Below are 139,904 nucleotides of genomic sequence, written 5' to 3'. Positions count from 1 at the left end.
TTGGTTGTTGAATTTACTCACGCTCCCATTTTATTGTTGTAAGACGCAGCAAACAGCGACGCGGAACCAACCGAGCCGCTCGACGTAAAGCAGACCTCACACCCGAGCTTCGATCTGACACACTGGACGCGTTCTCGTGCGCGTGGAAGGCGGGTTGAAACACATGTACAATGCAGCCGCGTGCGTCTGGGTGACTGTGTGCGCGCGCGCCTCCGCGTGTTTGCTGCATGTGTGCGCGGGTGTTACGTATGAAATATAAATGAAAACTATATGAGAATATCTATCCTTTATGACATCCACTGGTGGTTATGATGTATAATACATGGGTGGCGTGCGTGCGTGTGTGTGTGTGTGCGTGCGTGCCAGAGCGAGAGAGTGAGACACGCACGTGAGGACGTAGTGCAATACTGATATGATGTTATGCAATGAAGATGGCTTTATGTGTGTCTAAGGTTAAAAGAGTATTTGTGAAGTTTGCACTGACGGCATTATATGCTCCAGGTATCAGCAAGGAAAGGACGGCGGGCTAAAGCAAAAGGACTCCGAGGTTTTCTGAGCATGTGTTTGTATTTACTTATAATTTGTTCTGAATTATAAGAGTGAAGGTGGAAGTATTGATGGAAGTGACCATTCATATTTACTGTTTCTTTTATTTCTGCTCACTTGCTTCTCTGGGCTCAAGGTGGAACGGCTGGGGCTTGTGAGTGACAGGTATCAATTTCCGTTTTTGTTCACGATTTATTATTTATTTAGAACTGTCACCGTCTGAAGTCTGTATATTTTTGTATTTTTGTTTATTTATTTATTTTTCACACTGAGAGAGCTTTTGGGTCTCGGCCAGAAATGCTGTAAATATAATGGAGATGTTGGAGTGCCGCGCGGCTTTAGGTTTAGCCGCGCGCGCTGCTGAATTAATGCAAGTCCAGGATCCATCAGAGCCACAGCCCAGTTTTTACTGCTCAGACACAGAAACACCTGCACAGTCCAGGTGGGCAACACACACACACACACACACACACACACACACACACACACACACACAAACACACACACAATGATATCAGCGCATCCATTTACATTTACACATTGAGAGAATCACAGAAACACCACATGACAACACATCCATGAATGGAATAATATGTTTTCAATTTCTTTATTTGAGGGTTCAGTGTATTTCTTAATATCTCTCTCAGCCATCCGTATCATAGTGTGATATTCCTTATGAAATATATGAATTTTTACAGAAAAGACTGATTACAAAGTTACAACAAAGTCAACTGATGCAGAAAAATATATTTAACAATGACAATATCAAGCAAAATAAAATGTTCCAGTTCAGTGACGCGCTTGTTGTAAATTAGCTATAAAATAATAAAATGAATTTAAAAATGCTTTCTGAAAGTGGACTCTGCAGCCCTGTTTCTTTGTTTGTCTGTGTGGATGACTTGGACGCCTCACAGTTCCACAGGTGAAGGCTGCAAAGAAAGCGGCGGCGCGGCCAGGGGAGGGCACTCATTCTCCATCTTCAGCTGCTTACACAAGCTCCTCCAAGCTGCATTTGCACTCACTCACTGTGGCTCTCATTTGCCAGGCGTTCCCCCACCTCCCCCCTCTCTCATCAGGGGAACCATTTTCTCTTTGGAAAAGCACACAGTGAGGACCCTTTCGTTTGATTGCTTGTAATGCCATAGAGTGTGTGTGTGTGTGTGCCTGTGTGTCTGTGTGAACACGCAGACATTCACACTGTGCATGTGGCTGACATGATGTTACATCCCTGCGCTTGCCTCTGGGTTGCAGCAGTATCATCTGTCCAGTTTAGTGCCCACACACCTAAATCTAACCTGACCATGTTTTCTGATGCTTTTACGGTTTTCTCAAATTAGTTGCTATGTAAAGGGTAAAACTGACCCCATTTATGAAGTGTGATTGGTTTAGGAGCACACAAATGCCAAATTCAATTTCCAACCCTTTCACTTTCTCAATTAACTTCTAATCCGTCAAAGAATTTCATACTGCTGCTTTAAAACTCTACTTTAACCCCACAGAGGCTGCTGAGAAAAATCCAACAAGCTGTTAAAGCCCATCAAACCTCACCGACCCGCCACTGAGGTCAGTCTTCACAAACTCATGCTTTAGACGTATATCTTAAATGCTTGTACAAATCCCAAATGTTCCTAAAATACCAAATATGTCAGGCTTAATTTTGGGGGAATGTGTATGAAAAGATGCGCAAACTATCTGGCGCAGACATAAGAAACACGGAGCATTAGGTTTGAATGTTCCACTCTGTGTGCACATCATATAGCTTCGTTGCAGAGCAGGAACAAGCTCAGACAGTGTGGAATAAGATTATTTACCCACCCTTAAAACTCTTCAAGGGGAAGTTCTGAAATGTGTATGTTAAGGGGTTTAAATGATGGAGGTAAGACGTCCAGCTGTTTTCTCCATCACTTGGGCGGGGCTGAGGTGGCCTGAGGTGTTTCACTCCTGACACATCAGTCACCTGGCTGACCACGGCCTGGCCTCGGCTGTATTGTGCCAACTGAAAGTAACAAAGGATTTGACAGAGAGAGGAGGGAGCATCCATCAAAGGTCATAAACAGGATTTAAACCTGCAAACTGGGATGAATCTAAGGCCTTAAAGCCATCAGGTCTCTCCCATCCACATGCATCTGTTATCCTCCTGTCAGCCATTAACAAGCGTCTACTCCATACAGGGCATGTAATGCATCCACCCACAAGCTGGTGGAAGGATGCACATATAAAGCAAGATGGATCCCTTACAGATGGATCATTGAATTTTTTTGCCAAAGTAATGTGGCTTCTTCAAAATTAGAACTTGAAATTTCCGCCTAATTAAGTAAGTGACTCACTGGATAAACTCTCATTAAAGTGATTCATGTTTTGGAAATCTTGAAAACGAATGTCACAGATGCACCCACAGTTCGTCGCAGGCTCCCCGTTTCACTGCCAGGGCGGACAGTCATTTTAAACTGAGGAGGAACGAGAAATGAATGCTTCCAAATGGAATAATTAAATCAAGGCGGTGATTAGAAACAAATTTCCCTCCAAACATGGTGAAATGAGGAGAGCCGGCGGAGTGAAATTAGCAGGATAATTGTCAAACTGTTCGATCGCACAACTCTTAGGGGGATCAAGGTGATACTCATTACAAGTTGCTCCCGTTACTGTACCACCAGCAATTATTCCCAGCCCTTTCCATGAAGTAATGCCTCTCTACTCCTGCTCCTGGGGTCCAGAGCCGCAGTGACAGGGCTGGATTTGGATGAAAGAGCAGCTGGCATGTGTGTGTTTTGGAGGGAAGATTCGGCTGAGGCTTTTCTCAAAGCAACCTCAAAACACACCTCTGCACAGGAAGCCAGTAAAGCGTTTCAGCGCAACACAAGCTTTGACACACCTCAAAGCCAATAGTGACACGGCAGCTGTGTTTCAACATCAGTCACACCTGAGCCTTTGCTTTCAGCCCTGACTTGCTGAGGAAACTATGAGTGGAGGTGCACATGAAAGCTTTCAGCAAACAGGTCCACATCCACTGCAATTAATTAAATTAACCCAGTGTCTATGTACCTTTCCATTGCGTGAGATATCAGATGGGTGTGCCTGTATTCTTCGGCACAGATTTAATTCTTTGTTCAAGGTAATCCTCTTAGATCCGGCGTGATTAAACAGCAGACATGTTTCTATCTAGAAGTTTAGTCATAGACTTCCCCAACACGCTGACATCAGTCTCCCAAACACTTTGGCTCCACACGGGAGGCTGTCAGCATCATTTGTTCCCTCCACCACAACACGGCAGCTACAGCCTGGAGTAGAGGATCAAACACAGATCTTTTCCATGTTGATATTTTATTATTCATTTCGGCCTGCTGCGTCTTCTGCTCGCTGATTCTTGGTCCCCTCTTCTCGCTCGTCAGCCCGTGAGGTCCCAGCTGGCGCCCATCAAACTGTCTGTGCAGGACCTGAGCTCAGCTCTTGTTTCTGTCCTCTGCTGCGTTCATACGTCGGGCTGCTTCGCTGCTCTTTATCCACATATCAGTCTGACTGCTTAAAGATCAGATGATTCATCCTCAGATCGGTGAGCGGCAGGGTGTGGTGCAAGGGTTTGCCATTAAGATGCTGCTTTATGCTGTTTGAAAGGTGCTGCCTTCTTTAACTCTGTGCAATAATACAGACTCCCATGGTTTTGTGCCAGAGCTCTCAGTCTGATGTTGGATTAAACCTAATGGGTTCTTCTGCCTTCCTCTAACACTTTAAGACTTATTATTATAAAAGTGGCAAATAAAAAAGCCAAGCTGTAGCCAAACCTGCCACATAAGGTATTTCTGTACTGAAATGATGTGAGGAGGAAATTAAATGAAAAGGATTATGAGAAGTGTTTTGGCATATTTACTGCCGTTGAAAAAAAAAAAAAAAAAGCTCATTGCCCATTCCGCTAATTAAAACATGACATGTTGGCTTCAAAGGAATGTTACCTTCCGTGTTAATATCCAGCAACCTTGAAATTAATCGAAAATGACAAGTGACAAAGATTTTGGTTTTGCAGAGTGAGGTTTTTACCAACCAAGAGAGTGACAGCGATTTTAAAATGCAGTCTTCTGGTGTCATATTATAAGCTGCATCTGCAATGGCAGAGCTTAACCCATGAAGGCTTATAATGTCACCAGGGCTAAATGCACACTTTCGTTTTGTAGTAGCAGTGATGACATATGATCCCAAAATTAGGATGATGGCACGCAGGAATGTGCCGGCGTTAGAATTTTAAAACGCTCGAGCTGACACACCTCTGGGCCTGCTGAAATAATACACAAAATAGCAAACACGCATTTAAGGAAGAGGAAACTGTGCTGTGGCACATAGGTGCTGCTGGGAAAGAGGAGATAACACAAACAAACAGACTGGAGGACATCGGAGGCAGTGCTTCTGCTCTGTGTCTGCGCGAAAGTGACAGAACAGAAGCAGAAATGGAAATGCCTATCCAGTGATTCTGTAATGAGTCAAGAAAGGAGCTCGCGCATTGTTCCAGAAGAAGTCTGGCGAAGAGAATGTTAATGTGTATTTTTAACAGTTGTTCCCGGTGTACTGTCAAATGTTTGTAGCTGTTCAGCTCATTGCAGGCCTTGTGCCACTGTGCTATTATTTCTTTTCGAAGCTGTTGCGGGTCTCAACGTAAAATTATGAAAATCAGCTAGCTTCTCATTGTGCTGCTGCATATAAAGAGCCACCTTTTTAAGCAATATACACGGACAAACCCAACTGCAACCAGGGGCAGCTATAGCTCGGTTAGAAGGGGGTGGGCCGTTGATCGCAGGCTTTGGTGTGGTTCAGTCCCTGACTCCACCTGTCTGCATGTCAAAGTGAGCAAAATACTGAGTCCAAAAAATGCTTGCAACACATGTACGTTTGAGGAAGCAAAAGTGAGAGAGCACAGCCATGCTAACAGTTCTGTGAGGCTGAGGTAAATGCTAATGTTAGCATGCTAACATGCGCACAATGACAATATGAACACAATGATGTTCAGCAGGTATGATGTTTATCATCTTATTTTAGCGTGTTAGCATTTGAACATATGCAAATGATCTTTAAATGCAAAGTGCAGCTGAAGCTGATGGGAATTCTTATTATTATTCTTATTTGATAGTAATCAAACTGAAATTGTCACCTGATGATGGTGCTAGACAAAAAGTTAAGGAATCACCAAAGTGATAGCAATTCATCCAGAGGGAGAGATGAATGTCTGTACTAAATGCCATGGCAATCCATCCAGGAGTTGTGACATTTTATGCAAAACCACAAATATCACCCTCAAGGTGGCGCTACAGAAAATGTCAGGGGATCACTTAAGGCAGCAGGATTGATCATCCAGGAGCCCTGAAAGTCTGAACTAAGTATTGTGCCATCCATGAAGCTGATGATGAGATATTTCACAAAACACAGGACACACTGCATTTGTTCCCAAATTTCTGTAAAGAAACATCACTTTGGAAACGAGAGAGAAGAAAGAAGCGTGTCCATTGAAGAGGTAAAGTGACATTGATATAACTTGATATGGAGTAATAACACAGTTTGAGTATTGCTTCGCACTAACTAAAAAAAATAACTCCAGCAGGGGTTAGGGGGAGAAGGGGGGAGGGGGGAGAAGGAGAAAACATTAGGAGGAAAAGCAGGAGTCCATTAGCTCATTTAGTTTATAATGGAGACATGAGAGCAGATTTAACGGCGTCATCTGTACTGGATCACTAGTCAGCCTTCATTTTCCTGGCAGATCGTACCTGGTGGCAGACAGAACGGCCACATTGCAGCGAAAACCGTATATCTATTGCCAGTTTAAGGTAAGGATCGTGGTTACAGTCACTTGGCTCCATGTCCAAGCTTTTGCTCCAAAGATTCTCCGTCCTCTCACTTTCTTCCTTCTACGTCTGCTTCCTCTAGTAGGCGAGGCCCTCCCAAACCAGCCAAACCCATCTCACAAAGTTGCGCCTTCTCACAGGCTTTCAACTGTGCACTACAATCCGCAAAACTGGGACGACATTGAGGTGTCTGATCGCACAGCCTCTACAAAAAGAAGCATAGTGTGCACTAACAGCTGACAAATAGCCCTGTTTTCTCCCACCGGTAAGTCACTCTGATCCCAAAGCTCTTCTGTCCTTCACCAAAGGAGTTGTTCAAATTATAGACTTAGCGTGAATAAGAAAAGTGGAACCTCCCAAGGACATTTCTCAGTCTCGTTTGTTCCACAATTGTTTCCTGTTGAAGCTCCCACAGCAGCTTGCCAGCGCTGGAAGTGAGAGGCTGATTAAAGCTTATGAAGAAGAATTTCATGCGCTGCATACAGTAAATGTGACAGCTTTGGTGAGTTGAATACCCCTAAGCATCGCCCTTATGCGTGCTGTTTTGAGTTTCTATCCACTTATATAACACACTAACATATGAACAAAGGAAAAGAAAGGAAAAGCAAAGACAGTTGTTGCAGAAGTAAGCACCAGACGCTGTTAGTCAGGATGCATTGTAGAACTTTCTCACTGACTTAGCTTATTCTCCTGTGCCACACAGATCTCATCATAGTCTGATGTTTGTACAGTTTCAGATTCCTTCTTCCGTAATTTTGGGAGATACAGCATTGCACCGCCTGAGGTGATGACAGTAGGGTGGGTAAATTGAATGTAACTCAGTATTTCATCCGATAATTGTGCTTTATAGAAAAGAGAAAAAACTGAACGACACAAGTTGAACCCGGCGAGCTAGAAACACTGGCCTGCCTTTCCAAAATTAAACACTGGTCTGGTCTTGTTAGCGAGCTTGAATTGCTAATGTCTTATTTACATTTTGTCATTTAGACTTAAAATTTGCATTTTCTCTTATTTATGCCGCTGTCTCTTGCAAATCTTCTTCAAAAAGTGATTCCATTCAGTTCCCCTTGAGGAAAACACCCATTAATTAAATAAGAAAATAGGCTGTGCTGCAACGCTGATGTAATGAATCGGTAATGTTATGGTTCTCATTAAAATATGCTGTGTTCAGATGGCTAGTCGCAGAAAAATAAGCACATTTAAGAGAGAGCTGTCAGAAAACGCAGAGGTTTAAAAATAGCCAGTGAGGTGGCAGAAATGCACGACAGTTCATTTCTGCTGCTGGCCATGCTAATCATGCAAAATCTATATTTTCTCATCAGACTGTAAGGAGACAGATACAGGAGACAGTCTTATCTGCCAAAGCCAATATGGCAGCAAGGATGCATCATATTCAGGTGATGTACTAAGTTGGTCTATCTGCATTCTGCAGACTTCAGCCCCTTTGACCTCAACTGGAGACCACATACTATATATGTTCAAATCCCCCATGACAGAAGTTGTGAGCCCTGCAGAGGTGCCCTTGAAGGCCTGCATGCTTCAGCGCTGCTCTGTCGCTCTGTGCTGCTATTAATGTGGAGTTCACTAATCACATCACACAACACATCACTAAGATATACTTGAGTTTGATCAGCATGACAGACAAGTACACAATCTGACTGCTTTCCCTTCCTACTGGGCGCTGAGCTGGGCCAAAATCGGGCCATTAAACCCAACTCTGAGGGCCTGGGCTGATCGTGCCTTCAGGTTTCAGAGGACACTTTACCGAAACAGCATGCCAGTACTTGTAGATAGGACGCACTTAATTGTTATTTTGAAGTCTATAAAAAGTCTAAATAACACCGGAAGCTGTGTGAATCTGCTCTCAAAATAAAAGCATGCATCTCTCCTTTGTCCAGTGCATTTCAACCTGAAACATCCTTCATGTGTAAAGAAAAAAGAGAGCGCCATTTGGACTAGACACCACCTGAGTTTGAAACAGTGAGCTGAACAAAAAGTACAATCCTGTACCAAAGCTTTACAGGTGGCCCCAACACAGGAGAGTACCTAAATGTGGACCTTGCAAATGCAATTAGAAAACAGATTACAGGATATATGACTTCCCCACAGTGCACAATGTATGAAGAAATTAAGAAGCAGATGCAGATGGAAAAGCTACCTTGAAACGATACAATCAAAGGGTTTATCCAGATGACCAGATACTGCATACGCAAATCAATTAGTCTGCCTTGAACAAGCACTTGGACTGAAAACGATACGATCAAGCCTGCGTGTATCATTCCAAGCAGTGTCTTAACATAGCAACTGTGTGGCTTCTTTAAGGTATATTAATGCATAAGGCAGTTTGAATGCTATTTACGGTACAGGTGGGCGATTTGGTTCTTCTTTGTTTTTTTTTTAATATAGCAGATGCTCACACTGTATAAGCATTGTACTTTATCATGTTATTTCCTTTAACTATACTATACATCTGTGTTTGCACACACACTTTAATTTCCAATAAATGAGTAGTATATCTGACATGATGCAAAAAAAAGTTTTTCTTTAATCCATCATTAAGGATATTTATTACTCTGCAAACGTTTGTTAATGTGGGTTTTATTTTGACGGTGCTCTCCGGAAATGCCGTGTCTTATCACGTTCTCTTGACCCTGCTGATATGGAAACGAGAGTGGGCGGAGCTTGCTGCTGCCATTCGACTCCGGGTTTGATGCTGCGGTGAAGTCCTCGGTGACCGGCTCACTGTACTCAGCTCTGCGTGCTACTTTAGCGCACAACTTTTAAAATCCGCCGTGTGCGCAGCCTGCCGACCTACCCGAACGAGAAGCCAGACATTTGCCCCCCAGTTCCAGTCTAATTCTGCCTGTTAATCCAGGCCAGGCTAGACGTGTCGCGCAACATCCCCACCACCTTTTGTGGATTTTTTTTTCCTCCCGCAGCCAAATAGTCCGCTGCTTGACGGAGGACAAGAAGACAACAAAACCCACTCCGGCGACTCGTTTTCCCCGACATGACAAGGAAATGTGGAAGCGGGCATGAAGCGACAGAGCGGGAGGACCGTCTCCGCCGCTGACACGCACGCAGTGAGGTGCCCTGGTTGCGGATTCAGCCTGCTCGGTCGCCGAGCTGAGGGGGAGAAGTCGAGGGGAGCACAAAGAGCGTCACTAAAGACGAGGACACAACAAGTTTGAGCCGTGCACCTCCCGTGCTGACGGAGGAGTGAAGGTGGGAGAGGGGCTGCACCACCGGCCGCACTTTCCCCACAACACGAAGTTGGACAATTGCGAGAAGTTTCCAGTCTGTCGTAATAGCGGTGACCGCTGAAGCGGCGGCTGGTGCACACTTGACTAACTGCAACAATTAGCCGGAGTGTGTTTGTGTTTTTTCTCTCTCTCTGCTGCAGTGCGAGGCTCCCTGAACTGAAGTCCACTTTAAATGCGGACTGGTCTGCGGTCAGTGAGTGCACAGCCGAGCCGCCAGTGCCACTTGATTTTTAATTCAAGGCTGAACAGACGTGGGTTCGCTTTTCACCGCTCAGTCCCGGCGCTATGGAGCTGACACACCGGGGCTTTGTCCTGCTGGGCTGCATCCTCCTGGACTGGGCTCTCCTGGCTCTCTCAGAGGAAGGTGAGTCTCGAGTTTTCTTGGTTTCTGTTCTCCTTCTTGTTTGCTTGGTCAGCGAGTAGTGCATCCTGTTCCTAACCAGAAGGAAGTGCACTGAAACCGCATGGTAATGCAAACAGCATGCTGCGTAAAGATCACACAAGAATTTAACCCAAATCTCAGGGGAATAATCAAGAGAAATATCATGGTAGGCCATGGCTGCATGGCTGCAAGTACTGTATGTTTCAGGTGCAGTATTAATCCCAGCATGCCAGTGTTCATTGCAGTTGGCTGTTTATCTTATTTCTGAGGGTTCCTCTAGTGTTGACAGTGAAATAACACAAATATTGGTTTTGCCTTCCTGATATCTCTGGGAAGGCCATCTCGAAGACCTGGTCACTATTAGTTTTCACTTTCAAGTCCTCCGAAGGTTCCCGGGCTGCACCCTGGGGACCCATAACCAGCTCACCCCAAAATCAATACAACATCAGGTGAATTGAGGCTAATACAGGGCTGGTGGGATTTCTGCTCCCGTTGCCGGAGAGATCCACGCGAGGCATTTTACCTTTGAGGAAAAAACATCGAACACTTTGTGCCAATTATACAGCCCGGATCATAATTTGTATTAGTTTCTGGCAACGGACTTGACATTAACAGGCACATTATCCTGGATCAGCTCTGTGAACCCTGGAGGGACAAATAAGAGTTGAAATTAGCTGTCTGGATGATGGCTTCAGATTGTCTGGTTTCACAGGCGGGTATAGCTCGGCATCATCAGCATAACAACAGGGCCAGTGTCTGGGTAATTTGCTTAATGCAGGGGTGGAAGACCGAGCCTCACTGAGCCACATTGACATATCAGAATCAACTGGAAGGCTGGGTGTTTATTTATTTCCCATCTCCTGCCACGTCTCTGTATTCTTGCGACATTAATGGGGAAGCTTGGGAGCCGTGGGGCGAACTGAAAACTGATTTGAGTTTGTAAAGCGTGCTGCTGAGATAACTTTCTGTAAAACCTTTGATAGAAACTGGTCCTTGGAAATAATAGGCCTGTGTGTTACTGAGGATCAAAGGATCACAACTGGGTTTCTTTAAGGGCTGTTGAACTGCAGGCTTGGATACCTTGCTGCTGTGTAGGCTGTGTGTTCCTGCATGGACTACTCTTTATCCTCCATCATGCTGTTTCTGCTTGATACTATGTGCAGCCTCATACACAGCTGCTTATGGGGATCTTGCCCCGTTCTGACGCGTTTTCTCTAGATGTCATTTTCCCTTTCTGGTTTGCATCACAGGAATGGCCGCATATATACGTGCATATATATGTGCGTTAGTATTGACACGATGGTCATTTCTCTGGCTGATTCCCAGCGTTTTGTAACTAAGAAAATCAATTTGCCATGAAAACAATGAGTACTTTAACAATGAAACTTTCCCCCGAGTATGTCCAGTCCAATCAGTAGCTGCTGTAAACAGGAACACCATGAACATGCATGACTACACGTTCTGCGGCAGGAACATGAATCTGTCAGCTGCCTCTGGATCGAGGCTGGACACCGTATCCGCTGGTACTAAATGCCCTTTCTCAGAGGGGTGGGCTTACAGTATGGCATCTACTGTAGGCTGTGCAAACACGTGAATGCACCCTACAGTGTGTGACTTCACCCCTGGTATTCTGAGGGGTGGTTTGAAGCCTAGATTTACCACTTGTGTGTACACACCCATCAAAAGAAGATGTTAGAATACCGCAGCTACTGCGAGTCTTGCAGGGAAAAAAAAAAACCTTGTTGACTTTGTGTTTTGAGAGAGAAGTTTGGGATTTTCCCAGACTCTTAACAGTTTTCTGGCAACCAGGGTTCGATCCATTAGAGGAGCTTCTTCTCCAGCTGGGGCCGCGGGTTCCACAGCTGGGACCCGACCTCTGACTCAACCCTTGAGTTTTCACTCCTCCGTCTCTCTCTCTTGGACACGCCTCACCTCAGATCAGATCTGCGTGTGGGAAGCGATGCCCAGCATGTTTTTAGGTGGCACGTCCCTTCAGAGAAAATAGTCTCTGGGGATTTCGCCCTGTTTGCGCCTCGCTCATGTCCAAACAGGTGCGGCGCTGGCTCAGTGTGGAGGACAGACGTGAAGACTGGAGCTGAGGGGGTCGTAGCTCCTTGTCAACCGACTCCAGAACATCTGTGTCTTGCCAAGTGTGAACAAGATGTCTGGTTTCCGTGTCTTGGGTAATGGCCCGCTCCTCTGCCAGCACACTCTGGATCATCCTCCCCCTTGTTCTCCACGTAGTAGGGAATTCTGTAATGAACTGATGGGAGGGTAGATGAAGCTCACAGCTGCCAAATCTCTCCTCCTTTTCCAACTAAAGGATAAATGACTCACTTACACACACCACTTGCTCGCACGGCGCATGGATCTCTCTTCCTTCTGTCTCCGGGAAGATTAAAACACGGACCTCTTGATCAGATAATTACTTTGGCTGGAAATTAATAGCAAGCTTTGGGTGGAAATTAGTAACAAGGATGCACACACATTGCCACACGCGCACACACACACACGCGGTAAAAACTAATACTCATTCCCTCCCTGGCCTTGCATATAAAAAATGTATCATGTACAGAAAAGTAGAGCCAAGGCCTTAAACTGAAAAGGCGTAAGCTTTTTATCCAGTATTAATAATTCTCACTAATGTAGCCCTACTACCATTTTAAAACATATTTGACTTCATAAATGTAAGCTATAAATGTTCCTTATCCTCCCACACTAAACCTATGAATTACCGATTTTGTTTTTTTTCCCTGCCCCTCGTCATTCCTTGCACATACAGTTTCTATCTTTACCACTGGGAGGATGCAGCCAGTGACAGAAGCACTGCAGTCTTTCCCACCTGTTCAAGTCCAGAGCTTAAGTGATGCAAACTTGCCGACACTCATCTAGACTCATAGGACGATTTCCCACCCAGGTGGGCGACATAATTCTATTCTGCTCTGTCTCATTTCCATGGCTTGAAGGCATTTTTTGAGAGCTAGTTCTTACTGAATCACCTGTGTGATCATCTGAGGTGTAGCAGTTTTGTAGACATCCGCCTCTTGATATCAGTCAAGTTTCCATGCAAATGTGGTACAAAGGAAACTGGCAAAAGAAAATGCGAATTGCTGCACATTTCCATCCGCTGCTGTTGGTGGAGCGAATTCTCAAGAAAACGTGCACCAGTTGAAATGCACCATAAGGCTCTTGTTGCATGTCTTCGTGCAGATGGTCTGCTGAACATTGCTTTTAAGTAAAGGTGGTGACCCTTTAGCAGGTTTTTTTTTTTTGGCTGGGGGGCTTCTACTTGATGCTTATATATTTTACATGGCTGTAAATCCTTCCATACACTGGCAATGAGGAGTATATCTTGTGCAATACGTTACTGCAGCTGTTACCTCCTATTTACAAATCTTCAAAATCTTTTTCCATAGTGTGCAACAAGTGAGTGCAGCTGCCGGTGTCATTTGTTTAACAGAAACCTGTCTTGTTGTTGGGGTAGAAGCACCAACAGCACTTAGTTTCTGCTGATAGAAATGGGTGAAGTCACCCCCGTCTCCATCCTCACGTCACACGCGGCAGCGGTTTGTTCCATACTGCACTCTCCCAAACCAAAGCAACCCCTCACAAAAGAGTTGACGTTAACATCTTTTGTTTGTGGCTTGAAACGACACACGTGCAGCCTCCAGTCTGAACAATGAGCTCACATGGCTACAAGTAGATGCGCCGGGGGCCAAGTGGGAGTAATGAGATAACTGAGTAATAAATTCACATTTCCATCAGAGTTACATGATTTAAAACATGCTGTAATTAAATTAAACAATGTCCATACAGATTTGAGGTGGAGAAAAAAAATGGTAAAAGCTGATGTGGGTTGACAACGATGCCTAAATTTCCCACCAGCGCAGGCTCACAAAAGATCTCCGAAGTGCTGTTGACTGGTCGTCGTGGGGTGGGAGCAGCGAGGAAAGCCAATGAACATCTGTGTCTTTCCTTAAACAAATACTGCAACACTCACCAGTTGCTCGTATCCAGCCAGCTAAAGAACCTATAGCAAGCTTCCTTGTATGGAATTAAACAAAACAGTCAAGGCTGATATTTATGTAACCTGCTGATAGATGACTATTAGGTGGAAGGCAAGATTTACGTCATTCCTCTTAAAATGCTCGAAAATGGGGACATTCTTGCTTTTTTTTTTTTTTTAACCCAATCTGTCTTCTGTTTATTCTTTCACCTCCTGGCTCCTCCATGGCACAACTAGCGTGATGAATAGCATAATGCCTCTCAATCTAAACTAAAACTCACTGTCTCAAATGCAGAAAGGATGTTTTTATCTAAGAGGCCTCACTTGAGCCTCAATCCCTTCTTTCACAGACATGTAGCCTTTTCTTTTGCTACTCTTTCCACGTCCTCTGTCTCCTTGATGTTTGACTGGTGCTATGCTGTTTTCTCTTGCTGACTGTCTCCCCTGCCGTGGAAATGTGGATCGTTTCCCAGAAATCCTTTTAAACGGAACCGATTTTTATAAGAAAGGGATTTGCATTTAAAGCAACCTCCCCCCTCTCTGAAAGCCGGTAGCCCATCATCCTCAGTACCTCAATCCGATGATTAGCTTCCTCAAGAGTTAAACAGGCATCCGAGTGCCACAAGTACTCTCGGTCCGTGTCTCTCTCTCCCTCTCCCTTTTCCCCTCTCGCCGAGAAGGATGCATGTGGCAGCGGGGAATTGCAGGTGGATGATAGTTTAGCTCGCTGAGAGGATACACCCCCAGCCCATACATCCATGTCAGGCATTCACTTTGGAGAGCCAGTCTGTCCTCCACCCACACGCTGCTCTCTGAGAGTGGGACACAATGGGGACAGGCTGCAGCAGAGAGGGAATGAGGCCACAGCCTATCAGCCATAAGCACCAAGGAGAATGGCACTTTTAGAGGGATGGGGGTTCTCTTTGAAGTGAGTCAAGGAGAGATGGGGAGACCGGCATGAGTCAACGAAATAGAAAGAGCAAGTGCAGAGAGGGCAAGGAGGGTGCAAGAGTGTGCACGTCTGCACACTGCATAATGAGTAAAGTAGGTATATTGCCTATTTGCATTCCATAATCACCAGCACCTGGGGCCAGATATGGGAGATATATGGGATGGGCACAGTGTGTGATTATAACAAAGGGATTAAAAATGCCTTTAATTAGAAGACAACAGCTGAGAAGGAGGTATTTATCTCAAGTCCATCTTCCTAATTTATCTTGCACTCTAATCACAGCTGATATTTGAAGCATACTAAGCGTCGTGTCGGCGAAGAAATCCTTTGTGAAGCATTTATACGTGCCGTCATTGTCTTGCGCCGTGTGATGTTTTTGTCGTTACACTCGAAAATAGAATGAAATCTTGCAGGGGGGAAAGGCAACATGAGGCTGGCGAGACGTCTGTAGCTGGATGTGCAAGAATTGATTAAAAAAAGCAACCTTGATGTAAAAAAAAAAAAAATCTCAGCTTGAAGCATGCACCATCAGTAGACTTGCTTCGATTTGAGTCTGGGATATTTTCCTCCCTGCGTCATAGGTTGACCTACATCTTCTGTTTGATATGCCCGTTTTAAGTTGAAATGTAATTCACTCGGTTCGGCAACAACCCGGAGAACATGTGCACGTTTGCCTCCACCTTCATGCTTGCACACGGCTTCAGCGTGTCTCCCAGGGCCTGCTTTCATTTACCACGCCGAACCAAGTGGGCTCTGCTATGTACGGCATAACAGAGACATTCCTGTGCGCTAGTTGCCCTCCTACAGCTTGCACACCGCTAAGAGCTTTAACAGGGGAGCCATGCACCAAAAAGGAGTGGGTCAGCTCAGTTAAAGAAGCATTAAACACCTTTTTTTGGCAGCTTGGTGTTTTATTTTTAAGGAGGACTGCACGCCAAATGTGCTTCCCCTCATACTCTTCCATATCGCCATTGCCTCAATGAGGACTGATCGGCGTGTCCACTTAGCCCTGTCCAATCACAGAAGAAGAATCATTGTATTATTGAACGCGATCTCTTTTCCCGAGATTGGACTAAGGCGTGGTTTTGAGATTCGCAAACAGTTTGTAAGCGACTGATTTCACTCCTTGCTGAAAACATAATATGGCTGACTGAGGAGGGAAAAATGGTGCTCTTTGTACTCTAACAAACGGCGTCACGTCCAAAAATGAATCTATCTTTATTCTAGATATAGCGGTCACCGCCACGCGAACACCCCGTCGCAGGCGTGTTGGAGCAGTGCGTGCACTGATGAAGAGAATCAGCTCTCCGTGTTTCCGTTGTCGCTTGAATATGAAAAGGCGTGATGTGTCAAAATATAAGAGAAGATTCTTGCGGAGAGTCTGTTTTCTTGTATCTCTACTTAGATGTGTCAATCCTTAGATGGTTTATTTAGCTGGAGTCTGCACTGTTAGCTTCAAGCTGTCCACCTCCCACAGCAGATTAGTCACTGAAAGCTGCATGTGTGTGTGCGTTTTTCTGCGGCGAGATCCCCCCACCCCCTACCCCGAGGCTTTGATAAAAACTCTGTTTTAAGTACAGCAGTAGACATTTTTGGGGCTCATTGAGAGTTCATTAAATGCATCACAGCAGTAGACGGAGCTGTGTGGGTCTTTTTTTTTTTTTCTTTTTTTACCGTCAAGCCACATTTGAAATAAGATAGGTCACCTGTCATAAAAGTTCACATTTCTGTGCTTTTCCTGCTTCAAGAAACAGGAGTTAATTTTGCTGCTGCAACTCTATATGATCATATATCACCCCCGCCTTGTAGGTGAACGCACACATCGCAACATTTTGGAACAGATCCCAGTGTTTTCCATTCATGATCAAGTGGCACAAAAAAGAGACTAATGCTAATGATCAATCTAAAGTAAGCTGACTGGCAAACTATGTGCTCTAATTAGGCGGTGACAAAACAAACACAGGGGTGGCAGAGTCTCCTGCTGGTTAGGAAGATCATCCCAGATTTTTCCGCCCTGCAGGGGTACCGGTCTATGAGTGACCCCGACCGCAGGCCTCCCCGTGGACCGGTGAAGACAAGAAGATGAATGTCCTCTTCAAGGGTTGAGAAAGTGTTTGAAAAACAAGAACATAAGCTGCACTTTCCCATGGTGCCTCTGCTGTGATGGCACAGAGCTCGGCTCTCTGGCTCCACAGATGATCAGCTGCCTTCGAGCCCTCTGTAAAGGAGATGGCTGCTGGAGGCTAGTTGGTTTGTAGAGGGCGCTTTTGACCGCAGAGGGATGATGTGTGATAGCCCCCAGGTACGGAGCAGGGAAGTGTCTGTGGAAAGCTGCACTTGGTTCATGAAGATGTGGGTGCTGTGGTTGAAACCCCCCCACTGATGTATTGGCAGCTTTCTCTCTTCGTTATCTCTTCGTTATGTGTCATTTTGCTTCCAAGCTGATAGGTGATCTTTAATTTTTTTATGTCTCATAACAAGCTGAGAATGTGTGACATTTGTCTGCTCGCAGTCGAGCATGGAAATGTGGCGCTTTTCCTCTGCCAAGTCTGATCACAGGATCTAGACTGCTTGCTCTGATGTTGACTAGCACATCACCCAGATGATGAATCAACAAGCAGAGGATCATTTCCCAATGTAAACGTCTTTTCTGAGCCACGTGGCTTGGAGTTTTATGTGCAGCTCATTCTCTCTTCCTCTCTGCAGTTGTAAGCGTCTGACAAAGTGAAACCTTTCACCAAAAGCATGCCTGCAAAAAAAAAAAACAGGGCATCACAGAAATTGTCTTTTTAAAGACCAAAGTGCTAAAATGTACGGTGCAGCACACATCTGTTTACTGAGGCACTTGCCTTTCAATCTTGTAGAATCAAGGTCTCTGCAAAGAAATAATACATGTTTTCAGCTCAGAAGAGGTTACAGCGTGACTTTAAAAGGTGAGACGTGCTCACAAAAACAAGGCGCCCCTCGCCTCCCTGTGTAAGTTATGTTGCAGAGTCAGAATTCAGTCAGACTCCAGCAGAATCACTGTGTGCATAATGATATAGAAATATGTCTACACTAATGAACACGTGACGCACATTTCAAAGAACTCTCCTCTTCCTGTCTTCAGCAGCAGGTAGGACTTAGAGTCAGAAATGAACGTAGATGCAGTAATCCAATGAAATGCTGAATATTGGTGGGGAAAACAGAAAAGTAGAAAACTATAAGAGATCAATGAAAAATGTTTTGAGGTCGTCAGTATAGCTGCAACCATCAGTTGATCCGACAGAATGACAGACAATTCATCAGGAGCTATTTTGAATTACACATTTTTGCTCGTTTCAAGTTGTCAAATGTGAGGATTTGATGCTTTTCTTTCCCAAATATGATAGTAAATGGAATATCTTTGGGTTTTGGACTGTTGAACACATCTCGTTTTTTTTCTTGGTTATTTAAAAAACAAAATTATCGATCAAAAATAATTGCCAATTAGTCGGTGATGGAAACAATCAGTAGTTGCAGCCCTGTTTGTGGAGTTTCATAATAAAATTAGTCTCCAGGTTACAGTGGAAATATCTGACTGGTTTGTCTTTCTAATTTGGGCAACGTCTCCAGTGTTACAGTATTCTTTATTTAAAGACAGCATGGCTCGTGGAAATTCAGAGGTTTTGAATAGTGCGGCATAACTCCCCCAAATAAAATGATTTGATAAAAAAAAAAAGTCTTTTAACTTTGTCTTCATAATTCATTCCTCCTATAAAAGGATTCTGTATCAGGACGCCACCAGAGAGTTGTTGTAGCCTGCAACAATGTTTTCAAGAAGACTTTCCGTTTTTCTTAGAGTTGCCTTGTTTTTGAAGAACACTCCAGAATGTGGCGCCCATAATTGGAAGTAGCGGGAGGTGAATTCGCTCAGTGGCTGATCGATATTCTGAAGAAGCTGAAATATGCTGTGAAGCGAGGCAGTTTAATCTATCATATTGTATTGGGAGATAGCGTGGAGAATTATGTGTTCAAAGCTTTACATTGTTAAAAGAGTCTACTTAGAATTGGATTAACAATTTAACCAGAAAAAAATAAGCAAGATTTTTTCCCCCTATTTGCTTCCTGTTGGGAATTGGACGTTAAAATCTATTGCTTTGGCTTCTTCTTGCCGATATTCGTCAGTTCCTGTTGTACACAGATGTCCAACAGCAAACACGCCCAATACTAACAGTAATCTATCGTCAAACAGCCATAGATGTCACCTCGCTGTAGATAATGTCCATTTTTCATCTCACGCAGTCTCTTTGTTGATATCTTTGGCCTCACAGCTGTGTGAATGTTGTTTGTGTGAGGGAAAAAAGGCTGTCTGAGTCCAAGATGCACAAGTGTTCAGCAGTTAACACCACAGGTCAAAACTCATTTCTAGTAGGCGGTGATATAAAAAGGCACAGAACCGCAACAACGTCTCGCATCCTCTTAACCTTAACCTCTCATTTTATGTGAGGCTCCAAACTCCTAACCCTAACCCTCACACAACTGCGATTAAGTAAATATTCACTTTGAACTTGTGCGACTTGAATAATGCAGCAGTGTTTCCTACCACAATTAATTAAAAGGGAATGGCAATGAATCATAGATGCTCCTTTGGATGCCTCTACCTGTATTAATCAACATTTGTTTTGTGTTTCAACTCCAGAGAGAAGCTTTTTGTTAAACCTTCTCCTCTGTTATGACACACAAATTCATATTAAACACTGAGCAAGAATTAGAAAAGATTTAAAAGGTGATTTGCCTGAGGATTAGAAAACATGTTCGGCTGAATAACAACCAGAAAGCAGGTTTATGTGTTGTAGTGAATATTATAGCCTGACTTTCTTTGAGGCCAGTACCAATATAAGGGTCTAAAACATTGGCCTGTATATGTGCATGTGTGTACGTGTGTGTTTGTGTGTGTGTGTGTATATCGGTCAGCTGATTAATCAGGCCAATATTTATCATTTTGTGATAATCAGCATGGGCGACATGAGACAATGCACATTTTTTATTTTCAAATATTGTTCTGTGTGCGAGGGATATGTTAGTGTTAAATAAATGATCATTGGGACCAAAAGCAAAGAGATGCTGCTGGGTGCTTCTGTGTACACAAACATAGTTTATGTAATTTTTATGTATTTATGTAAGTTTACATATTGTTGTTTTCTCTCAGAAACAAGGAGGTGCTGCTGTCTGCTGACAGGGACATTTTTTGAGTCGGTAGATTTTTTGTGCCAGTCTACTTATGCAGACGATAACATTAGTCTTAAAAAATGCTGATAGATATTTAATGGAGGCAGGATATTTTACAGTTTAACTAAACTAATAAACTTTATCCAAAATGAGACAGTAAACTTCACTGTATATAATAAATATTAATTACCCCAACCACCTTTTCATGCATTATGTTCTATTTAAAAATTAAAAGTTTTCACTTTGACTTACATCAGACTGCACAGGCGCTTATATGATACATCTGTTACATCTGATATCTGGCCAACATCAACTGATAAAACCCGCTGACCGATATATCAGTCAGGCTCCTGTGAACTTACTATTAGCTAAGGAAGAAAACATCACCTGACCTCTCAGACAAGAGCTCCAGTGTGAAACACCCTGGAAAGGACATTGGATGTAGGACGAGACGGGAGTTCAGTACACCTACTGAGCCGAATAGTTGAAATAGTCTATTTATCCACACGTACTTGCACGTTGCAAAGAGATTTAAGTACACAGGTTTTACCCAGAATGCTTTGACAGCGAGCCTGTTGTCACTTGCCACGCTCATTCAAGCTCATGTGGCGCCACTGCTGTACGGGAGCATTACGGCTTCCCCTTCAGCTGCAGCGAAAATGGACAACGACTGGTGTCGAGCTGTGTGTTGACATTTGTCAGTGGAAACACTTGAAACTCGTCAAGTTCAACAGCATCACCCAAATGTGTCGTCTGAGACAGAAACAGAGTGGAAGGTGTGTCCTTCTCCACAGCGCTCAGGCAGCCCCTCTCTGCAGATTCAGTGCATCTCTGTGGATATGTGACCATACACCATTTAAGCATGTGGTCAAAGTGCTTCAGCTCTGCTGCAGCGCGCCGTCACGTGTGCACTCAGACAGTGAGCCACTGTTGAATGTGAAGGTTTTCAAAATAAATGACAAGAATGTTATTTTTTTTACTTTGTGTACTGTTACACCCCCAGGCCTGATTAATGTAATGGCTCTGTCCAGTGGGTCCCTGATGACTGTGTAAACTGAAGCCCAAACATTCAGAGGTCAGACCTGTACTTAATCCTCAGTGCTTTGGGTCGGTCGGTTTCACTCACAGCAGAGCATCTTTGGTTTCTGTCCAGCGTGAAGCTTCCTCCCTAACTAGGTCACATCCTGTCCTGGGACAGAGACCGACCACAATGCCTATTGATATTCGTCCCAGAAGAAGACAAAGAAGAAGAAGTGTCAATCATTAACACCTTTTCTTCATCTCACCTCCGCCTCTTTCATCTCACTTCTCCATGAGATGACTTCATCCACAGGCGCCGCAGGAAGCTTTTGTCATACAACAGACGAGGGGTTAAACAGCTCAGGTTGCTGCGCATGTGAATGATGTGCATGTTGGCGGCCGACCACCGCCGGACCAGGAGACAGGAAGTGGACAGGAACTACAGGAAGCTGAGGTCTAATCTCACTAGACACAACTCGGTCAAAGAGACACACACACACATGATTCACGCACACTGTGTGCACGAGTTTCATGTGCAGACTTAAAGAAGTCAGAGAATGCAGCTCTTATGTCTATATAATGAATATGAAGTTTCTGCTAGCAGCCAGTTAGCTTAGCTTAGCACAAAGACTGGATACAGAGGGAAACTGCTAGCTTGGATGTACAGCTTAATCTAACTCGATATAAAATGTTAGTTTGCAAGCTTTAGAGCTGCTGGTAGTCTTTTTTCTTTACCTTTTGCACCGACCAAGCGTAGCTGTTCTCCCCTGTTTCCTGTCTTTGTGCTAAGCTAAGCAGACATGGGAGTTTTATCGATCTTCTCATCTAACTCTTGGCAAGAAAGCAAATAAGCCTAATTCCCAAAATGCTAAACTATGCCTTTAATTTTAATGTGAAGCATGGAGGTATCAAGCTGCCCAAAGCACCAGAACATCCTGTAAGCATGTCTGATTTCAGGGTATTGGCTTTGAAAAATTTAAAACACGTGCTAGCAGTATCCCCTGAAACACACGAGGTTTAGAGTTATGCCTGGAGGATAGTGACTCTGCTATCAAGAAATGACTTCACCGCTGCAAGTATCAGGACAAACCTGCATATGAAGCATGAAACAGAGCAGCTTTAAGTCCCAAACCACCAAACAAATATTGTGCAAGCAGATGTAATTCCTTCACTTTGCACTTCATGATTTATTTCAGATTTGTCTCTTGTATTTGTTTAATAACTCATGGAAACAAAGCAACATAGTGGTTAAGCTACATGTGGTACACGTCACGTATATCGTATGTGGGGAAGATGTGATGTTAAAGTACTGGGTGTGTAGAAATACATTATAGTGACACTGAGACGTTATCAGCCTGGCCACACGTTCGCTGACCAAGCACATGGAATAAAATAGACACAGAGAGCAAGGAGCTCCATGACTTAGCTGTAATATTGACATTAACACACAGATAAGCCTGTCTAGTTTTTGTACATTTGTCATCTGCAAATCACAAACCCTCTAACATCTCTTCCCCTTCTTAGGTTCCTCTTTTTCATTATCCCTGTTCTTCCCCTCTGCCTCCGTTTCTCTAGGTGTTTGAGGGTAATTGGCACTCTGTTTCTTTAATTAAAATGAGGTCTAATTGTAGCCGAGACAGGGCAAATGTTCATAGGCCTATAATTTCCCTATCACACTCCAGAGCCACAGAGAGAGCGGATAATAGGGAGGGAAAGAGCACCCGGGAAAGAAATGACCACAAAGAGTGAAGAATTGTCAACGCGATCCAGAACAAATGGGTCCCGGTGTCGAACTTGAGGTCAGCTGTCGACAGCGTGAAGGCAGCTGTGTAGAACATGAGGGTGTAATATTTGCCGTGTGGCCCCCCCTTTGTGAAAAGCACAGGGTCGAGTTTTACATTTCAAAAGAAAACCGTGTACGACACCCTCTATTGTTGTTGGCCTTTCATACAGAAAACTTAATACCTTCCCATCGCCTGTTTTTCTGACATGGTTTGATGATTAAAATACAAACTATGCACCTCTAGTACTCCTATCTCATATCACCTACTTCAGTCCTGCCTCTCTGTGTCTTTACTTTAAAATGCCTCATAATTATTTAGTATATTTAACAACCTTTAACACATTCCATAAATGGAATACGAAGGCTCAGTCCTGGTCTTCTTGCCAGCGCCAGCATCAGTTTAGTCTTCTCTAGTGTCTCCTAATGTCCACGATTGTACTGTAATTACTGTACAATTGTTTGTTTTGGGTGTTAAATGCGGCCAGATGACGAACTTTCATTGTTCCTGCATTTTTCTAGCACTGGGGGCAATTTTCCGGCGGTGGGTGGCCGCCGCCGCTGTAAGAATGTAGGGGAAACGCCAGCTTCCTCTAGCGGGGCTTAAGTCTGAGTCTACTTCAGTGAAAGGCATGGCCGTGCATGCACATAACAGAAACACTCATGCATCCTGTCTCATAAACCTTAATGATAGAGCACGATAAACAGTGATTACTATGCCTGGGGAGGTGGTTTTTCTTTTCCAGTCCTTAAAAAAAAAGAAAATCTCCATATGAAACACAGGCAGGTGTGCATATGAAAGGTGGAGACAGGGCACTCTCCAAACAGGAGCCAGGGTATTATGAAGGTGTTGTTTTAAATTATGCTGGAGTGAACTCGAGGTAGATTAAATGCGAGGAAAGCACCTTCCTGAACTTTGTCATCCAATTATCCTCCTCATCCACCTCCGTCCTCTTTTTTTCCCCCTCTGCTCTCTGCAGACTTTCCTTTCCCCCTCTTTATCGCCTCAGATTGTTGTTGTATAGCTGGTGGGCTTGTGTGGTTTTGAAGTGGAGGAGGGTGAGAGGCATGTATGCTTGTGTTTCCTTACGGGGCGTTTGCATAGAGAGAGTAAAAATGAGTAGATTGTAAAAGAGAAGCGGGTAATACACGGGGAGAAGTCACTGATTAAAAGTCGCGTTCACCTCTCAGTGTGATAGAATGACGAACCTGCTGCATGTGCAACCCGCAGAATTACTGATGTCAAGTCGTTGCTTTCGTATGCTGCGCATGAGACGACGGGAACGAGAAAATGACACTAAAGTGGAATGCAATAAGAAAGATTTAAGTCATTTGGCTGTACGGCATTGAGAAGGGAATGAAATCTGCGTGTGTGTGTGTGTGTGTGTGTGTGTGTGTGTGTGTGTGTGTGTGTGTGTGTGTGTGTGTGTGTGTGTGTGTGTGTGTGTGTGTGTGTGTGTGTGTGTGTGTGTGTGTGTGTGTGTGTGTGTGTGTGTGTGTGGGTGGGTGAGGGTTCACCTAGAAAATGTTCTGAATTAGCAGGAGCGTGATTGAGTGATCATTGAAATCATTTCGGCAAAACGAGGAGCTTAAGAGTCAGATATTTCAAGACGACACCAGCTGTTTTCCACTTGTTCTTTTACTGTTCGTTATTGCGTATTAAAGCGTGTGGCAGGCAGACATGTTTTTTTAATCTGAAGGAGGAATAGCAGTGGGGCAGAGGAGGATATATTTATTTCATACAGTTATCAAAGCAATCTGTGGTATTACTGTTCCACCCTGTTAATCCATCCTGCTAATGTAGTAGAATGTGGGGTGTAGGATAATTCATTACAAAAGTGAGGGGAAATTAAAAAGTTATCACCTACATCAAACACAGTGGAACAAGAAGCTGATTTTCCAATGAACTATATGTCCAAATATCTCTTTATATTCAGTTTTAGGTGCCAAGTGCAGCTCCAAAAGGGCTGTAGACAGTCTACAGTCCAAGCTGAACAGGCCACACAGCATCTGAACGTTCATTAGTGCTGAACAGCAAAGGCGTAACACAACATTCTGGACCCTGCGCTTAGGCATTCTCTGTGGGCCTCTCCCCGCATCCAGGGCTATTTATTCCTATATCTTCGTGGGCCCTCCTCACTCGAGGGCCCTGTATACTCTGTCCCGTTCCCCCGCCCCCCCTCCTGCGCCCCTGCAAATCAGTGGCGTCTGTCTGCGGACTGCTCCAGCTGTAACATTTCATCTGAGAAGGCAGCGCAAGTCACATTCTGCCTTACATCACACATGTGCTTTATGGTTTTTTCATGCCTTCATGTGTATTTCATTGGGATGTGGGTTGGTAAGTGGTAAATGTGATTGCCTCTCACTTTACAGAGGATCACAGAGATTAGTGACTGTAGGCGTTGCAGTTATTTTTGTAAAATACTACAAGTGTTGGTGCCGAACAGTGTTATGCAGAATATATTCATAGAGCACAAGGAGACCTTGACAGGCTTCATATCTGCATAATGTTCTGTGTAAAATCTTTCCCCCTGTATGCCGAGTAGCACTGGAAACAGACCATAATCATCAGCAGTTACATCATTGGGCAGACAATAAAGGTAACTTGACACTGATATCAGGGTTACACTGGATGAGGTAGCCGTCAAACTATGCTATGGCCATGGTGACAAAAGATATGAGATGTAGTTTTTTCTTTCCTTTAGGGCTGCCACATGATGGATTATATATATACACACACACACAATTTCCATGTGCCTGTGTCCAAGATGATGTCTTCAAGACGCTTGTGTTGTCACCAGCCACCAGTCAACTGTTCAAAACCCAAAGATTTTTGGACTTACAACCATGTAAAACAGAGGAAATGAATAAATTCTCACACTTGCGAAGCTGGAACCAGACTCTGTTTGGCATTTTTCGTGATAAATGGCTCAAATTATTGTTTTTTTTATCATCAAAATTGTTGCAGATTTATTTATCGGCAGTCAACCAATCAACTAATGGAGCAATCATTTCACCAGCACTTATCTTTGGGGTTTGTTAAATTGAAGTTCGGGACAGCCAATGGGAAACGAACATTTCATAACAATTAACAATTATATCTCTGAAAATACAAACTGGGATTATTGGAGCTTGACGAATGGAAAAAGCTATTATTTAACCAATAGAGGCAGTATTTTTAAAGGGGTACAGGGTCATCACACCCCCACATTGTAATGAATTCAAATGAAATGACTGAATCTGTTAATGAAATTGGTCATTTGATTTTGATGGGCATAGACTCAGCGCAGGACAAGTACGACAAACAAGTAGGAGGTGGAAACAACACATTTGAAACAGTTGAGAAAAAAAATACTTTGGCCACATCCCGGATTCAGAGTGAAGCACTTTTCAGGCCCATTTTTTATGAATGCGATAAGTTTTACCTTTTAAAATGTCAGTTTCATTTTACAACATGGTTTTAGTATATCAGACACCCGATATTGCTTACACGAAGCATTTTTGCTCAGATCGATTGCATGTGATGGAAAAACAGACTAACACTTGAATAAACATATAAAACACGGAAATAGGTAAAAAAAAAAAAAAAAAAAAAAAAAACAATAACAGAACTTTAGGAAAAGATGTTTTTTTAATGCAGGGACAGATGTTGTTATTGTAGTGTGTGTGTGTGTGTGTGTGTGTGTGTGTGTGTGTGTGTGTGTGTGTGTGTGTGTATTAATGGGGTTATGGGATGCCAGCCTTTACTGTTGAGCCTTACTGGGAGTCTAATTCAACAAAGCATCTTGAATAACCCCAATGATAAACTCACACTGAAACTCCCATTTCCTCCGGCATCCTTCGCCATGCAGGCGCTCTCCTTGATCATCGGCACTCAGGAGGAGAGCCGCATTAAATCCTGTTTATTGGTAAAACCAAACTGCCTCACCTTTGAGAGGATCTTCTGTGGGGCTCTAAAAGCCGGCCTGTTACAGAAACCTCATCCCATCAGTATAAACACTAGTCACAATTCAGCAGAGACAATCTTCAAAGACAGCTGGAGGCGAGAAAAAAAAACATGTCCACAAATAAGAGCATGCTCGCACATCCAAACCAAAGAGGGCCGATGCTGAGCCGAAGTGAGCAAATCACGAAATGAACAAATGAACAGCTCGCACACTGCAGGGCTCCAGTGTCCGCTTATTTATTGGCCCAATAAATAGTGCAATAAATAAGTGAAAAAAGAAAAAGTCCTCAAGTGAAAAGAAGTCCCTTCACCCCAACCTGACTCTGCATCAAGTTACATGCAGTTCAGGTCGCAGATTTTATTGGGATACTGAATCATAGCGGAGCAGCTGAGGTCTTGTGCGCTGGCAGCCCACCCCTCAAAAGATTACAAAAAATCAATTGTATTGTAATCACAGATTGCGACTTGGAGGGCTTAAATCTTTCTAGACGTGCGTCTGTGTATCCACAAAGGCGGACTCTTCTCACCAGGTGCGGTGTGAGCACCGGCATGCCGTTAAAAAAGGGAGGGAGGGGGTCAAAACAAACATGACAGGGGAGACAATTTTAGGCTAGTGTGAATGTTTCTGTAGATGTAATTGACTGGTGAAACTCCTCTACCCTAATCCCAGTATAAGCCATAGCTGACACTTGGCAGAGAGCTTGGGAATGGAAATATGTTCACTCTGTGATTTTAAATTCACTTATGTGTTTCTCTGAATGTAAATGAGCCTCATCTGTGTCACTTTTAAATTCCCTGCGGTGACCAATACTGTGTTTTTTTTCATCCTCGCAGAAGTCCTGATGAACACTAAGACGGAGACCTCTGATCTCAAATGGACCGTCTTCTCAAATGCCAAACCTGAGGTACGTACCTAAGCCCAGCTTCAACATGTTATCTGTATTACAAACACGGACCGTGTGTTGACTGGGGATTTTTGGCTTCCAGCTGTTCCTTTGTTTCGTTGCCTATAAAAGAGTTCCTTATATGGCAGGTAACTGACAGAATAAAGGGAACGCCAAAGTGAATGTGGGATTCAAAGTATATTGGAAGCAGATGCTTTGATATATCGTATCAACCTTGGAGTTGAAGTCACTGGCTGCCCACAATTTCGAATAGTGCAGCCTGAAAAAGACATATTTGTAATTTGATCAACTGAGGGCTGGTTGCTAGGATATTTTTGCCAGCAGCGTCAGTGACCAAAACTGCTCAACCCGCTGATGCCTCAGATGGAAGACGGTTACAGTGATGCTGGCAAGGAGATTTCTGGAACTGGACAGAGAAACTCAACAAATGTGTCTGTGCTTGGGATGATGCAAAGCAAAACAGGCCGACAGCCTCAAAATAGTTTGCACGGGCGACTGTCATCTGAAGCAGTTTATCGAAGGCCCCACATTGTCAAAAATATGAATTGTGTTCCTTAACATAAACTTAACAGTAAAGGGTATTAACCAGCGATTTAGCTAATAATGACAGGCAACAGTGGAGCGATGCAGTGAGGTGCCTGCATCAGAAATTACAGATAATGAAAAGCTTCATATATGGATTATTTATTTTTAGCATTATAGAATTGTAATGCGCTCATAGTCGATATTTGTGTCAAGTTCCAGTCCCGTCAGATAGAAATTCTGGCTTCTCAGTCTAAAAGATACTCACACATCATTGCCAAATATTGCGTGTTATCCATCCATCCATTATCTATACACCGCTGAATCCTTTGCAGGGTCACGGGGGGGCTGGAGCCTATCCCAGCCGTCCCGGGCGAAGGCAGGGGACACCCTGGGCAGGTCGCCAGCCTACCACAGGGCTACATATACAGACATACAGACAAACAACCACGCACACCGCTCATTCACACCTACGGACAATTTAGAGTTATCAATTAACCTCCGCATGTTTTTGGACTGTGGGAGGAAGCCGGAGAACCCGGTGAAAACCCACGCTGCACAGGGAGAACATGCAAACTCCACACAGAAAGACCCCTGGCGGGATTGAACCAGGGATCTTCTAGCTGTGAGGCGACGCTGCTAACCACCGATACCGTGCAGCCCATTGCGTGTTATATTAATAAAATAAATAAAGCTAGTATTTTATTATAGAACTACTTTAATGAATGTTTAACAGTGATGGGTATTGAACTACAGTTGCAGTAAACACAAGATTAACTGGTATGTATATTAACACATGTTGAGTTCATGTGTCTGCGTCAGTGTTATGTAATGAGTTATTCAACTGGTAATATAATAATATTTCATGTAACATGTTTACAGTGTGTTTTGAGGTAAAAGGTGTATGATGTCTGTACGAGTATGTCTCTCTCGCAGTATTTATGCTGTGGAAATATACAGCACATCTGTATATTTGTAGGTCTCTCGATTTTGCTTTCAAAACACATTTTGAACGATTGCTTTAAATGATTGTTGTCAAATCCAGATGAGCCCTGCGGGATGCTTTGTGCATCTTCATCACGGAAAACATTTTGTTCACAGAAACGTGTGCTGCCAAAGTCCAGAGTATTTATTTTTGGGGGGATTAAAAGGGAAATTCTCCCCTCAAGAGATTCAAACCTGGCTCTCAGTGCTCTGCTGCACTGTAATTCATTCAGACCAGTATTCTGCCTCACTCAACACATCATCTGCAAATGGATTTTTAAAGATTTACATATTTACATAACTGAATTTCTGAGCCTCAAGTTCAGCAAATCTGCTCAATTCTGCCCCGAGTATGTTAATTTCTTGCTTGTTCCCCGCTCTTGGGAACACAGTGATGGCGAACATGTTTGCTGTTGACTCTGAAGTCAAACATTAAAGCTTTTTTTCAGTTGCGTTTGGCTCCCCAACAAATGTAGATTTCTGTGGAGGGGTTTCAATTCATACATATTTGTGATATCCCCTCTGTATTCTTGTATTTTAGTCTAAAAGCATGTGTGAGGGGTGAGTGCTGTCTGTCTGGGATGCTTTGTGTAGCAGTGTGCTCTGTTTGACAAGTGAGACTTGTATTCCCACTAGCTGGGCTGCAGCTCAGCAGGAGGAATGATTTAACAACCCAGATTCAAATTTGGACCGGATCACAATCCACTGAAGAGCAGATCCACTGACAGGTGCACTGCAGCAGAGGGCCTGCTAAGAACTGCAACGTTCTTTTGATGAATAGGACTTTTAATGTGACCAATTATATAAAGACCCAGGTGAAAGTCTTTACAGGAGAATTAAATACTAAAGGCTCACAAAAATGTTCACAAGTTTTCTGGGTCAGATGTCATTTTAACTTGCAAACTGACAAGCCTTTGTTCTCCTCTTGGCTCTAGTGGGAGGAAGTAAGCGGTTTAGACGAGGAGAACAACAGCGTGAGGACCTATGAGATATGTCAGACTGACAGCGCATCCAGCCATTGGCTGCGCAGTGGCTTCATCCCGCGTCAAGGAGCGTCGCAGGTTTACGTGGAACTGCGGTTCACCATGATGGAGTGTTCATCCAGCAGCACCCACCACCGCAGCTGCAAGGAGACCTTTAACCTCTACTACTACCAGGCAGACTCCAACGAGGCCACGCCCACTTACCCGCCCTGGATGGAGAACCCATACACCAAGGTACGCCCACGCCCACCCTCTGATGTTACATGTAAATTCATCACATCGATCACGATCACGATCCTCACATGACATGTTTGCCATTGTTGCTTGAAAAATTACTGAAACGATTGATCGAAATACAGTCAAATGGAAATCAATACATTTTCTGTCAACTGACAAACTGATTCATTGAGTATATGTTGCAACTCCAACTAATTATCCCAGTCCATAATAATGCTGATGTCATCCAGGTTATCTTAGATCGTTCTTGAAACTTATATTTTTAAACAGAAAGCCTGTGTTACAAACTGGGGAGGTGGCATTTATAACAAATGGGAGTTTATGAGGCAAGAAGGGCCCAATGAAAAAAGTTATTGAAGTGTAGAATCCATTTTGTTTTACTTATATTGGGGACCAAAACTGTGGATATCTTGGCCTCTGCTGCATCAAAAATCTTTTTAAAAAAAACCTCTATTAAATCACTAAAAAACTATCTATGATAGGACAATATAAGTAATCTCTATAGACAGATTTCCGCATATGAAGGGATGAGGTTTTGGTATCGGCAGCACTATGGTCTCCGTTTGTGTTCTGCTTGTAGTCCAAGTCGTATTGACCAATCACATTTGAACAAGCTTTGGATGCATACAGGGAAAAGTTCACGTGGAGGGCAGAAGATGCGGAACGCATTGGCCAAAGTGCAAACTCCGAACCCATCGGCTATTATCTGACAACGATTTATCTTTTTATTCGTTGGTTTTATATGTCTGCATTCATATGCAGATGTTTGTTTATAGAGATTAGCTGAAATGTTGAGTGATTGTCGAGTTTGAAAGTCGTGTTACTAATCAGACTGTCAACAGCAACCGGTCCGCGGAAGAGGAAGTTTTGGCCGGGACGTCCGCTGGCTTCACCGGAACCCCCAAAAACACTGTCCATCGCTCAGAGAGGCTAAATCGCTGTCAGACCATAGCTGACGGGTTCCCAGGTTGCAATATTAGTGAAGTTCTCCAAAACAAGAATGTTCCAAAGCATACCATACAAAGCAAGTTTTTAGATCGGCTTGGAATATGCAGCTGGTTTCCATTTATTTCGTTGTTGCTACGAAATCAGCTTGCAGAGAGCCACAGGTTGCTTTATGGTTCTTTATTACAGTTACGTTATCGTCTCGCGGGACAAAAGGGCTGTTTTGAAAAGTCGCCTCGACGACGCATTCAATTTGTTTCACAACCTGCGCGTTTGTTTATTGTTTATCTTCTGGGTTTTATTTTTCCAAACACAGCTTAGTAGTGCAGCGCTTCTCTGCATCTCATTGTCAAACCTCAGATGTTATAGTGTCCTTGAACACACCGCCAAAAAGAGAGGTTTCCAACACTGTGCTGCTCCTCGACTTCATTACCAGTTAATAATGTAACATTGACAGAAAAATAAAAGTGATGAAATGTTCACTGTGATGAATTACCTTTCTCCCAAGCACGTTTCAAGTCCCTACAAGTTGAGTTTCAAAGCGTACTGTAACAAATGGGAAACAATGGTTGCCAGGAAGGTAGTAAATCAATCTAAAATCACAGTGGTATGCCTTGGAAAATGTTCAGTAATGTAAAACATATGTGATGTCGACTTAATAGGCTGAAATGGCTAAAACATGCAAAACCACCAGTCTGGTCCTTTTTAAGAGTGAATCTTCTGTGTTGGAATCTGGCCATCACATAAGATCTTTTCTCTTTCTTCCTGTCCTAGGTGGACACAGTGGCTGCAGACTTTCTACTGAGGAAGGATGGGGAGCAGAAATTTAATGTGAAGACCCTGAGACTCGGCCCTCTGTCTAAGAGAGGCTTCTACTTGGCTTTTCAGGCTCAGGGCGCCTGCATGGCCCTGCTGTCTGTCAGGGTGTTTTTTAAGAAATGCCCTCCCCTGGTCAGCGCTCTTTCCTCTTTCTCTGAGACCGTTCCCCGTACTCTGGTGCAAGAGGCGCAGGGTGTGTGTGTGGAGCACGCCGCCCAGCAGGGCCCCCGACCTCGGCCGCCTAAGCTCTTCTGCGGGGAAGACGGCCAGTGGGTGGGCCAGCCGACGACCTCCTGCGCCTGCCTACCAGGATTTGAGCCTGCTGAAGGACACACAAGATGTACAGGTAAGAGGGTTAGGCCACATACACAAGTATGTATATAGACTACACCCACGTAGTGTAGGCAGCAGAGCAGGCAGACTAAACAAGAAAACAATGGTAAGACAAGGGCGGGGTTCACTGAGGGTCAGAGCGTTGGAGAGGAAGTGAGAGGCAGAGGAACTTAATGAGGCAGGGGAGCAACGGTGACACGGAGGGGACGGAGAGAGGTCAGGTGGAGCAGCACTTATCTCAGAGAGGAAGAGCAGGGTCAAAAGCTTACTGCTGCGACAGCTCTTGGTTCAGCTAACATGGAAGGAGCGCCGGAGAGGTGAAGGGAGCGAGAGTCGGGGGAGCGCTGGAGGTAAAGATCATATCACTTTGAGAACATCAAAGCAAAGCAGACAAAAAAAGAAGCAAGAAGCAGGATGATTCTCTCAGGAGCTGTGCAGCAGCTCCGTCTAATGAGTCCAATTAACAAGCCTCGTGCATGAGCACCCCCCCCCACGTGCTCGCTTACACGCGCACACACGCACGCACGCTGCATCACACCAACGCGGATAAATGTCGAGCACCGAAAACAAAGAAAGGCAAGAGGAAATGCTACATTTTCTCACGAAAACGTGTGGTTGCATCTGTCTGCATTCGGAGGTAGGATTCAGTTTGATCTCTGTGGGAGGTATAATGATTTTTCATAACAAAAAATCATTTCCGACATTTTGCTTCTGGTGAGGTGAGGTTGACATTTCCAGCGTTCTGTCACTGAAGAGAGCTGTGAGGAAAAAACACTCAGCAGACCATAAAGGGAAATTGCCTTAATAGTGAGCCTGAACTGTTAATTTGCGTCGTAGGCCGGTCATTTCAGAAAATGAAATCGACGTCTGGTTGGATTAATTTAGCTCTGCCATTATCTCCCATAGACAATACATATTTTTTCTGGGTCAAACACAACCCTTTAACGTAAAACTTATGAAGCCTGTCAAGCTGATTTAGTGTTATAGATGAGCATGATTAGAATATGTAAACCACGTCTTTGAAATGAAGCTCTAGCAGGCTATAAATACTGCTACATGGGAGGGGTGTGTTTCCTCATGTTCCTGCTTTACAAATGTTATATAATACGACCCTGCTTCCAAAAAAGTTGGGCGCTGTGTTAAACATAAACAAAACAGAATGCGGTAGCTTGCTAATCCTTTTTGACTTACAGTAAACTCAATTGAAACGCAAAAACACCCCGATTAACTTCACAATCCTGTTTCATGGCAACCACTTGCATTAGATTTATAAAGTACGTATGTTAACAACCTCAAACAGGTGAGACACGCAGCAGCTCTCAGCAATACATCTTTCACATGTGGGAAACTCCCGCTGACAAAATGTCAGCTGGAACGGATCAGCCAGACTGTGTTGACCCTGCAGAACAAGCCAGTTTCGACTAAAACAATGCTGCGTTTGGTGTGAAAGTTTATCGTTTTATTCCTCTCACTCAGCAGCTGCATTTCTATCGCCACGCTGGACAAATATTTGAAACGCTGCAGGTTTTGGTGACTGTGCAGCGTCACAGGGGTTATTACACATTCACGTGTAGGACAAGTATCGGTGTGTTGAGTCTGGTGTGTATAAAGCAGAATGGGTTCAATTGAAGGCTGCAACTAATGGCTATTATACTTATTAGTTTATATGTATATGTATATTTCATTGTATGTTCTTATTTTTAATTTTTTTTTTTATATTTTAGTCTATACAATGTCAGCAATACATTTACAATGATATAAAATAGAGAAAAGCAGTATATTGTCACATTTGTGAAGCAAAATTATTGTCAGTTGATTTTCTCATTATTGTCAGGCTCAATTTACTGTATCTTGAGTGCCACAGTCCTTCTTTTCTGTTTTCAAGAAGAGAGTTGGAGCAATATCTGGATCAATAAGCAGAGACAGTTCTGTGTAAGAGGTCCCACGTGTTTGCGCTTGTTATTCAGATATGGTCAGATAAATTCAATGATAAGCAGCGTGTCAATGACAGGCAGGTTTACTCACTAAATTGGCTATTACTGCCAGATTCATTACTGTGATTGTCTTCAGTTTATAGCCCTTGTGACACGCTTCTGTCTGTCAATCTGCAACCATCTGGCACCTAAGTATCCCGGAACAAAAGCAGAAATGTATTTGCAAATTCAGTGTGACCCAGGTCTGTCTGAGACACAGTGGGTGTGAATATTTTGCACAGTGTCCAGAATCAGAACTTGTGATAATTCGCTTTAATTTGATTTCTCCTCCGGTCCTCCTCAGCCTGTCCTGTGGGTCAGTTCAAGTCGGGCACAGAGGGACAGTGCACAGGCTGTCCAGGATTCAGCCACGCCACCACCAGGGGGGCGCCAGTGTGCGCGTGTCGTTCCGGATACCTACGTGCAGAATCCGACCCTCCCGACACCCCTTGCACCAGTAAGTATGCAGAAAAGAGTGTTTCCAGTATGCACAAATCTACATGCTCACTTATTTTCACTCTTTACCTTCCCCTGCACTTCCGTCTCTGCTGCTATTTTTCCTTTCCTCTGGTGTCATTTAGGCAGACTCCTCTAATCTGTCTTTGTGCCCATTGTTCCACTGCTGCCCATTGAGATGCATGTCTTTTGTGACAGGTTGTTGGGGGGTAGGGCTCGCACTCCAAAGTGGAGTAGACATTGATGGTTTCGAGTGACACCTCCAATGCGGATTCAGGAATTTCAATTCAGCTGCATGTTGGTTGTGTGAATTGAAGGGACTTTTTAATTAGGTGCACCCTTGTGGAATGGCCATAGAGAGGCTGTGAAACAATGTGAAAGTGTAAGGCTGTTGACATTTCCTGTTCTCTGCAGGTGTGATGTCAATACCAACTACAATTTACCTCCACCACTTTTATTATTTCTGATAACTTTAATTACAAAAGCGTTATCTTAATTGTTAATCGCTTAATTAAGCCATTCCTATTATATATTCTGTTACTGTACTGAATTATCTGAGCAACTCTGCACATCACTTAAATTTGCAATTTGTTTGCCAAATTGCAAAGCAGGCATGATATCTGTAAATCATGCAGAGTTTGTCCCCTGAAAATAAGCATTTCACATGACTGTGACAGCCTTGGTGATTTTAATAAAGTGGATTCTGATTGTTAAGCCATAAAAAATATCACCTCTAAAAATCCTCATTCCAAACGTTGAGTTCAGGATTCATTCGCACCCAGATTTTCTGTGCTCCACTTGTGCTTCCAATGAGAACACTATTAGCACTTAAGTTAGCTGCAGGCTCAGTGACAAAGCTCTGTCTCCTTGGCAGGAACAGAAACTCATTCACAGTGGCTGAGTGGTATTGCTGTTTAGTTATGCTTGGCTTGAGGCGATAGCTATCTTCTTACAATTTTCAGACGGTGATCATTATCATCCAGTTTTAGACAAATGTAATTGCACCAGTTAAATTCTGCAACACATATGCTCCTGCTGAGACGCAAAGCCACTGCAGGATCATTGTTCTGCTTTGTGACTACATGTGCAGACTGAATAAAATGTCTTCCACGTATACGGAAAAATCTGAGCAAATGGTCTGTGCGGGTCACAGAGAGGTAAAGCAGCAGTAAAATAACACAGCAGAGATTATAATTTGAGTTGATAGGGAAATTTTATACGCTACGAATTGCATCAGGGCTGAGCGATACCTTCATATTAAAATATGATGACATTTTTGACCGAGTAATGTGAAAATACTTGGGGGAAGACTGCTGGTGCTTCGAAAGCTGTGTAGTCACAACAAAAAAGGGAAAAAATCATCATACGAAATGTTGTTATAATGAGTCTGCTGATTTAGTCTAACATGTTTAGAAAATAGCAACAGCTGGGCCTGACAGTAATACTGCTGTGCAACATTTAAAGGAATAGTTTGACATTTTTGGAGACAGGCATATTTGCTGTCATTAGAGTTTGATGAGGACCAAAACCACGGTCATGTCTGTGGTGAATATGGAGCTACAGCCAGTAGATGGTTAGCTTAGCTTAGCATAAAAACTGGAAACAGCTAGCCTAGCTGTCTAAAGCTAAAATAGTGCACCTACCTTCACCTTCAGCTCACTAATGAACATGTTATATCTTGTTTATTAAATTCATACAGAAAAGTTAAGGGGAGGGGGGATTGGATTTGTTGTGAGTTCTTGGTTTAAATTAGTGGCTTCCTGGAGTCTCCTCTAGTTGCATGGCAACCTCACAGGGTCGACTCTTGGTCCCGCACACAGACCCCCTTTAAAAAAAACCCCACAAATTGTTACCTTCAGAAAGAGGCAGGCTGTTTCTTGTCTTGATGCTAAGCTAAGCTAACTGGCGTCTTGCTGTAACTTCATATTTAACATACAGACACAAGAGTGGTATCAGTCTACTCTAATTCTTGAGAAGAAAGCAAATAGGAAAAGAGTATTTCCCAAAATGTTAATACTTGGTATTAGAGGAGCTTGAAGGACAGTGCTAAGTAGAGTAAGTTAGTTTAACTGAAGGATTTTTTTTTTCTGTGAATTTAGGACCTCCCTCAGCCCCGCGCAGCATCGTCACCCAGATCAACGACTCCACGCTCAGTTTGGAGTGGAACGAGCCTCTGGACAACGGCGGCAGGACAGACCTGAGCTACTCTGTCAGGTGCTCTGTGTGCAGGTCACCCAACGGGCCGTGCTTCTCCTGCGGAGACAGCGTCAGCTACAGACCCGCGCAGCACGGCCTGCTGGGTCGCAGGTTGGAGTTGTGGGGCCTGCTGCCTCACACCACATACACCTTCACAATCCAGGCGCTCAACGGGGTGTCTCAGGTCAGCGGCAAGGACCCTGCCAGCGAAACTGTCAACATCACTACAAGCCATGACGGTAAGAGGCAGAGAGGAAGAAGCAGAAAGCTATAAATAGTCAGAACATCCTGTGGTATTTATAATTCTTCTGCCATCTGTGTAGTGCCATCGCTGGTGTCTGTGATTCGGAAGAGTGACTCCACAGAGAGCAGTCTGACTCTGCACTGGTCAGTCCCAGCTCAGCCACACTACACCATCCTGCAGTACCAGCTACGCTACTGTGAGAAGGTGAGCGCTCCCAGACGGCACCTCTCAACTGTCTGCCTTAAAGGTCACATGCCGTTCAGGTTGCGTGATTTTATTGCGCTGTGGCTCAGGATTAGAAAACCCACAAGAGAAGAAATGTAAACACTGGGTGGTAGCTGAGTGGTTAATGTGGATTTCCTCACACAGCTCACAAACATGCAGGTCAAGTCAACTGAAACCCAAATTGCCTGTGTGTCGTCGAGCCAAACAATCCTGCCTCTAATATTTAACAGTGTAGAAGATATATTGCACAATATCATGTAAAGGCTAATTTCAGAGATTAACACTTTGGTGTAAGAGTACATGTAGCAACTGTTGAGGCAGTATACAGTACACAAGGGTGTGTACTTGACATTTCTAAGGCTCAGTTTGTGTTATTGCGCTGACCAAAACATAGAGGAAAAACCTGACTCAGAAGCATCATGATATAGCTGAGAGATAAAACGCTTTTGTGTGAATGAAATAAATTTCAAAACATAGGCACCCCTTCAGCATATTAGTTAACACGCCTCAGATTAAAATTGTGCGGTTAATGTCCTGTAATTTTGTCGTTTTGTCGTTCCCTCACGTGTTCCTGCTTGGCGCTCACTTCCACTCCAGCTAACTCGTGTTTTCATACGTTAGGAGCAGCGCAGTGAAGATCAGTGCCACTACACGGAGAGTAACAGGAACCAGGCCGTGCTGACGGACCTCCGCAGAGCCACTCAGTACGAGGTGCAGGTCCGGGCGCGCACCATGGCCGGCTACGGCAGCTTCAGTCCTGCAGCCATCTTCCGCACGCTTCCTGATGGTAAGAAAAGGCAGCGTTTGCTCTCGAGAAGGGAGTTTCACACAATTTACTGTTTTTTTCTCTCTTTCACACATTTTTGTCATTTCCATTGGGAAGGTTTTTCAGATTCCTTCCTGCACAATAGTCGCAGCACACTTTCTTCTTATGAATCTATTGCCTGTGTCCTTGTATTTAGTCAGTGTCCTTGTATTGAGCCTCTTTAATATTATAAATTCCCGTCATGTTCTTTCTTTCCTTTCTCACACCTTTCTGTACTACCAATGTAAACCTCCTTCCCATGATTTCTGTCATTACATTACTCTAACTCTCTGTCTATCTTTCCGTCTGTCTCCTTTTCTTTCATCTCTTTCAGGACAAGACTCTGCCTCCCAGTTCTTGGTACCCGGCATCCTTATCGCTGTTGGGATGCTGCTGCTTGTCACTTTCGTCTTTGTGGCTGCCTACTGCATACGGTGAGAACAGGGGAAAGGGAAAGAGGCAGAGAGAAAGATTGGGAAGCTGACGGAATAACAGGAAACAGAAAAAAGGGGGGGAGATCGAAAACCAATAACAACCGTGACCCCAATTTTACGGTTTTGCACCACTTTGTTCTTTTGTTTATACAAATCATATCTTATCAGCAGTGGATTTGCACTCTGTTACACACACCGTTTTTTTCTGTGCGAGGCAGTTCAGATATAAAGCAATGCTCATGATGCCTTTTGCTTACACAGCTAAAAGTTATCCTGCTCATTAGAACGTTTTCCTTAGGCTTCATTGTTTGAGTAAATAGTGTTGGATGCTATCAGAGGGAGAAAGGGAGAGTGTGTGTGTGCGTGTGCGTGTGCGTGCGTGCGTGCGTGTGTGCGTGTTTTTGTGTGTTTGTGTACTTGTGCTTGCTACATAGTAAGAACATGGAACAAGTTTTTAACCAACAGAGTGAGGACATTTTGACTGGTGCTCACAACTTCAAAGGCCTGTTTCAAGATTAAGACTTGGTTTTAAGAGTTAGGTTAGAATTAGCTTTAGGTTGGGCTTAGTCATTTAGTAGTGATGGTTAAGGCTAGGGTAAGGGGCTAGGGAACGCAATGAGTCAATGAGGCTCCTTGTGTGTGCGTGTGTGTGTGTGTTAGAGAGGGAGAGTGAGATTGAGAGAGATGACGATAGAGGTAGAGGGCAGGGAGAGACAGGATGCAGGCGTCCCAACCCTGTTTCCACAGGACAGGAGAACAATAGCTGTGACCTTGTGACACACACACACTAACACACAAACACACACACACACGCACACAAACGAGTGGCTGAGGCCCAGATCTGCCACTAACCGAGGGTGGTGCATTATTGCTATTTTAGTCTTATGAGGTGGGAGAGGGAGAGAAATGGAGGAAGGCAGGGATCCAGTAGCTACAGGGTTGTTCCAGTCTTGCAGGGATGAGTTTGCGCCAGCAGAATTATAATGGAGCTGCTTGTGTCAAAGAGCACAACCATAGCGGCTGGCTCAGGTATTCCTCATTACCACAAGTCATCATGTGTTGTGCGTCTGAGATCGCAGAGGGTTGTTTAAGAATAACAAAAAGCCTTCTTCGCAGCAAGGCAGAGTTTTTGTGTTGAAAGCATAATAAAATGACGGCTGTGTTTTTGGACGAGAGAGTCTCCTTCAAGGCACTGCATCTCTGTAGGCTAAAGGGTATTGGTCACCTTTCAGTGAACAGGTCGGCCAAGATAGCGGAGTATTCCCCAAGGGGATCAATAAATTATCGTATTTTTCTATGCTTGCTTGCATCCTAGTCATACAATGTGTGATTTTTGGCTCATTTTTGCTTACTTTAGACTTTAGTGTTTTCGTAAAAGAGGCATCTTTATTATTGTACTGTTATTGCATCTGAGCAGTCAACACTGTAAGACCATCGATTTGCATCACAGTAGGCTGATAAAGCATTAGGAATGCTTGCCAAAAAATACATCTATCATCCACTCTTCAGAGAACTGCGCTGCCATCCTAATCTTATTTTATTTATCCGAATCTCTTTGTGCCTGCAGTCGTCACAGCCGAGTGAAGGATCCAGAACTGAGCGACAAAAACAACCAGTACCTCGTTGGCCAAGGTAACAGATCAAGGACACGCACACTAAACCTCAGCTTTGATTTACAACTCATTCAAGTCAAGAAAATCATTTTTAATGTGACCGAGCTCATTGCTGCTCATAGTTCTCCAACATTTCTTCCTTTCCTTTCCCACGACACGACTGTTTGTCTTTCTCCTTCAGGGGTGAAGGTTTACATCGACCCCTTCACCTATGAGGACCCTAACGAGGCAGTGCGAGAATTTGCCAAGGAAATTGATGTTTCCTTTGTCAAGATTGAGGAGGTTATCGGTGCTGGTAAGTCCCTGCTTTTCCCATTATTCACAAATTTGTAAGCTTTGTATTGCCTCTGTGGACTCAGACTCATTTTTTTTGTTTGTTTTTTGATTTTCCTTTTTCAAATTAACATTAATAAAATCGTATCTAATTAAAAAAAAAAGTTTAAAAGTTAAATTGATTATTTGACATTTAAAGCCATTGTATTCTTCTTTATCAGACACCATTCAATATTGCCATGTTAATAAAGCAATTAACTAATAAATAAGTTGGCAGTATTACCAGCGCTTATTGAAATCAAAGGGCACCACTAGCTGCAAACAAGCTTTAGGTTTGCAGAAGACAGCTGTTGAACCCCCTGTGTGGTAAACACCTGTTGAAGAAAACAGCCCTAATGTGTGTTTACGTGTCTGTGTGCCGCAGGAGAGTTTGGGGAGGTGTGTCGAGGACGACTGAAGATCCCAGGGAAAAAAGAAAACTACGTAGCAATTAAGACGCTAAAGGGAGGCTACACTGACAAGCAGAGACGGGACTTCCTGTCTGAAGCTTCCATCATGGGCCAGTTCCAGCACCCCAACATCATCCACCTGGAGGGGATCATCACGGCCAGCTGTCCAGTCATGATCCTCACAGAGTTTATGGAGAACGGAGCTCTGGACTCCTTCCTGCGGGTCAGTGTGCCACAGAGAGCACGCAATCTGAGGCGCGCCGTCGCTCCTCTCACAGACTGAAACTCACCGCCGCTTCACTCACTCTCCAACCGAACTGTTTCTCTCCTCCGCAGCTGAACGACAGTCAGTTCACGCCCATCCAGCTGGTGGGGATGCTGCGCGGCATCGCCTCTGGCATGAAGTACCTGGCAGAGATGAGCTACGTCCACCGAGACCTGGCTGCCCGCAACATCCTGATCAACAGCAACCTGGTGTGCAAGGTGTCCGACTTCGGCTTGTCGCGCTTCCTGCAGGAGAACTCCTCTGACCCGACCTACACCAGCTCCCTGGTGAGATGACGAACCTCTTCAAATAATGAAACACTTTCATTAAGTTCCTCTACAGTATTTCTGCCTTCTGTCAGGATTCATGATATTAATTCACAAAAGCTAAAAATCACATTTGTGTCATCATCCAGAAGCCCCTTCACTTTCTTTGTCAGAGCCCTGTGTGACCGTTTTCATGTGAAGTTTTGCAGAGCTCACCTTTTTCTTTTCTGTGCAGGGAGGTAAGATCCCAATCCGCTGGACAGCACCAGAGGCAATAGCCTTCAGAAAGTTTACCTCGGCCTCAGATGTGTGGAGCTATGGCATCGTCATGTGGGAGGTCATGTCTTTTGGAGAGAGGCCGTACTGGGACATGAGCAACCAGGATGTGAGTTTAAGCAAAGAGACATTCTTGACAATGATTTTTAAGGTTTTGTGAGCCGCAGCACGAAGCCGAGCATTTCTGAGACACAATTTTATATTTAAAAAAAAAAGAATAGTTTGAACTTTTCAGGGAATCAGAGAAGTGTTGGAATAGAAGCTTAATCAGAATCGTTTATTTTTTATGACTGTAAGGACCCTCCAAACAACTCAAAATGGATTTAAACACTGTTACGTTAATGCATTAGTTTGAATTATAATTTTTCGTACTGTCAGGTAATCAATGCCATAGAGCAGGACTACCGGCTGCCCCCGCCCCCTGACTGCCCCACCCACCTGCACCAGCTGATGCTGGACTGCTGGCAGAAGGACCGCTCGGCGCGCCCTCGCTTCGCGGACATCGTCAGTGCTCTGGACAAGCTGATCCGCAACCCTGCATCGCTGAAAATAGTGGCTCAAGAAGGAGCGGGGTGAGTGTGCAGAAGTGTTTGGGTGATTGACAGAAAACCTGCAGTAAGGTCACAAAGGCAGTGAATATACAGCGTGAGAATGAACAGAAACAAGGAAGCATGTCTGTCCTTTCATAAGGACACTCTAAATGGACTTTTTTCGTATCCATTTAGAGTTCTGACTGTCACAGGACAGACATTAGCCTCCTACTGCCCAGTCTTATGTACCACCTTAATGTCCTGCTGTGACCTGTCACCCTCTTGCTGTGCCCATTTCCCTTCCTCCACATTCTGCCTGTCAGCTGGTTGCATACAGCAAAGGACGCTCCACCCCTGACAAATCCCATTGTTTGTCCCTGTCAGTCACTCAGCCTCAGATTATACCTCTGCTTGTTGACTGGAATGTTGCTGCAGGATATATATAAGCGCCTCACTGTTGTTTTGATGACAGTGTGTGTAAGTTGTTCCTTTGTTTCTCTGCTTTGTCCCCCAGGCCGTCCTACCCCCTGCTGGACCAGCGTGCACCTTTAGCCCTCTCGTCGTGTGCTTCGGTGGGGGAATGGCTGAGGGCCATTAAGATGGAGCGCTACGAAGACAGTTTCCTGCAGGCCGGCTTCAACTCAGTGGACCAACTGGCCCAGATCACCACACAGTTAGTTCCTATCGCCACTTTTCTCATCTAAACTGATACTTATCTCTGGAGGAACATTTTCACTTTTCAATTCATACTTCTTGCCTACAAGGTCAGAGAGCTATCCTCTTAGCTTGTAGCCATGACAGCTGCAAACAGGCTAAATTACTTATGGCCACAATTCCCTGACATGCAGTTTTTATTTGAATTTAAGTTTGGAAGGCCAGCAAGCAAAAATTTGACGGCTTCCTGTCTAATTATTGATTTTCTTTTCGTCTGTCTCAGGGATCTGCTGCACATGGGAGTGACTTTGGCCGGGCATCAGAGAAAAATCCTGTCCAGCATCCAGACAATGACCTTTAAGGACAAGAGCACTACATCTGTAACCTTCTAGCTCATCTGTCTCCCTACCTGGACGCGAACACCAGCACACAGGTGCCGCCATGTACTGAGAGCACTCGGGATCCTCTCCTGTGACCCACTTTGAACACGGACTCCAAGAGAGATTGGCAGAATTTATTAATCGAAAGAAGAAAATTAGAAAATAAAAGACTTAAGGTGACTTTCCCATTGGGATGAGAGACAAGTGAATCCCTGTCACCTAGAGTGACCAGAGGACAAAGCTGATGAGCAGACTGACTCATTTTTACAGTTGCTGGTCAGTGTTTTAATATTCATCTGAAGTTAGGACCCAATAAATGTGCTAAACCAAGAAGAGAAGACAGATCAGCGTTTACAAAGTTTCTGTACTATCATGTCATTTTGAAAACTGGCAGTGGACTGGTTTGTTATCACATTAAAAAGTCACTTCACCAAAGGAGACAAAAAGAAATGCCAGTGCCAATCCAAGGATTTCAGCTTTCTTACTGTTACTGTAATTATGAATGAGAACTGCTTTCACTCTGGGTGTCTTGCATCAAATCCATCCGGATTACTAAACGGACACCTTTCACATCAAGACTGAACATTTTAGCTGTTGGATTTTTCCTTTTTTTTTTGTTTTTGTTTTCTCCATTTGATTTCAACATTACCTCCTCTTTACTCAGGTGTGATGTGTAATGCAGACTTTGGAGAGAGCTGTACTCCACCTAATCAGACTTCTGCCAACTTCCCCAGTCTGGCTCTCCCCTCACCAGCTCCACATGTGAGGAGAAGAGAGGCATGGAGATTTATCAGCACTTTTGTCATTTCAGAGTGAATTGTAATCTTCAGTAACTCCATGTGTGGTTGGTTAGTTCTACTGCCTGCGTTTCTGCCTGCAGCTCAGTTTTATTATAGTCAGACTGAAAAAGGACCAAGAGGACTCAGAGACCAGAGAATACTGTAGAACGGGTTATCTTTGTAGAAATCTACCAAGGAAGCTATCTGGCCTCAAACTTGTTTTTCTTGATATAACTGCTACATTTTTAATTATCTTATACTGTGTTCTCCATCTTCCAGTGCCATTCAGTCTGCTTTGTGGACTTAAATGCCAATTTTATGAAGCAGAAATCTCTCTTGAGTGACTCTTGTCTCATTTAAATGTACCTTAAAGGGTTACTTTGACATTTTGAAGTTGGGTGTATTTTCCTTCATCAGGTGCTGGTTGTGTGGTCAGTTAAGTGTTTCTGCTTTTGCCCCAAAGCTACACAGAAATAGCTTGTCAACATTTCACATGGAAAACAATACACAGCTACCAGCTAACATGCTAGCTTGTAGCCAGTCGTATCCATTGGATTCAGAATGGAATGCTAACTTTTGAGCTGCTGTTTGACTAACACAGTCCCCCTCACATTTTAATTAAGTGTGTTATTTTCCTTCACCAGATGCTGGTTGTGTAGTGGCAAATCATTTCTGCTCTTGCATCAAAGCTGCACATATAAAGAGCTGACATAACATTCTTAACATTTAGCATTCAAAACAATGTACACCTCCAGCTAAGCTAACAGACTAGCGTGCAGCCAGCGTTATCCATTGGTTTCAGGGTGGAATGCTAACAACACTGTTGAGCTGTTGCTTGATTAGCATAGCAGAACCCCCCATTGTTTTAAGTTTAGTGTATTATTTTCCTTCATCAGATGCTGGTTGAGCTGTTTTTTTTGTCCCAAAGCTACATAAAAATGGTTTGTTAAGATGGACAACAAGACAGAGCAACCAGTCATGCTAGATTGTAACCTGTAGTATCCATTGGTTTCAGGGTAAAATGCTTTTTACTGTTGTTTGATTAGCAGAATTGGCCCTTCTCATTTTAAGTTTAGTGTATTATTTTCTTTCATCAGATAGTAGTTGTGTTGTCTGTAAAGTGTTTCTGCCCCAAAGCTACACAAAAATACTTTCTTAACATCTAAAATGGAAAACAGTATACAGCTACCAACTAACATGCTAGCTTGTAGCCAGTAATATCCATTGGAATGAGGATGGAATGCTAACTGCTGAGCTGCTGTTGGACTAGCAGAGCCGCCCATCCCCTCATTTTAATTTAGTGTATTATTTTCCTTCATCAGATGCTGGTTGTTTAGTTGGCAACATGTGTCTGCTTTTGCCCTGAAGCTACACAAAAATAGTGTCTTGACAGTCTTGAGATTTAGCATGAAAAACAATGCACAGCTAACAGGCTATCGTGTAGCCCCTAGTGTCCATTGTTTTCAGGGCAGAATGCTAATAATGCTGTTGAGCTGCTGTTTAATGAGCAGAGCAGCCCCCTCTGATACTCACATGTCCCATCACTCTTCTCTCTGCATCATATAATTGTTTATGTGCAGTGCATAAACATGAGGCGTAATATTGTTGTATGATAGCCTGTGTTACACACTGTCAAGAATGTGCATTTGTTCTCTTTTGTTTTGCTTTTTTTAAATTTGTATATTGTTTGTAAATTTGTAATGTATGTTCAAATACTGAAAAGCAATAAAAAAGTCGAATCATGAGCAGAAGAGCAGCCCCCTCACGTTTTAAGTTTAGCATATTATTTTCTTTCATCAGATGCTGATTGTGGAGTCTGCCACGTGTTTCTGCTTTTGCCCCAAAGCTACATGACAAGGTTTCTCAACATTTAGCATTAAAAGCAATACACAGCTGCTAGCTAACAGGCTAGTTTGTAGCCAGTAGTAGCCATTGGTTTCAGAGTGGAATGCTAATAATACAGCTGAGCTGCTGTTTGATTAGCAGAGCTTGTTGAAGAGGAATAACAGACTGGAATTCAAAAAGCCAAAGTGTTGCTCAGAGACGGTGCATCTGTTGAAGGATAATACCAACCTTTTTCACATTTAGGTCGTGTATAATTTTCCCCAGGTAGTTCTCAGACCTGCAGTGAAAATGAAGCGTAAACAGCTACTAAAATGTACTCAAACAACCATTGTGAATACAAAATAGATAGCAGACTGTCACTTTTTCTAAATGGTTTTAGCTCCATGCCAAAGTACACTTTTACGAAACATTTTCCTATTCATGCTTTGATTTTCGTAGTTGGTAATTTGGATTTTTTCTGTCATGTGACAAATTTCAAGGGGTTTAAAGTACAATTTACACGCATAAAAAAAAATCCATTCAAACGTGATATAGTATATATAAGTATGTAATATATATTCTAGTCAAAAAAAAGGTGGTGATAATGGCTGCACAGGCAGTTCTAATGGTTGCGCTATCCCTTGAAGTGTGGTTGGGATAAAATTTCCCTTCTCTAGCGTCAATTGCAGGAGTGAGACATTCCTTAAAGGATTATGGGAAATGTGGCCGTTAATTAACTTTGTAATAATGAATAGATAAAGTATGTTGTGATTGCTGTCCTGGTTGTAGGCTAATCTGCATTCAGTGGCCTGTTCGTGATAAAGATACACACCAGCGTTTACCGTCAAGAACTCATTTTTTCTGCCTATGTCTGGTGGCTTCTTTAAATATTTATTCTCATCAAAGTCACTCTCACTTCAAGCGGAGAATGCACACTGCACTAATATGCAGTATTTGGGAATCATTGTATGGAGTCCCTATCTTACCTGAAGGTGAAAAACCACATAATTTACCTGTCTGCGGTCTAATGAGACGCTGTTCTGTCCCTGTGACCCCGGTGACTTGTGTTCCAAATTCAAACCAAATCAGCACACAACAAAGCAGCTCCTCCTTTACTAAAACACACAGATGCTTCTGGATTTGGCTGAACCTTTATTCTCTTAACAGAGTTTTATTTCGGTGCTCGCAGATGTGAAGTAAATAAATCGTTCTTGGTCCTCTTGTTTTCTGTACTTGGTTAGATAATACCCCGCCTGAATTGTCTGTGATCACAGCAGAAATGTGCACGAAAAATGTCTAATGGGCTATGTTTTTCTGTCTTCTTCATGGCTCTTGTTGCAAACATTCCTCTCATCTATCCCGTCGCCTCCTTTTTAATAATGAGAGAGAAACAGGAGACTGTGAGGGCGAGAAGTGAGTCTCTCTCCCCCTACGTTTCCCAGCTTTGCTTTCTCGCAGCCTTTCCTCCTGCCTTCTGTTTCTCCAGAGAGCTTTTACCCTCGAGGGCTCAGAGCTTGTCCTCTCCTATGTTTCCCTTCCTGGTCCTCAGCCCTTTTAATCATGAAGAGATGTTCTTTTCTTCTCCTGCGCCTCGGGCTGAGAGCAGCTTATAGCGCAGCATAAGCTTAAACTCTTACTCTCACACTCATTTTTTTTTCCTCTCATCCTATCTCCAAAGCTACCATAACCAGGCGAAGCTGCCAGGGCTTCAAGCACTGTTTAGGTTCATTGATTAATGTACTTTGATTATCTCTGTGTTACTGACTCATTCCTCTTGTTCTACTGCTCTCGTGTGGCCCACAAACTACAGACCTGCACAAGTGCAGCTTCCATGTAGTGGAGATAAATAATGATGAGTAACTGCTCTTGTAGGCATGTGTTTTTTTTTTCTTTAAACCCCACGGTGTGTTTTGGTGTGTATGAATCTCTGTTGTCAGAGTGATTCAGTGTTTGAAAGCGAGAGTCGGGCATTCATCTCTGGTTTCTACTTCTGTCAGTGCTTTGCGTGACCCTTGACCCCACCGTATAGTACGCATCCAGCCTCAGCTTTGTCTGTGTGTCTGAATGGCCATTCATTAGGGCTGCTGTTGAGCAGAGAGCGGACCAGACCGACCAGGTTTTAGCATTTGTTGGATTGTGTCATTCCCCTGGCATTCCTGTGTGCATTCAAGTGTGGAGTGTATGTGTGTGTGTGTGTGGAGGTATAATACACATGTTGTGGGGACATAAACCTTTTTACACAGTCGCATGGTGGGGACTCGCCTTACTTATGGGGACAGAATGCCAGTCCCTATGAAGGAAATCATTAAATTTTAGAGTGAAGACTTGGGTTATAATTAACGTTAGGCGTGTGTGGTTAGTGTGTGTGTGTGGATGGATAGTATTGGTGGTTGGGGGTTAACCAGAGGAACAGGTACATGTGTATCTGCAAGCGGGGAGGGGGGCAGGGCGGCTGAGATGGGATAAGAGACAATCTGAAATGGTTTCACCCAGTTTGCAGCAGCAAACAGCACCGAAAATTAGAACGTGATCCTGCACCAAATGTGCAGCATTAAAGGTGTACTCATGCGATTCACTGCTGCACTTCTATAAAGTTTGGGAGACTCAGTGGAGACAAACTGAAAGAAAAGAACGGTCAAATGTGAAACAGCTGAGGCAGAAATATCCAAGATTTTAGCTCCCTGTATGGGTCCAAAAACACTGTATCCTACAATACCCATAATGCAACTCAATCTCGAGACTCAAGCAGAATCCCAGATAACAGGCTGATGAATAACCCTAATGACATCATCGGGGTGAAGTTTCGTAAAGCTCCAGAGCCACCGGAGATATTATGCAGTTTTCACAGAGTAAAGGTGTCTGAAAGCCTCAGTCAGAGTGGGAGAGAGATGGCTGAACAGCCAATATATTTAATGTCCTCATCACTGATTTTTGCATTGTTATTTGTTTATTCTGAATTTGATGCAGCAACGTGTTTCGAACAAGTTGTGACAGGAGCAACAAAAGACTGGGAAAGTGTGGAACATGCCAAAAACACCTTTTTGGAACATTCCACAGGTAACCAGGTTGATTGGTAACAGATGATAGTATCATGAGTGGGTATGAAAGGAGCATCCTGGAAAGGCTCAATTGCTCACAAGCAAGGATGGAGCGAGGTTCACCACTTTGTATATTACTACATGGGCTCAGGAACACTTTGTAAAACTGTTGTCTGTAAACACAGTTTGCTTGCAAATGATTGAATTCTGTTTTTATTGACGTGTTGCACAGCGCCCCAATTTTTTTGGAATCAGGGTTGTAGTTCTTTTGGAGTGAACCCCGTCTTGATTAGTATTCCTTGTGAAAAGTCAGCAGAGCTTCATGTATAAAATCAGTCAAATGCCCCTTTAACATGTCAAACCGTATCAGCTGACTGCTTTTATTTCCCATCAGTCTTCTTTCTGGATGTGCAGAATTGCTTTGATTGTCCTGCACAGCAACAGCTTGACGATGGAAAGTTAGATTTGAGATTGTCATTCCTGAGCCACTCTCCCTCCGCTTCAGGTGCCAGATTTCCTCCCTGAGACGACTCGCAAACAATTTGATCGAAATGGCCCCGGTATTTTGAAGTAAGTCCGCCCAGCAGCCAGCTAAGATTATTTTTCACCTGTGTACGCAGCGTGATTGTGGTGGAAGATGGGAGGCACGCTGCTCGGCAGAGCGCTTCCACTCTGTTTCGTATTAGATCTGATCGCTGGGAAAGTTGTCGCCTCCCGCTGTTCTACAGCATATCTGTTGACTTTGCAGGAGCTTGTGCCAGGCCATCACTGTAAATAAGAGTTTGTTCTTAGCTGACCCACCTGGTCAAATAAAAGTTGTAAGAATTTAATTATAGGTTCATGCTGCAGTACAGTTTGACGTGGAATTAGCTTTGTACTTTTCATCACACAGTTAATCCAGTTAATCAGAGTAAACCTTTGAATTACAAGCCCCTGCTGTCTCATCAGTGTTATTGTTGTTATTTATTGTAGCTGCGTATTCAAATATTGTTTTATTATCTGCTTCCAGGCTGTCACCTTCAGAATTCATTTATTTTGGTATCTTCTAAATTCATTTGAATTCTCTGAATTGCTAATTAAAAACACATTTGGCCACAGCTACATTTATAAATCCAAGCCCAGCCTCCTCCCTTGTGCATCTGTTTGCTTTTAAAAATGGATTTTTTCATAAAGCCAAATAGTTTTCCAAAACATGTTATGACTCCAAAACGGCCATAATAGCTGGTATCCACTTCTCCTTCGCCAGACTTCAAAGAGCAGATCACGTGTTCGGTGGAGGTGTTAGTGGGACGAGGAATGCGAATATGAGTGTTAACACCTTCGGTACGAGCGACCGGCCCCTCCGAAGGTGTCTGCAGGTCCCTGCTCTGTCTCAGCTTTCAGTACACACACAGCAGCCATCCGTCTCCCCTGTGGCGCCCTTTTGTTTCCCGCTCCGCCAAGATGTGCTCGTTGCCTTCTGTGAGGAAATGAAAGGAGTGTGACCTTCCCTGCTTCTTATCCCCTCTGTGTGAATCACCACATACTCTGAAACTCAATCCACATGCGTCAAGGACCACTATGCTGGAGGGGAGGGGGGATTAAAAAGTACGAGGAAAACTATCGAATTGCTCTAAAAGTCAGAAGACGTGCTGAGTTTTTGTGTGACAGGATTGAGAGTTCGTGTGTGTTTGATTAAAAAAGACTGCAGTCACAAGCGTCACACATTCCGTGTTAAAGATGTTTATGATCAGTGTGATTGATCTCCTTCTTGAACTCGTCTCATTGAACTCAGATTGATGAGTTTACTCTTTGGTGTTGTGCTTCACCTCTCACACAGGCCTCACCTTCACGTCCTAACTCAACCTAACGCCTGCACACCTCTGGACCCCGCAAGTATAAATCTTTACCGTCAGCAGGAAAAATGTGCATCCACTAAAAGTCATCTGGGCTCAAACTGAGTAAGAAACACAGGTTTTTTTGGTTTTTTTTTAACCACCAGCCATTTCTGAGGTTTGATATTTTAAAGAAACTACCAAATAACACGAGTTTAAAACATCGAAGGGTTGCTTTCTGTGCTGCAGTAAAGCCCTCAGCTTTGTCTGTTTGCTCTGTTTTCCATGATTACAGTGAAGTCTGGTCTTCATATTTGTATTGTAGTCATAGCTGTTTACCTTAACTTGATGCCCCCCCCCCCAATCTTTTTCTACATTTAAATTATATAGTTTACATCTTGGCAACCTAGTCGAAATGAGCTATTTTCAGCGATGTTTATTCACGTAAATGATCATCCACATGTGAGTTCCTGCAACAGATTTCACTCTTAAAATACTCTTTTAAGTCTGAATCTAACTCAGTCACTTTTTGGGATGCATGAATGAAGCTCCTCACACAGCAGGCCTACAGATTAAAGCACCCCTCCCTCCTTCTGTTCCCCTGTGGCTCCCACAAGCCTACACCCTCCTTCAGCCTAGCTTGGATAAATGACATCCACTGCATCTGTTGATTATACTGTAAAAACATGACCACTCACGTTTGCTACTGACCCCACGAACAAAATGTGTTCTCTGAGCTCATATTGGGACAATCTGCTGGGCAGTCGGGGCTGTGTGTGTGTGTGTGTGTGTTTGTGTGTGTTTGTGTGTGTGCGTGTGTGTGTGTGAGAGAGAGAGAGTCTGTGGGTTTCTGTCTGAGTCCTTGCACCTTTGTTCACTATGTGCAAAACCCACTAAGACATCGGAGGAAGGAGCATATGGTTATGATTTAACCAGCATCTGGATGCAATACAACTAGGTTGACAAAAAGTGCATATATGTGCAGTGTAGAAATGTAATTGGATTACAGAAATAGAGTAACTGTAATCAACTCTGGGCATACTCTCTAATTTAATTCAGTTTATATGCAAAAGAAGGGACCACCACCCCTCTTCAAATGCACAACATACCCAGAATAGAAGACTTTATCCTCAAAAAATGCACAGGCATCATTTACTGTGTTATGAGCGCCCTCTAGCGTGCAGAAAGTATAGTCTTTTTTTCTCATAATGACAGATAATATTTGCTTTTCTTCTTTTCGTCTTTTTTTGATTCATGCAAAAAAACAAAGTTCTCTAAATCTTGAAATATGAAACATATCCAGACTCTCTGTGGGCCAGACATGGATGGAGGCTGCTGTCTGTCTGTGCAGAGACGAGTCGGGCTGTGGACCTGCTATGTGTCTTAGCATATCTTCTCGGCACAGACCTCTCAATCAGAAAACCTGCTACCCGGATCGACAAGTCCACGTCACGCACACAACAGCGCATTTTAATCCCCAAATATTTATTGTCTACATCAGTCTGTTCACAGTGCGCGCCTCCACATGGCATGCGCCACTGCCTCCACACGTCTGGAGGAAGACAGAGCAGCACGTGTGACATGATGAGGAGTTCAGATGTGGGGATGGAGTCTGATGGACTGATCCATGTCCGCCCTGCGTGCATCTCCAGCGTTCATAAAGCTGTTTTTTATTGTTCAGTGTTGAGGGTGGGGCGTTCAGCAGCGTTTGAACAGCCGGTGCGTTTAGGAGGCAGGAGGCAGATGAGCTCTCTGCCTTCTCACACACTCACAGCCTAACGGAGCTTTTCCTGCTTCCAGCACGGTAACTTTGAATCCGCTGCTGGACCTCAGCGGCAGGAGCAGTCAGCTGCGCTGCTTTGGCGCCTCCTGGCGGCGACGGGAGGAAGTCGCGCCCTGCAGGGAAAAGCAGAGTCACGTTTCGCTCGGCCGACCGCAGGTGGAGGTGTGAGGGGAGTCAGAGGGGGGGCGTTTTCAGTGCTGCCACCAAGACGAACTCACACACACGTACTGTTAAACCGTTTGAAACTCGTTATGAAAGAATGGTGTTTGTATAAATGTGTTCTATTTACATATTAAGATTACGCGTTGAAGAGGCTGCATGCATGACCATCTTACTCTGACCGATCTGTCTCCTTATAGTATTTCCTACCTGCATTATGTAAAATAATTCTTTCTGTATATTTTCATGATTCAGTTGTACAGAACAGTTTTAGAAACAATCACAAAATATACAAATATACACATAATAGAGCCCCACCCACCCATCCCAACAGCGGGGGCAAGAAATGACATGTGTAACATTTAATATTTTGTTTGTGAGAAGGAAGAAAGAGGTGCAGGTGCATTTACGGACTGTGCGAAAGTTATTAGGGGAAAATAGTGTTCAGGAAAGATGAAGGTATGTTTTTTTTTCTTGTGTGCTGAAAGGAAAAAAGTCTACATTTTTTGGGAGTGTGGGGGAGGGTCATCAGTGATTGAATTTCATCCCTCCAGAGACCACGTCATCTGTCAGCAGCTCTCTCTTCTGCTTCTTAACAGAGAGCAGAGTGGCAGTACAGTGAAGAAAAACCTAGCAATTTGTAGGCTATGTGAAAATTATTATTCCATGAAACTGGAAGCAGACCATCTTAAATTCTTTGAGTATTTTTGCTCTTTAATGGCTCAATGAAATCCAGAGAAAATACTCAAAACACTGGGAAGAACTCTGCTTTTCAAAAAATGAGCCAAATTGTTCAGCCAATAATTTGAGACAGTCCTCTTATCAAGAACAGCGGCATTAGCAACGTCAGCAAGTGCCGCACAACGACATGTGTTAATGTTCAAGTGCTTCAGCAGCTTCAGTATTAATGACAGGAGCAAAGGAGGAAGTTGGGTGATGTTGTTATTATGTAAGTGCATGTAGGGAGGAGCAGGGTGGATGGACGCCTCAACAAAACATCACCAGACTTGCCCACGAGAGACGGCTGTTCATTTCCTGTTTCCCACCAGAAACAAACAGCGTTTTTTTCTTTTTTGCTTGCTAACCAAAGCAGCAATTTTAACCTAAACCATTACTTTCCCCAAACCTAACCAAGCCGGTTTGGTGCTTAGAGCGAACCAAACGTTAACCATAGTGTTGCCACATCAGAAAAACTGATTTATTTTTCAACAGTGATTTGTACAATTGAGCTAGAAAACGCTTCCAAGTGTCGTATTAAGTATTTTTCAGTCCCTTAGTGTGTTTTTGTGATTTGCCACCCTGACTTTTGCAGACAGACAGAGTAAAACAAATCTGACACCCTTCAGTGCATAAAGGTGGTGCTGGGTGAGTAACACTGAAGCTGTGCAGGGATCCTCAACAGGGGCGGCAGGATTTCTGGTTTAAAGTCGGGTTTTTTGCCACACATGGGGAAAAAAGCCTCCATCTGCAGTGAACCCACTTCTCTCCCAAACATTTGAGCTCGCTACCCTCTCATCACTGCACAGTATGTACAAGGTGGCAAAAATAGCCCGACTCCATCATAGTTTCATGCTCTATATTCCTGAGTTACTATATTGTCAGACTGACTAAATCTATCTTTGCACAGTTATGCAACAGATTACTAAAAACAAACTCCGCTGTTCTAACCCAGATAACTGACAGTTATACAATGTGCAGACCGAGATCGCTCACACAGAGCAAACATATATTTTTCCATCTCCAACCTCACATCATAATAATCCCACTACTTAGCAGTGGTGGAGGCCACCATGCATCCTCTGTGGCCTGGAAGCACTCAGGGTTGTAATTTACACTGAAGATGAAGACAGGCCTCCTCCAGCTGTCTGTGTGACCGCAGTCAATCGAAAGGGTGATTATTGCAGATTAATCCCAGATGATCTCTGCTTCTAAGAGCCACTGCAGCGAAGACAGGAAGGGCCGCAGCTTAGGGATAGTGGCCGGTTGTCATGACAGCTGGAAGATGACGGACACATGCATGAATGGATACTGAGACAGTCAATGAGCTTGACTCTTTTGCACTGATGCGCCCCCATTCATCGATTAAGTCACTGATCGTCCTTTAATCCTATGTATCCAACCTCCAACCTACTGCAGAATCATGTGTGAGGAAACATTTTTTCAACATGTGAATCATGACCTGTCTGATTGTTTCATTTTTGATCTCTATCTCGTGGAATCAAAATAATAAAAACAACCCACTCCAATGGTTTTATGGAGGGAGAGAGTGAAGGATTTATTTCCATGTAAGACACAGATTAATTTTAGTTGACACTGGCCTTAAACCTGGGACTTCTCAGCTACGCACGCAGAAGATCAGAAGGTGGATTTCTTTGCATAATTCTGTTGAGAAGATAAGTAATCCTCTCCATCAGCAACATCACTTTGTTTTTGGTATTAATTTTTCTGTATGTCTTTATCTCCTTTGATTTCATTCCACTTCAGCACGCAGACGACCGGTGGCCTGAGATTTTAGTTTCCCCTCCAGTGGAAAGAGGTTCACACGTTCTGAGCTCCATTATTGTTTGTGTGAAAATCAGGCACTGGGGGTTGGCTTGTACATTAACCCGGACCCCGACAATAACACTCAGCACTGGCCTGAAGCCGGTGCCAGGCTTTGGGAGGATGCCATTCTCTCTTTGTTTGAGCCAACAGGAGCTGGAAGGCAGCAAGTCTGTTAGTTATGATGACATTGCCCCTGCAGATCAACCAACAATTGTAAATGTAGGTGAGAAATAACCCAGAAAAAACGCATTACTACTCAGTATCTGAAAGAAAAAATGTCTGAGAGGTGAACTCTCACAGCTTCCACAGAGCCAGATTATATGATAGCCACAGAAGTACAGATATTTCATCCGGGCACTCTCTTAATCTGAACAAATGTAAGCTGGTGGGGCTTCAACACAAATCCCTCTTTTAAGAGATAAAGAGAGAAAGATGCAGATTGCTTTTCCCATCCATTTTCACTCAAAGAGGTACCTCACATCAGCAGGAGTCATTGTTTGTGACTGGGTGTTGCTGCTGACATGTTGGGACTGGCTTTGTTTTATTTTGGATTTAGACTCCACAAAGGAGCAATCAAGACTTTTTGATATTTTACAGGTGCTTTAAGTTCCTGTTTCCAGCGGTTTGATGTCTGACATCCTCGGGCTGGATGTTTCAAATCTTCACGAATCTCTATCAAAATAGCACTGCCTTGTTTTGTTTCTAACTCAGAAGCTGCTTTTGCCCAAAGTAGATGTAGCAGGCAAAACCGAGCAAAAGGGAGGAACGATTTTCATCAGTCTGCAGCACTTGATTGCAGATAGCAATGTTCGCCAGCCGCGGTGGAAGCGGAGGAGGTAAAGGAGGCAAATACTCAGTGGAAGACCTCTATGGCATCAGTAAGAAGCCCAAGGCATCGTCCTCCTCAGGGAGTATCGTGGCCAAATCTGGAGCCCGGAGCAGCAAGACCCCGGACCAGAGGACCGAATCAGAGGCCCTGGCCTCTCAGATCCTGGAGGCGGCGCACAGGCTGGTGGAGCGACGCCGACTGGAGCTCTACCTGAGAGAATGTGGCCTCTCCCTGGCCGAGTGCGAGGCTGAGCGCTCTGCGATGACATACAGGTAAGAGGGACAGTACAGCAACATTATCATGTGACACCATAATGCATTTCTGCGAGTAAAAACATGCTAGCAGCGCAGTGTAAAATGAAACCCTCTCTTTTCTACATTCATTGTTCTCAACCTTCACATTAGAGAGATCAGGAGAGAATGACTGTGCAGCAAATTGTGGCCAATGACAGCTGAATATGCACATATAGCTGCCATACCTGCAGATTTAATGAGAAGTTCATTTCAGAAAGTCAGAGATAGAGAGTGTCAGAGCATCCTGAGCACTCAGCCGTCTGTGCATGATCCATTTAAGTAACATGATTAATATTTTTCTGATATATTACTAATGCATGGCTGTAGTTGAGCGTTTGAAGAGGACTGCAATTGAAGGCAGTGAGTGGAGCCATCATTCATGGGTGAAAAAAAAGAAACATACTTGCTGTTTTTTTTTTCCCACCAGTGACCTAGAAAGAAAAATCACGCGTTTGATGAGATTTCAAAGCACAGCAGTGCCGAATAAATGTGGCCGGACTGCAGAAACATCTGGCTGCTCAGGAGCACTGGTGATAATGCCAGATACAGTCACTTACATGGGACTTAAACATCAACCATTGTCTAATATCTGCTCCGAAAGACAGCTTGACAGGGTCAGCATCAGTGGGGCGTAAGTTTGGGGTAAATGATGCATGCTTTGGCAGCAGGGGACGGGCAGTTGGTTGCTAAAGTGCTTGTATCTCTCAGCTGAAAGTGCTCAGTTTAGCTATTTTGGGATGAAAAGGTTGCTGTGAATCCATTTTCACTGATAAATGTGACAGACACAAGAGGACATACATTACAGTAGATATAGCACATTAGCTCAAGTGCAACACCAGTTGTAGGTACAGTATGCGTGCTGTTATTACCTATAATTTGAGTATTTGAGATGAATTGCTCTTGTATTATTTCTATTTTATTCTAGTCTTATTTTTTATTTTGTATAGTCACAATAATTTATTCTGCAAGTCTCTATTGATCTATACTTATTCTGTCTTTGTGCTGCTGCAACACCTGAGTTTCCCCTCAGGGGGGATCAGAGAGAAGATTATTTCATCTTATACAGCACATTGTTGCATATTTCATTGTTGCAGATTTGTGTGCATTGAAGATTATCATTGGCTTAGTGTGAGTAGAATTCCTAATTTATGATTTATTGGCTGTTGAACAATAGCCACATATAAATCTATTATTTCAGGAAATTGGGTTGTGTAGAGACACAATATGGCATTTTATTTGATACGCTTCATCCCCAGCAGTCACACAGGCATGAGGGCTCCAGTAAAGTCGCCTCTAGGTGGCAGTGTCAGCCCAGTGTGAAGACAAGTCAGCACAATGACTCAAAAGCAGAAAAAGGGGGGAAATCTGCAGCTTATAGGGTATCTTTTGCGCAGATAAATAAAAGAAAACACGCCTCACTCACTCTGAGATCTGTAGCATTTTCTATCAGCATGCATTTGATTACTGAAGTGAATGAAATATCAGAGAGCGTCTGAGCCGATTCCACACAGCGCTGCTCCCATCACTGGAACTGGTGCTTGTGAATTTCTTCTTACACCTCATGTCTGTAATGGCAGCAGTCTCCACCCAGCCTCTGTGCATGGGATGTGTTAGCCTTGGTTCATTTGTGTAATGATGCTTCAGATTTGAACAACCTAACGACTGAAAGCGATTACTTATAATCAAGACAACAGCTAACAATCCATGCTGGCATTCTCTGTAATTTGCTGCTTGTGCTGGAAACAACAATTTTCCACATCTGCCGGTGAGCGGAGCAAAGCAACATAAAAAGGGCCTCTTTAGATAAAATAAAGTTTAAAGGTTAGACATATATAAAAAGATCACAATTTGTCAAACGACTTCAGATTCTTTGACGAATTGAAGTACAAGCAATTCTCCTGAAAGTGTGCAGTAACTGTCCTGTGGCTGCCCTCTTTTTAACGACCTTAATAATAATTGTTTTCAACATGAACCAAAAGCCACAAGCAGAGCAGCACATCTGAGGTAATGCTGTAAAAGTTACAGCATCTCTGTGTATAAATGCCCTCAGCTTTGCTAAACTGCATGCACATTTCACGTAGAGGCACAACACGAGCACTTCTCAGCATTCTTGATGTCTGCTGCAGTCCAAGGAGGTGAACACCAGCTGTTAGCATCCCTGCAGCTACCAGAAAAAAACCCACAATGTGCCACTGGAGATGTGTTTCTTCACGCCTTCTTACTGGACAATACTTGTGCATTTCAAAACTAGTTATATTTTACATGTGTTGCAATGTTAGTTTGACTAACTGTGACTGCAAACTGTTTTTAAGAGAAAACGTAGCTGAACGAAATGAGGACACAGTGATGAACGCCACAAATGGAACACACACATTTTTCTGAAACACTGACCAAACCTCTGTATCGTCACATTGCAGTTATTCAACAGCCATGGTGCATATTCGATTTGGGTTTGTGGTTAGATGCGATCAAGACGGGAGGCTCGCCTAAAATCAATGAATGGACAGATATATTTGCAGAAAACCTCACTCAGATAAGAGGTTTACCGTGCTGTGGGCAACATTTTGAAAACGAGAAACATCATTATGCAAATCAGCGCGAGCATTGTGGAAGGAGCCTCAGCAGTTTATAGAGGATCGCTGGAGAAACCGGCTTTGCGCTGAGCTTAGGAGTCTTTCAAGGACATTCTCGTTGTATAAAGCGTCTCCATAAGAAAGAGGCTCCATCTAGCTCCTCGTTAAGACTACATGTCACGCAGCCTTCTTGCTTGCAGGAAAATGAGTGGATGCATCTAAAGATGGGCTCGTTTTTGTCGTCAGTCGGTGCAGAACTTCCATGCGGTGGTCTGTGAAAGTGAGCTGAAGCTCCCAAGTCATCGATTTCAGTGCAGTGTAGTTTCTGAACTGTTGAGCAGGATGACTGCTGATAAAGTGATGATGGTGATGGAAGTGAAGGTGAAGGTTAAGCCTGTGATGAAGATTTAGCCAAAGTGATTATGTAGATTTATCTCCATTCACTTATGATATGAAATTGCTCGATGTCTGGAAAACAGAATGAAGTGGTTCTTGGAGAACTTGCGGCTGCAGATTCCTCATATTCGTGCAGGTGCTCAGTGTGGACCTTCTCCTCTTCTCACATCTTCTCTCTACCCATGCAGCTGGGAACTTTCCAGTGCTAACTTGCACTGACTAGGCCTAGTTCTGTCTCCGGTTACCTTCTGCTCACAGCTGACTGCCATGCAATCTGCTCTGGGATCATCCTGGGAGTGCAGATTGCTCTAAAGCAAGATTTCATTAGACACGACTACTGGGAGCGCTTTGACAGACTTGATGAATGTTTGCGAGCGTGTCTGCAGTTTTATTTGCACGAGACAAGTATTTTGCAGATTGCCCCGCTGTGCGGCGCGAAACTTTCTGGATTGACAGCCTTCTCTGAGGACATGGCAGCATACCTCAGACTGTAAACACCGCCTTGAACGAACCATTATCATTGCCTGGCCACCAAATGACACACCAGGTTCATTTTAACATGATGTGATGCAGTGTGATATGATATGCCAGGGCTCTGCCTTGTTAGGATGTGATGTGATGTGATGTGACTTAGAAGCCGTGTATCGGCTCTTTGTTGTGAGGTGATGGTGATGATACAGCGTTGCAGTGCAGTTTGGGTGATTGGCCATATAGATAGATGGTGAGCAGGAGAGTGTTTAGAACATGGAAACATGGGTGTGGTAGAAAGGCAGGAGGGATCCCTGCATATGGGAGAGAGACGTGTGGAAAATGAGGAGCTCTGGAGACTTAATGCGGAAATTAAAGTGCTATAATATTATATTAACATCATCTATCAAATTGTGTGTGCATATATATATATATATATATATATATATATATATATATATATATATATATATAAACAATAAATCTGGTGTGTGGAGGTTTTTTCTTTTTAATTCCAAAACCCAGCGGAGTGTGCATAAGCTCCACTAACATAATGTGACGATGTGATGAGATGTTTGTACACCAGTGTGATGAAAAATGTAGAGATCACACCCGAGAGAGAGAGAGAGAGAGAGAGAGAGAGAGAGAGAGAGAGAGAGAGAGAGAGAGCATCTTGAAAACCCCCACACTGCTTGTGTGTCGTGAACATTTTTTGGAGCCTGTGGAAGAAAAAAAAAGGAAAGAAGAGGAAGAAGAAGAGGAAGAAGAAGAAGGAGCAGAAGTGAGACTCTGACCTGACAAGAATGATGCGATGAGGGAGCATCGAGCGTTTTGGAGCGTCCGCTGCAGCTGATTTTTTTTTTTTTTTTTTTTTTGGACCAGCATGCCGGCATTTTTTTCAAACCCGTGCACCGACAGCTTTTGTCGAATAACAGGAGAGCCGCGCGGTCGCTGCTGCTGCTGCTGCCGGTATGTGAACGACTTCACACGCTCAGGGTGATCACAAAAAGCTAAAAACCCGGCTCGGTGTTTGCTGTTGAATTTGTCCCCCCTCCCCTCCTCTCCCTCTCTCCCTCTTTCTCTTGCATCAATTTGATGCTGCGTGAGGCTGCTGGGCGATGATGCATCGGCGGGGTTTGACTGTGTGAATTCGCATCAAGTCTCGGACTGCTCGCCTCGGCGATGTAAAATCGCGCAATTCAAGCCGCTTTTTTGCTGACCCACCTTGCGACAAAAAAAAAAAAAAAAAAGAGACATAGAGAGAGAGAGAGAAAGAAAAATGGCTTATTTCGACGCGAGGTGCGAGGATGCCTGTAGCTGTGATTGTGTCATTGCTGCGGCACACTCCGGAGCTCCTCGGCTCAAGACAGACACAACTCACCTCAGCTGAAGAGAAGACAGCCAGCTATCAGGTGCTTCACCCCCCGACACGAGCCCCCCTGTACTTGGGGGGAAAGGCCGTGCTGCTGACACTCCAGAGGGAGGCACTGAGGTTTCCCCCAAGAACTGCCACATCCCCCCCAAAAAAACCCGTCTGATGACTGCTGCGAGCCTACAAGCTTCCTGAGGATTTTCTGGAGGGCAGCCCTGATGCATCTTGTGAGTGTGAAAACTCAAAGAGCCTTTTGCCAGGTTTGCATCACCAGACAGGAGACGGAGCAGACGGTAACTCTGTGTGTGCCATGTTAGAGGCTGGACTCCTGCCTGCTCCCTCCGACTCGCAGCCAAAATCTCTGACCTGCCCTGTCTGAGCCCTTTGTATGAGCGGCCCCGCTCGGCCACAGCAGCGCCACGGAGGAGCCTGTGTCAAGCAGCACCAACAGTTTACAGACATTGCTGCTCGTGTGACTTCCTGAAAAGGTCACTCCCAAACACACACACACAGACACTCAAAATAAGAGGCGCCGGAAACCAGGGTCAGGATGCAGGTGTCTTTCGCCTGCACTGAGCACAACCTCAAGAGTCGCAGTGAGGACCGACTTTGTGGCCTTCGCACCGCTCCGCCTCCGGGAGGAAGCAGTGGAGGAGTAGGGGGAGGCGGTGGAGGAGGAGGCGGAGGCGGCGGTGGTAGTGGAGGAGGAGGTGGCGGAGGAGGAGGAGGTAGTGGACAAGGGAGTAACGGCAACTACATCTCCCAAGGCTCGGTCAAGACCAGGGAGGGGTCCGGGTCCCGTCAGGCCCCGCAGGGCCATGCCCACATGAAGGAGGCCATCGGGCGCCACACCAGTATGAAGTACAGGTGAGTATGGAGATCAGGAGCTGGAGCTTCAACGGGGTGGAGGGGTGGTTTTCATTTTGCTTTGATTCCCTTCGGCCTTTTGACCTCCAGATTATCTCACAGGTACTAGATTGTCATGACGAGCATCAGTGGCAAATCCTCCACAGGTGATGCGAGCGGCCCTCCTCTCATCACGAAGCTCTGGCAGCCAGCCTTTCTTTTATTTCTATTTCTGTCCATCTGTTTGGCTGAGATGCGTGTTGAACTTAGGGTTAGCTTGAACTGTCACCAGCGTGCATTCTGTAACGCACTGTGCAGGCTGCCTACATATCTATTAGCAAAGCATCTCGGCGAGTGCACAGACAGCAGTGATTTTACTGACATTATAAAAAATGACATTTACGCTTTATAAAAAAAGAGCTTACGCTGATGGATGTAAAAATGCTTAAATAATCTATACCAAACAGCCATAATGTTATCAGAGTATGACAGACAGTATGCATATAATAGCACCTGCCATAGGCTGGTGTGCTTCATGCAGAAGTTGCCCTGGCCTCTTGCTCTTCACCACAGAATAATAAAAAGCCTCCAATGACAGCTCACCTAAAACCACCCCAGGACACCCCGGCTTTTCTTAGAGGTTTTAAAAGCATTTCATTTCCATAATATAGCGGTGCAGCAGAGTGTCTTATGCACAGAAAAGCATTGCTGCACACACCAGGTCTGAGTCATAATGTAAGGGGGAAAAAACAGGCCAGATAAACAGAAAGAAGAGTGTCATTTGTAATTATTCTCTTTTAGTTTCTGGCAGAGAATCAGAGTCACTTCACCTTGATGGATTAGAGCTTCAACTGTTCACAGAGGGGTACTCAGAGCAGTGGAAAATAAAGCACTTTTACGTAAATATGCATATGAAAACGCACACCTTCCATAATCTATAAGACTATAACCTCATACCGCCTGTTTGCTTCATTTAGACTGTAAAATGCAATGACTAGGGGGAGAGTTTTAATGACCTGTTTTCCTGGTAATCAGGTTGATTGAATCGCTGCCATTCTCCTCAGTCAATTTAGTTTTCATTTAATAGGATGCTTAAAAAGGGAATGAGGCACAAGATGAAACCTGGATATCTCCACTACTCTTTTTTTTTCTTCCTTGAGAATTGCATACATATTTCTGATTGGGTGGGATTATTCTGGTTGCTCTGCTGCCTCAGGAAAAGTGTCACTAATAGGGAGTGCAGCAGCACAAGAAGTCTATACAGCATATGGCCAGCCCCAGTTGCCAGGGGCAACACCCCAGGCAATGCCTTTAGTTTTTGTCTGTCTTATTTCCTAATCAGCCAGCGCTGCTGTCGCTTATCAGCCCTTTCCGCAACTGAGGCGGCTCAAAGCCCCGCCACCCGGCCACAGAGTGTGTTTATGGTGGTACGGTGGTCGCACATTCTCCATTTTACACTGCTGTCACAGTCAGACTGTCAGGGAGAAACAGGAACATCCACAAGACATGTCGGCACGCCGCACGAATGAGTCTGCGTGTCCGTGCGGAGAGTAAATGTCGGAGATTTCTTGACATTGATGGAGGCCGAATGAATACCACAGTCAAGCGGAAGTGAACGGCAGCCAGTGAATTGGATCTCATCCGTATTCCATTACCCAGATGGTGCCGACCGTTACCACTATTTGCCCTGTTCCCCGGCATGTTTTCTGATCCCTCCTGCTATCTCATTAACCCGAGTACTCATCACTCGCCGGCAGGTTGCAGACGATGGCACCTGCTGCCAGTTATCACTCCCATGAGCCCCTGCTGTCAGGCCCTGCCCCAACTCTCCCTCTGTCCGACTCTCTCTCTATCTCCTTTCTTTGGTCGAAGTTACTCAATTTCTGACTTGTTTCCATTAAAATACCACAGTGAACGCGGTGCACTGCTGCACTGAAAACCTGTGTGTGCGTGCATGTGTATGTGTGTGTGTTTGTGTGTACATAAAAATGTGACCAATGTGCAAAGACAACAGAGAAATGGCTCATCAGGGACACTTTATATTTACTGTGTCTAGAGAAAACCTGATTAATGGTTACTTAAAGGGTTAATAAATCAATATATCAACGTTAGTTATCAATCTTTAACATATAATATCAAAGAATTGGACTTAACCATATCTGATTACAATAACTGTGTAACTTTTGGAGCAATTTGTCCAAGAAAACCAGAAGGTGACATTAGATCAGCACAATCTCTGTTCATAAAACCATGTTGGATATTTTTCAAATCTTTTGAAATGTTTAGAGAGCAGCACTGATGGTCTTTTTTTGGGACTTGTGGAGGGGTGAGTCTATAAGTAACGCAGGCGAAGTTCTGTCACTCTGCAAACTGGCCGTCTCTATGGCAACCAGGCCCTCTCTTTTCACCAGCAGCAACCTGGTGAGCAGGTCAGGTGCATTTGCAGCACAGATTTATCCGCAACAGCGGGACATTTCTCATGGCTCTTTGTGATCTAAGGGCCAGGGGACACATTGTGTCAGCTGCAGGCAGCTGGAAGCATCGCCATGCATGAGTGAGAGGAGGAGCGAGCCGTACTTAAAACATCGTGGCGCACAGTGGTAAAGAAAATTTGGGTTGTAGCTTTTAAAGCCAGCTTCTGTGCCAACAGGGGAGACAGGAAGGAGTGCAGGGAGGATGATAAAGAAACGCCACTCTGCTGTTTCTAAATCCAACGTTTTGGTTCTGTGCGGTGAATTTTGGCTCATAATTTGTAAAGGAATAGGTCAACATTTTGGGAAATTACTGCCTTTCTTGCAGAGTGAAATGATCTCATGTCTGTACGATAAAAATGAAGCTATAGCTAGCGGCCGATTAGGGTGGCTGCCCGGCTACCGGTTGCCTGGCACCTCGTGGTGACAAGACGACTTTGGGAAGTGACTGTGCCCCGCCAGGAAATCAGCCCTGTTTACACCATTACTGTTCATCTTTGGTGATCCAGTCAGAAGTGGACAGTGGGCAACTTAAACATAACTGTCTGTGCTTGGACACACGCCCCATGTGACCCCTGAACTCTGAAGCGGAATCCCATAAGCCGCCACCCATAACTTAGATTACACCGCAGCAAAGACCTAACACGTTTTTTACCTACAGCCCAAATGGAAGTCAGGCAGCATGTCTCGTGTGTGCTCCACCCACAAGAATCCATTTCGCCTGTTGTTGCGGCCTTCTTCTTCTAGTTTCACGCTGAAATAAGATGCCGTCAGCGTGGAAATGAAGGTGTACTTCGGCAACGCCATTTAAATAGGCGGCCAAAGACACTTTCATGTGCACACTGCATGAAGGATGTGACTGTATTTGGCCCAGACCATGTCTGAATCTGGTCTGACTGGTCAGATCTCATTCGCACCTGTACTTAGAGATGTCCTCTTGTGATCAGATGCATGTTAATACCAAGCGTAAACAGGGCTGTTGTCCAGCATGTAACCTGGTAAAACCACAGTCAGCCTTTTTCACTCTCCAGCTTTGGTCCAGATGAAACAAACGATACATAATGTGTTAATTAGTGAGCTTTAGAGGTGCTGGCAGGTGGATTTTGTTTCGTTGCACAGACCCAGGCTAGTTTTTCCACCTGCTCCCAGCCTTAATGAGATGCTAAACTAACCGGCTGCTGGCAGCAGCTTCATATTTGTGGGACAGAGGTGAGAGTGGGCAGTCTTATGTTGAAATATAGCAGTTCAGTGACCTCAGGTACAGCAGTAGGACTAGTAGAATCCAGTTCCAGGGAATTTTCACGCATTTGGACATTTATACTTATTGTCTCTCTTTTTTTTTTTTTTACAAAAATAATCTTAACTCAAAGTCCACTTCCGAGCTTTTTCTCAAACTTTGAATGACATCTCATGGTCTTCATCAGCACCGGGAGTTTCCTTTAGCTGTTGAGATGTGGTAGAAAAACAAACTGCTATGACCTCTATCACTGAACATTCAGGACTTGCTGCCTCTGCTTCTCTCACACTGACATCTTCTTGAACTTGATGGCCTAAGCCATTTTCACAGTATAGACGAAGAAACTAGGACGTTAAAACAGGCAGGGAATAGAAACGTCCAGTCAACTCGCAGCAGCTGATGAAGTGATGATCGAGTCGTTGGTCCCGATGAACAACGCTGTCAGGTTTTACAGAAACACTGCGGTCATTTATTGCTAAGAGACAATGATCCAGCCCCAGTCTTATTACTCTCACAGCATGCCCGTTGTTACAGTTACCCCTTTATACCCGCTGAGGGCACGATGACTTCACAGCCCCAGTATGTTAATTTGGTGCCAGTGTATTTTGTGCTTTTAGAGCTGCCTCATGCATAAAGCTCTGGGAAAAAAAAGCTGTTGAAAAATGAGCAAGCAGGCGATTCCCACTTTGATAAAAACCCTATGGACATCACATGTATTTAACTTGTAATGAATCCCAAACAGTGATAAAATATGGACTTCACAGAGTGGAGTCATCATGAAAAATAATTAAATGATAATTAAGTCATTTGGCCTCACAGTCTTAGCATGATTAATAAGCTCTGGATACAAGCGGTTTGTGCAGCCGGGAAGAGAACAAGGCGGCATCCTGCAACAACCTTGACCTTCAGCTCTCCTCTCTCTGGATTTTTGAGTTTCCAGTCGTCTGAACAGATTAGTGACAGCACTGTGAGGTCCTGCAACAAGTTTTAGGCAAAGTCAGGCTGAATCTGCACTTGCTTGACTTTAATGTGGATCGTAATGAAAATATATCAAAGCTATGATCTGTTTTTCATTAATCATCTACTAATATAGGCTATAAGAACAGGTAGCTGAAAATAAATCATACACTTGTACAATACTTTTAATAGCTATTGTTAATGCAGCTGCACGTTGGAGACCTTTAAGAGCTTTTAAAACCTGTGCATAGAAAAGCACATGAAGCAGACAACTTAATCTTTTCCAAATGCGAAGTGACTGCAGGGTCACTGTTGTTTAATGAGGCTTACGTCTGTCAATATTTGTCCGGGGATGGACGCGATGGCACGAGGGCTCGTTCTGAACTGCGAGCGCCACAGTCAGAGCCAGAAAATCCTCGTCACGTTTTCTGTATAGGCCGTCCAGTCAAAGTCAAAGTCTGATGTTGTCTTCCGGCAGAGACAAAGTCATCACTGCATGTTATTATGTAAGAGTAGAGGCACAGCCGAATGGAAAAGAGTCTCCACAGGTCCTGGAAAAGTCTTGCAAGTATTAATATATGGTCTAAATTAAAAATATATTTATATACCTTTAAGTTATAAAAGCTCTTTGGACTCATAGTTACTTGCAGTGAAAATGAACATGAACATTTTAATCTATTTTGGCTGTTGGAATAATTTTTTAAGCAAGCAGTAAAAAAAAAGTCTTAATTCCACCCAATATTCAGCTATCTGCAACAATGACCTTTTAAAAGTAATTTCAGTATTTCCACAAACTTAACTTATCGTGGCAAAGTAGTAAACTAGCTGCGATGCTTTAAATCATAGAGAAACAAGAGAGACTATGCAAGCTCAAACACATCTCAGTGTCTGCATTTAATCATTTTAAATTCAGCTTGAGCTGTCAAAGTTTATATTTATGAGGCAGCAAAGCAGGAAACTGACATATCACTCCAATACTCGGCTTCACCCCTCTCCCAGCACACATAAAACAAGTCGGCAGGTAGCAGCACATTGCAGTGACCTTTTCTAACGCCAAATTTCATTTACAATCTCCGTTTGAGCACGCCGAGACGCCCCAAAGTTCAAACTATGCTCCGTTTTGGCACTGTTTCACCTTCAAGTCGCGTTTCACACCCGTTTTTCTTCAAAACGTAAACAGTGGCGTGCTCCGTATACATCCAGCCACGAACGCACAATTCACAGGAACATAACAAGGTTCACAGTTTTAATATCAGCTGGTGGAATCGCTCTTTATCGCCACTTCATTACATGCAATTTCAGTTAAGAGGACAGTCACGACGGCTAATAAAGTGTTCGCAACATTAGGGAGAGCAGCTGAGTTTGTGTGTGTGTGGGAGAGAGTCTGTCTTTGTGCTCTTTCTTTTTTTTTCCCATTTGCTCCACTCACAGTGTATTTTATAATTAGGACAGACCTACTTTCCAAACTGTTTTAATATATCTGAATTAAAAACATCACATTGCATGAAAAGTCTGTTGTTTAGCCTAATTCATTAATAATAGCCGAAGCATAGAATTAGTGTGTCAGGGTCGCAGAGAAAGAGTCACCTCACACAGGACACATGTTCTCGCTTATGGCGGCATCAAGCAGTGTGCATAGATTTGTCTCTGCAGGTTGTGAGATATGTGTCTCTGGAACGTGTGCCTCTGCCTCAGCGCACCAGTAATCAGGGGGGTTTCATTTGTGCTCACATTTATTACTTTTCATTCAGGAGCAGAAACACCGACACTCTGGGTACTCTTCAGATGTCCCCTTTCAGTAAAACCACTTTCTACTGAAGAAATAGTCCCTTTTAAAACTCTTAACAGGTCTGTGGAGTGTTCAGTGTACAAGGACACGGATCACAGAAAAGAGGCGCTGGTGCTGATTTTTTTAAAGTGTATTTTGTCAACGCTGTGAGCCCGACGTACAAAAATCCATTCACTTCCACTGTCCTGAGGGTGAGGCAGAAATCTCTGCATGAGGGAGAAAACATGTTCTTTGTAATTTGGGTGAACTGACCCTTTAAAACCCTGAAACGGCGCATACAGCTTTATTAAACAAGAACAGACAGTCCACCGTCTTCCCACAATTTGCGCTTGTGAGTATGAGCACACACACACACACACATGCACTGATGTGAGTGTTATTAATATCTCGGTTAGCTTCCCCCTGGAGAAAAGCCCGCTCAGCATGTGTGTGGCATTTTATGACAACCACAGGAAAAAAAACCTCCATCATTTGCACCTAACCATCTGTATATAGTGTCTTCTTCCTGTCTCAGGTGAAAACGAACTGTAAGTGTCAGCACAGGTTAAAACGCTGACTACACCGTGACAGAGCACCTGTGTGCCTCCTCTCTCTCCTCCATTAATAATGTGTGGTACAGCCAAGGCAAGAATAATCACCTCGTTTGGAGTTCATGATTTATGTGTGTGTGTGTGGAGGGGGGCAATAAGCAAGAAAACAGGAAACAGCCCTACTTACAAAGGCTACAGAGAAGCATCTGTGTTTCTGTGGGCTCACGGGTGCATTCATGCATGACCGTATGTAGATCTGTGCCTGCGTCGGACTGTAATTCCCATCAAGCGTGAATATGCACGTGAACGCATCGACCGGCCCCACTGACGCTTGCACAATATAGATCTCGTCAGCTTTCGCACAACATCCTGCAAATCCATGTCAAATGAAATATAGGCCGAGCGTCTGCATACATGCATGTATGTGTGTGTGTGTGTGTGTGAGAGAGAGAGAGAAGGAGTGGGAGAGGCTGTCACGAAAGGAGCTATTGAGAGGAAGGAGAGAGCATGTGTCTCTCCAGACTCACTGATAGTAATTTAGCAGACTGCAGCACTGCAGAGAGTGGTGGAGTTGAGAGCAGGGAGGGGGCGGCCAGTTGTCACACAGAGAAACAATGACATCCTCCATTGCCCAGAAACAACAACAAAAAAAAAAATGCTGTGTTTCATGTGGCAAAGCGATCATGAAATTCACCCGCTAAAGCATGCAGGGGTCCTGTTGCGACGTCCTGCGTCGAACATGTTGGCCTGTCATCTTCATGCACTAATTTTCCATCTTTAAAGAGCGAACTGAATATAAGCACACTGAAACGGAGGAAGAGTGCATTTGTGTAACAGCCGCGGATGCTGCTGGGCGCTTGACATTCTCCTAATGCTGACTCATGTTTAGTTGTTGCGTTTCCTCGTCTGCCTCGCTGCTTTTCATCGCGGTCCATTTGAAAGGTATGGAGAGAAGGTGTGCTCCCGTGTGCCTGAGGTGGTGAACACGGTTGGATCCAGGCTCAAGTGATGTAATGAATTCACATTTACTACCGGTGCAAGATAGCCTTGGGCTAAATAACAGGCTGTTCATACACAATGCTAAAGATGTAAAATTGTGGGTGATATACTGAAAATAACCCCACAAAAACGTCCAGTCTGCTAAATAAATTGTTTAAAAAACTTCATGCAATATTCATCCTTAAGGGTCCAGTTTGGGACTGCACTAAAATGTCAGCCACGTCATTTAAATGTCTCAGTGTGCAGGTACAGTAGTTATACTACAGTTGATGCTGAGACCTAATTGCTGCTATTTTCTAATGAATTTAAAGCCTTTCTTTTCTGTGATGAAGCTGATTAAAGCTGTTTTAATAAGCAGGGAATGTTTTTGGGATGCTGTTGTTGTGATGCCAATCGTGTTGTTGGACAAAAATGTTCCTTTCCTCACTGCCCCTGATTGAAGTTGAGGCAAAAAGGCATAAATTGATGGATGCCACAAAAAAATGCCAGTAAAGGAGAACCGAACAAATGAAAAAAATATTTATTTGAAAAAAAAAAATGCTTTCTCTGAAGTGTGTTTTCTCCCATGTGCCTCATTTCTATTTACTCCCAGTGTTCAAAGTGACTGTCAGTGTGCGAGAACAGGCAGGCAAACGGTGAACCAGAGCCAGATTACCATACAAGGAATCGTCAACATCAAACCCCGCTCGCGCTGTTTCCATCTATATAGCATTCCTGACCTTCCACCTGTGCGCTATTTTGACAGGCTTTAAAGAAATGACACAAACAATATGCGTTTCACACCCACACGCTGCGCACACACGAGCACTGACGCCCCCGCACAGCAAACGCTCACACAGTGGCACAGACACAAATGCTTACATATGCAGGAATCTAAAAATAGCTTAAGGTCAGGCATTAAAATAGACCGGGGAAAATAAAAGCAGGACTCGTACGACTGAGTCTAACCGCTCTGACAGTCTGTCTTTCTGCATTTGGTTATTTGCGGCGGACGCAGGCAGGCAGACAGGCAGAGAGGGGAGAGGCGCCGGAGATAAAAAGACGGCGAGCAGCGAGTTGCACTGCAGTTCTGCTGCCTCTCCAGCTGGCTCCCCGGCTAATTAGAATGGGGGAGAGCGCGCGTGGAGGAGGAGAGCAAGCATGAAGCCCACACCATTTTCAGCTGTACATGCTCCTGTGGTTGGAAATGCAGCTCCGTGCTTCTCCACGCTCGCCCTTCAAAATTCAGCTGTCTGGATGATCAGGTGTGGCATGTTGGGCGATGGACTCCTCTTTTGCTTATGGACCAGTTTGGGCCATTAACTGCGCAGAGCAGAGAGGCTTCTCCTGGACTCTATATCAGAGCTGAGCCCTGTTCCCTCTGGCTGTGTCACTGACCCAGTGTAATACACTGAACTGCGAACATATGAAGGATAAAAGGTCAATTGTTTAGAAATAATTAGACACAGGCAGTAATTGAATCACGGGCGAGAAAGGCTTTCACTCAGCGGTGGTAGAGGAGGAAGTATTCACATCCAGGGGCACAATGGAAAGAAGTTAGTTGGCATTTTGTGTTTTTATGCCTCCACTCCAGCGCCAACCGTCGCCAGGGGGGTGTTGTTTTTGAGTTGTCCATCCTTCCGTCCGTCCGTCCACCCGTCCCATTCCCCTGAATGCGATATCCAAGAAACGTCTGGGAATTTCTTCAAACTTGACACAAACGTTCACTCAGACTCAAGGATGAACTGATTAGATTTTGGTGTCAAATCTCATTGTGTCCTCACAAAATACATTTTTGGCTATAACGCAAGAGTTCCCGTGCTAATTATGACAAAAATTCACAGAAATGTCTCATAGGATCAAATAACGACGTGATGATGTTTTATATCCAGGATATCAAGGGTCAGCTTCACTGTGACATCATAATGTTCTGCAGAAACACTTTTCTGGCCAATATTCAACACCATAACTCAGAACCAGGGCAGATTGTGACCATATTTTATATTTTATGTTAGGTGTCCACCTTGAAACTGTGCTGATTGTACAGCTCTTCTGTGCTGCCTGGTTGAAATTGTGTGTGAAATGTCCACTTTTTCAGTTAGAAGCTTCTTTGCAGTAACATCCATATTTGAAGCGTTGTAGCTCTCTGTCAGTCCTGTAAAAATAGTCTCTGAGTAAGGAAAGCATGTTTCTCACTCGAAATTATTCACTGGATAACTTCCATTTCACCAATGCACTTAATATTTTTCATTAAATTCCTCACTACATTTATTATGAGTCTGGACAGATGTGGATGGAAGGTTGGTGGAGGCAAACAATCATGAGGCAGTAATTGGGGCCAGAGCACAAAGGGACATATTGTATTTATAGAGATTATTATGATTCTACTTTTGCAAAAGATTTTTGAGGGGCTTTGGATAATGGAAAACTCACAAAAATTGTGAAAATTGCAGAAAAAGGTCTGCAGTGACTGGACTTGGGCGTGGTCAGCGGGCTCCATAGTGCCCCTAAACGCACTTCGCAACGAAATTTCATGGGATCATTGTTCACATCTTTATGAACGTATGCCATTATTTTACAAGAGTTTGTCTAACAGGAAGTCAGCAATTTTGTTTTTTGTGTGTTCATCTGAACTTTCTAAACATATGTTTGAGGCCTTTAGAGTGCTCTAAAACTTTGCACCAATGGCTTGGGCGTGGCACGTCAGCTCAATAGCACCCCCTAATGACTGATAGCCACCGCATGCATTTTTGATGAACTCGATCCTTGAGAACTCACACACGTCACAACCTGTAAACATTCATAGACTCCGTAGCACCTCCTAATCTGTGGAAGGTTTTAGTTGGGATAAATTTGGTTACTGTTTCAGACATATTTCATGCTGGCTTTGATGGCTGAACCGAAAGTCAGCCATTTTGAATCCCGTGCATTTTTCTTGTATTTTATGCAAACTTTTTGAACTCCTCCTAGAGGGTTTATTGGATTCATTTGAAATTTGGTTGATATGGCCCTCACACTCATGTGGATCACTCATGTGGATTAGTCTTTTGAGTTTTCACAGAATGACGTTGCCATGGCGAGGAAGGAAATTAGCATGTTTCGTGGTGAAACAGGAAGCTCTCTTTGAAGGGCGAGGGATGCTCTAAAACTCATGACATGTGGCAAAAACATTACAAGTGGTTAAAGTTTGAATCAGTTGTATTGGCTGGGACAAGATGGCTCAACAGCGCCCCCTACAACATTTCAACAAAATAACCCATGCTCATGGCACATTTTGCCGAGATGTACAAAATTTGGTGGGCACATGCAACACAAAAAGCCTCTTGGTGTCATGCCCTAGTCCCAACAGGAAGTCAGCCATTTTGGATTTTTTGGCATATACAGGTGCTCTACTTTTATGAAATTCTGGTCTGTGAAGACTAAAGACTTTGACAATGCTAAATTGCAAAGCTTTTGAGATTCCACGCAACACCGTTGCCATGGCGAGGCTGAAAAGGTGCATGTTTTGCCATGAAATAGGAAGCTGTTGTAACTTGAATGTATATTGTCCAACATGCAGCAAACTTGATATTAATGTACACAGTAACGTCCAGTGATGTGTCAAACATGATCGCCATGATGTGCTTTAATCTGTAACGATGCATCGTATTTTAACAGATGCTATTTGTTGTCTATAAAATCTTAATTTGCACAGTAGCCTCACTGTCAAATAAATGTAATGAGAAAAGAACAGTATTTATATATAAAATAGCATAAAAATTGCATGAAAGGGAACAGGTAACCAAGCTTCCTCATGATTCAGGATTGTTTTGCTCTTTGCTTCTCAGTCACAAACATCAGTTTACTGTAAGATGGGATCTCACCTGTGACTGTGTGCAAACGTATCCTAAATACACACATCATGCCATCTCTTCCCCTCGTTTATGTCTGATCTTCACAGACTGTTTTTTTTCTGTCTTCTTCTCCACAGGAACCTGGGGAAGTCAGGCCTCCGTGTTTCCTGCCTCGGGTTAGGTGAGTCGGCTTGAAGGCAGGAAAATATTCATCTTTGTTTCAGCCGTTCAAACGAAACAAACGTCTCTGTCTCTCCTCTCGCTCAGGCACCTGGGTGACATTTGGATCACAGATCTCTGATGAGGTGAGAATTCTGTCGTCTCTCTCTGTTTGTATGAGAACTCCAGAGCACGTTCGCTCATATTGCTTTTGTGGAAAACACTCTCTGCACCGTGAGCACAAATCTCAGTGTTTTCAATTATAGACATGTTTCAAAATCCCACAGACCTGATACCTGGAAACTATGGTGGCACGGTGAGATATTAGATATTATATCTACTGTATTATCCTCCCTGCATAGTGCCCTTCATGGACGACCTCTGGGTAATTGGAATTTATCCACTGTCTGCCCCTCTCAGTCTCAATTTTCGTGTTCCCCCAGATGGCTGAGAACCTGATGGCCATAGCTTATGAGAACGGCGTGAACCTATTTGACACGGCGGAGGTGTACGCCTCTGGAAGGTCAGAACTCACTTTTTCATCCAAGCATTGGTTAAAACTTTTGCTTCTGTTTTCATCAGGCTTTCATCAGTGCTTCTCTGTTCATCACATCCTCAGTGAACAACCGTGTAGTCAGGTTTCAGGATTTAATATTGTTGTGCAGCGATCTGAAGTTAACATCAACCCATCACAGCAAATGATGTGTTTCTCCACAGAGCGGAAATCACTTTAGGAAACATCATCAAGAAGAAAGGATGGAGGTGATATTACTCATTTTTCCAAACTGACTCACATCCATGTAACAAGCTTTCTGTCTGTTGTTAGGCCATGAATTTATTTTTTCAAAGCTTAATAATCCCTAATACTCCCTTGCTGTTCTGAAATGCACTGCATTGCTACATGTTTTTATTACTGTTGGAACAGGCACACCATTAAATTATCTCATGGGAAATTCATGCTTTTTAGACAAATGAGGAGCTTTAGCTTCAGAAAGACTATAAAAGGCAAAAAATGTGAAAATAAAGTCCCAGATCAATAAACATCAGGGAAATCCTTGACATATTTTTCATCTGGAGAATAATATTTGGATAAATAAAAGTGAAAAGGAAGAAAGAAGACAATATTGGTCCAAATATCTTTTTTTAATGTACCAAAGATTGCAGTCACAGAGAAAAAACATTTTGTCTGTCATACTTAGATACTGGACAAACTAATAGAGGTAGAAATTAGAAGATAGAAGAATTTCCCATAATTAACTGTGCTTTGAACCCCCCTGTGTCCTTGCCAGGCGCTCAAGTTTTGTCATCACAACAAAGATCTACTGGGGAGGCCAGTAAGTATGATGCTGAAAGGCTGTATTCTCATTTTCAATCAAAATCCTTGTTTTTCATTTTTCATTTCAACATCAAAAATATGTATTTTCATCACTCCACAGAGCAGAGACAGAGCGGGGGCTCTCCAGAAAGCACATTATTGAAGGTAGAGTGTAATTCTTTTTTTTTTTTTTTCAGTTAAGTTCCTGGAATTCATTTATGTAGAATCACAACCGAATACAAGAAGGCTCAGGCTTAGTTCAAGGTCATGGTCAGTGCATGTAATCCCACAGCTCAGATATAATCAGAGAGTTAAACATCAGGAAAGCTGTGTGATGTTACCAAAACACAATTTATTTGTTGAACATAGAATATACTGCACATTAAAGTTCAAAAGTCTGCTTAATTGGAGCGTGTGGTACCTTTATCGTACAAAAATGTTTCCCAGAGTGCATCAGTTCATCCCCTAAAAAGAGACTGATGAATCATTTGATGACCCTTTAAACCTCTGAGTGTGAGCACTGTTTGTCCCGCTCAGTTAAAACCACTCCACGTCCCACGTCGCAGCAAACACATCAGCGCACCTTAAAATCAAAGAAATGACTACGTTTCACAGCAGCTAGAGGAAAGCCTTTGCAGCGGAGATATGTTAGGGGGGGATGATTTTATCGAAGGTGAAGAATGGAAATGCAGAGTGAAATCTGACTTCTGCCTTGTGTCTGGGACAAAGCACAGGGGGTTAGATGAGGGGACGTAGAGACGAAGCTTCAGCTTCAAACAGCATCTCAGCTTCGTTGTCTCTCCAGCCACTCAATCGGCTCCCCCTCCCGAGAATAATCCTAAAGAAAGCTAAGAGACTTTTGGCCTTGTATACGGTCGCCGTCTTTGTTTTGTAAGTAGCATGGCCTTGAGGTGACCATTCACCAAGGAGCTGAATGGGCTGTTTGACCGTCACTGTCGTGAGGCTTTTGATTTGATGCCATTGCGTAATAAGTGAGCTACATGCAGGGACAGTGCTCATATTTTCACATCACGTGTGACTTCAACCTCTACGTTGAATTATGAATATACCCAAGGTTGGAAAGTTGGAACACTTTTCCAAAAAATTTGAGAACTAGCATGAAATTATCAAAAAATATCCCTCCTGTAAAATAATAGATTTTTACCCTCCAGTAACATACTGTGTTGAACATAAACCAAAGTGAAATATTTCAGAATGATTCCCATGAAGTTTTGTACAAGCATTCATGGTTCACAGAAGATGCATCCTTATCACTTTGGTGTTCCCCTGACTTTTAACCTAGTGCCACCTTGAGGTTGACATTTGTGTTTTTTAGCAAAATATCTCAACCACTGCATGATGGATCATCTGAAATTTGGTACAGACATTCATGTCCGCCTCAGGATGAACTGTTATCACTTTGTTGACTCCTTAACTTCTCATCTAGCGCCATCATCAGGTCAAAATTTCAAATTGTCCAGTGCTTTGGTTTATAGCTGTAAAACTAACAACATTCCCATCAGCTTTGGCCGACTGTGTTTAGTGCTAATTAGCAAATGTTAGCATGTTAGCGCACTAAACCATATGGTGAGCATGGTAAACATGATACCTGCCAACCATCAGCATGCTAGAATCGTCTTTGTGAGCATGTTAGCACGCCGACATTAGCATTTAGTTCAAAGCACAGCTGTGCCTCAGTACAGCCTCGCAGAGCCGCTAGCATGGCTGCAGAGTCTCCTCACAGGCTGATCATGATGGTGATGATGATGAATCATTGACCACTGTTTTACAGGTTTAAGAGGATCCTTATCAAGACTGCAGCTAGATTATGTGGATATCGTGTTCGCCAACAGAAACGATGTCAACAGTCCAATGGAAGGTGGGTTATTGATGTTTGCGACTCGTGTTTGACACCCTTGTGCAGACATCATGTGTCAGGTGGCTTATGTGTTTTATGTCTGCATGAAAAAGCTGTTGCCTCAGAGTGATAAATGTAAATGAAAAGGATGCTACTTCCTGTGTTTTGCAGAGATTGTACGGGCCATGACGTTTGTAATAAACCAGGGTATGGCCATGTACTGGGGAACCTCACGCTGGAGTGCCATGGAAATCATGGTGAATGCTCCCATTCAGACACGCTCACTCTACTACTATGAAATGCACATATGCTGAGTGGTAACCATGGCATTTTGTTTCGGCACCAGGAGGCGTACTCGGTGGCACGCCAGTTCAACCTGATACCACCTGTGTGCGAGCAGGCAGAGTATCACTATTTCCAGAGGGATAAAGTCGAGGTGCAGCTTCCTGAGCTCTACCACAAGATCGGTCAGACATCCTCAGTCTCACAGCTCTATTTATCTTTATGTTCCCAATTTAATGTTCATTTTGCTTCATTCCGATGCCTATCCTTAATCCACTCTTTCAGGTGTTGGAGCAATGACCTGGTCTCCACTTGCTTGTGGATTAATCACAGGGAAGTACAGCGATGGTGTACCAGAGTGTTCCAGAGCAGCAATGAAGGTCAGTTTGATTTGACCGGCCCTCCTCTGGGACTTCTCTCTCTGAAAATCAGCCTCAGTGTAATTCTCTCCCCAATCAGTTGGGCATTGCTGTGTGAAATCAGCACTGTACCGATGCTTTTCTCCATTTTGCTCCTGGTGAAGGGGTACCAGTGGCTGAAGGAGCGAGTGAACAGCGAGGAGGGCCGCAGGCAGCTCGCTAAAATCAAGGAGCTCCATCTACTGGCAGACAGACTGGGCTGCACCGCTGCACAGTTAGCCATCGGTACGAGACATACGGACACTTGCTCTTTCTTTCGTCATAAAACTATTGATCCAAAATGTCTGTTCACTAAATTTCACGCATAAGATAAAAGCGCTCTGATTGATCCTGCAAAGAGAAAGTTAGGCAACAGATCTGAGCATGATGTAGCACTTGCTGCCCGTCTGCTTATATGTAACCACAATCAGTGACTTTATTAGTTAATTACATGACCTTTTTCCATCTGTTTAATCAATAGTGTTTATCTATTGTTTAGAAAGCATGACCTGTTCACCATGCATCCTCCCCTGTCTGTTATAAAACCTGCTGATTTGGAATCACTGTCATGATACAGCCTTTCAAGCATACTTGGTCAGCTGATCTTATGGCCGAAATACTTTTTTTGGATACATGTTTAAGTTGGCCTTTAAACACGTATCCGAAAAAAAAAAAAAAAACAGTAGCAAGTGATCTGATCCCTACAAAAAAATCTGTTTTTTCTAACACTGGTTTTCTCTCTTTTTTCCAGCCTGGTGTCTGCGCAGTGAGGGAGTCAGCTCAGTGCTTCTTGGTGTTTCTACTACAGACCAGCTGCTTGAGAACCTGGGTGCCCTCCGGGTAGATTTCTTTTCCCTTTTTTCCTCCCGTATCAATAATTTTGCCAGACATCCTGATCCGTAGTTGTTCCAACAAATAGATATGCTGCTTTCTGTGCAATACAAAGTGTCAAACGTGACAGATCGCATGTGAAACTGATTGCCGCCCTTGCTCCTTGCAGATTTTGTCCCAAATGACCCCTCAAACCATTACTGAGATTGATGCCCTGCTGGGAAATAAGCCACACTCAAAGAAAGAGTTGCGCGCTTGAAGATGCAAATCTGAGTGACAGATGATGTTTCAAGAAGACGAGGAAGACAATGACATTGGGAAACATCGCTTTTTGCTCTGCTGTATACTCAACAACTTGCATGTCCTCAGCAACATTATGCTTCCAGTATGTGCGCATATCCATTTTGCGCAGTACATTGTATCATGTATGAAAAAAAAGAAGATCTCTCAAATGTGAAAAAAACAAAACAAAAAAAAACAGGTCATATATTGCTCACTGCAGATTGTTCACAGAGTAGTTATTTCTACTGAAGGGGAAGGTAAAGCTGGTTGGAGCGACAGGTCTCCGCCCACCACAGAGACCAGGAGAGCTTGAAAGATATTCAACTGCTGTCAAAGCAGATCTGACTCTTAATCAAAAAGTGAAAAAAAACCCACCTCTGTGCTAAAATGCAACTTAACTGCGTGAACGGTGCTTTCATCGGACATCTGAATCTCCTCCCCTCGCAGCTGCCTGTTATTCTGTATGATGTTTAATACCCAGAAGCCAGAGAGCCAAAGGTTAGTACTCATGTGTCTAGCCCAACATTTCCCATAGTGTGCATGTGACTGGTCTGCCACGCTCACTGCTTTACAGGGTTGGGAACAATGGATTACTTGTAGAGTTGTTAAAGTGATCTGACTGTAAAAAAAAAAAAAACTAACCCAGGTATAAGTTTATAAGACGACGTGAAAAACAGGTGAATTGATTCAAATTTTTGCACATGCTGAAACAATGATCGACTTTAGCACAAACTGCTTGATCCAAACTGAAATGCATGGGTCACTCTAACTGATATGTTGGCTTTTGAATGGAAGTGCATTATGTTAGTTCTTGCAGTTTAAAATTGGCAATCAGGAATGAGTAGCGGGTAAGATTTCAAAGTAACTTTCCCAACCCTGCTGCTTTCTCAGCAGTCTTTTTGCCTCTTCTGTTTGTAAACTGTGCGCATGTCCCTTTAAGAGAGAATAGCCCGAGCAGGGTGTATATGTGGCATGGCTTTTATGGCTTATGTAGATTTGCAGTGCCCTTGTAAGCCATTTTTTTTACTCTAAATGGTCTGGCAGTTTGACCCAGGATCCGTGCTGGTGGACACTCTTGCTTTAAAGACTCTGCAGTCTGAAGACACGGCGATGTGTGCGTCTGATATATAATCTTCGTATTGTCCTAAACTGTATCAAAAGATGTTGACATCACCTTCAACGATGCCATCCTCGTGAAGAGCATCACTGTTCCTGAATCAGAGGTTTTGAGGCAGTTGGACTGTATGGAAAAGGTCACTGAGCATCTGACGCAAAGATCTGGACACACTGTGGTGAACTAGTAGTTTTCAAATGATAGGACATAAATGATAAGTCTGAGTTTATCAAATGTGATATTACTCTTGCCACAGGTCACTTGGGGTAAGATTTAGCAAATGTAATTTTTTTTTTGTGGAAGCCTAAAAATATAGCTTCTCTGCTCATTTCTCTGGGAGTTTTCTCTCTCTCTCTGTCTCTCTCTCTCTGTATCTGTATCGTTTGTTCCCTCGACTCTTGCACACATGCACAACTCATTTTATACTGTGCATTTTCATGTCTGCTCCCTTTAGTTTTGTATTGATTTCATTGTTTTGTAATGTGAAGAGGGGATTTGTTCCTTTTGTGATTTCCCGTGAAAACTGCACTGATCTCCAGAGCAGGGAGGGGGTGGGGGAGTGTTTTGATACAGGAAGCTGTTTTAGTTGGCACAAGGTTACATTAGTACTGTAAATAGGCGTAGCTGTTTGGCAGTGAGATAACGGGATAAAAGGTTAAATATGTGAATCATGGAAGAATTCCTGCAGGAGCAGCTGAGACGTCGCTCCCCTCTGTGACTCTGTGATGATGTACAGTTCGACTGAGTGTAGCTTCCAGTGTACATAGATACTTCAGTCAAACCTTGAAAGTGTAACTTTGCCTGCATAACTTATATTTTACTGTCTTGCAACAAAGAGAACCCAAAAGAGAGAAGACACTACTCACACTGAATGTATCATGTCTGTTGCTCGATCTTACCTAAAGGGACCAAGCACATCACGCCTTTTCCAGTCAGTTTTCTTTTTTGTGTTTGAACCTGTTGCGCAAAAACCTGCACGGCTGTCGTGCAAACGTTTCCACTGGAATCCAGGCGAAAGGTTGTCCACAGGAGCTTCATGCATGCACCATGCACCAGTCCAAACGTGCTTATAGAGAGTCAGATAACATGAACAGTAGGCAAATCATACAATAGCTGCTATGCTGAACGTTATCTAACCTCCCATGCTAATATTTGGAATAAACTGTTTATTTGTGTACATGTTCAGGGATATTAATGTATGAGCTGCATATAAACAAACTGACTCTTACCAGCATACAGGCTATTACCCACAATGCAGTGACTTCTGGGATTGTAATCTCAGCATCCATTCTAACAAACATGTTCTCCCAAGATTGTTTTCAGCTTCCTTGTGTGCGCTTCACTTAACGATACGCTGTTGATGGACGCACTCGCTCAGCTCCACAAAACTGCAATAACACAACCAACTGCATTTTTACGCAGACAGAAAGTAAAACCAGCAGCCGCAGCAGCAGCTCCTTGAACTACAGCCAACAAACCAAGAGGTGCTTCCTGGTGTTTTTATGCAAGTCAAGACAACAGGTACTGAGCACGGCCATGCAGCTATGATTCTATCTACGTGTCTGCAGTGCATTTGAACTGACAGACAGACATTCTTTTGGGAGACATTTTCAATTGTCTAGCTAGATTTGGCACATCTAAAGCTCCATTATCTATGTGGTTCTTCCACCCGTGCAGACTCAGATCAATCACTCTCTGTCACTGCTATTCCTGAGCGCTGAGTGAAATTTCTTTAGCTGACTAGACGTGAAATTTTCTTGTATATTGTTAATGGTGACATCTGTGACAAACAGCTTTGTTTTGCAGCTCACTCATCAAATATGTGTGACAGGGGCCCAGATCTACTAAAAATCTGTGGTGGCTTTAGGCAACTAGGCAGTTTAAGGTTTGAAAAAAGGCATTTTTGAATTATTTACCATGTGGACACAAAGCCATACCACTGCATGTCCAAATACAAAGCATACCAAGGTGCAGGCTTTAGCATGTTGCAGTAGGATATACTCTTACGTTTGGTAAGTAATGACTTGATTGACTAAATCTGAAGGGGGTAATTTATATGTAGTGGATTTTTTTTACAGGGAACCCATAACAGTCAGGAGAGATGAAAAACGCATTTTTAACAACATCAATTAAATATAGCTCCAAATAACTCTTTGAAAAGAAGAAAAAAAGCATTTTCACTGCTCACAAGACCTCAGAGCACAAACTAAGTGGGCTCCTGTCATGCTCCCAAATGTCTGGCAGCTCTTCACCTGTGGGCCCCTGGGTCATTCAAATGGATGGTACAGGAGCACTGTGACAGCCGTGTCTCCAGCCCCGCCTGTGCCGCTGAAAGAGCAGAGCCTGCTGGGACGACGCGCTCGCTTACCACGAAACGAAAAAACATCTGTGACGCCAACACTGCTAGCCTCTCTGCTACCGGACTCCCAAATGTCATCAGAGTGATAGATGAGACATATGTGTGTGTATTACAGCAAGCCACCCTCTGATAAAGCTCATCATATGCGCTGGAAAATGTTGGATGTGTCACCGCCAACGCGAAAGAAACAGCTTTCACCACATGATTCATCCGTCCTGCGAAGAAGCTGGTTGTACAAGGTGGTGAAAAACAGAGACCACGGAAGTAGCCGGTCAACAGATACGCACATTTGAGATTTACAGGCCCCCTCATCTAATAAAGTACAAGTAATATCTTGCCTAGTTGTTGCTTTTGTACCAGTTCAGTGATTATATTAAGGTTCAGGCACAGCACCAAAGTCCCATGTAGCCTGTAGCTGCTGCTGTTTACCCAAGGGCACAGATGTCAACTGAAATCCCCTTATAATTGTAATAATTCAGTGGAGCTCAGCAATCCCTGGCAGGATGGCATGAGTGCTTGCACCATTTACTACATCTGCATCTGTATTGTGACATATAAACAGTACAGTCAGTAGAGTTGTGATCTAAAGAATATCAAATTCCTGCAAATTCAGTTCATGTAGTGTTTCTTTGTGTCTTCATTTTAAGTGGACTCCTATTATAAGGATGGTGATGTTTGCCTCTGCGGCCAGTTCCTGACATATCTTATCCCTCTGTGCAATAGGCTGCATCTTCAGTGAGGCATTCCATCACACTGGGTGATTTTCTCCTTCGTTGGCCACTGTAGTTAGTCCCACAGACACCGTCCTGCTGCTGTAAATACTCACTAAAATGTGTATTCATCCACAGCTGAAAATAGTTCCCATAACAATGCAGTATTTACTCCTGTTTGAGTGATGTCTGATAGAAGCTACAGTGCCAGGCTGCTTTAGGACATGACTAAGACTTGATCTTCAGTAGGAGCTGGGGTTTTTTTTTTGACAATAACAGATAATTTTGAATACATCAGCCTTCTCCTCTGAGCTTTTACTGAAGATCATTATTGCAGTGGCCTTGCTAAGTGCGTTGTTACGAGTACCAACCATCAGTCGCAATAGTGCCCAACTTTTTAGATTGTCATATTTTCATTTACCAGTACTACATACTCAGACTGCATATAAATCATGCCACAACTCAGCTTCTTTTCATTTGTTAATTGCAGTTTATCAAAAAACCACCACCCCCATAACAGCAGAGATGTCATATTACTTGGAAAACGTGAAAAATACAGAATATCTGCATTCCATCCTCGACAAACACGCTCCTCCCTGTCCTAAATTCATCCCTGTCTGCACATCTGCTGAATCACACTCAACTCCCCACAGGTCGCTTAACAACAGCAGCCTTTCATAACATTTCAACATGCCCTAAGCCCCCTTTAGCTGCTGAGGGAATGAAATGCTCCCTACAGCCGTTAAAGTGTTTCTTTATAGCTGCTTTTAAAACCACACCCATGCCTAATCTATTCTTTTATCTCTTGCCCCTCTCTGACAGATGACTTTTCTTTAACTTTTCTTTGTAATTATTCATCCCAACAGCGAGTTGTTTCCAGAAATAATTACTTAAATTACAATACAATCAGAAAAAAAGGTGCAAAATTGAACAAAAGATGAGTCGGGTGATCACAGCTTACTTTTATTTTCTACTAAAATACATGTTCCATGCAGGTTTTGTCACTTTCCACAACAGTCAACAAAAACACAATGAAACTGGTGTAGAGCCACCTGGAGGCATTTTGCCACACAACATTAGGCAACGAAGGATGTTAAAGTCACTCAGTACAAGGTTTTGTGTGTGCAAATTTCTAGTGGCTTTATAAATGGTGAGTCTTCATCTGCTGTTACATGCTCTTACATGCTTTCATTTGATACCCAACAGCCAGCCAATCACATCTGGTCACAATGCTGCGCTTAATTAATAATCCCTGGGGGGGGAATCATAAGTGTGCTGGAAAGTGGAAAGTAAGGAATGTTTCCAGTGACATATTGCTTTTGGAAATGACAGTAATAAAAATTCAATGTACAGTACAAAGTTGCCCAAATACTCTTGATCGCAGTATCTAGCAATCCATCAACTTTGAAAAACTCGTACAGTTCGGTTGGTCTCTTCATTGATTAGCTGGGTGTGAGAAGTAAAAAGTGAATGTTTATCTCTTCCGTCCAGTTTTGTGACCTACAGACAAGGCTGAGTGTTGACAGGCTGTGGCACAGCTTCAGTTTAAACCGTGGAGTAGAAGGCATATGTGAATCAGAGTATACTAAACGTAAAGGAGAGACTGAGCATGGAGGAAACTCTACGCTCTGCTTTACAAGGCCTGCTATGATCTTCATATGAAAATAAAAAGAGGTAGGCAAATTCTCTCCACGGCTCAGAAAACACTGAGTTTAATAAGATGCAGAAATGAGTGTGAAGTACTTGTCAAGCATGCTACACACAAAGCCTGTTTCAAAGATGACAGTCCAGCACAGCATGCTTGAAATCAGCCGCCCAGCCTCTTAAAAATTGTTTCCTTCCTTTCACAGCTGCTTGCATATTGATACTATCAAGACTTGAATTTTCATGTAAACAAGGAGACAAGAAAACACACGACTCATGCATGCATTATCATCTCCAGAATGTAGAACAACAGTAAACACAGACAAATGTTACTGCACAGCATATTTAGTGGCTTTTGCTCGGACTTTTAGGTTGTAGGAGAACGTTAGAGAGCTTTGTTAATACAGAAATAAAGCAACCACAATTCAGCGCATCTTCTTTTCTTTCTTGCTGCCCGTCTGCATGACATCATTAAGGGTAAACGACATGAACGCAATCTGCTCAAGTTCACTCTCCTTCCCGCACTCCATCAAGCACGAAAACTGATCCTTGTCTCCGTTGTAAGCCAGGTCTGAGTAGCCACTGGGTCCCCTGTGGATGATCCTGGGCTTGTCCCATCCCGATGAGTGCAGGGGGGATCGGTTCAAATACACGCCCATGTCCCTCCTCCTCGACTGGTTAGTTGGGTGGATGAAGAGGAGCCAGGTTTGGGTGTCTGGAGACAGAAGCGATGTTCCACAGGCTTTGCTTTCGGCGTCATCATTGGGGACAAATTCAGGAGCAGGGAAGCCAATGACGCTGCCTTGACAGCCTGAAGGCGGTTCAACGAGCTCTCGAGCAATGTGGGGTTTGTCAAAATACACGCCGCTGTTTTCACTGAGGGCCTCGCACCTGAAGCCTCCAATGTTACGAGCATTGCAGTAGAGGTGACTCCTGCCTTCGTGATCTATGATCTCGGCCATTTCACACTCACATGACTTTTTTCTAAGCATCTTACCAATACGCCACGTCTGGCCAAAGTCCTGACTATATATTGACAGAGCACGTGGGTAGACTGTGAAAGGAATGGGGAAGGAAGAACATCTGTACGGGACATAATAGGCGTACGCTGGGATGATCAATCTGCCGTTCTCCAGCTGAACACCGTGGCCTGGACCCACGGCGAATGTGGCCCACTTATGGATAGTTTCACCAATCACGCTTTCGGTTAAGTCTTTCGTTTGACTCCAGGTTTGCCCGTCATCGCTACTGCTAACACAGCAAAGACGGGCCTTGTTCTTACCTGTGATAATCTGCCTAGTCTCTGTGGTGGTCCCCCAGACACAGATGAAAAACAAAAACAGAGTTTTGCTGTTTTTTTCATACACAGGGCAAGGATTCATAGTGCGGTGGTGTGGCAAACATGCTGTTGACAGCTCCTGACTGGACGACCACTGGAAAAACATGACAAAAGACAGAGATTAAAAAGATGAGGATGGCTATTGTTGACATTGATTAGTGTTGAAGCAAAGGTTAATCTGCTGGTTGCTGTGTGTGAATACTAACCTGAACAGATCCATCATCTTTCAGTGTTCCTCTTCTCATCACTAGAATTTTGACATCTTGGTCAGAGGGCGAGGACCTTTTCTCTGCAAAGGCGAGGAAGGTGCGACTGTGCCTCAGATAAATGAGAGCAGGGATTCTGTAGGTTATCCCACTTGGCTCCCTTTCAAACAAAGTTGTTTTGACCGGCTCCTCGTCGCTGCCACTCTTAGACGGTGTGTTTCCCATGGTGGATCAGAGCTCCTGTGGTGAGAAAATGTCCCCAGTATGTGACAAGTCGTAGCTTGTTTTGTGGTCTTGTTACAACAATCTTTAAAGCACAGGCTCACAGGAAGAGTTCACACTCCAGCGGCTCCTCATAGACACATATGATTGCATTGCTACAAATAGCATCGAGCGTATACTGTGCATGCAAAGCGAAACCCTTACCTTCACTTGTCACTCTTCTCATTTGTAACCCTTGATCTCTGCGTGAACGGCATTATACCGTATAATTTCACGCCACACCAGGAACCTTTGATATTCACGACACTGATGTTACTGGTTCATCAGAAAAGAAGACGCCACTGAAGCGAGAGACGCCAACGCACTCACTTCCGTGTTCGCTTAGACGCGGTCTGACTAAACTAGACGACGGGTTTAACTACCTGTGTCAGCCAGAGCTCCAGAGAGTCCGCTTGGTCAAGCATTTGTCTTTTTTTGGTAAAGCACAAGAGCTACATGGCAGACAGGGTAGCTAGTAACTATTAGAGGGCTGAAGTAAACACGAACATAAACCGACTTCGATGTGCAACATTACGCATGCGCAATGTGGCCAATTTCGATTAGAAGCTAGCCAGCTAAACAGTATAAACGTACACAGGTCGAATATAAATTCGTCTTGGCGAGTAATTGATGCCTTGTGTTATATTCGGAAAGCTGCTGCATCTTCATAACAACAAATGTTTAATGTCTGAAAGTACCTTAGGTGGGCTAGGCGCATTACTATCTTATCAGTGAATTCAATCTTTGACTAGCTAGGCTCACCGGTTTCTTCCGCATTCGCTTGTTAGTAGAGCGTCCATGTTTACTTGTTACCGCCCCCTGCTGGACGGGAGGGGCAACTCTCGTCTTCCGTGCTGTTGCTAGGACACGGCACTACAGTGTGGCTCAAGATCAAATAAACCGTAGCAAGTGGTTGTGCCAGTTCAGCTTGTGAAAAGCGGAAACAACACCTGTGTAAAAAGTTGTTTCGTGATAAATGGATCACAGAGGCAAACAAGATGACTGCAGCATCCTATAATTTTGACGGTGGACAGAGCTATGCCACCAAATGTTTCCCAGCCCGGACGTTACTGCATCGAAGAAGAGAGGGTCGGTGAGGCCTAGCCTATTAAACAAACATTTATCTTGCATTTTAAGACACTTACACTACATTGTTATAAAGTAAAGAAGAAGGGCTGCAATAATGAATTCTATTCTTTAACGAATGGCCTGTGACTACTTGATTTATCACTACATCATGTGTACTTGGGTACACATTCAGTCACACTGAGGGTCTTTGCTTGTAGCTGGAGCATTACAAGAAAACATGCACTATTTATCTCATGCAGCCTCAGATGAGTGATGAAGGACCTCTGTAGAGTAGTAGAGGCCAAATGTTGAATAATTAATTGTTCGAGACAGTCATCAAGCAATAATGGTAAAATATTATTTGGATTCCAGCTTCCCAAATGTGATGGTTTGCAGCTTTTCTCTATTTTACTTCACTGTATATTGAATATCTTTTGGTTTTGACCAAACAGGTCATTTGAGTGTCAGCCCTGCCTGTGGGAAATTATAATGGTGGTTTTCAGAAATAATTGTTGCAGCCCTGTTTCCATTTGTAAATCTGCAGCCAATATCTACTGACGTTAATCCATTCAGTTTGATTTTTCCTTGCAGGTGGTGGTCATTGGCTTGTGGCTTACGGAAAGCAAGAGGAGCAGAAATACAGGACTGTGCATCGAAGAATAAAAGAGACGTATAGAGAACGTGAGGAGGACAGGGGTGCTGACACACCTCATGGTAACACATTAGACGGACCTTTCCTGGTAAGACACTGAAATCTCCTTATGTGAGGCGTGCTCGTTTGACAAAAGAGGCCCCAAACTATTTCAGTTTTCTTTTGTAGCTCCAGTTACACTGTGTTGATAAGCCGTCTGAGCTCTGCTCTGTTGACGTCAGCGAGCAGAAACTGAGCTCTGTAAGAATCACTTTTCACATTTTTTTTTGCCAAAATGGTTCAGTAGATTGTTGGTACAAAATGACGAAAGACTTTTTCTTTACTGTGCGCAGGTCAAGCCAGAAGACCTCAAGGTGTTTGACAATGTAGCTTATGTCGATGCATCTATTAACGCCCTCTCTTTAGGTGAATATTCTCATGTATCCTGCAGATTAACCTTCATTAAGTTTTATTGCCTATTGCAAAATGTTGTCAGCAGAAGTCATATTTTTCTGCAGGATGTTTCAGCAGTTTTGCGTCTTTAAGGGAACTCAACCTGTCTTTAAACCGGCTGTGCAACATGACGTTCCATGCTGCTGACTTCCCTCACCTCGAGGTAAGACAACTGGCTTTGACATTACATTTAGACACTCTAGTGTCATTACTAATTTTAATGTTGTATATCTGAATTAAGGACACGTCACAGGAGTAATATACATCTTCAGATGACTTTTTTAGTCCTGTCTGTTAATGGCTTTCTGCACCAATAACTCCTCTCATTTTTCTGCTCTATGTTTATCTGAACACTTTGTTTAAACCCTCACAGGTTTTGGATTTGTCCTACAACACTTTGTCAGCAGATGACATTGTGTCCATCGGTCGCATTCCACGTCTGAAGGTCCTTCATCTGACTGGAAATCAGCTTCATCACCTTCCTCGTAATCTGGCTTCTTCCAACCATGACACCACTAAAATGTTAGTACCTTATTTTCCATGAAGCAGCAATATGAGAGTGACGACGCACAGAGTTTAATGCACGGCACTCGTACTACTAATTTAAAAAAATGCTTCACCTATGATCATACATGTCAGCTCGGATGATCAGCGTTAAAGTGCATACATTTAGATAAATAGTTGTAGTCTTTTGTCAGCCTACTTTGATGTAAATTTATGAAAAATCCACTTGCACATTTGTTCGGGGAAAAATGGCAAAACCCCAAGTAGATCTCTGATTAGATTTATGAGTGTGGTCGTGCGTTCCTATCCCGACTTCACACACAGGTCAGCTGTGTGAAGCACTGCTTTGTGTGATGGCTGTTGTGCCAGTGAGACTGTGGCAGGAAGCCTACTTTCCACGTGAAGGATATTACAACGAACTTTGATATGACTCATGGAGCAGCTGGCAGAACGAGAAACAACTCAGCTGTTTCATCGCAGGTTTTCCACAGTAAAACCCAAATTCATTCTTTCACTAAAGTTTGACGCTGCCTCCTGCCTGCTTCTTCAAATTTTTACTGCAGAAAATATCTTTGATTGGTGTCCCAAAAAAGGCAGCGCTCATAATGCAGTAGAGTATTATCGTGCCTTTATGGTAATGTGAGTAAGAAGGAAAAGGGATGTATTCAAAGTTCTTTAACCAATAATAATAATGCAAATATTTTCTAGTTTCATGGATCTTTCAAACAGGTCTGTCAGTCATCATTTGGTTTGCTGACTCATCACATATCAATCATGCTTATCAGTATTTCAGATCCTTTACTTTTACTTACAAAGTATCATTACCACACTGAAAATACTCCACTACAAGTCCTGCATTCAAAAGCAATATGTACTTAAAGTATGAGAAGTACTCATTGTGGAGTAAAATGCTCCCTGTCAGTGTTTTACTATCATATATGAAGTTTCTTTATTAATATTACTGCTGCATTGATTTGTGTGTTGCATTTTACTGCTTTAGATGTTTAAGGTTGAGCTCATTTGAACTACTTTATATATTGTTGGGTAGTTTAATTTACAGCAGTTCGTCATATTCTATAAGCTCATTATAAGTTTGTAGCATCACTGTCCTGTGAGAAACAAGTATCTCTAAAAAGTCACATTGTGTTTGTAATCTGAAAAGTAACTAGTAACTAAAACAGTCAGATAAATGTAGTAGAGTAAAAAGTATATGTCCCTCTGAGATGTAGTGGAGCACAAGTTCAATAAAATGGAAATGCTAAGTAGAAGTACTATGCATTTGTACTTGGTTACATTCCACCACTGAGCATAACTTTGCAAACAGTTCCAGAGAAAACTCAACTTGCATTTGAAACAGTTTCTTAAAGTGGCCAAGAGGGGGCGCACAAATGTTCCAAATTCACACTCCTGATCCTGGTGAAGGAACTGTAGTGACTTTCAGTACACCTGCTCCACAGCCAGGTACACAAAGTCCAGCAGCGGATGGTGTGTACTCATACTGTATATGCTACTTCACTGTAACGTCATGGATGTAACCGCATCATGTAACCGCAAATACTTCAGTATTTATCTATGTGGATTTCATCATGTGGATTAATTGTCCTGTTCTTCTTGTCTTTTTGTCCAGGCCGGCTAAAGAAGAAGACACACACTTTAAAGCTCTTGAAGTCCTGGTGCTCGATGATAACAAACTGTCCTCTGCAGTCTTCAACAGTCTTATGAACCTCAAGAGGTCATGATGTGCTCTGTAGTTTGCTGTATGAAATTATTAAGTATTGCTTAAGGCAGACGTGCAATGCATGGATCATAAAACATTTCTAATTGTCAATTACAGGCTAAAGTATTTAAACCTACAGGGGAACCGCATCTCTGAAGTACCATATTTGCAAATAACGGGCGGCTCAACACCTTTGCAGACTTCTACTGTGGCGCAAGCTGAAGCAGCGGGACTCGGTAAATGCTCAGTAAATAGCTTAACAAAGGATCCTCAACATCCTCAGAAACCTCGACTGACTCATTTTTATCCCCACAATCCAGCCTCCACTCAGCCAAATCTTAACGCAGATGAACATGTCAAGAGACTCTCACAGGTAATCACGTCTATTGTTGCTGTTTGACTTCGTCACTGCGTCTCTAAAGCTCATATTTTAATCTGAGTTAAACTTTCCCCGAGATCCTCCACAAGGATGACTGGGAGGAGTACTGCAGAGGATCCAGCTTTCCACTACCTCAGCTTCAAGTCCTCAATTTAGCTGACAACAAGGTGCGTTGAGTCATTTGTGGAAATAAATGGGCCGCGGCCCCTTCTGAGAAAACCAAGCGAACATGTCTCATCTGTGTTTTCTCCTCAGATCGCAGGAGAAGAAGCTCTGATGGCTGTCGCTCTTTTCCCAATGCTTCTGGAGATTGATATTCACTCCAACCCTCTGACCACGCGGAGAAGTGGTAACCCTTCCTCTCTCTTCTCCTGTGGGAGGCTGACAGTGAAAGTTTCTGCAGGCTTATTTTAGGTTTCTTATTACAGCCTGTTGGGAAGTGCACGGGTAAGGCTGATATGATGAATGACAATCTTGGGAGAATATTCATCATCATCAGACCCTCCTCTGCAGAGACAGACAATGAGGACCATCTCTTTATGTCATCTCTTACTTTCTGCAATAAACCCGGGCAATCAGTTCAAGTATTAAGCTCCATTAGGTTTCCATGTGAATGGTGCATTACCCAAGTCAGCAGAAAAAGTGCTACAGTTAAAGGTATTGCCTCACATTGAATGCAGTTTGTTTTGTCTCCAGAAAAAGGACTGAATGTATTGACAGGCCTTGGCACGGATGAAATAATCTGCACGGGTTTGCTTCATGTTAATGAAATGTTGTCTGCGTGTAAACTACATTTGAAGTCATAACGGCCTATTGCAATATTTTTGGTTGCTGTGGCACATGCCTGAGATTCCAAGGCTGAAACAATAACGGTGAGACTGGGGGGCAGAGCGAGTAAGACAAAAGGGGTTTAGACAAGATAGCATTAGTTTTGTCAGAAGACACGGCACCATTATACAATGGTATGACCCATTTTAAAATATCTGGAGCAGCTTTAGACAGCAGGTATGGTCATTCTATCCCATCACAAGCTCTCTCTCTGCTGTACAGGTAGTGTGGTACAGACTTCTGTTGTTGCTGGATGATAAACATGCCTGAACGGACCCAGTGTGGTCCAGGTGGATCAGAGAAGGAATGACCTTAAAGCCAAAATGTTTGCAGAAATCTCATAAACATAACTTATAATTTCCAAGACATCTTTAACAGATTTGGTAATTGTGAAATATTAACAGAAAGCATGGATGTAGGTATTTCCTGGTGTTCTGCTACTGTATCTCGTACAGAAAAGATGAGAGACTCTTCACCTCAGCACCCCGTCTTTTAATGCACCTGAAGGCTGGAGGCTGAATTCTGAATGCTGAAATCGCCTTCATGTCTCTGTTTGAATGCAGGAGACCCCCCCTTACTCACCTATTACCTCCAAGAGAAGCTGGGCATAACAATAAAGCGTAAGAAGAAACAGGATGTCGGGAAGCTCCCACTGAAGGTGTCCACTGATGCAAAGTGGAAGGTTGGATGTGTTCTGCACGGTCCTCCAGATTTCACTATCTGAAAGTTGAACAGTTCAGTGTTTTGGGGTTGTTGTGTTTTTTGACATTTTTGTACTGCAGGTGGAAGAAAGAATCCTAAAGGTGTCAAAGAAGCCACTGGCGATGGATGCACCTCGTCCTGCTCAGGCTGAGAAAAGTGAGCTGCCTGTGGAGAGAACACCAGGATCTGAAGGGAAGAGCAGCGGAGTCGACCCCCTCCATGAGAGTACTGAGCACTTCTTTCTCACTCAGGTATGAACGTGTGATTTTATTAGTCCTTTATCGGGCCCATGTGACTGATGTACTGTTCATTAGTGTATTGAATTAGATTATTATGACTTGTGCATTAATGTAAAAGTAGGATTGTACTGTTGTTTGTTGAGATGGAGCTCATTTTTCACAGGACTGCAACACGTGATTATTTTCATTGTGGGTTAATATTTTAATCAATTGATTGTTTGGCCTGTAACACTTCTGAAAATAGAGAGAAATGCTGTCATGATGCTCGTTTTGTCCAACCAACAGTTCAAACCTCAGAATTCTTAAAGAAAATTCATATGATTAAAATGACAAAAGCAAAAATAGTAAATTCTCACATTCGAGGAGCCTGAATGATAAAATGTTCGTCATCTTTTCATTAAAAATGACTTAAATTAATGTCAAAAAAGTTGCCAATCAATTTGCCTGCAAAGTGTTTCAGCTGCACTTAATATTTACATTGTACGTTAGAAGCTTCATTTCATTTGGATGCAAAAATCTATAATTTGTAACTACTAACCAAAGCTGTCAGATACATGTAGTGGAGTAAAGAGAACAATATCTCCCTGTGGCATGAAAATGTGCTCAGTTACATTCCACCACACACTTCAGATCATTTCCATGATGTTGTTTCACGTCCAGGCAACTGATGTTCCTGAGTACGAGTTTGATCTTCAAGCTGACGAGACAGAAACTAGAGAGAGGGAGGAGAGAACCAGGGACGATGCCATTCCTAAGAAATTCACACAGCATGAGGTGTTGATGGACGTCAAACCAAATCCTGATGTGGTGCAGCCCGTTGGTAAGGGTTTATTTTTGTACATTTTCCTCAAGCCCTGATAAACTTTGCCTATACAATCAGCCCACGGTGAACAGGAATATAATGTCGTTTCCTTTCCTTTCAACAGGAATTCAGACAGCTGTTCGGATGCTGGAGCACACACTGAGGAATCTTAATGTTTACAGAGACTCGAAACCAAAACTTGATTGCATCCAGACACCATACAGAGGAAGAGAGAAAAAGGTTGTGCTGACTCAAAATTCATCTTCATTCACACTCAATATTACTGTCAAATGATAATAAATCTAGAACTGTGAAGAACAAGGAAAATGTTATCACCTTTAAAGAAATCACTTTTCAATGCACAGATTAAAGAGCTTCCACCTTTTAAACCAACGAAGCAGCCAGCTGAAAGGGTCGAGGAGATGATCAAAGAAATCAAAGAGAGTACAACAATACGACGTGTGCCCTTAAGTATGCACCCTTCTGATCTGAAGATTGCTAACATTCATGACCTCGCCTTTCTTTATCTAACACTTTGCTTTCTGTGCAGGCAGTGCCGTACACAGCGCAGGTGTTAACAACCAAGAAGCTCTATCGCTGCTGAGGGATATGAAGACAAAGTACAAGATGATCCATAAGAAAACAATGGAGCAAGCAGCCAGCATTGAGTCCCATAGAAAAGACATAAACGCAGCTGAAACGCCACCAGTGCAGATGCTCTAATCCATATTCACAAGAGTTTGATCTAAGTCTGACTTTCTTCTTAAAAGCAAACTTTATTTTGAAGTTCACCAACAGGAAACCTGTAGCCAGACAATATATTAAAGGTTTAGGCACATGCTCCCTGCATGGGGAGAGCTACAGGGTGCATTAGCACATATGTAGATGTGACCGTTTCTGTCTGATTAATGTGGTGACAAGCTTACAGTGATGGCTTTGAGCAGCTGCGCCACCTCTGCTATGACCAGTATTAATCCAGCATGCATGCATAGTCTGCTTCAACCGTTTGCCAGCAGACAATAAAAAGCTGGCCGGGTCGTCTTTGGGGGGAGTCAGTTTCAGCTGCTTGCGTACATTTGTGTCTTTTCAGTCCAAAAACAGGTTTCTGTGTTGCCACTGGTCCAACGTGTGTCCATAAGCATGCCATTAACATCCCACCCTGTAGTTACTACTGATTAACTAGTAACTAACTATATTGTTTGATTCTTATAAGAGGCAACAGGTGATGTATTCATTACTTGAAAGTAGTTCTTGTTCCTTTTTGCATGCCCTTGTGTGTCCACCTTTTGAGCTGCTGGAACTGCAAATTTCTCTCTGGAGATGAATAAAGTATCTATCTATATATCTCTATCTATAATTATCAGGCCTTATGGGGCCTCCACCCTGCTGAAGTGTCCTCAAGCAATAAAACAATTCTGCTTGTACACAGTGTACAAAAGTAAAAGTCCTGCATTATTATGAAAATACACTTAGAGTTCAAGGAGTGAACGTACTCATTATGCAGAATGGCCCATTTCACAATAGTATATATTACTGAATTATAATTATTGATGCAGTAATGTGTACATCACTGCAGTGTTGCAGCTGATGGGCCTTATTTAACATTTATAGAACCAGAAAACAGAAACACTTGCGTAAGTACAAACACCTCAAAATTGTACTTAAGTACTGTACTTAGTTACATTCCACAGTGACTGCTCTGCCTCCCTTCATTCATTTCATTTGTCACCTTCTGACCGGAGAAGGAAGACAAACAGAATAGTGTTGATTCATAAAACAGGTTCAGTGACGAGCGGCAGAGGCTCCTGTATCATCCCTCTGTGTCGCTGGCTGTGATGGAGATGAGTATTTCATGGAGCAGTAGGAGTTTGTAACCGTGAACAGACCTCTGCAGCGCTGCATGATTTACAGTCACATAAATGTCTCATTCCACTGCAAGTGCATACGTCACATGTGACATTCCTGCGAGCTCACAGTGGACGCTTTTTCATTTCTGCCCATGTTCTGTTTTTGTTGTTCGTCCTCTTTTTTGATTTCCTTTTGTCCTTCATATGATTTCAATTATATTTCCTCGGAGCAGCTCGCAGATGTGGAATGCATTTTGAGCCCAGGTGGAATAAATCAATAGGTACTCTGGAGATGTTTCACTGGATTCTACATTATTACATCCATGTGTGGATGTTTCCTGCTTCTGTATGTATTGAATGGTAAATATATACAGTATGTACCGCAAATACATTATACAGTTAGAGGATAGAGGATTGCTGCAAAGCCTTTTTAATATATATTTAGATTATTATATGAAATTCCTTCCATTGTCATTCAAAACCAATCATCAAATTATTTGTTTAGAATTTTTACAATAACAAACATGGCTATGCTTCTAATAACACAAACACACCTGCGAGCAGCAACTTCATGCTCATGCAAAATCTGATATGAAGATAGCTAAAAGGTCAGGTGACCCTCCATCATCACTGATTTAAACGTCCAGCACTGAAAGAAGCTTACACATATGATCGAGTGGTTCGATTTAACGTCTGACAAACGAATTCAAACAATCGGTAGTTCCCTGATCTCTGTGATCAGGCACCTGGTCTTCAGCCTGAGGGTCCGGTTGGCCTCCTTTCATCTTTAGTGGTATATTTGATGGTAATGAGGCGACTGTGCCAAATGGCAGAGATTTGACACACTGCAAATACTATTTTCCAGTTCATTGGAGCAGAGCTCGTCTGTGTTGCAAAGATGCAGTACAGAAAGTTACTGGTGTTAAAAATCTCTGATGCTCGATGTGATTGAATTACATTGCGATAAATTTCTTCAAAATCTCAGAGTTTTTTTCAGCCCCACAATACTTTTACTCTATCCAGGCTGGAGCAAAACTCAAGCAAAGGCCCTGAGAAGGTTTGTTGTTGCTTTCAGGAACATGATGGAGTTTGTTCTTCAGCCAGTGGGTCCTGGCATGAATTACTTTTGCCTGACCACAATGCTGTTACAAAGTAATTTTGAAGTGATAATGATTAGTACCTCAAACAGCTACGGTTGCATAAGTGCAGTGTTTTCATGCACATGTAGCATTGTGCAATAAGACGTTCGTTTTCCACAGTTTTGGGCAGCGATCAGTCACATTCGCTGGCATTCGCTGACCTCATCACTCACAAAACTTATCAGAAGCTATTTTTTTTCCCCACATGTGCATGTTCACGAGTTGGTGAAGAACAGTAAATGACTGCCAGTTCTTCTGTGATAAAAACACTTTGTTTGCTTGTATTCGTGGCAGCTTTTCTAAAGCTACTCTCCCTGCCAGTAACAAGTCATGTCAACCAATTAGTCATGTGGTTGAATAATAATTCATTCATCATTAATAAATGAAATTAGGTCCCATCTTGCATTACCTTTAAATGCATTAAACTGTGAGGCTGTGAGGTTAAGTTGCTTTTTATACATACAAATATAAGTCTAGAGGATAGACAAAAAAACTTTTTTTTTTTTATTTGAGCAAATCAATTTTGAGTACAATCAGGGAAGAAAAATGTCATCATGGATTGCCATCACACTGTCGCTCCAGCAATATTGTATTGTACTCCTATGAAGTTGGGAGACTCACAAGAGACAAATGATCAGAAAATAAGGTCAACATTGAAGCAGCTGAGGCCGGCACATCCTGGCTTTTATGGTTTTAGCTCCAAAAACGCCAGATCCTACACTTCCCATGATGCAACACGATAGCATCTTTTATCAGAACCTCCCTGTGTGGTAAATGCCCACATCGTATTCAAACAACGCAAATCTGTAACGAAGGCTTTTCTGTGCTCGAGCTGAAATGACCTAAATGACATCACTATGACATCACCAGGGTTATTTTTAAGACTTTAATACAAGCGTTTTCACAGTTAGTGGTGCTTCTCACGGCGAGTTAACTGAACCTCCAGTTAATTTCTGTTTCTAATTGTGCATTAATAACTTTTTTAATGTAACAGTGTGACACTTTTCAAACATCGCTGCACACACGTTGCTGTCTGGCCTGCTAATATTGGTGATTTACACCTACTGACCCTGTGGACGCACGCTAAAGAAGTGAAAATGATCTCCTAATGCGACAAATCGCTTCAAGGCTGAAGATAATTGCACGATCCACATATGTCTGTAATTTACGTGCGGCAAAGATGACTGCAAAAGTTTCAGTCTAATTGGTTTTACTTTACGCTGTCGAGTGGAGCCGGTAGACATTCACGTCTCATTCTTATTTTTATTGGACTCTTCTTCACATTAACGTCAACGCTGAATAAACAAACAGACAAAAAGGGCTCAGTTGAGCTTTTCCCCTGAAACCTCTTTTGTTCTTAGCATGAAAAACTGATGAGGTGGGTTATTAACTGAAAACACATTTTCATCCATGGTCTCGGTGATATAACAGAATCTGGCAGGAGGGCGAGATACTCGGTCCAAATGCAAAAATAACAAAAGACATAGCAGAGGAAGGCACGATGGCCTGTGCCTTAGGCAACACAGGCCGCTGTTTATATTTCTGCATGTGATTTTGTTTGTTTGTTTGTTTGTTTTTGTCTGTTTCAGCACGGTGCATTTTCACATCTGGAGCAGTCATCGCTGCAATCAGGCCTGAGATGTGTTTGGGTAAGGTTTGTTTGACTCTCAGATTGAGGGCCAACAGTTAAGCTCTGAGAATAACCCTGTGGAGACTCAGACACCAGATTTGGCTCAGGAAGAATAGGCCTGAATACCTCATCAACACTCCTCATTACTCAAGTGCCAAATGAGTTCACTGCAGACTGGACCTATTCATTATTTCTTTTGATGGACAATTGAACTGTAACACACTTATCATGTAATCCCGGAAAGGCTTCGGATACTCTGGCTGACATCTGAAAAGAGGCCATTCTTAATTACAGATCATAATCGTAAAGTTGTTGCTGCTCTTCTTTATTCCGTGCAACAAAAGATCTCGCTGTGGTCTGCCTTTAATGGTTTACAGTCATTACAAGCACGTGTTTAAAATTTTGACCTTTAAACCGAGCCGCTCAGGATAAGGGGACGACGACCAAAGTGTTCATGACATGTAGCCCAGTATTGTCCGTGTTTTCTTGGCCAGACTCCAAACATCAGCTAAAATGATCAGGGCCAACTTAATTAACGAGAGGGTAAGGGTGTAAAAAACAGAGCCCTTGATAGATTTCGGAAGTATTTTGATGAAGTATAAACTCAGGGGTTCTGCTGAGCACCTTAATCAGCTATGAAAGCAAACACATCTATCAGACTTAATTAACTTAACACAATTTGGCTCCCTTTGAATCAAAAGACTGCCTGATTGATTTGCAATGCTTCAGTTCCTCACAAACACTGTATGCATCGGCGAAGAGCTACTTGCTCGCAGCACATGAGGAAATGTTTTATTTAATCTTCTGAAATTAGTGCAACTCAGCTGCTTTCCTCTGTAAGTCAGCGCGATTATTGCAGAGCTGCAAAAAGCAAATCCCGTATGACCTGTACGGGTTTCAAGGTTTTCTGCAACATGCATGTTTTGATGTTCTCTGACCGGCTCGCAGAAAGGAAGGGACATATAAAACAGCAGCACACGAGATTTGTTAATATCACAGCAACGGCTCAGGAGTGCCTCCAATCCTGGGCCGAGTCTTGACCCCGAGTCTCACATTTTCTTCACTTCTCGCTGAATCTGGGTTACATGGGCAGCAGGGTGGAGTACACATACACAGAGAGCTGACCGGCTACATGATTTATACCTACTGACTGCCCCCAGCTGTTACAATTGCCAGAGCCAAGACTAAGCATGCATAGCGGAATTGGCCCGTGAGACGAATCCACAAACATCCACAAAATGAGGACTGATAGGATTTCCATCACAAATGACAGGCAAAGAGATCGAAACACACGGCGCCAGATCCAGCAAGATTGTCGAAAGTAAAACTTGCTCTAAACCTGCACAATATTCATCAGTTAACGACCTACATGGGAAAATGGCGACGTGAAAATGTTAATTACTAATTTAAGTTGGCAGCAATAAAGTAGAACACCCCTTTCTCACCCCTTTGACTGGAACGGCCTCTGTGGACAACTGAGGGAGAGACTGCTGTAAACTGCCAGGTCCAACAGTTTACACAAAAATGTGACGGCCTTTTTGAGAGAGTAATGAAGGCATACAAGGGAAGTGCATCTGTTTCAAAATATTGTTTCATGCCTTCAGTGAGAGACAGACATAGCTGTCTGGCGCAAAGTGTGAAAGAAACACAATGAGTCATTATTGTGGACGGGGAGGGGGACAGAGAGAGCACGTCGGGAGTTCACAGAGAAGGGAAGCAATATTATTCTGAAGCGCCCACTCAGTCTACCAAATGTGCAGTTGCACACTGACTGAGTCATGGGAACCGCAGTGATAATTCGACACCTGTTGATCAAAGAGGCCCGTGGACGGACTGCACACAGTGCTGCTGGGCTTACATGGGTCCAAGGGAGCTTGTTATTTCCATCACATTTTCTTTAGCAGTGTTATTCCAAACTTCGGATATGCTTTTCGTGGCACTTGTCTAATTATTAAGTGTGAAGTGCTTCCTTTACCCTGTGACTTGGAAATACAGATGTCCTTCAGTTTTTTCGGCCTAGCACAGCACAATCCCACCCACTGACAGCAGTGGGATTCTCGCTACAGAAATTTGAACATTGAGATATATTTAACATGCTGTACTGCTCTAAAAGGTTTAATTTTACAATGAGAGGACCAGGAAGAAATGGAGATACATACAGCAATGGCACAATACAGTTTGTCCAAATTGTATAGATTTGAAAGGCAAATTATAGTGTTATTTCTCTGCACTTTTTCTTTTGTCAAGTCTGGCGCATCTCCAATGCTTTATATATATATATATATATATATATATATATATATATCCCCATATGTGATAACTATCTGTGGCCACTTGGATTTTTTTGGCTTGGTGGCAGTGGGAACAAGCTACACAACGCTAACGTGATGTTGCAAACGTCTCAGCTAACAGCTGCTGACATACATGTCCAGCAGATACAGAGTAACATTAGCATTCATTTAGAGTCATGTGTCTGACCTCCTGACTAACGTAAGTATATTCAGGCTACTCTCTTGTAGCTCTGTTTTTGGTCTCCATCCACTCCACCGTAAAATATACTGCTCTTTAGCCACTAAATGGTCCACTATGTCCACTACACCAGCTAGTTGCTAACTAAAACTCTCTGCTTTTTGGTGCTGAGCTGGTAGTGTATAGCTGGTTTTAAGAGCTTCATTTAAGAACCAAATTCCTAACCGGATGTTGAATTTGACAGTGAACATCTCCTCATGAGCCACTTGCTGTATTGACGTGTATGATTCCTTCCATCATTTCATCATTCAATCCTATGAGACATTTGCGTGAAATTTCGTCATGATTAGCGTATGAATTGTTGAGTTATGGCCTTGTAAAATCCCAGTGACCTTTGACCTTTAACCACCAAATTCTAATCAGTTCATCCTTAAGTCCAAGTGAACGGTTTTGCCAAATTTGAAGAAATTCCCTCACGGTGTTCCTGAGATATCGTGCTCACGAGGACAGCTCGGACGGACGAGCAGAAAACATAACGGCCCTAGCCACGGCTGTCGCCAGCGTGGAGACATAACAAGTGATTCTTATGAGAACGCCGGTGCTGGGAAAACACTGTATGTGTGTGTGTGTGTGTGTTTGGGGTCAGGGTGAAGGGAGTTTGGACTTCTGCTTTTGATTTTCAGGCCTCTGATAACATTTCATCTCCAGCGGGAAAACAGTTTATCCGGCCTTCCGGAGTTCTCTTTAATGGAAGCCTGCAGGCGGAGACCGTGTTCGGGCCGCTCTGCTGTGGCCGGCATGCAGGCAACGGATGAATCAGCAAATCGCTTTCGGACAACGCCTTCAAAAACAACTGTGAGCTCTGAGCCGCATCTTCAGCGCGCCTCAGATGCATAATTCCTACTGTCTCGCCGTGTTTGACTCTGTGCAAACGATTCCATGACATGCGCACCGTTTAAGCATCAAAGTTACAGCTAAAAACAAATCAGAGAAAAATGTTTACTGGTGCAAAAACACTGAAGAAACTTTATGTGTAAAAACTGTGAGCAGAAGTACAGAGTGCATTCAGCTACATCAACTATGACCACTTTAGAATACAAATATTTCTGGTATGTGGAGTTGTAAAATGTCATTAGGCAATGATAACAAGCCAAATCGTGGCTGCATAAAAATAGCTACAGTGGGTCTATATCCTGACATCAGGGAGAATTGGGAAAGGCTGTTTTCACACTTACAAATACAGTTGTGACACAGCTGTGTGTTCACCGGCTGATCCCCAATGCAATGCCTCTTGCTACGACACGCAAAAATCATTCAGTGAAACGTATGTACACAAGAAACAATGCGCTTTAAATAAGGTGCAAAACCACTATTTGTATTTACAATAAATATGTTGATGATCATAAAACGCCCTTAAAAAAACTTGCCCAGCCTATTCTAAAACACAAATTATTTTCATTAAAGCAAAGGGTTTGTTGGAGAAATACTGATCCCACAGTGTCCTCAATCATTCAATAGAGATGCACACCTTCCACTTTCACATTTACTGCGCACCTAAATGATTGAATTATGACCACGACAGATATTAAAACACTGCTACAGGTCGTGTTTTGAAACCTAATAATTTACAAATAACAAAACGTGGTGATTAAAACACGATGGACAGCAATGCATGAATCAATAAACAATATCATAAATGAGAAATCCCACTTGTATTACAGGACTGATGCAGTGCAACATGTATGAATAAAGTATGTACTGTATTTTAAGTATGTAGTTACTGGGAATACAAAGAGTGAAAAGGGAGGACAAACTATTAGGGAGAACACAGGTCTTCGATCTGCTTGGGATTTAGGAAAGTCACCATCTCCCGAATGCCGTCTTCACAAATCGTGGTCTGAGAGGCTTTACTCAGGTTTTCTCCCTCCTCTTTGAATTTTCTCCACGTCTCTGAAAAACATGAATTAATAGAAGTCGGTCGCCCAAACCAACACGGCCATCTTCAAATAAGTCGGGAGGATTTCACAAAAAGGCACGAACCTTCATCAAGTGTTGTGAGTAATGTGTAATTCTCTGGATGATCCATTATATCTTTTCTCTGGACGTCACCGATTTCCATTAAATGTAAAACACCTGTGGGCATAAATAAAGGTTTCAAATCAAACTCTCCGCCAGACAGCGATTACGTGTATTTAACTAAATTTGATATAATTCCAGCCAGTCGTTACAGTACCTTCTACAGCTTTCCATACTTGCACTTCAACCTCAGCAGTACTTTGTCTTTCAACAGCAATAATCCTTACTGTGTGGGGCGGGTCAACTTTCAAAGAAGATTCCACTTTATACACCAAGAGGCTATTTTTATACCCAAGATAACAGTGAGTCTGGTTGCTCTCAGCTTTACTCTCTAGAGAGAGAAAAAAAACAGACGGAGATTGTGCAGATGATGTGTACAGCCAACCACCATCATGTCAGTATAAACAGTTCATCATGCTGTGGGCCATGTTTGACTACCTGGACAAGTCTTGCAGCACTTTCCCACTGGTTTCAGAGGATGCTGGCACGGGTACTGGCTAGGGCACGTGATGCGTTTACAGTCCTGGAGGCCATCAGTGCAAGTGCACAGGATGCATTCCAGGACCTTCCCCAAAACTGGGTGCCACATGTCTCCATGAGAGTACGTCTTGCCATTGTATAAACACGCTGAGAGAAATGGAAAACATCTGAGCGTTGTGCTACATACGGAAATGATTGTAAAAGTTGCGAGGAGCATGTCCATAAAATCAAATACCTATACAGGATCTTTTTGTTTTGACAAAGTCTCACCTCTTTGGTGTTTCCTCTGCAACAAAATCTTCACAGTGGTCTCTGAAGCCCCTTTGAGGTTGAGTTTACTGAGGCTCAGGCCCCTGGGAGAAGTCCTGACCCTGGGTGGAGTGGCACGATCGGACCGCGCCCTGCTCTGCTCTCCGGAGCACTGGTCGACTGAATGCCTCTTTTGTAAACACAGATATAATAAAACACAGTTATTTTCCAATTTTGCAGCTATTGGCTTTTACTCGCTTCTCCTCTGAGTGATAGCTGAAGGAGCATCATCATGAATCACTGCCCACATCTCAGACTTCTCCAGGAATTAAAGTAGAACGACGCTGCAGTTCAGTCTGATTATCAGGACAAGTGGTCCATTGATCTTCAGTGGAAATCTGAAGCCTCTGTCTTTAACAATCGGCAAAATGGGTGAAATAATCTGAATAATATGATGCCAAGTCGAGCAAATTATCCACGCGATCTTTAAGGGAAAATAAGTGATTTGATTGCTAAATTGCACAGCGAGGTCAAAGGTCAGTGTCAGCTACAGATCAGCTCCCCTGAAGCTTGTAGCGACCTCAATGTCACGTTCAAGGACACTTCATCAGAGCAGACATTTGCCTGTGCGACTTGAACTGTAATTAAAGTGCAGCTGCAGAACTGACGACACAACTTTGCCGTCTTCCACTACATTTAAACACATTTAAAGTCATTTATTTCATATGAAAAGAACTGTCAAAGATATGTTAATGTTATGATCTGTCAGCAAGAACATACAACGCCTCTGTTCAGTTGCTGGCTTCCATCCTCGGTCGATGAGGACCCGCTGGTGCCATGATCTAAGACCAAAGAGACAAAGACCAAAACCAAGTGTGAGGACAGTGCAATTAACATATGGGGCACCATTTACATTACAGCTGGGCTGCAATTCAAAATGAGCGTACACGAACTTTTAGTGGAACTGTATCTTGATAGAATCATATTGTGATATTTTTTTAAGTTTTGTCTGATTTGGTGCATTACAGCAGAACAAAATCAATTGCATTCAACATTTTGATAATTTTCAGTTTATTTTTTCATTTTCCTTTGTGAAATCAACATCAGAAAAACTCCCTTATTAATCAGCCGTGTGCTCAGGCCTCATCTACATGTTAAATTCCTAAAAGAATATAACTGTGGGCTGGAAACAGAGTTAAGTCATTTTCTCAGTTTGGAGGAGTTTGTCTACCTTTACACACCAAACAGCAGGTATCTGGGACTGAGACCGGCGAGGAGCAGGTGATTGGTTGACATGTTTTCAGAGCGCAGAAGATGTTTCCATTCTGAGGAAAGAGAGGGAGGGAAAATTTTGTACTTTTTTAATTTCCAAGTTTGCGCTCCAGAGGGTAAGGCTTAAGTAGTCCAAGATTTCTGCAGGCCTCTCTAGACCTGTTTACATATTTATATCACTTGGAATTACCAAGACAAAGTCCAGGCAACATAATCACAGTGTTGTCTGAGAGCTAATGTTTTGGAAAAATACCAGCAAAAGCTGAGACATTATTGTTAGACAGAAGGAGACAAAACAGCAGTAAATCATAATCATAATCCCTCCGTCCTCTGTGATATAAAGCTAAGCTGTGATCAAGGCCTGAACAGACACCGCAGTGAGAATGGAACGTCATGATTGACTAAGAGATACAAACAGAAATGCATTGGGATAAATGTGATTTTTACTGTCCTAAAACTACGTATCATCCTCACTCTCATTATATTGTTATGTGATGTCTCCTTGGAAACATCTGCGCACAAACTCCACTTAACAACTCATAAAATTAACGTCTCACATCATGCTGCCTTTTTAAGAACAACTCCAGGGTGATTTCAACTTTGGCTTTCACTTCCGCTCTCCTCTCCAATATCTGCCCTTTGTTTTCATAAATCAAAGCGTTCACCCGTTCTCTCGTGACGATGACAACCGAGCTGAGCCAGCACGCAAACCAGAGCAAGATGCTTCCACCGGCAGCTACGGGATTCAACAAACTAGCATTAGCAGCTACAACTTAGTGGGCAGAGAAACGCCACAGTGTTACACGCACCAGAAAAAACACAACACACTCATACATCCACATAATGAATTTCTTATACATGAAGTATAAGATGTTTTACCAGATAAGACAATGCTGTCAGTTGTGGGAATGTTGCACAAGTTGCCTTTATGTGGCCCTAGTGTGGAGCCTCCACCAGTATTTTTAATATAAAAAAGGTCTGATGAGCATAAACACTTTATTTTTTACTTGTTAGATAAACATTGTGCCTAATCCTTTTTTTTTATTGTGTACGTCTAGTAATTAAAAGCTGATTCTGTCATAGATTTTCACCATTTCACAGCTGTGGTGGCAGTTTAAGAGAAGAAGAACAATTATACTGGGGGGAAAAATATTGGAAATATAGTCACTCTTGGAAAGGACTGAGGTTTTTTTCATATATATATATTTAAGATTAAGGTACATTTAAAAATTATTTATTTCTTTTTTGCTTCTTTCATTGTCAATAAAGCACATGATAACCTTAAGAAATATACACCTGATGTCTTACATGTACGTGTTACAGGATCTGATATCCTTTCACCAGATCAATATAAAAGTCTGACTTAAAACAAAAGCAGTAAAGTCGATGACACTTACGGAGCACGTGCACATAACACACTGGTTGCTTTGCTTGGATGGGAAGAGGTCGTGCTTGTTGAAGGTCTCCCCTGGCTGATAAACGCTCCCGTTGTACCTGCAGGACTTCACCGAGGCCCTCAGCCCTGCGGGGATCCTGGCCTCATCTGAGGAGGGGCACACATCACACAGGACAGAGGTCACAAGGAGGACGGTTCCCCTCTGAGGACTCAGAGCTGGTGAGGCGTTTAGGGGACGGTCTACCTGTGCATCTTGGACAACACTGCTGGGGCTCGGCTATTGGGTTTTCACATGGCAGAGCAGGACACTTGATTGTGTTACATTTCACATGGCCTGTCTAAGAGAGAGCAGTACAGTCCAGTTTACAAGCACAGGCCACCTTCAACCACAAACTCAGAGCTCTTTAGACAGTCCAGCAATTTTAGTGCAATATTCCTTTAGATGTTTGTGCAGTGATATAATATTAAAAGGCACCTCTGTGCAGACACAGCGCATGCAGAACATGAGTCCAAAGGGCTCCAGGTAGGGATGCCAGCTGTCCCCTGGGTTGTAAGTCTTGTCTTTGAAAGTACATACCACCCCGGAGCCTGGGTGTCAAAAATGAGGAGGATGAGGCACAGTATTGAGAAAGGCATATGGCGCAGATGAACCGAACAGCAAAAAAAAAACAAAAACAAAGTCTTTCCCCTGTGAACTAACACAAAACATTTGTCAAAGACATTTCGCCAAAGCAGCAATCCGCTGCAAGCAATGCAAACTAGAGGAAAACACGAGAAGCTGCGCTGACCCCACCGCAGCCCATAATGAGCATTAAGACAAACACAAGTCATGATTTCAACTTCTGGTGGCTTCTGTGGCAGAATGAGGTGAAGAAGATGCACCGCAAAACAACCAAGTTATGTTTAGGGCAGCAGATGTTGTCACCCCCGACAATGACCGATCAGTTTTTTTGCAAAGGTCGGACAAAAGTTTCCTTATTGGAGTCACAGTTTCATGCTTTTCCTCATCTTCAGCCCCGCACGCTTGACCAGGGCAGAATAAGCATCAGAAGGGTCCGCTCTTACCTTTCCGGGGTTTCAGCTCCGCATCTGCAAACCAAATGATGAAACACAGCAAAAACGTGGACTTCATTTTTTACATGTGCGTGACTGAGTCCTCACCGCGCAATAAATACTGTGTGTGTTTCTGCGAGACAGAAACTGCAGGACAGCGTGAAACAAGCATTAAAAAAAAAAAAAAAAAAAAAAAAAATCAGCCCTTTTCATGGTTGAGCTATGGCGCCTCCTTCAGGAGACAAGAGGTAGCGCCAGCTGGGGAGACAGGCATGACCCAGTGCTACATTAGATATGCTAAACTGAGCCATCCTCTTTCAAGGCAAGATTATTTATACTCTTGTATATAATGTACATTGCACAATGCACAGTTGATCTCATTCTGTATCCTTTTTTATTATCTATTTTGTTCTTTTTCTTTTTTTTATTCTTACAGCCTGTAATAACTTAATTTCCCTAGTGTGGGCTCAATAAAGTGTTGTCTTAAAGGAAGAAATGGCCCCTCTCATGGTTTGTGATACTACTATTATTATCACAAACTCATTAAGGTGCATTCTAATGTTGTTTTAGGTTAAATTTCAACCATGTTATACTAGTTTGATCTATAACAATGCATATTTTACACGCTAGATACTAGAGGCATCAGATAAAGAAGTGAAGCAAAAAGTACAATATTCTCATTTGAAATGTACTGAAATAAAAGTAAAGGGTAGCTTAAAATGGAAGTTTTCATGAACGCTTTAAGTAGATGTACTTTGTAACATTTCACCAGAGCCAAATAAATGCACATTACCACCGCTAACAACATTTTGTCTGTTGGTCTCCTTATGACAGAACAGCGGTGGCCAGATGGGTACATTTATGTGAGCAGATAACCAGTAACCAGTGCACTATTACACTATTACATTCAGTGATATTAAAATCATCACTTTGTGTTGTTGTATTAGCTTAAATTATACTGTAAGGCACAGTACCTTGTTTCTTGCACCCTGTAGTAAAACCAGTCTAAACCCAGTTGAAAAACAGCTAACATGCAAAGATTAGGCTATGCAGAAATGAGAGCAACATACAGACAGTTCTCCATTTATTAACACGCACGAGGGGGTAAATCGGTGCAATCATGTTAAAGTAGACATCAAGATGCCAAGAAACACACTCGAAGACATGATAAACAGAAGAGATGTTACCAAGTTCCCTAAAATGAGTCCGGTACATCCGCTCCCTCCTGCGATGCCTATTCAAAGCCATCACTTGGCTCAATAATTAAACATTGAGTTTGGAGTAACAGTTTCATTCATAGTCAGTGCAGATGAATTGGAACAAGATTCCTAAAATCCACAAAACAGTCTTTTCTAAAATGTGATTCCTCTTGAAATGGAGGAAATGGCATGCTTCTAACATTACAAACTTCTGAAACAGATTGAGACTAAAAAAAGAAAAAAAAAAACACATCAACGAACCTTAAGCTGATCAATAGACGGCATTCCTGTTTCCCTTTTAAAAACTGCGCTGGATATTTGGATCACTGTCAGCGGGACTTTTGCTTTACTTAAAACCTTGCTTTAAAAACATCATCCAGACCTGGCTAAAGCTCCAAATTGTAAATACTTTAAAAGATAAAAATCTCACTTATAACTTTAAATGCAAATTTGCATCAAAAATGTCAATTCATGCCAACAAAAATGTCCTTTAAAAATGATGTAAGAAGATATCGGGTGCTTTAAGCAGCTGAACGCCCACTGGACACATGTTCTTCAATCAAAAACATGTTCCTCATACTGTAGAGTACATAATCATGTGTGTAAGAAGCTTGACGGCTGACAAACGTCACGGGCAAATGTTCAACATGTATAGTGATCCGCCTCCTGGATCAGACACACCTGAGTGCCTCCACCAAACTACGACCTCACGATGTCAGCACAGTCTAAGTCAGAGAGTGGCATACATACTCGATTCAACGCCTGTCATACAAGTTACACTTTTAAATGTCTGATGTACAGAATATTGCATTGTCAGATGAATTAGACTGCGCACGCACGCACGCACACGCACACACACACACACACTAATGCGCCCACACACCCACACCCACGCACCTACACGCAACAGAAAGCAAAAATGGTGGCAACTCAAGAGCTGCTGCTGTGTGCCCCTGTGTCGTCCTCTTGCTTCTGCCGTTTCTTCGCTCTGATTTCATTCATGGCTTCCTCTATGGAGCGAGTGTCCCTCTTGTTGGCCACCGGCACTGGGAGAGAAGAAACACGACGTACATAAATATGTAGTAGCAATAGAATAATAAAGCGGGGGAAGCAGAACTCAGGTGTGAATTACTGTACGTGAGACAAAGCAACAGCGTTTCTGTGAGAGTGCAACAACATTTCTTACCACAGCCATAGGCCCTGTTGGCCTCTAGCGTGTGCGCTGCGTCTTTTGCGGCCGAGGTGCCAATCAGGTGACTGTACTTGTCTCGGTAGTTGGAGTTGGGACAGGCCTCTGACTTTTTTGTCTGACTGGATTCTGTTTCTTCCAATGCAGCCTGTTCCTGTAGTGAAGAGAACAGAAAAAGTTGAGACTGTGAAGCAAACACAGGACAGTCGATCCCTACATAGTTAGATATCACCACACTGCAACAACAATTCTAAGCTCACATTCAGATACGGCATGAGTGTTGAGACACCAAAATATATTTTGAAATCTCAGGAAATTTATAATGTCTGGATGTCAAAACATTCTGAATGAATGAGATTTAAAAACAGAAATATCTCATGATGTTCAGCAACTTATTGAAACAATGCATCACAACAAAATAGACCCACACATGCAAGTTATCCAGATACAGAGAGACAGACAGACAGAGAGACAGACAGAGAGACAGAGACAGTCAGAGACAGACAGACAGGCAGACAGAGAGAGAGAGAGAGAGAAAGATAGAGACAGACAGACACAGAAAGACAGACTGACAGACAGGAAGAGAGAGACAGAGAGACACACACACACATCCACACACACACACACAGACAGACAGACTGACAGACAGACAGATAGAAAGAGACACACGCACGCACGCGCCCATGCACGCAGGCACGCACGCACGCACGCACACAGACAGACAGACAGACAGACAGACAGACAGACAGACAGACAGACAGACAGACAGACAGACAGACAGACAGAGCAGTGCTGAGTTAAAAATATTAGAGCAGCGAGGAAGAAAAGTGTGTTTTCCCTCAGGCTGCATCACTGACAGGTTTTAAAACCTGTTTTGCTGTTGAGGCCTAAATGAAGTGAATCCTCTGATACATTTTCACATCATTTTCATCATTTAACGTCAGAGACAAAATTCATGATTCATCCATGCAGCTGGCACGAACAGGAAGTCAAAACATAGGGACAGACTGCTCTGATTATTCCTGTGGTTGTTCAATGGGTTTTTAACCTCTTTTGCCCCCTGTCACACTGCACGAGGAAACAGTTTTTATAGACTGCTCTAACAGGATCAATCTTCTTTGTGCATAAGCGCTGAGATAATAAATCTAATGCAGTGACTGCAGGAGGCCATGCAAGACATAAATTTCTGTCTGTGCATGTTTAACTTTGAGCTGCTGCAGCCCTTATGTTAATATGAATTGAGCAGTGTTTGAAGGGATATGATGGGTCCTCATTCAGACATGCCATCAGATTCATGTAAATGGGTGCATGCCTGAAAGGGTCTTCAGTGAAATAAACATGGACATAAACATCCAGGCTTACTTTTAGTCTGCGCCGTTGCTCTGCCAGCTGGGGATCCCACTCCTCTCCTTTGCGATAAGCTTCCAGCTCCTCGTCTGATGGTGCAAACTCCTGCCGCAGAACAAGGTGGAAATTAGTCACACTTCCCCACGTTCCTTCAACATATAATAATAATAATAATAACAATCAGTCAGACCTTCTTGAAAAGCATGACATAACGGCTCTCCTCATCCTCCCCGAAAGAAAAAGAAGTCAGACCAGCCACTTCTGCCACATCATGCCTATGAGACAGGAGGACATGAAGTTATAGTTTTGACGATATTACAAACCATGGCACGTTTCTAGCCTCAGGGGGCTTAATGTAATGAACTGAAGTAATGACTACTTACAATATACTCCTTTCGATCTTCCCCATAGGGTTGTATTTCCGTTTCTGCTGTGAACTGTCTTGAATGAAATCCGACACCTCTTTCTCCATCTGAATGAGACACAGGGAGTCTGTGTAATGTTGCATGTGATCAAACACCAACCGTGGTGAAGGGAGGCCACAGGAGCTCTGCGCCAGAACTACACTCAGTGGCCACTTTATTAGGCACACTTGTACAATCTCACGCAATCCAATACAACGGTCCTGTCATAAAGTCTTCTTGTTCAGGTTTTGTTGATACTGTTATCAAGGAGTTAATTCAATGATATGTTTCAGCAATGACGTCTTAATGATGGTGTTGTACTTTATATCTAAGCTCTCACCTTTTTCCTGAATGCTGCTTTCTTTCTTTTCTCCTCCTCCTCCATCTTCTTGAGTCTCGCTGCTTGCTCTTATAGGGACAGAAGACAAAAGTCACGGAGTTTGTTTATTTCCGATAGCATCTGAAGTTTCCGTTGTAAACACAGATCATGCGGTCTTACAGCTGCAGCCGGCCGCTTGTGTTCTCAAAGACTTGAGTCACAAATGGGCTAATCAAGAGACATACTTCCTGTAATCCCAAAACCACATTTCCAGATCATTCAGGATTGAGTGGAGAGTGACTCCTATTATCTGTTGCCATGTGTCTACATGCAGACACTCTCTGATGTTTTATTAGTAGGCATACTCATAACAGTTAATGAAACAGATTTGTCCACTTTTTTTATCACCACAGTCTTGTGGCTATATGTCCTCACAACTGTTGTTTATTTGTTGCCATACACTTTGGCATGTTTTTGGGAACCACGTGGAAGCTGTAGGTTACTGCAGTTTGTCTTACATGTAAACGGAGCCTAACAGAAAAGTAGCTGCTGTCTGTAAGAAGTCTCAAAATGAGGCTTTCAGGAACTTGTGAAATACTCTTTATCGCTTCAAATGAACAAAGCTAGGAATTATGTATGTGGAAACAACAGGGGTTTATAAGACATTGACCTCTAAAGGCAGAGCATTGTGAGTGCTCATTAGTAACTTGTTTTCTAAGTTAACATCCAGGAGTCCGCAGCAGATCACACACTGCTCGCTGTTTACAGAGCGCTTTTAGCACGTTTGTATTACAGTAACAATTTAACAATTCATACAAAATGCCAAACCGAAGACGTGGCCATTAGATATCGCCATTTTGACTGTACGAAATGCTTGAAAACAGTGAGCCACTTTCAACACAATCGTTTCATAATGATTCAGTGCTTCACAGAGCTTAGGCTCCCACATCACTGGCCCACACTCTGACCTCAGGTCTGCCGCAGTCTGCGGGACATGCGGGGCTGCGTCTTCTGCTGAGGCGGTGCTAAAACCCGGCCAACGGCGCTTACTTGAAAGCTCGACTGGCCAATGGGAGCACCACAAATGCTCTCTTCGCTTTTCCTTTCATTTTCATACACATCTAAGCCGCTCATCATATCCAGTTCAGCAGTTTCAAACTTAAGAAGAGTGAGTTGTTATGTACGCAATATATGATGTACCTCGAGCCTTTCGTCGGCTTTCCTGGTCGCCGACTGTTGGAGGCTTCTCCATCGAGTTTAAGATTGAACCTAGGAGGTCCGCCATCTTGGAATGAAAGGGCAGACAGACCAGACTGTTGTTGTTGGCTACAGCTGTGCGGATTGCCCATGCGCGTATTGTCAGAGTTCTTCTTCGCTGTGTGAAAAACTGGCGTGTAAAATGTCTACCGCCGCCTTCTGTACCAGCAAGTTATATTACTACGCTGTAGTGGCTATTTTATCAGGAAGTTGCACAATAAAATCATACAGAAACTGCTTTCTTATTTGGAAACTAATAGGCGCAAAATTAAAAAACATCCAAATCTTGCCATTACAGTGGTAACGTTTTGTGTGGTAATTTTTGTGTTGTTGTTGTTTTTTTCATTTTTGATTACATGGTTGAGACAGCAATCTGACAGAGTGAAGACAACCATGTAACACTAAAACAGCCATGGCACTGAAAATGATAATATATACATATAGTATACTATACATTGTTTTTAACATGTACTATCATCTTCATCATCATCATCATCATAAAATATAAATTTAAGCATAATGTACAGTCTATACTGTATATAGACATGTATACACGCATATACTGCACATAGCCACCTCCATGTATATAAAGTAACCTATTACATTAATCCCTTGGCATTCACTTGATACTTTATAATTGTATAGACACCTATTTTTTTTACCCACTTGTATGCACAATACATAATACATATTTTTTACTTTTGCCTATCTTTGCTCATCTTTGTTGCCCTTGTTTTTAGCTGTACTTATATTTTTATCCGTAAACTGTTATTGGAGTTTTGTGTCAGTGCATTGAGAGCAACTAAAAACTGGAGTCCAGAGTAACCTTAATTAACATTCTGTAGGTTATTCACTGGCAAGAGAACATTTTAATTTAGTCTCCATTACTTTGCCATTGATTACATTTTGAGTGTGCAGCCATGGGAGTTCAGGTTGGAGGTCGCTGCTTGAATAAGTGTTTGCTTTTCTTTGGGAAAAGTGCTTTTAATTTGGCAAGCTGCTTACTGCCCTGTGCTTTATTCTGATGCTGAGAACAGGAATGCTACCAGGCTCCTCATGCTCAGCTGTTGTCTGGTTTGAACAGACCAATTGTGGAAAACAAATTCTTTAGACTAATTCATCACAGGTTTGGCAGATTGGATGATTTTTTCCTTTAAGGTGGCACATGTGCGTGAGAGAGACAGAATAAACAAGCAAACCAGCATCTTTACATAAGCACTAGGGGGCATGCTATACAAATACATGTCTGCGTGTCCATGCCTTGTGCTGTTATTGTGTTGCTAACAATCCTCCCCTGCGTCACTGGAGCAGCTTGTTTTGTGCAGTTTGATTGTAGTTTCACAGCATCAGCAATAACACATGAACTACTGCCATATTCAGATGTGGGCAGAGCAGTGGTGGAACAGAGGGCAGGCCATCAAAACACGGCAGGACAGACAGAATTGTACTGCTTACTGTGTCTAAAACAAACAGATTAGGTAGTACTTCATCTGTAACCATAATTTTTTGAAGGGCTTGTTGTTTTGAAGGAGTCCTTTTTGCTCTATGTTTACTCCTCTGTCCAGACATAGGGGTGTATGTAAGTACAATACCAAAGAACTATCCCTTTTTCATCTAGTTTTCTGTTTTGGTGAACAGTACAGATCGTTTACAGTATCTCTAAGCCACAGAGCAGGTTGAATAATAAAGTATTGTTTTGCACACCGAGCACAGAAAATTTGAGACTGATTCTCTGTAAAAGCAGGTAAAAGCAACCTCAAACTCTCAAGAAGCGGTTGACTAAGCTGAGTAAGCTGATAGTTCTGACCTTCAGCCCTCAGACTGCCATCATTCAGCGATACTTTGTTATTGTGATTTGGACAGAGCACGACGGACTCCTCCCCCGTGGTTGAAATGCTGTATAAATGCAGCATCAGCCTGTCCACAACAGTGTCTGAAAGCTTATTGGTACCCAAACATGAAGGGACTGAGCCTGGTTCTCCTTGGGCTTCTCCTGATGCTCGCAGCCGGGGAGGGTAAGCAGCTCGTGCGCACATTTTCTTACGGTGTGAGATCAAATCCAGCCAGTCATGATACGGCAAATTCTCAGACTACACTGTCCTCATAGTGGGCCTGTTTGTGTGGAAATCACATCTTGACATTTAGATTGTCTTTGAAAGATTAAAGGATTTATTGTGATTGCAGTTTATGAACAAGTCAAGTCCATATCCATCAGGAACATGTGAACACGTTTGTGATTCTTTTCTATTGATCTACAGGCAATGATCCAGAAATGCAGTACTGGACATGTGGGTATAGAGGACTCTGCAGACGGTTCTGCTATGCTCAGGAGTACATCGTCGGTCATCACGGTTGCCCTCGAAGATACAGGTAGGCCTCCGAGGAGCATGAAGTAGAACTGTGCAGAACTTTCAGCAGAACAAAAGCGTGTCTTCTAAATAAAATGAAGAGCAGGTATTTCATAATATAAACTTGAGTTGTACTGTGCTCATTCTCAGGTGCTGTGCTACGCGGTCTTAGCACCTGTCGTCTGGCGATGCCTGGAAGATGCAGCAGCATCAGACAGCAGGGATCCTGGTAACTGACGCAGGATTCTTCTGGATAAACCGCTGACTGCTTTAATCAACCCCTCTTGGACTTCTAACACGCTGTGGGATCTGACGATGAGTGCTTTTGAAGTGGACTGTATATGAGCAGCGATTAGGTGTGCAGCTGCACTCCTGTTGCCCATAGGCCTGTCGTTGTTGTTGCTGTTGCCTTTGTGTGACTGACCCTGTATCTCACATTTAATAATGTTTTGCTATCAACCCTTTGTGAACAGCTGGTTCTTTTCTCTGAAATGCTGTGCTGCCAATAAATGCATCAACATAAATTTACTCATGCTTGGTTTGTCGCTGTTCTGTTACGATCATCACCACCATCAGCTTTAATTATAACCTCCACCTATAATGCAAAGCAATTCTTTCACTTTACACCCGACAACCATCAAAAACACGGCGTGAACACTTCTCGGTGCAGCCCATTACCCGCTTGGCGTGACCTTAGGGAAATAACAGCATGGAAAGCAGTCTGAGCTGAGTCTGGCACGCTTTCGCTCAGCGCTGAACTGACAGGACACAATACTGGTCAAGTGACTGACCCAAATAGCTGTGATGGAATAGAGCTTTTGTGAATGAAGAGTTATGTCTCTTGTCTGTGTTTATGTCATTTCGCCGCACTGTCTGTCTGTCTGCCTGGACAACACTGTCTGGTCTAGACAGACGGACGACGTCACAATCCAGCAGTCACGATTGCAAAGCAAATTCATTGTCATATTGAGTTCCTGTCTCCGATTATAGCTGGTGACCTTCAGCTTGGTGTTTGGTTTTGTTGTTTTTAGGAATCAACACGACTGTCAGCCGAAAACAAATGTCCTCACCTCGGTTTGAGGCGACAGAAAGCCTGTCAGAACAACTTCTAAAATACTGACATCTAGGAACCAACTTACTGTATGATTCAAACATTTTATCACCCGTCTGGTTGCTAAGTTAACAGAGTTAACTGAGCCTGGACCTGAAGATGGCTGATGACTGGCCCGGGCCGGTAGGCGTTAAAGGCATGGATGCTATTTGTAAACAGGAGCCACTGTATTGTGCCCTGCATTGTCATCTGGGTTGAATCTTTGTGCTATTCAGACAGCGCAGCGTGACCAAACTACAAAGGGGTAAACCCCCACGAACCTGTTTACACAAGGCCGTCTGTCTTCACAAAGCTGACAGCAACAGCTTAAAACAGAGAGTGGTTACAGGATGGCTGTATTTTTGAAGTGCAACAGAGGAGGCCTGTATCAAAGTTAGGGACTGAAGATGCTGTGGGTGCTTTTTATGAGTTGAAAACAATATTAATCACATAGATATTTTATAAAGCTGGAAACTATGACCTTTAACATTGTAGTCCATGTAAGAGAAATAAAATGGAAATTTTAATGAGAAATTATTTATTAAGGAGGAAATCACAGAACCTCACTTTAACAATGCATATTTCAATGGTGTCTTTGCTGTTAAGTAACATTATAAATGTTTAATAAACAGAATAAATATATCATTTGAGCATTTTCCCATAACAATCTAACATGTACAAGTGTTGTTTTTATTTTTTTTTTTTGTGTATCCTCTGCTCTGGTGTCATTTATAAGACTAAAGTTGTTCTTTTTTTATTATCAGACGTAAACAAAATACCATGGCCTCCACCTCCACCACGTGGCACTGCGTAAGTTTACAGCCTGACAAAAACAACCTTTTACAGCTTCTACTCTCCCTCATCTAAAAAAACAAACAAACAAACAACAAAATCCGGAGCACGGCCGAGCCGCTCCAGTGCTGTTCTCGGCTGTGTGATTCTGGTTGTCTGAATGCTACAGGGGTATTCAGAGTACTCCAGGTAACATTTTCTGAAAGGAGCTATTTCTTTGGCTCCATCCGTCATTCCCTTCCTCCATCCTCTGGACCACGCAGTTGAGAGGCATCAGCCGCCACCAAGGTCTAATTCATTTGTAGCATGGTAGTGCTCAACATTAAGGCGAGAGATGAACTTATACCACAGAATCCAGTCCATTAAGTGCCGTTATTCAGGCTGTAGGTAGAATGATAAGCCTTTTACTTTTACAACCATAAAGGCCTGATTGGTGGAGCGCTGCAGAGACAGTTGTCCTTTTGGCAAGTCTCTCCTGTGGAGGATCCCTGCAGCTCTTTCAATAATGAACCTTTTGGTCTCCTGTCAAGTTTTTGTTTTGGGGCTTGTTTCAGTCTTGATCATATCTTGATGTGAATTTACAGAAGGACAATCAATTTGAAGAGAAGTCTTGAAGATAAAAGAGTATGGAAAGGGCAAAGTTCAGGTTTGAATTCAATATATGACCTCAAATTCTAAAAAAAAGTTGGGACTCTGAGTAAAACATAAATAAAAACAGAAAGCAATCATTTCCTGACCCCATGAGGTAACATCCTTTATACAATCATATGTTCACAAAGGGGTGGACCTCGCTCCATCCTTGCTTGTGAACAACCGAGCCTTTCCAGGATGCTCCTTTCATACCAAATCATGATACTATCACCTGTTACCAATCAACCTGTTTACCTGTGGAATGATCCAAACAGGTGTTTTTGGAGCGTTCCACAACTTTCCCAGTCTTTTGTTGCTCCTGTCACAACTTGTTGGAAACATGTTGCTGCATAAAATTCAGAATAAGCAGATATTTACACAAATCAATGAAGTTAATGAGGTCAAACATTAAAATAAATTGTCTTTGTGCTGTTTTCAGTCGAGTATGTGTGAAAGAGGATTAGCAAAATCAGGGTTGCACATGATATTGTTCTGCAAATGACTGAAAATCATGTGTAGACACTTTAAGCTGAATCGTAATTATAAATAATAATTATAAAGTTTTTCTAACAACCACCAGTAGAATAGTGCAAAAAATGAAGATGAATAAATACTTATTGTATCACATTGATTGTAACACCGAACAGAAGCAACACCTGTATAATATGAACAGGTTTTACTTTTATCTCACTGCTTTGCAGTTTCTAACCTCTTTACAGATGCTGTGATAATGACCTACAGGCATACAATTGCTCACTAGTTTTACTTATCAGAGCAGCTTTTGAAGAAAGGATAAGTGTATACTAACAGGATAGCAGCCTAACAAAACCACATAATAAATCTATGAAAGTCCAAACTTCCACCCAAAAACATTTCAGTTAAATAAGATGATAAAGTGCTGTGTAAGCAAAAACTGAACCACCAAATATGGAACCACTTTTAATCAATTAAAATGTTAAACACAGAGAAACATTCAGATATATCTTGTTGTTCAGAGGCATGAAAGTTAAAAGCTTCCCTGACAGGGTGGGGGTTTATTCCAACAGTTTTTCCAGAAACCTGATTCAAGGAAAATTCAACATAAAAAAACACCAACTTTAACTGCAAAACTGCACTAGTTCAAGTCCCTCGAGTCATATCAGTGCAAATTCAGTGCCATTTAAAACCATACCACCCCTTGAGTTTATGCATTTGTTGTGCTATAAAGAGTTTTAGCTGTTTTGCTACAGGTGTAACACTTTTATATACTTTCATGTTAGAAAACATCTAAAAATAACAAGAAGCAGATGCATAAAGGTAAGTACCATGTTGTTTTGTCAGGGCTGAATTGTGTTGTGAACATTTCATTGCTAAAACTGCTCAAATCTTATCGGGTCGCAAGTATGGCTTTTCACATTGAAAATTGCACTGCTGTTAAAGAAATTTCTGGGATTTTTGAAGTTAAACTGTAGAAACTGTGAGCAGTGTTAAATGTGAAGTTTTACGGTCTGTGACATCCACAGGTCTGTTGCACGAGCAGGATTACTAAATATTCTGCAAAATAGAAAGGGGTGTGCTTTCACAGTATGTACACTTTTTTGTGTTCTTTGCAACATTAAAATTTGAATCCTAAAGCCTTCACATTCAAAACGACACTCAAATTGTAGGAAGGATTCACATCCAATGAGATTTTTGCTGACTAAAATGACACAATAATAAGTCTGAAGAGCAAATATTGCACAAAACTGTATTATACACGACGCTAATATGAATATGAGATCTGAGCATCACAGATTTTAAAGGGCTACAGTTATGTTTCTCACTGGCATTAAATCTTGTCCGAACAAAGCGTGTTAAATCTCTTACACACAATTTTTTGTGTAACTATCATTGACTTTGCACTACTTTGTGCAAAACCTCAAGGGGTGTACAAACAGTTTATAGAGCACTGTATATGACAACATTCAGTTTCACACCTCTTGCAAAGACAAGCTTTAGCTTGATTGCCTGGACTCAGATCAGGCTGACTGGGTTCAGATGTGTAAGATGCAGCTGCTGAGACAGTAAGGTGCTTTCTTTAACACTAATGGCAGCGCACAAATTACTATTAAACAATTTGTTTTTCAAATAAAATCTTCATATGTGACCTGCAAGAAGGAAAACCATTGTTAATAATGCACAAAGCAAAATGCCCATGAAATTACAGCAGATCTAAGCCTGAGAATGTGATTGTCTTAGCTTCGGAGAAAGGTGTGATTTGGTGCCCTGCGTCTGATGGGCCGACTGAGGTCGAGGCCAATTCACTTTCAATTCAAAATGTGACCTGAAGCTTCATTTAATAGGTTAGTCAGTGTTCCACAACTTGTTATAAAAAGTTTGACGGAAAAAGTATTCAAATCTTTTCGATTTTGAAGAATTTTAAAATGTCTCTAACATATCAAATAAAGTGAAATGAGAGTGCATTGACAACAACACTCCTTTCAAACTGTTTATAAAAAAATAGAGCCAATCTAACAATCCATGTGCCTGCCAGGACAGAACAAAGCAAACACATCAGAACTTTGCAATGTACATATTCATTTGTTGTTACAGAGTTGGATTAGCGATCCGATTTAGGACAAAAACCTGTGACTCACTCACAACTTGGCAGCAAACATCTGAAAACAAGACAAAAAAAAAAATACACTGGAAAATGACAAAAGCAGTTGTGAACTTAATAGACAACAGTCAAACAAAATTTGCAAACGTATTTACATCAATCATTTACTAAAACAAAAATATGTATCATCCATCGTGTCCTATCGTAGTTGAATCAGTCACAAAAAAAGGAAGATTTTCTGTCCCAGCCACAGAATGAAAGGATGTAGATGAGCGGCGCTCAGTGCACACCAATAAAGATACAATCACAAAGACTGACTACCTGTAACTCATAACTGTCCTCATCAGGCCAGACTAAGTTGATAATGGAATATTTTTGTCAAATCTGAGCGCAAAAGACCCATTTTTAAACATTTTGGCAGCGCTTCAATACAAACAGCATGTTAGTATTTAGATTTGGTAAAAAGTCATATAGATATTTCAGTGCTTTTAGAAACAATCCATTTCCTACAAATGTAAGTTTTTGTTCAGTGTAACTCAGGAGCTGGAAAAGCATAACATGTGATTCTGATGCTGCTTGAATTAATGCCTGTCCACTAGTGATGATCACACCACACACAACTATGTGTGTGTCACATTTATACAGCAGTGAAAACGCTGTAGCAATAACAGGCCTCTGCTTTCAATTTTACACTCAATTATACTCTCAGTCAGCACCTCATGGAGGACACTGTAAACATAAGGGAGGGCTATGGCTTAACTGTCATTAGAAAAAAATAGATCACTGCATGCTACAGATCTACCTTGCAAAATAGTCTCTGTTCTGAATTATTCTGAGCTGGGCCAACACCTGGGTGTCATCATGGCTCAAATGTGCCCCCTACCATTAGGATGGAGCATCAAAAAGGCTTAAAGAACCCATGAAGTGATTTGTTGCTTCCTGAACGGTTCAATCTTTCAAGTAAATAACACGTGCCTGAAGGTTTGCAGAAAGTTTACACTCAAAACAGGCTCTCTCATTTCTTCAATTTTTTTTAAACATTTAAACTGATGTCAGCTTTGAGGCACCGTACCAATTACTCTTCCCAGTGGTAGCTGTGGTAGCTCCATGTTATAATGACAGAATCTAATATTGATGACTGCATCCTCGTTCATTGGGACAGCTTTAAAGAATTGACTGTTACTTAAAAAAAAAAAAAAAAAAAAAAAAAAAGATGATACCTTGAAAACATCACTATCACTACATCACTATTTCACTGGATCTTTGCTGCTTTTGCTGTTCTGAGTGCACCTCTGTCATAAAGACTCATCTGTCATTTAGTCTTTATCACTTAGACACCTTTCACTTCATAGGCTCTTAGGTTTGTGCAATTTAGGAGCTTTTTCATATTGATCATTTCAAAATGTGCACATTTTCACAGCTATGTTCAATTCAGCTCTTAGGCCTATTTTGCAAAATAATGACGAAACAAACCATATATTAGGGTTGGGAGATGGGACAGATGCATCAGCTATTAGCGACAAACAAGCTATGGCTGGTGGAATTTGTTTGGCTGTCATAAATTCACCACAATATGTGCATTCATTTGCCTTTCAGGATTCAAGGCTGCAAACATGATGCAAATACTGACCCACTAAGAACAATTTCTTTGCCATCGGTAGCTGCGATGGAGCCGGCAACATGTGGCTTCACTCGCTGATCGCTTACACAGCATAAAACATATTACCTGCACTCCAGTGTGGCTTTTCAGGAGACGTCATGTCAGTATGATCTGACAATGGCTTTGTAATCCAGTGGTATACTGCAGCTGTGCAGATGCAACACACAGTTGGTCACATGGCGCTAATGTGGTCAATGCACCCTGATTCGCCAGTGAAAGTGGTGATGGTGACCAATTCTGTCTGCCCTATTGCCCAACCCTAATACGTATAATGTATGTATGGTGACGTGGTGGCACGGAACAAAGTTATGAAAGTAGAGATATATGGCCAAAGATATTCAAACAAATGTTATGGCCGTGCATCAAACTGAGGCATCATTAGCACTAGGATAGTCCAAGGAAATGATCAAATGAGCACATCTTCCAGAGTCTGCCACGTTTGGAGTCCTGTCTGAGTTCACACCATACTTTAACAATTCGTAGTCCCACAGGGTTCTGACAGGTGCCTCTTCTCGACAGATCTCATCTTTACAGAATTAATTCCACTTTTGGTCCCAGTCTCCTTTCTGAATTTCCTCTTCAGGGTAGCTGAGCAGCTGGAGTAACCAATAAGGATTAAGAGGATTCCTCGTGGTCCGGAGCAGCGGGCTGGCCCACGTGCCTGGTGGTGGTTCAGGCTACTCACATTCAAAGATCTTCAAGGCAGGAGCGGTCATTTGTGAAACAAGTAGATTGGCCTCTGAAAACCTATTGTGATGAAAACATGAACATGTCATCAGACTACAGTGGTGAATAACATGGGATGCATGAACTTGTTCTGACAAATAAGTGAATTACCTCTTATTGAACACTTGGGGGTCCCAAGGTACTCAAAACTGGTGAAGCCCACCTCTGTTGTAAGGTATGATGAAAACTGGTCAGGTCTGAGGTGGATGTTGTGATAATTCCTGCTAATATTATCCTGTCAAGTGAGAGAGAAAAACAGTATTTCTTAAAAAGCTTAAAAATCACTCAGTGCATCTGGCAAATTCCAGCTCTTCTGGCTCTGCTACAACAGTCACGTCTTGCACCACAGCAGCCCTGTCCTCTCAGTTTCTTACCGTCAGCTTCTTCCTCCTCACATAGGACTCCCACGGCTGCGGCTCCAGGATGAACATGCCCCCAGGACGGAGATGCCTGTAGACTCTCTTGAAGAGCCGCTTCAGGCCACTGTCTCCCCAGTTCAGGTGAACCCATTTGGTAACGCTCAGGCACATGATCACGTCGTACTCTGGCCGCTGAGTCAAAAGAAGATTATCGTTCTCCAGCACATAATTGGCCTAAAGAAAAGAAGAGGGCTAGTGAGAAAAACAGGGCCTTGACAGGGCATCTTTTAACTTTGACAGGTGGGTGATGTGCAGGTCGACCCACTCATCCACAAATCATCACCTGCTTATCAGGCAAGCTTCAGGTCAGACTGAGAAACCCTAATGCTGACAGAGGGATTATTTTTAGGTGCTGGAAAGAGGATGCATAAAAAAAAAAACAATTAAAATAGTGTCTGTGACACTGAGATGCTACACACAAGATTTTAAAATGCATCTTGTAATCATTTACTAAACCAAATACTAAAAAACATGTGTGATGCTGACTGTTGGCTCTTGTTGTGCAACACACACACAAACACAGGAGCAATAGAGGAGGAGGGATAGCCACCAAGCTTCACTGCTGCTCTACGAAACAATTTGACTTCAAATGGTTTAAAATAAATATGATGACTTGTGTGGAGAGAAGTCCCGAGAGGAATCTGCTATAATAATAATCGATTCATCACTTCAAGTCATCTATCAAGTAACTGTGCCAAACTTAAGCTGGCTCCCACTTCTCAAATGTGGACACACAAAGCTTTTCTCTGCTTTGCACCATTGTTATTACTCCCTAACATTATACAGGAAAAAAACAATTCATCAATGTTGAAGGATCATTACTTGGAGCCCCTGCATAGCAGAGGAGTGCAACAGCACAAGAAGTTTACATCAATGAATGCAAACATTATAAGCAACTGACTGTTAAGAACGTAGAGGGCAAAGGGTCACAGTGCCCCAGGTTACGGCACACAGATATTCCTGATTATAGTATTACTGCCAGATAGAGAAGTCAGAGCCAAGCATGGAGTGATATACATGACTGCTGCTGAGTGAGACAAAGCAGCTGAGCGATTACTCAAATTTCATTTTTATTACAATTTTGGCTCCAAACGATTATCAAAACAAGATAATCAAGTCAAATTCTCTTGGTTTGTCTTTTGCTGGACATCCAGCGCACCGCTGTAAAGGAAAGGGGTGTGCTTCACCCCTCCCCAAAAGCCCAAACTCACTCTCAGGCTGTGGCATGTTCAGTTCAATCCCGTCATTTAAACTGTCGCTTTCGAAAACCCGGTCAAGCCAGCCGGTACCAGTGGTTTGAGCAACAAGAAAGGACTAGAGTGGCATTTCAGCCATCATTCACAGCATTTTAATACACATCATATATCAAATATGTCTTATTGTTGTTAAGACATTTATTTCCTATTTGATTATGAATTATATCTAAAGTTCAAGGAAATCCACTGTTAAAAATACAAGCTTTTTAAAAGTTCAGTAAATGTGTAATGTTTCCAAAGTCAATGGGTGATCATGTTAAATAATCGTGACCTCAATAATCTTGATTATGATTTTTTCCATAATCAAGCGGCTCTAAGGACAGTTAGGAGAGTTTAGATAAGCTGATCAGAAAGGACCTTCACAGCAGATATTTTTGAAATGTCTTATCAGGAGAAGCACAGGTGTTGGCAGCAATAGCAGGGGATTGGATTCACACATGCAAGAAAGGTTATAAAGGGTCAAGATTGTCCTCCTTGTCACTGAAGCTATGTTTGGTAATGTTATCATTTGGGAGCTGATGAACATTTAGCAATAAGGAGAAAAAAACAAACAAACAAAAAAAAAAACTGCTAAATCACATATGCCTCGCTACAAATGTCCACACTCCACCTTGATACCAGGGTAGGTTTGTCCAGCAAACAACAGGCAGCCTGATATTCCTCTCTCAAATCCACTTTGTATTGTGTGGGGCGGAATTGTGGTGTGGGGGCTCAGATGCTCGTCTTAAGGCTTTTCACTCATTTACAGGATAAGCTCTGTGCTGCACTGCCATTATCTCTAATGCTCATAGCAGGGAGGAGGCAGTTATTGATTTCATTCAGAAACAGTACGGTTTCTGCATCTAACCAATTCATGTAGCTGCCTACACAACGCCTGTAAGGCACAAGGCCAGTGAAGATACTTTGACAAAAATTACAAGAATAAACCCTTTAACGCTCATAACAGAAAAGCTGTTGCAATATTTGTCAAATTCTCAACCAAGGGTGGCACATGATAGGCTGATGCCATTAGAAACGCTGCCAGCCACATCGCAACATCAGTGTGGTGACAAGGACAGAATGCTTCCTCTTTGCTGTTGATGTTTCAGTTCCCAACATCAATGGCAGCTTCAGAGAATAGTAAGCCTCTGATTACAAACACACACATTGAGGGAGGACAAATTAATGGGAATTCCTCCATTCTCACAGTCTGATGAACTCAAGATAACTGACTGAGAATTCTGGCCAATGTGATTGCTTTATTTTCCTGTTAAAGCTATATGCAGGATTTTCCTTAAAAACAACAAATTGACTCATACAAAAGCAATCCCTCTCTATCATAACTTATGACCAACTAGAGGGGTGTGGTGGTGCATTTATCTGCCCTCTGCCTGAATTCTCTGATTTTCTTATTTTGCCTTGTGCAGGATGATCCTGGGCTGGGGTGTGTAGCCCCCAGCCTATAACAGCATGCAGATGAAGTCAGAACTAGGGTTGCAAAGGCATTTTCATGGTACAATAACTGTCTTAGAAAATATTATGTTTTCAAGGTATCATTAACAAATTAAACAATTAAGTATTATTATTATTATCCGTTACAATGACGCTCAAAGGGATGAAAACAGGAGTTTTTTGGTAAACAAACGCTTTCTTAATTGAAAAAAATATTGAAGCTTGATATACACTTGATTTTTTTGATAACACTAATATGGTAGAATTCAGATGAGCAAATGTACATGGTATGATAGCTGTCAATTTTCATATTCTGCCGCAACCCAAGTCACAACTTCACAGAAAGGTGTGGACCCGAAGCACGAATCTGAAAATATAGCAAGGCAAAATGCCAAGACGCCAAAGCTCGTTCCAGAATGAGAGTTACTCTGGGGTTGGCTTTCACCCGCTGGTGGGCACTGACAGAGAGGATGGGGATGAAGAGGGACGCAGAGTTGGCCTGTTTTCTGTTAGACAGGTGTGGGCGGTTAGCTAAAGTAGCTTGTTCAAGTATCACCTTTTCCATTACAACGAATGTGATGTTGCTACAATAATAGCTTTCAGTGGTTGTGCAGGCAGAGCACTTCTGGTGGCGTTAAGCCAGGGAGGAGGGGCCAAGCCTGAATATTGCGTTTACCAACCATAGACAATCCCTGTTTAGTACACCATTAAATGGAAAACAACAGTTCGATTAAAATTTAATCAGGTTTCAGTTGTTGAAACTTTGTTGAAACCTACATGTTTGATCTTAGCCATAATGGAACTGACTGTGCTGCAACAATGCCATCTCTAGTTTAGAGGCAAGACGATTATCATAATCAGTTTCCAGGGAGAACAAATGGTCGCACAATTTATATCAAGTCCTCTTGTGAAGTCAGGCAGACCTCAGAGTGTTACCTGTAACATGCAGCCTCTCTCCTGATAACTGTTCATGGGTGCTTCTTAAAATGTTTTACAATGGAAAAGGGCTTGTTTCTTTACATCATACTGTTCACCCTCGTCTTCATGAATAATGCAGCCGCTGTCTAATCGTGAAATACAGATTTAGTTTTGACCTTAATCTAGTCTCCCAAAATGCAGTAATGTGGCAACCTCACACATGCCGCCACCAATTGTTCACACAGAGAATGCGGTCTTACCTTGATGAAGGACACATTTGAGGGGAACTCCCCGGGCCGAGTGGTGGATGTTTCTAATAGTGGAGGAGCAGCGATGGGCCCCCTGGAGATCCGTAGGGACACAGGAAAAGAGCAGCTCACAGAGTGATCAGCAGGGGGTGAATCGCAATCTCCCTGCTCCATTTCCTCAGTTTTGCCATCCTGCCTCTGGGTCCCTGTCTCATCTGCGTGACAGGAGTCATTGTCATTTACAGCCTCTGCAGGGCCACTTTCTCCTTCCACTGGTTTCCCATTTTCATCGGCCTCATTGTGCTTCTTGTCTGTGTGACTCTCATTTCCATTCCTCTCCTCCCGTTTAGTGCTCTGCATCGCGCGCCTGGCCTCTTGGGTCTGCAGTTCAGACAGATAATGTCTGATGTTCTTACGGGCTGCATGTACCAGACCACTGTCAATATCCAGGCCCAATATGTGGGCAGGTCTTAGCATTTTGGCAATATAGAGTGTTAGGTGGCCTGCATTGCAGCCCAAATCCAAAACGTCTTTACCTTCAAACCATTCTGGACGGAGCACACGCATGCGTGGGTCTTCACTAATGCCTGGGTTGCGGTAGCCATAATACTTGTTGTAGTTCCCATACTGGAACTTTGTCTTCTGTTGCTCCTTCACCTGGCTGTGGGGCTGCCGGTGTTGGCGACCTCCTGGCCCTGTTTTGGGCCCGCTCCTAGGTGTGTGGAAGGACTGAGAATTCCTCGGTCCCCCTGTACCAAAACTCCTGTCTCCAGATCCTGATTTTCCAATGGGTGTAGAATGGGTCACAGGGGGCTCCATTTTGCCAGAGTTGCGCCTACGCTTGCGTCTGCTCGAGTGCTGGTTTGGTCCCCCCGATATGGAGGAAGTGGAATCCTCCATAGATACAGATGCTACCTCCTCCTTGCAGCCGGCTGAGTTGTCAGCTGAGTGGTCATGGGAATCGCTTGTAGCACTGGGGAAACTGGACTCTTTGGAGACATCTAGTGCAGAACACGAGGCCAACATACCTGGAAATTGTGTGGAGGTGCTTTTAACCTCACTTTTTCCTGATTCTGAGACGCTGACCTGCGTGGCTGAAATCCCACTACCACCACCAACTCCACCACCGCCGCCTCCTCCCCCTCCATGGTGTCTGTTGCGGTGTCTCTTCCTGCCACCACTCTTATAGGGGGACACTAAAAAGCTGCTGTCTGCTATGCCACTGTTCAGGTTCAGGGGATCTGTGATGTCTCTGGGGATGAGGATCTCTACAGGGTCTCGGCTCTTAGCAGGCAGTGGGGAAGATTTGGGTGTCTCTGCATTCAGTGCCTTATTGACCTCCTCATCCAGCAGGCTGTTAAGGTTCAGTGGGTCAAAAATGTTCCCACCCAGGAGGAAGTTGGTAGGCAGGACAGAGTCACTCTCAGAGTTGGCCCTTCGTCTCCTCTTGCCAGATGTCGGGTGCTTGAAACTAGAATTTGATGTGTTGCGGCGCTTTGTGAGTTTCGTTTGTTGCTGTTGTTTGGAATGATGAAAGCTGTTCCTGCGATTGATGTTATCCTCGCTCCCTCTGGCCCTCTGTCCGCTGTCATCTGAGTGGGTAAGCTTGTCAGTCGTGCTGGTGTGTTTTGGTGAGGCTGCCGTGCCTGGGACTGGACAAGCAGCCGCAAAATCAGGGGTGGCGGCGGTGCCCTCCACCATTACAGATATAGTGTTGTAACCTCCAGTACATTCTGAGAGCTGCAGGGATGACGTTGAGCTGGCCTGCGGACTGCCAGTTTTGACAGTATCCTCATCAACAGACATCTCTCTTGGTTTCCGGAGCTGATGCAGACATGGAAATTCTTCAGGATCTGGAAGTCAAATAAAAAACTTTGAAATACTCCACTAGCTAATATGAAGCCTTCTCCCTATTGCTGCAAACACAGATTCACAACTGCAAAGTAAAGTCACTTATACAAGCCTAAAAGACCAACAAAACTAAAACTAAAGTTGTGCTTAAATCCAGGGACCTGCATCTCCAATGTGCATCTAAAAAACAAGGGTCAGTCTGAGTTCATGTCTTGGTCAATCACTTTGTATTTACAGAAGAGGATGCACCAGATAACCCTTTACTTCCCACTGTCATTTCCTAAGTGCTCCAATAATAAAAAATTCTCCATTCAGCTGCACAGTCTCTAGGACTATTATCATATCATTATCAGACTGGGTATTTGACATCTGAAGCATGTCTACTCGGGGGTTACTGAACTGAAAAGTTTAGGAGTGCCTGTGTTAAACAGTTATCCAGTTAGCAAGCTAGCTCCTAGCTTCTCTATCGCGGGCCAGAAGACTGAAACGTCGACTAAACGTTCCGCTCCACTCCGGCCAAAAAGCGTTACTAGACAAACAGTCAAGTACCCACCGCGATATGCTGCCGCCTGAACCCCTTTAAAATCCCGACTCACGTTTAGGAAAGTGATACTATCCCCCAGATGGCCACCTATTCGCGTGCACTCAACAGTGTAGTCACCATCAAAGTAACAGTCTCACCTCACAGTTCCCCCCCGCCTCCGGCCGGACTGTCACTGCCGCGCACTCTCTCGACTCGAGCTAACGTTAGCGTAGCTAGCACACAAGTGTCCCTACATCAACACAACGGTGGCAAGCGACACAAACGCGCAGCTGAACACGGCGCAGGACAGTCCGTGCTGTTCCGTCCGCCACAAAGCCTCCTCTGCCCTCCAAACTGTCTCGTCGACTTGTTCGGTGAACTCCTAGTCGCCCAGCGTCAGGCAGGTTGGTGAATAAATTATTCCATTCGCTGATAGAGTCGGCATGGCGGCGCATCCGGGCTCCGAGCAGCAGCCCAAGATGACTGGGGCGGAGATCTCTGACTGGGAGGAGAAGTCCGTCTTCAGGATATGATAATGAGCCGCGCTGATCCTCCCGCTGCGCTGCAACTACACGCTGGTCTCCTTATCGATTAAGAAATCAGTTGTTGAAATGAATCAGTTAATCGGTCAGAAAATGAACAGTCGTAAACTTACAATGATTGAAAAACAACAACAGAGAACAGCTGCAAATCCTCATATACAGAAACGGTGCTAACTGTCAATGTTTAGCATTGGTTCACTTATATATCAGTGGATATATCGACTAATTGTTGCAGCTGTAGGCCTGTTTTACTTCTGATATATTTTCAGCTCAAAATATGATTATCACTGTATGGTTTTAAAACATGCAATTTATGTCTTCAGGAACACTTTCTTCCTGAATATTCCCATTAACATACTGCAAAACCTTCATGTATGCAGCCAAGTCCTTCTCAGACTTTAACAAATAAATATTTTTCATCAAACATATTGATGTGTAAAATTCAAAAGTGTAGATTATTTAACAACCAAGAGTTGTTCCACAATACCTGTCATTTCTAGTGTTTATTAATAAATGAATTGTGCGGAAATGAGGGCTAGGATTTTATTCCTCAGTGTCTTGAGCTGCCGTAGTGAAACAGAATGATTGCAGGCTCTTGCAGTTCAATCCTCAAAATATACCCCCGTCTTATTTACGCTTTTGTCTTCTCTCTGCACAGATGGAGGAGTGACCTATGTATTGTGGAGGTGTGCAATGCGAATGCAACTTCGGCCTCATGGTAAGATTGCTCACAGAATCGTTGTCTGCAGCATCACGGCCATGGCTCCAATCATCAGGCCAGTTGTTGGTGCTTCGGCTGGCTTTGATGACACCTTCGCAGTCACCTTCAAGGCTGCAATTTTCAAGGTAGGCTTGCTCACCCTGTCATTGCTCCCTTAGCCAGTGTCTGCAGTAAGCTTGAAATTAGAGCTCTGGATGTGAACTAAGAGGGAATTTTGCTTAGGTTGCAGGGCAGCTTCTTGTCACTTCCATCTTCACATAATTGTGGTCATTCAACATTGCAGCATTTGGCAGGGTTTGATAAAAGCTGGTGTTGCAGATACACAGAGGTCCTGCTTTGGGCCAGCAAATTGGCGAGTGCTGCTCAAGCCAAACAAAGTCTCTAGATGGCTCAGAGCTTTTATTTGACTCACCCTGTCACTGTGAGCTGATTCTTAACCTGGAATGAAAGGTTTACACTATTCTTTTAAAATGCCACATGATCTCAAACTGATCTTAGAAGTGTATGTATAGAGATACAGCAAATATTTAAATGGCACTCGTCAGTGAAGATTACAATAATGCATACCAGTATGACCTTCACACATCTCATGTCCAACTCAACATGCTTTATACCCTTTTAAGATACTGGCTGTTTTTGGCTATAATATATGATATCTGAGTGGTTCAACAAGGTGAATGAAAAACAGGTGGAAATATTTGGGGAATAAAGAGAGTAAAGTGGAGAACAATTGTGAGGCATTTTTAATTTTGACAGATTAGTTCAGTTATATCAGCAATGCAACTTTTCCTTCTGAAATGGATGCAAGTTAATATAGAATCTACTGACTTATCAAGTACATATTTGATAAATTTAAATCCCTTCCAGCCCTGCTCAAAATATAAAATTGCATAGCTAGACCATAATTTTGCATGAAAGTAACATGCATACCACTTCACTTGCTCCACTGTTACCTGCACTTATTTCTTAAAGTGGAGCTCTGATTATGAGGTCGTGGACAGACTCTTTGCAGTTAAGTAATTAGTTTTAAGTTTTTCTCAATGTTCCTCAGTCAATGTGGGACACAGTAATTATGTAAAGAGATACTGTGATGAGGGTGGTCAGTACCAGGAGGGCACCTGAATTTACTAGAGATGCTTGCTGTCCTCGCAGTAGCCACTAGGGGGAGACAAAATATGAGCCTAACGATGTGCTGTAAACCACAAGCTGTATGCACATGAACTTTATCAGTATTTCCATTATCTCTCACTATTTATCGCTAGTCTCCTCTTTTTGACCACCCTATGTGGTGGTAATCATGATGATTTCATAATTATATCACTGCAGATTGAGATTTAAAATGTTGCACTTCAGCTTTCCCTAAAATTTGGTTTAGATAAAGGGAGACATTTCATTTTAAAAGGTATGTATTATGGTCATGAGAAATTCTGACATTGTGGCTGGTATGATTAATGAGTCAAAACAATGGCCTCAGTCCACGCAGAGAGCGGCTCCAGCATCTGCAGCTGTGGCAACAGGAGTGTTTGTGTTTTTAGGTAAAAGGCGCCTCCAGTGGAAAGAAAGGAAAACACTGCCAACCCTCAAGGAATCTGGCAAGCTTTTGTTTTGAAAAGCTAATGGACTCTGTAAGAAAAGTTTCTTCTTTATTGATACTATAGGCTGGAATTCTTGGGCTCAACAGCTTTCTCCAGATATTCAGGGCTTTTATGATGATGAGAATTAGCTAGACAAGGGCCAGAAGCATTTAGGAAATGCAATGTTGTTTTATAGATGGTGCTAGATAGACTTGCTTCTAAACAACAGACATGTTCCCAAATAATACTGGATAAATACTCTAGCAGCTTTAACTCTAGCTTTTCCTGGAGTTGCCGTGGCCAGCTTCGGATGTGTCTTAGCAACGTGAAACCACAGTATGTCCGTCCACTTACATCAGAAGATTCATGCACATTAAAAACGTTTTACTGACTCAGCCACCTGTTGGCATTTAAATATATATATATATATCCTATAGCATATATAAATTGAATAATTTATAACTGAATAAAAAAGAGCCATCATGCGAGCTCTTATTCACAGCAGCACACAACAATGCTACTGACATTTTAAAACATTTTACAACGTTGTGCATTCTTAACCATAATGATGTAAGTTAAAGATTATGTCCAGTCAGTTACTCTTGGAAGCTAATTTTGGACAAGAAAAATTTATTTTCCTAAATAAGCAATGAACTGGAACTCTTACATATGGATAAGAAACACTGTGCATTTTTAATGCACCCATTGATGGGACTTTTGTTTTTTCAACCAGGGTGCTCACACTTGATATTCTCTGCTGTTGAGTTGACAGACTGCTCCTAATTGGGTTCCAGTGCCACAGACTCTGTTGGGTAAATGAGTCACCCCCTCTCTAATCTCTATAGACGAGGAAAATAGAGAGAGGGTACCTGTTCCCCCGCCTCTGTTCCTCTCTTTTCTCATGTTAATGGGGGTGCGGTCCTCGATCCCGGGCACCATCTGCCCTTCCTCGGGGTTTGGGCCCCAAGCGCTCCAGACGTGTCCCATTGTTCGCGTGTGTCCAAGCAGAAAGTGGTGAGCAGACATGGTTCTTGTGGCCCAAAAGGCTCCTCCATCAACAGCACGAGCCTGCTGTTCATTAGCCTGCATGTGACAGAGGGAGGGGGGCTGCTCGCGTGCCCTGTGTGCAGTAACATCAGGGTTTGTTCTGCAAGTGCTGCTCAGACTTGATGTGTGATGATGTCATTGTCCAGTAACCGTCGGCTGAGGGATGAATCGGCAGGTCAACGTGCTCTCTAGAGTATGTTGATGTTGTGATTTCTGGTGATCTTTTAACTGATTGTTGTGCCCTGAACCTCACACATAATTAATTAAACATCTGATTATAATGTGTGGTGGACAAACAAATGAATAGAGTTTAGACTGTGATGATTCAAACTTTCCAAACAGCATAATCTGCCCAAAGTAAAGCTACCATCACTTTTTATATTAAACTGGAATTTAATAGCACATCACAAAACAACAAAATCAGGAAAGTATGTCAACAATAAAAAGGTTTTTATTGGGGTTATAAGAGAGACAAGTTCTGTTAATGCCCATTAAATGGTTTCAGATGCTTCAGTATATCCTTCATACACTGAACCCAAGGGTACGGTTCCTTCTTTGAGCTAATTCTATTTGTTGACATGCACCATCCCCACCCAGCGTATGGTCAGAATTGGGTGTCTTGAGATGTGACAGATGGATGAATGAATTGAAGGACGGGGAGCAAGCCGGAGTTGTCCTTTCATTAATGTGGGGGGGACGACGAAATGACAGATCGAAATGTCGTTTGCAATCTTGGGAAGAAACGTGCTGCGATAACCTTTGATGTGACTAATTGGATTACAGAGCAAATTATTCTGCAGGAATCGAAAGAAAAGTTGTTAATTAAATCAACGTAGAAAATATCCGGAGTTAAACCGCAGAGCCCTTGGCTGAATAAAGCTGGTTTAGAATTTTAATAACTAAAAAGAAAAGGTGTTAATCCACCAGGACGTTTTTTGGTAAAAATGCCTCCTTTTTAAAATGCATGAAGAATAGTCTTGAGGACACGGGCACTCACGAGGAAAACACAGAAACTCACTGCAAAGCAAATACGGAAATATGATTCTGCTCTAACTCCATCATGCTATGCAGCTGGGGTGTTTGCACCGTTTCTGACCCACCTACGAATCCTCATGTGAACTGACTAGGTAACCTCCCGGTTACCCGGCACAACACTGACAAGCAGATTACGACTTTCCATCGGGCCTGCCTGGCCTCTTCATTTTCAAAGCTTCATGCTGCTGGCTGCATTCAGATTAGTTATTGAACTGCCCAAGCAAAGGGAAACAAGGCCGCTTCAGAGGCACGGCACACAATAAGCCAGCTGTCAGTGGGAGGGGCTTGTTCAGACCAGGGTTGTCATGGATAGGACTTTTTGTGTTGTGTTGCCCTCTGAGAGCTGATAGGTGCTCCTGTATGAGGCCGCCATGCACTGATTAGTATTGACACAAGGCTTGATTGAGGACAGGCAAGTGAGCAGAGTGAAAGAAGTTTTATTTATTATGTATTCAACCCATCAGCAAAGGTAAAGTGAATATGGATGCACTGTGGTTTGTGAATGAGGGAGTGCAGGGTGCAACGTGAGTGTTTGTGCATCTGTTGCATATTAACATGATGATAAGGTTAATGAGAATAAGGAAAAGCAGGCAAACCTGATTTTATTAAGGAAACACTGCAATGTTTGAGTGATCGTGCTTTAAAAAAGTGTTTTGGATGATGTTGAATTGTGCTACAGTTTGTTGGATTGGACTGGTGCCAATGCCGCTGACCGCCGGCCACTGACCCCGCACATCCTTTTTTATAATACTGTGTAACAACTGAATAATAACTGACCTTTATAAGCACTCACACAAACCCCTCTGTCTAATCCCCAGTGGCCACTCATTTTCCACCCCCACACCTGCTTTACATTCAAAGGTGTGTCCCTGAGCTTCTTCTTTGCAGCGCAAGAGCTGATGTCCTTGCAAAATGTTTCAAATCAGTTCACTGTGTGGTTTCACTCTGCGACACCGAATGATGCACCCGTGTTGTTACGCTGCACGAACACTGAAATGATCTAGAATTAGAGTTATTTGGTTGTATGGTTTTAGACTGTTATCCATCACCCTGCATATATATCAGTGCTTAGTGGCTTTCCTGACATACATAACAGATCTACACAATTATGCTACTGTCAAGCCAGGTCATTTTTATGCTTTATTTTGTTATTAGTTTCACATATTTTACACTCAGCTGTGCGGTCAGCACCATTTTAAATGAAATGAGATAGTAATATTTAATGGACACGGCTAATACCTGACATATTTGCTGTCTTAAATGGATACTACCAACCCCCATCAACTTAGTTTACCACGATCATCAGTTTGGAGCTGCTTCACTTTAAGATCATTTAAGTGTAAGATGGATTTGTATATCGTAGATTCCACTGTCACACAAATGTCATAATGAAAATCCTCTGATCTCTCCTAAGAACGGATTCAGCAGGCTGTGTTGTAACCAAGAGGTTACAGTGTGTTGAGGGGGGAAAGTTGCATTGTAATAGTCAAAATAGTACAGCAGGGTGACTAACTGTACATCAGTTTAGAGCAAGAAAAGCAAAGAGGAAGTTATGCAATATAGTTGTATTACGGCTGTTATCATCACACTGTCTCCAGGTTTCATACACATTTACACAATTTTGCAGCGTGGACTCAAGGATTACCCTGGACAGATAGATATGTTTCTCTGGGAAATGAATGAGTTGCTTCCAGGTTGTGATTCTACCCCTAGTGTAAATAATATTGCTTTGATATCATCGTGTTATATCAGCACATAGCCCTCAAAATGGTTTAGCGTCACAGGACATCGTGTAATAGATTTACAGGGAAACAGCCATCCTCATTTCTCATTAAACACATCATACCAGCCTCACAGCCATCAGACACAGCACACTATGATACTGCAAAATGTCAATAAGACCCCCGTCCACACGCGACCGCACACACCACCCCCACATAACCACAGATTAACAGCGTGTGGATAAAGGAATCATGCTTGATGACACAAACTAGCATTCATGATCCCGAACATACTGTAGCATGAGTTAGAGGAAATGCTCCCTCTTAGCCTTAGCATCCTCTTTGAGTAAGCAGGTTGAAAACACGTAACATAGCCCACATTTAAAACCTTGGCAAAACAGCCAAGGTGTTAAGTGCACAACATTAAACCACGCTGTAATCTGTAATTACTGCGCTCAGCTGTCAGCTCTTACATTACTGTTGAGCATTTTTCACTGAAAAATGGAGAACAGACTTAATGAGCTCTTTTAGGGCCGTGGGTAACCTATCAATACCATAATCAGCAGGATAGAGGCCTACTAACCTCGATTATTTTCCTTTGGGGGTAATCTCTGCTGTGCCAGCGCACACAAAAAGTAGTTTTCCTGTTTGTGAATGTGGCTGTAGCATGGATGAGCGTGACCTATTATCTTTTACATGCCAAGTTACCAGTGGAGGGCTTACAGAAGTTAATCTGATGTGGTAAAATGAAGAGCATTTAATACACTGTCCATACCAGCCCTCTCTCTTCTGTTTTAGCCGCTGACATCAGGACACTTAGACAAATACTGCAAAATGCTTTATATACTTTTTGCTGGTGGATTCTTTGTGCAGCATGTTGTCAGATCGTTGTATCCAAAGTAGCTTTTAAATGCAATTTAAATGTGCTTGATTTTGCGAATATTACTGGCATTATTACTGCAAATATCCACTTTTATAAAACAATATAACTTACTCTCTTCAAGTTATAGTCTTTTTATAGGCTGCAGAGCAAAAAATGCATATGCAGAGGAAGTTTATAGGAGTCTCGCAATAGACAGACTTGCTCCACCAGACAGTAGCTGTTTGAATGGGCCAGAACAAGCAGTTTCTGTCATTCTTGGATTTAGCCAAAGAGATTATAGAGTACTATACTTGAGACTTTGATGTATGAAACCAGCAGAGAACAAACTTATCATGACAGAGCGCCCTCCTACCTGATGTCGGCGTTAACTAAAAGAGAATTAAGTTGTTATTACAAGATATTTCAGGCACAGGTGAGAGGTGAGCGATTGTATTGATTTCAGTCGCAGAAAGTGAAGTTTAGATCAGTGGGATTCACCTACGCACTTCATCGCTTCTCATATATCATCATTTCCTGCGAGGCTTGCATGTCTTGCTGAGGCTTCGCTCTGCCTCCGGTCCCGAGGCACAGTGAGCTCTACCATAATATGATAACCCAAACCTTAATTTGATAGGGTTTATTCAGTAGTGATTGACCAGCACGGTGATTATTTGATTCTACACCAAAGAACCTATCATCTCAAATTTCTTCCTTCCATTTTGCAGAACGAAATGTTCTTCCTGGACGGACGAGGAGGGATGTTTAGGAAACGCTGCTGTACACGAGCAGAGATGAAATTTCTCGTTTATATTGCAAACATTCATGCTGTGAACAAAAAGCGTGCGACGTATCTGTTGGTGGAATTTATAGCTGGCCTTGCCGAGTTGGTAAACCAAAGGGATTCTCTAGCAGATGAAAGATTGAGCAGGACTGCAAAGCCTCACTGTTATGAAATGTTGAGCACACACTGCAGCAATGCACGCTATTTCATTTCCCCCTGGAAGCAACATTTTTTAAAAAAGAGGTTCACGCTGAATCTATTAATAAATAAACATAATATGCAAAAATACATACAAACGAGACGAAGAGTCTACAGCCGTGCAGCTATGTGGAGCTGTACTGAGGCACAGTGGTGTTTTGTGCTAAATGCTAACATCAGCGTGCTAACATGCTCACAATGACAATGCTAACATGCTGATGTTAGCAGGTATAATGTTCACCATGTGCACAGTCTAATTTATCATGTTAGAACACTAACATGTGCTGATATCTTCCAAACACAAAGACCTGAGCTGAGGTTGATGGGTAAAGGGAGACAGAAGTATCTGTTGTCGAGACATTTCGCTAAAAGCTGTCAAGCATTCAGGAACCATGAACATCTGTACGAAATGTTGTGCCTATCCGTCCAGAACACGTGGAGATATTTCACTGGAAAAGTAAAAGCATTGGTGGAACAGGATTAATCATCAGGGGACAATGAATGTCCAGACTTTCATGGCAGTCCATTCAATAGCTTCAGTCCAGACTGACGGACCAACATTGCTGTCCATAAACCACACCTGTAGCTTGGCCTTTTGTAATAGCCTAGATTCGTATTTCCCTGCCTTTTCTTTTCATAATTCTCATTTTATGACGCTAGATGTAATGTACACTTGTTTGTAATTTGCTGCAAAGCTCCCGATGCCACATTATGTTTTTTTAGGAACCTGCCTGATTAGTCATTATTATTATTATGATTATTAGTGTCTGAAGGTGATGTAGATTATTTTTAAAAAGCATTTTTTCCACTCTGCTCATAACACGAGTAAATTCCAGACAGGGCTTGTTACAAAATGTCACCACAGAGATGTGCTCTGCCTTCGAGGATATTTATAGGATTCATTATATAAACCTGATCACTGACAGCAGCCTATGGATACTAGTAAATCGTGCTCCCCCTCACTGCAGCTGCAGGTTGTTCTGTCGCCTCCTGATCTGAGCTTTCACTGCCAGGCTTTAGGAAAGGAGCTGCCTTGAGTAGCCGATTAATCTACTAAGTTCATGGGTAAATATCACATATTCAGGAGAACGTAAGAAATATTGTGTCAGTCGATATCTGCTGGAGCTGAGAGCGCTAGAGACGTGAGACTGGATAAAAGCAAACGGGGGTGATGTGCGTAAACGAGAGATTTTGTTCTTTCATGTGACTGTCTGTTGAGCCGGCCTTTAATTAAAAGATTTTATGCATCCTGTGACTTACAATGAGGGAGCAGGTTTGAGCTCAGTGCTTCTAAAGGACACGACAACAACACACATGGTTGAGAGAGGACACACACTGGTTGTAGAAGAGAGTCTGCGA

At 43.0% G+C, this 139,904-nt stretch overlaps 7 protein-coding genes across 10 annotated transcripts; 3 read left to right on the top strand and 4 right to left on the bottom strand.

The window, feature by feature from the left end:
• The first annotated feature begins 9,125 nt into the window (after positions 1–9,125).
• ephb4a (eph receptor B4a) lies at positions 9,126–46,101 on the top strand. 2 transcript variants are annotated; one of them, XM_041951661.1, is made up of 18 exons: positions 9,126–9,593; positions 9,772–9,995; positions 27,742–27,812; positions 30,254–30,535; positions 32,258–32,648; positions 34,913–35,065; positions 37,164–37,499; positions 37,584–37,708; positions 38,351–38,516; positions 38,869–38,968; positions 40,536–40,600; positions 40,763–40,876; positions 41,279–41,526; positions 41,640–41,855; positions 42,070–42,219; positions 42,489–42,682; positions 43,155–43,313; positions 43,578–46,101. In XM_041951661.1, the coding sequence occupies exons 2-18, from the start codon at positions 9,917–9,919 to the stop codon at positions 43,684–43,686; spliced, it is 2,958 nt and encodes a 985-aa protein (XP_041807595.1). In that variant the 5' UTR covers positions 9,126–9,593; positions 9,772–9,916; the 3' UTR covers positions 43,687–46,101. The 2 variants fall into 2 exon arrangements, with proteins under 2 accessions (XP_041807595.1, XP_041807593.1); XM_041951659.1 differs by having other exon boundaries at positions 9,126–9,995.
• Positions 46,102–62,096: 15,995 nt separating this feature from the next.
• Positions 62,097–79,614, top strand: LOC121616959 (voltage-gated potassium channel subunit beta-2-like). Its single transcript, XM_041951886.1, has 14 exons — positions 62,097–62,413; positions 74,325–74,368; positions 74,455–74,492; positions 74,790–74,869; positions 75,064–75,108; positions 75,636–75,680; positions 75,783–75,826; positions 77,454–77,540; positions 77,691–77,776; positions 77,866–77,986; positions 78,087–78,181; positions 78,325–78,445; positions 78,951–79,039; positions 79,200–79,614. Exons 1-14 carry the CDS (start codon positions 62,097–62,099, stop codon positions 79,287–79,289), a joined length of 1,302 nt encoding a protein of 433 aa, XP_041807820.1. The 3' UTR covers positions 79,290–79,614.
• A 4,830-nt stretch (positions 79,615–84,444) lies between these two features.
• On the bottom strand, positions 84,445–87,572 carry neu3.1 (sialidase 3 (membrane sialidase), tandem duplicate 1). Its single transcript, XM_041952301.1, has 3 exons — positions 87,111–87,572; positions 86,685–86,924; positions 84,445–86,572 (listed from the first exon to the last, which is right to left on the bottom strand). The coding sequence occupies exons 2-3, from the start codon at positions 86,907–86,909 to the stop codon at positions 85,565–85,567; spliced, it is 1,233 nt and encodes a 410-aa protein (XP_041808235.1). The 5' UTR covers positions 86,910–86,924; positions 87,111–87,572; the 3' UTR covers positions 84,445–85,564.
• A 361-nt stretch (positions 87,573–87,933) lies between these two features.
• On the top strand, positions 87,934–95,673 carry xrra1 (X-ray radiation resistance associated 1). 2 transcript variants are annotated; one of them, XM_041952576.1, is made up of 17 exons: positions 87,934–88,034; positions 88,605–88,753; positions 88,834–88,905; positions 88,998–89,070; positions 89,163–89,260; positions 89,471–89,619; positions 91,229–91,333; positions 91,436–91,554; positions 91,639–91,691; positions 91,775–91,864; positions 91,953–92,046; positions 93,089–93,207; positions 93,308–93,478; positions 94,127–94,286; positions 94,393–94,508; positions 94,634–94,739; positions 94,819–95,673. In XM_041952576.1, exons 1-17 carry the CDS (start codon positions 87,944–87,946, stop codon positions 94,989–94,991), a joined length of 1,938 nt encoding a protein of 645 aa, XP_041808510.1. In that variant the 5' UTR covers positions 87,934–87,943; the 3' UTR covers positions 94,992–95,673. The 2 variants fall into 2 exon arrangements, with proteins under 2 accessions (XP_041808510.1, XP_041808511.1); XM_041952577.1 differs by lacking the exon at positions 87,934–88,034 and having other exon boundaries at positions 88,632–88,905; positions 89,144–89,260.
• A 6,684-nt stretch (positions 95,674–102,357) lies between these two features.
• On the bottom strand, positions 102,358–108,023 carry chrdl2 (chordin-like 2). Its single transcript, XM_041952564.1, has 11 exons — positions 107,892–108,023; positions 107,302–107,414; positions 107,071–107,164; positions 106,828–106,973; positions 105,390–105,483; positions 104,939–105,000; positions 104,180–104,348; positions 103,868–104,056; positions 103,587–103,760; positions 103,394–103,486; positions 102,358–103,303 (listed from the first exon to the last, which is right to left on the bottom strand). Exons 1-11 carry the CDS (start codon positions 107,956–107,958, stop codon positions 103,170–103,172), a joined length of 1,335 nt encoding a protein of 444 aa, XP_041808498.1. The 5' UTR covers positions 107,959–108,023; the 3' UTR covers positions 102,358–103,169.
• Positions 108,024–108,950: 927 nt separating this feature from the next.
• spag7 (sperm associated antigen 7) lies at positions 108,951–113,653 on the bottom strand. The gene is made up of 7 exons (XM_041952662.1): positions 113,538–113,653; positions 112,359–112,426; positions 111,998–112,086; positions 111,805–111,889; positions 111,630–111,719; positions 110,265–110,421; positions 108,951–110,124 (listed from the first exon to the last, which is right to left on the bottom strand). The coding sequence occupies exons 1-7, from the start codon at positions 113,620–113,622 to the stop codon at positions 110,009–110,011; spliced, it is 690 nt and encodes a 229-aa protein (XP_041808596.1). The 5' UTR covers positions 113,623–113,653; the 3' UTR covers positions 108,951–110,008.
• Positions 113,654–120,908: 7,255 nt separating this feature from the next.
• Positions 120,909–130,501, bottom strand: LOC121617780 (7SK snRNA methylphosphate capping enzyme-like). 2 transcript variants are annotated; one of them, XM_041953010.1, is made up of 5 exons: positions 130,223–130,501; positions 127,703–129,543; positions 123,793–124,011; positions 123,530–123,653; positions 120,909–123,439 (listed from the first exon to the last, which is right to left on the bottom strand). In XM_041953010.1, the coding sequence occupies exons 2-5, from the start codon at positions 129,494–129,496 to the stop codon at positions 123,405–123,407; spliced, it is 2,172 nt and encodes a 723-aa protein (XP_041808944.1). In that variant the 5' UTR covers positions 129,497–129,543; positions 130,223–130,501; the 3' UTR covers positions 120,909–123,404. The 2 variants fall into 2 exon arrangements, with proteins under 2 accessions (XP_041808944.1, XP_041808945.1); XM_041953011.1 differs by lacking the exon at positions 130,223–130,501 and adding an exon at positions 130,138–130,180.
• Positions 130,502–139,904: the final 9,403 nt, after the last annotated feature.

The sequence above is a fragment of the Chelmon rostratus genome, chromosome 14 (assembly GCF_017976325.1).
Source record: "Chelmon rostratus isolate fCheRos1 chromosome 14, fCheRos1.pri, whole genome shotgun sequence".
Lineage (NCBI taxonomy): Eukaryota > Metazoa > Chordata > Actinopteri > Chaetodontiformes > Chaetodontidae > Chelmon > Chelmon rostratus.
This window is presented reverse-complemented; position numbering and strand designations above follow the sequence as displayed.

Coding starts and splice junctions, on each gene's coding strand:
- ephb4a (XM_041951661.1), top strand. CDS start 9,917: ATGGAGCTGACACACCGGGGCTTTGTCCTGCTGGGCTGCATCCTCCTG. Junction 40,601..40,762: donor CCAGTACCTCGTTGGCCAAG/GTAACAGATCAA, acceptor TTTCTCCTTCAG/GGGTGAAGGTTTACATCGAC. Junction 41,527..41,639: donor CTCTGGACTCCTTCCTGCGG/GTCAGTGTGCCA, acceptor TCTCCTCCGCAG/CTGAACGACAGTCAGTTCAC.
- LOC121616959 (XM_041951886.1), top strand. CDS start 62,097: ATGCAGGTGTCTTTCGCCTGCACTGAGCACAACCTCAAGAGTCGCAGT. Junction 77,987..78,086: donor TGAGCTCTACCACAAGATCG/GTCAGACATCCT, acceptor CCACTCTTTCAG/GTGTTGGAGCAATGACCTGG. Junction 78,182..78,324: donor GTTCCAGAGCAGCAATGAAG/GTCAGTTTGATT, acceptor CTCCTGGTGAAG/GGGTACCAGTGGCTGAAGGA.
- neu3.1 (XM_041952301.1), bottom strand. CDS start 86,909: ATGGGAAACACACCGTCTAAGAGTGGCAGCGACGAGGAGCCGGTCAAA. Junction 86,573..86,684: donor AAGATGATGGATCTGTTCAG/GTTAGTATTCAC, acceptor ATGTTTTTCCAG/TGGTCGTCCAGTCAGGAGCT.
- xrra1 (XM_041952576.1), top strand. CDS start 87,944: ATGACTGCAGCATCCTATAATTTTGACGGTGGACAGAGCTATGCCACC. Junction 93,479..94,126: donor AGCACTTCTTTCTCACTCAG/GTATGAACGTGT, acceptor TTTCACGTCCAG/GCAACTGATGTTCCTGAGTA. Junction 94,287..94,392: donor TGATGTGGTGCAGCCCGTTG/GTAAGGGTTTAT, acceptor TCCTTTCAACAG/GAATTCAGACAGCTGTTCGG.
- chrdl2 (XM_041952564.1), bottom strand. CDS start 107,958: ATGAAGTCCACGTTTTTGCTGTGTTTCATCATTTGGTTTGCAGATGCG. Junction 105,484..106,827: donor GTGTTATGTGCACGTGCTCC/GTAAGTGTCATC, acceptor CTCTTTCCTCAG/AATGGAAACATCTTCTGCGC. Junction 103,487..103,586: donor AGTATGGAAAGCTGTAGAAG/GTACTGTAACGA, acceptor TTATGCCCACAG/GTGTTTTACATTTAATGGAA.
- spag7 (XM_041952662.1), bottom strand. CDS start 113,622: ATGGCGGACCTCCTAGGTTCAATCTTAAACTCGATGGAGAAGCCTCCA. Junction 111,720..111,804: donor ATGTCATGCTTTTCAAGAAG/GTCTGACTGATT, acceptor GTTCTGCGGCAG/GAGTTTGCACCATCAGACGA. Junction 110,125..110,264: donor CAACAGGGCCTATGGCTGTG/GTAAGAAATGTT, acceptor CTTCTCTCCCAG/TGCCGGTGGCCAACAAGAGG.
- LOC121617780 (XM_041953010.1), bottom strand. CDS start 129,496: ATGTCTGTTGATGAGGATACTGTCAAAACTGGCAGTCCGCAGGCCAGC. Junction 124,012..127,702: donor CAAATGTGTCCTTCATCAAG/GTAAGACCGCAT, acceptor TCTTTTCTTTAG/GCCAATTATGTGCTGGAGAA. Junction 123,440..123,529: donor CCCCAAGTGTTCAATAAGAG/GTAATTCACTTA, acceptor TCATCACAATAG/GTTTTCAGAGGCCAATCTAC.